Source organism: Oncorhynchus masou, chromosome 32 (assembly GCF_036934945.1).
Source record: "Oncorhynchus masou masou isolate Uvic2021 chromosome 32, UVic_Omas_1.1, whole genome shotgun sequence".
Taxonomy (NCBI): domain Eukaryota; kingdom Metazoa; phylum Chordata; class Actinopteri; order Salmoniformes; family Salmonidae; genus Oncorhynchus; species Oncorhynchus masou.
The window spans coordinates 42,195,422-42,339,600 of record NC_088243.1 but is presented as its reverse complement, the minus strand read 5'-3'; the positions used below and the strand labels follow the sequence as shown (position 1 = coordinate 42,339,600).

The window sequence follows — 144,179 nt, the reverse complement described above, 5'->3', positions numbered from 1 at the left end:
CTCAGCCCCTGTAATAGGGTTAGAGGCAGAGAATCCCAGTGGAGAGAGGGGAACTGGCCAGGCAAAGACAGCAAGGGCGGTTCGGTTCGTTGCTCCAGTGCCTTTCCGTTCACCTTCACACTCCTGGGCCAGACTTCACTCAATCATAGGACCTACTGAAGAGATGAGACTTCATTAAAGACTTAAAGGTTGAGACCGAGTGCGTCTCTCACATGAGTAGGCAGACCATTCTAATAAAATGGAGCTCTATAGGAGAAAGCCCTGCCTCCAGCTGTTTAATTAGAAATTCTAAGGACAATTAGGAGGCCTGCATCTTGGGACCGTAGCATACGTGTAGGTATGAATGGCAGGACCAAATCAGAAAGATAGGTAGGAGCAAGCCCATGTAATGCTTTGTAGGTTAGCAGTAAAACCTTGAAATCAGCCCTTGCCTTAACAGTAAGCCAGTGTAGAGAGGCTATCACTGGAGTAATATGATAAAAAATGTTGGTTCTAGTCAAGATTCTAGCAGCCGTATTTAGCACTAACTGAAGTTTATTTAGTGCTTTATCTGGGTAGCCGGAAAGTAGAGCATTGCAGTAGTCTAACCTAGAAGAGACAAAAGCATGGATTCATTTTTCTGCATCATTTTTGGACAAAAAATGTCTGATTTTTGCAATTTTACATAGATGGAAAAAAGCTGTCCTTCAAACAGTCTTGATATGTGTCATGTTCTGACCTTCGTTCCTTTGTTATGTCTTTGTTTTAGTATGGTCAGGGCGTGAGTTGGGTGGGTTGTCTATTTTCTGTTTTCTATGTTGTGTTTTTGCGTTTGGCGTGGTATGGTTCTCAGAGGCAGGTGTTGTTAGTTGTCTCTGATTGAGAACCATACTTAGGTAGCCTTTCCCTCTTGTGTTTCGTGGGTGTTTATTTTCTGTCTGTGTGTTCCACACGGAACTGTTTCGGTTGGTTATTTCACGTGTCGTTTATTGTTTTGTTTCAGTGTTCACTTGTTTTAATAAAGAACATGTACACATACCACGCTGCGCATTGGTCCTCCGATCCTTCCTACTCCTCCTCCTCGTCATCGTCGGAAGAAACACCCACCATCAAAGGACCAAGCAGCGTGGTAACGGGCAGCAGCAGCAGCAGCGCTCTAAGGACACACCTGGACGTGAGGCACACGGTGTCCCCGGTGCGCAGGCATAGCCCGGTGCTGTACATAGCAGTGCCTCGTATCGACCGGGCTAGGCTGGGCATCAAGCCAGGTGCCAGGAAGCCATCTCAGCGCATCTGGTCTCCAGTGCGTCTCATCGGACCGGGGTACATGGCACCAGCCCTACACATGGTATCCCCGGTTCGCCAGCACAGCCCAGTGCGGGCTATTCCACCTCGCTGCACTGGCCTGGCTACGAGGAGCATTCAGCCAGGTAGGGTCGGGCAGGCTCGGTGCTCGAGACCTCCAGTGCGCCTTCACGGTCCGGTCTATCCGGTGCCACCTCCAAGCACCAGCCCTCCGGTGGCCGTCCCCCCTCCCACCAGGCTTTTTCTCCATCTACTCCCTACAGGTGCTTCCGCCTGTTCAGCGCTGCCAGAGTCTCCCGTCTGTCCTGAGCTGCCAGAGTCTCCCGTCTGTCCTGAGCTGCCAGAGTCAACCGTATGTCCTGAGCTGCCAGAGTCGCCCGTCTGTCCTGAGCTGCCAGAGTCGCTCGTCTGTCCGGAGCTGCCAGAGTCGCCTGTCTGTCCGGAGCTGCCAGTCGCCCGTCTGTCCGGAGCTGCCAGTCGCCCGTTTGTCCGGAGCTGCCAGTCGCCCGTCTGTCCGGAGCTGCTAGAGCCGCTCGTCAGCCAGAAGCTGCCAGAGCCGTCCGTCAGCCAGGAGCTGCCAGAGCCGTCCGTCAGCCAGGAGCTGCCAGAGCCGTCCGTCAGCCAGGAGCTGCCAGAGCCGTCCGTCAGCCAGGACCTGCCAGAGCCGTCCTTCAGCCAGGAGCTGCCGGAATCGCCCATCACTCCGGTGTAGCCGGAGTCGTCCTTCACTCTGGCGTTGCCAGAATCACCCATCTGTCCGGTGCTGCCGGAATCTCCTGTCCATTCGGGACCCATTGCTAGGGTCCCCAGTCCGAGGTCGGCGGCGAGGGTCGCCTGCTCAAAAGAGACCACGGAGTCGGTTGAGGAGGCGGACAAAGACTATGGTGGAGTGGGGTCCACGTCCCGCGCCAGAGCAGCCACTGCGGACAGACACCCACCCAGACCCTCCCCTATAGATTCAGGTTTTACGGCCGGAGTCCGCACCTTTGGGGGTGGGGGGAGTAACTGACACGTTCTGACCTTAGTTCCTTTGTTATGTCTTTGTTTTAGTATGGTCAGGGCATGAGTTGGGTGGGTTGTCTATGTTCCGTTTTCTATGTTGTGTTTTTGGGTTTGGCCTGGTATGGTTCTCAATCAGAGGTAGCCTTTTCCCACTTGTGTTTCGTGGGTGTTCATTTTCTGTGTCTGTGTGTTCTGCACACGGAACTGTTTCGGTTGGTTATTTCACGTGTCGTTTATTGTTTTGTTTCAGTGTTCCCTTGTTTTAATAAAGAGCATGAACACGTACCACGCTGCGCATTGGTCCTCCGATCCTTACTACTCCTCCTCGTCGTCAGAGGAGGAAGACAGCCATTACAATATGTTCGTTAAAAGAGAGATCAGGGTCCAGAGTAAAGCTGAGTTCCTTCACAGTTTTATTTGAGACGACTGTACAACCATCAAGATTAATTGTCAGATTCAACAGAAGATCTCTTTGTTTCTTGGGACCTAGAACAAGCATCTCTGTTTTGTCTGAGTTTAAAAGTAGAACATTTGCAGCCATCCACTTCCTTATGTCTGAAACACAGGCTTCCAGCAAGGGCAATTTTGGGCCTTCACCATGTTTCATTGAAATGTACAACTGTGTGTTATCCGCATAGCAGTGAAAGTTAACATTATGTTTTCGAATGACATCTCCAAGAGGTAAAATATATAGTGAAAACAATAGTGGTCCTAAAACGGAACCTTGAGGAACACCGAGATTTACAGTTGATTTGTCAGAGGACAAACCATCCACAGAGACAAACTGATATCTTTCTGACAAATAAGATCTAAACCAGGCCAGAACTTGAACTTGTCCGTGTAGACCAATTTGGGTTTCCAATCTCTCCAAATGAATTTGGTGATCGATGGTATCAAAAGCAGCACTAAGGTCTAGGAGCATGAGGACAGATTCAGTGCCTCGGTCTGACGCCATTAAAAGGTCATTTACCACCTTCACAAGTGCAGTCTCAGTGCTATGATGGGGTCTAAAACCAGACTGAAGCATTTTGTATACATTGTTTGTCTTCAGGAAGGCAGTGAGTTGCTACGCAACCGATTTTTCATCATTTTTGAGAGGAATGGAAGATTCGATATAGGCCGATAGTTTTAAAAATATTTTCTGGGTCAAGGTTTGGCTTTTTCAAGGGAGGCTTTATTCCTGTCACTTTTACTGAGTTTGGTACACATCCGGTGGGATAGAGAGACGTTTATTATGTTCAGCATAGGAGGGCCAAGCACAGGAAGCAGCTCTTTCAGTAGTACAGAGTTCCTTGGCTGAGATGGGAGAACTTGCCAGAAGGACAACAGTCTCTACAGCACTTTACCAATCTGGGCTTTATGGGAGAGTGGCCAGGCGGAAGCCACTTCTGAGAAAAAGGCACATAACAGCACACCTTGGAATGTGCAAAAAGTCTTGTGAAAGACTCTGAGATCTTAAGGCAAAATATTCTGTGGTCTGATGAGAAAAAAAACCCTCCCCCTGAATGCAAAGCTTTATTGTCGAGAAAAAAACAGGTACAGCTCATCACCCATCTAACACCATCCCTACCGTGTAGCATAGTGATGGCAGCATCATAGTGGTAATAATAGAGAGAATAATAAATGGAGCCAAGCATAGGCAAATCCTTGATGAGAACCTGCTTCAGAGTGTAAATGACCTTCGGGGGCAAAGATGTACGTTCCAACAAGACAATGACCTCAAGCACACAAGCCAGAGCAATGCGGGAATGGCTTCAGAACAAGAATGTAGAAGTCCTTGAGTGGCCATGCAATGCCCCGATTTGAATCCCATTCAAATCTGTGAAAAAACTTAAAGATTGCTGTTCACCGCTGCTCCCCATCGAACTTAACAGAACTTGACAAAAACCTACAAGAAAGAATGTGAGAAAATCCCCATATCCAGATGTGCAAAGCTGATACAGACATACCCAAGACAACTGACTCGAGGCTGTAATCGCTCCCCCAAGCTCCTTTGACATAGTATTGACTAAGTGGTGTGAACACTTATGTAAATTAGATCAACCCTATAACAGCCACTATAGTGTTATGGAATAGGTTAGGTAGTTTACACTGCACGCTTTAGCTCACTACCACTACCACACTCTATTCCCCCCAGGGGGCAGCTGCCAGCACCCAGGTCCAAGTGTTGTTCTGCAAAGCTTTGATCAGGACATGTTCTGCAAATTAAGGTGATCATCAGTGAGTGTCCCAGCTGGCAGAGCTGTGAGGCTGCTGGGTTTCGCCTGTTTGTAGTTTTCCTTTTTTGTATGTGTTTGTTTCTGCCACCATCTGAACATAATCGGCTTGGGCTCTCTGACCCAAAGGAGTCAACTGGCCCTGGACCTAAGGTAAGGTTACTGTCTCCATGGACACATGTGCATCCAACACGGTCCTCTCAAACGCTGATTTCTCACATAGATGCACACATTCATTCAGGTTACAGACCATGTAACTAGGCCTAGGACCTCTAATCTAAGTGAGCGCAACAATATCCGTAGGCTAGTTATTGGTTATCGTAACAATAGACCTAATAACTCAAGCCTGATAATGCAGTTTTTCTATATTCAATATATTGTCATGGATACAGTCTTGTTTAAGTAAAACAATGGTGAGTGCAGCATTCAGTCTGGGCTACCTTTGTCTGTGAACCAGCCAGACCTGTCTAAGAGTCTGAAACTGTGTGTGTGTGTGTGTGTGTGTGTGTGTGTGTGTGTGTGTGTGTGTGTGTGTGTGTGTGTGTGTGTGTGTGTGTGTGTGTGTGTGTGTGTGTGTGTGTGTGTGTGTGTGTGTGTGTGTGTGTGTGTGTGTGCGTGTGTGTGTGTGTGTGCGTGTGTGTGTGTGTGTGTTTCACTGTCAGACCTATTTGGATGGCTCGGGACAGCTGGATGGACTGTGAGCCACTGGGAAGACCAGGACAAGAGAGCGGCTGTTATGTCTATGTCTCTCTAACACATGCTGCATGGAGCAGGGGGGATTTGTGTAGCTAAAGCTGAAGCAGGCCAATAGGATAAACAAGTGTGGAATGCTGTGAGAGGCAGAGTGACCCCCTTGGGTCCATGCCAGACAGAGACATTAAAAAAGGCATTGTTGTTTCAGGGGTTATGGTTCAATCTTCCATAGCCGGGTTAAACCAGAATGAACGCTGCGTTCACAATTGAAGTAAAGTAAAACAATGGTTGTCTGCTTTAACCATGGTATCTATCTGTGCTCTGTCCAAACATGCAGTACTGTATATAGCCTGTGTGTTGTTTGCAAGTCATGCTTTGCTGGCCACTGCGACTTGTTCTTGGATGTTACTTAATTCGTTTTTTAGAATTTGTTCAACGGTGATTGATAGCATGGATTATAAAGTATTCCTGGTGTCACGATCATATTGGAGGTCTAAATAAAGCTGGTGCCATTACTTCTTTCAACAGGTCAGCCAATCAGAGGTGTCGGAGCAGTTCTCCTTTAGCCTGTGTAGAAAGAGGATGGGTTTGGATGTCCGGGGTCATATGCAACAGTGATGTAACTTGTTTATTTTCAGCTAGCACACGCCACGGACACACACATGCAAACACATACATATTATTGTGCTTTAATACACAATAAATCATTCAAATAAATAAAGTATAAATCAATACAATTAATTATTTATAAATCCATTGCCTAAATGAGCAATCATTATGCACAAATAATGGACACTAATGCTCATAATGATGTATAAAGACATTAACCTATTTTAACCTGCTTGTGCCCCACCTCTATTCTCTGCTCCAGTCAAGGGGTTGCGTCACTCGCCCTCCTCCCTTTCCTAGTGTGGTCAGTATATGACAACTGTTGCATTGCTAACCACACACACACACACACACACACTGTTGCCAAATAGTGACAAATGACTGTAGATGATTGTTTCGGAGGAAAGGCAGAGTGAGGTAAGACAACGATGAGGTTTATGTGTTGCTGGGGAAGAGAGGGAAGAGGGAGATAGAAAGTCATGGTCATTAATACTAGAAGTCTCCATTCCATCAGCAGCAGCTGTTTATCACGCTGTAAGTTGGAGTGCACCAACATTGCATCACACACGGCTCTGGCTCCAGCACCCCAGCCACCGGCTCTGCCCAGCTCCGTGTTAAATATTTAGGCAGACGACAACATCAAAAGAGCATTGTAAGAAAGAAAAATACAAAATAAATGAAATAATGCCACAGCAGTGCTGAATCAGAGCTTAAACTGCAAAAGTAAAAGCATTAGTTGATACTCAACACATAAACACAGCAACATGATATCCAAAATGTCCTTTGCAATGTTTCTACCTTCTGTAGACATTGTATCACAGGGATTCTAGACATCAACATCCACCCACCCACCTAAGCAGCAACACGACTTCACCCAAACTTCCCACCGGCCTCATCTGCTAACAGACATCAGAGGCATTCCAACTCATCTGACACTCGTCGAAGGAATTCTGCAAATATTCCACACAATTCTCCCAGGCAGTCCCGAGTGTCTGTCAAAAAGACTGGAATGCCGACCAAATCAGGCTCCTTTAAAACTTAAAGCAACACCTTGTTCTTTTAAACTATTAAAACCCCCCAGAGTCAAAGTCCGAGCCTCCATGGAAATCTAATTAGCTCCTTTAAAAATGAAAGCGCCAGCGCCACCTTGCTCCTTTAAACTATTAAAAACCCCCGGAGTCAAAGTCCGCGCCTCCATGGAAATTGAATTAGCATTATAAACAAATCCCCGTAAGAATCTGTCGATGTAAGCTAGATATATTTGTGTTTTTGCATTGCATATGGCTTAATCCACCGCATCCGCCAATGTGTCGCACAGTGTCGCACTTTCGCACTTCCATATCTGTGGTGAAAGGTGAAAGAGACAGTGAGACATCCTGAAAATCAGTCATCTCACAAAATCGTCTGTAGCGTCTGAATGGTTTGGGCTGCTCACTAATATGACCACTCTGTTGAAAGGTGTTTTGCTCTAGGACGCCCACAGGCGTCACAACACTCGTCTGAAGGTCCTCCAGTATGGTTTGAAAATATTCTATACAAAAGTATATATACTGTGCATTTCGAAAGTATTCAGACACCTTCACTTTTTCCACATTTTGTTATGTTACAGCCTTATTAAAAAATGGATTCAATAAACTATTTTCCTCGTCAATCTACACACAATACCCCAATAACGATGAAGTGAAAACAGCATTTCAGAAAATGTTTCACATTTTTGCAAATGTATTAAAATAAATAAAACAGAAATACCTAATATAAATAAGTATTTAGACCCTTTTGCTATGATACACGAAATTGGGCTCAGTTGCATCCTGTTTCCATTGATCATCCTTGAGATGTTTCTAAAACTTGACTGGGGTCCACCAGTGGTAAATTCAATTTATTGGACATGATTTGGAAAGGCACACACCTTCAATATCAGGTCCCACAGTTGACAGTACATGTCAGAGCAAAAACCAAGCCATGAGGTCGAAGGAATTGTCTGTAAAGCATTGAAGTTCGCCAATAACACTGTGGCCTCCGTCATTCTTAAATAGAAGAAGTTTCCTCTTCCTAGAGCTGGCAGCCCGACCAAAAGGAAAATCAGATGGTCACTCTGACAGAACTCCAGAGTTCCTCTGTGGAGATGGGAGGACCTTCCAGAAGGACAAACATCTCTGCAGCACTCCACTAATCAAGCCTTTATGGTAGAGTGGCCAGACGGAAGATTAAAGGGCACATGACAGCCCACTTTGAATTTGCCAAAAGGCACCTAAAGGACTCTCAGACCATGAGAAACAAGATTATCTGGTCTGATGAAACCAAGATTGAACTCTTTGGCCTGAATGCCAAGCGTCACGTCTGGACCAAACCAGGCACTGTTCATCACCTGGCCAATACCATCCCTACGGTGAAGCATGGTTGGTGGCAGCATCATGCTGTGTGGAGGTTTTTCAGCTGCAGGGTCTGGGGAACTATTCAGGATTGAAGAAAGATGAACGGAGCAAAGTACTGAGAGATCGTTGATAAAAACCTGCTCCAGAGCACTCAGGATCTCAGACTGAGGCGAAGGTTCACCTTCCAACAGGACAACAACCCTAAGCAGACAGCCAAAACAATGCAGAAGTGGCTTCAGGACAAGTCTCTGAATATCCTTGAGTGGCCCAGCCAGAGACCGGACTTGAACTCGATCAAACATCTCTGGACAGACCTGAAAATAGCTGAGCAGCGACGCTTCCCATCCAACCTGACAGAGCTTGACAGATTCTGCAGGGAAGAATGGGAGTAACTCCCCAAATACAGGTGTGCCAAGCTTGTAGCATCATAGCCAAGAAGACTCGAGGCTGTAATTGCTGCCAAAGGTGCGCCAACAAAGTACTGAGTAAAGGGTGTGAATACTTATGTACAGTGGGGCAAAAAAGTATTTAGTCAGCCACCAATTGTGCAAGTTCGCCCAGTTAAAAAGATGAGAGAGTCCTGTAATTTTCATCATAGGTACACTTCAACTATGACAGACAAAACGAGAGAAAAAAAATCCACAAAATCACATTGTAGGATTTTTAATGAATTTATTTGCAAATTATGGTGGAAAATAAGTATTATAAATAAGTAAATTAATCAACTAACTTTTGTATATATTTCTTAGATACTTCAAGGGGTCTTAAAATTCAAAATCAAATAGATAAATGATCCTTGGTATGACCTTCTTAAAACAATTCCATATAGCTTAAAAAATATCTTCTCGGGCTTAGAGAGGGCTTGGGCTGTTATGGGTTTTAATGGGTCACATTTCTGATAGGACATCTAACCCATCAAAGTAAAATAATTCATGTAGGGTAAATTGATTCATATTTTTCTTTTGTTATTATAAAATCGTACTATGACATCAGATGACATACTACTCAAGGAAAGCTCCTTGTTTGTGTAACTGATGGGTGATAATTTGTCATGGAATTGTGTATTTCTTTTCTCCTGGTGTTGGTATGGCCAGTGTGTGCACCCTACAGTTGACACCTCAGTGTCATTCTGAGAATTCCACCAAATAGCTCCAATGTCCGCAGACTTTACTTGGCTACCCAATGGATGTTTTAAAGGATGGCCGACTTGACACTTTAAATGGGAATAGAATACACATTTCCTATATCCACTGACCGAGCGCCTTCTCTTTAATGAAGTCACTTGCTTGTTAAATTACTCTATTGCCTCTACGACCATAACTGAATCTACTTCTGCGGTGGGCCTATTGGCCTATGACCCTCTGTGTAACCCTTGGAAAAGTTTATTTTGGGGTCAAAGAAGTTAAGGATCATGCCAAATAAATTAGACAGATCACATTATGAGCACTGGAAAACGTGCATGGACAATTGAAAACGTGCATGGACAATATGTAATTCGATAATAATAGATTTATTTTACAATCATGAACCGATTACTCACAAATTATCATTGGCTACATTTCTTAATAGCCTACAATTCTTATATTACTAGAAAGAAATCGTAATATATCTTCGTGCTCTTTACTAAACAATTTAGGCTTATGTAATATTACAAATCAGAGCATTTATTTTAGCGGGAAGCTATTGGACAAGCTACAGGACACTCTTGTGTGTGTTTTGTTGTATAAACCTCTCTCACCACAATCTGAGAGCGCAGCTGCTGTTGCGCAGCGTAGCAGAGAGCGCTCTCTGGAGTGATGTCGAGCCTCGTGCTGCCTGCTGCGCATTGCCACTGACCGAGCGCCTTCTCTAGTTGCCTTGCTGCTGCTGGTAGCGGAATGTTGTCGCTCTCTTACAACGTTGGTTTCCATATGACAGTGCGACACTTCCCTTCCCTGGCCCGAGAGGACACCGTGTCATTACCATGAGTTGTTTGGATGTTATGTACCCAGCCTATGGACATTACGCACCGTACGCTCCAGCCGCCCCCGCGTTCATCAACAGCTTCCAGGTAAGGAGGCGCTGTCAAATGTTTTCGAATTAAACTAATTAATTAATTAAACTTTCGAACTAATTAAACGCGCGAGAGAAACGTTGTTTTCCGAGAATAAGTTTATTTGCATAAAAAAGTAACCTATTTGATTGTTTTACCTACACATAAACTTGGATCTATGGGCAGATTATCAACGAGGCCTGTAAGAAACCAAATGTCTCCAAAAAAATTCCAAAACCTGCACTTCTCTGTTTCTACATTTTCCATGATCAATGCTATGGATCTCACATTTTTTTTTGTCTAATGTTGGTAGTTTATCAGACCCATAAGCAGTGGATGTATGTTGTCGGTATTTGTATGACAGGGGGCTTACCAATTGGCACATACTGATTTCGTTTGAATAGTTGTGGAGAAAACAGTGTCATGACCACAAGACTATTAGTCAATGCACACACACACACACACACACACACACACACACACACACACACACACACACACACACACACACACACACACACACACACACACACACACACACACACACACACACACGTCTTATGTCACAATAGACTTGGTCATCCAGATCTCTCCCTTCTAATAACTGTCCATTGACCCCACCCTGCCCCCCTTCCTCCTCCCCCTTCAGGCACCCATTGGTCTGAGGAGCCCCTCTCCTCGCCGTAGAGACTTCATGATGGAGAGCGCGGAGATGACAAGGTGTCCGGAGGGGGTATCGGCGGGCACCAGCACGGGCCCTGGCTCTTCCTCCTCCGCCTCTTCCTCATCCTCATATCCCCGTGCCACTCGACCAGAGGAGTGCCATAAGGAGAAACAGGAAGTGCCCGAGGCTGAGTACCTGACGTCTCGTTGTGTCCTCTTCACGTACTACCAAGGGGACATCAGCAGTGTGGTAGACGAACACTTCTCCAGGGCACTCAGCTCCTACATGGAGGGAGAGGGCAAGAGGAGGGCATCGGATCTGGGCACAGGTAGCGTGTGTGTGTGTGTGTGTGTGTGTGTGTGTGTGTGTGTGTGTGTGTGTGTGTGTGTGTTGGTAGATATAAAATGGCAAACCAAAACGGCAAAGAAATGGACAGAAGGGTGCTTGTTTAGTGGTGCCTGTTGTCCTTTGCCCTAATGGGGTCAGAGGTTAGGAAGGCTTGAGGGTCAAGGGTCAGGGATATTATTAGACACGTGTGACATGCTTCATGCTCTCAGTTAAGTGTGTTTTTGGGCAGTTAAGTGTAGTTTGATGATTTTTCAGAAGAATATTAATGCAGATGCAGGTAAGATCAACAAAGTTCAGGATTTGGGCCAAGAAATGACCCAATGGTAGGCAGTATGTCATAAATGAAACTGATATTATAGAGAGAACCAGGTAAAGAGATTGTTTTACACAAAAGAGACCGACATTACTCAGATGAATGGGTTATTAACAATCAGTGGACGTTTTCTCGACAATCACCAATAGGTGCAGACAGCGTCAACCAATGCCTTCACATTAATTGTATTCTACAGCTTTTTCTTTTTTTTTACAAATGGTTTCAACTTTCTCTCGATCAATGGTACCACTATTATATTCGCCAAAGTAGTCACCCAAACTCGAGTTGTGCTCTGCTTGTCCTCCCGATTTCCATGTAGGACTTAGATCCTCCCTCTCCCTCTCTCGTTGGACGTCTTCCTGCCTGACAACAGATACTATGTTTATACGCGGCCGTAAGCGTTGAACCCCGCGGGCCGGCATATCGCCTTCAAATGGCTCCGGGCGGCCCCACAATGGCCGCTGCTGATTTATCACACAACTGGTTTGATTGGGGCTGCTGCGTGCACTGCCGCACGACGGTGTCTTTTTTCAGAGTAATTCTAAATATAAAAAGTAACGTCTAAAAGCCTAAAACTGTCCCACTGACATTCTGCTTCGGGCGAACGGAGTGGTGCAGAAAAAACAACAGGTGGGGGGGGTTCGTGTACAAGTCCAGAGGAGGGGGTAAGTAAGGGGGGGCTGGGGGGAGGCAGGACACAGGGCCAGGGTTCTCTTCCTCTCTGTGTCAGTGAGTGTCTGTATCTCTCTCTGCTTCAAGTTTTAATGTCCCGTGCACAAACAAGTACAGTGAAATGCCTTTCTTGCCAGCTCTAAACCCGACAACACAGTCATCAATATCAATGTGGTACTAAAAATAACAAGGTAGAAGAAAAACGCACAACAAATACAATAAGAAATACAATAAGAAATAAGAACATGAGAAGTAAGCTACTGTATATACAGGGTCTGTTCCAATACCAATTTACAGGGATACTGGAGTGATATAGGTTGATATGTATAGGGTTAAGATGACTGGGCATCAGGATATACAGTATAGGATGATTGTATGTGAATGTGTGTGCGTGTGTGTAGAGTCAGTATAAATATGTGTGCATGTGAGTGAGTGTGTGTGTGTTGGAGCATCAGTGTGTGTGAGTGTGTAGAGTCAGTATAAAAATACAAGGTCAACTCAGTCCATGTCGCCATTTTGTTAGCAGTCTTGGTGTCAGACTCGGTCTGTCTATTTGTTTCTCTCTCTCTCTCTCTCTAAGATTCTCTAGTATTTCTTTCTGTGGCCTGCAGGAGACTACTGTTGGTAGGATTGTGTGCTGTATGTACATATGTGTAAAAACCATATGACCTAATGTTGTTTTCATGACTTGCATGCATCTCTCATGGGCTATTCCATATGTGTCTGTAAATCATGCCATACAGTAACACAACTGTCCGTGACGTATGCCTAACCCCCCCCCCCCCCCTCTCTCACTCAGATACCCCTTCACCCAGTAGTCGCCGAAGCTTCCCCCCCTCCTTCTGGGACAGCAACTACTCCTCCGCCCAAAGTCGCTCCCACTGCGAACCCGGAATGCCCACCTATTCCATGGACCCCTACGCTTCCGGACTCCGCCCGGGCATTCCGCACCCTCACGCCCATCCTCACAGTCACCCCCACTCGCACCTCCACCCAACAGAGGGATGGGGCTACACCCCGAGCCAGGCCTACGGGCCCTCCAGGCCCCTCCACGAACTCTACACTCCTGGTGGCCTGGAGCCCCACCACCCCTACAGCCCCTTGCTTATGCCCACCGTGCGGCCCCACCACCTGGGCTCCCTCCCCGTGCACCACCCCTATGACGTCACCAAGCTGGACCCCACCGCGCCCTGGCCGGGCCTGCTGCCCCCCGGAGAGATGGCCCTCAACATGGACGCAGGTATGGAGTCGCTTCTCTACTTCAGCGGAGCCTACCGCAACTACAACAAGCACAACCACAACAACAGCCACCTGCAGCTTTTCAATAGCAGTCCTCTCTGCTGCAGCCACAGCCACCTGCGTGTCCACAGTCCCATACATTTGCAATATCGGTTAACACCATGAACCTCAAACGATCGACAGGCTTTTGACCACAGACATTAACATTGGAAAGCTGCTTATTGAGCCCACGGAAAGTATTTTAATACAGATGAATGTGTACCCGCAACCCCAATGAAATGGACTTTTCAATATCATCTGTCAACACAGCTTAGTCATTTCAGTTGTCATTGTGCTATTGTTCCGAATTCTACAATGTAAGCTGATCAATCATGTAATACTATTAAATGTCAGTTTCCCACCAGACGAACTGTCACCTGACCGTATAACGATGGCTGCTGAGCACACCAAACATTTATTTGGTGTGGCAGCCATCAGAGAATCCACCAGTATGCGTTATTGACCAAAAAAAACAACATACTTTTACCAGTTCTCTATCAGTGTGTTTTGCCCTCTGTGCTGGGACGGTTTAGTGCCAATAATAAACTGTTGTAGTTTTGTCCACCTCACTCTCTAACCAGAGCCCAATTTGGCGATTAACATCCACTCACACCTTAGTCTTCAGTCTCGGTACACTACACCTCTACATTAACCTGGTCCTACAAGCCACCTCAGCAGTTTATTTCTTTCAGCTACATTTGTCACTTTTAGGTCACATTTGTGAGCTGTCCTACTGTATGTTTCTTTGCTGCTGTTGTATGGCATAAACAGAAAATTAGTGTCAGAGAAAACACATCATCAATAGCCTTTAAAAAAAATTGAAGCTGTTTGGATTAAAGAGCAGGAGCAGCCATGACAACCATTGTGCCTCGTTCTCATTGTTTTCCTCCATTGTATCTTCTTTCTTTTTTTTCTACATCCCCAGGCCTCCAGCATCACAAGAAAGGGAAGGACCTGTACTGGTTTTAACAACCCTCCTCCTTTGCCATCGACCAGCCATTACCGGATCCAATTAGGACGTCTGGACCTGTACCATTGAAGCGCCCCCTCCTCGCCGTTCCCTCATCCCCCTTTATCACTCACCCACCACCACCCTCGTCCCCCCTCATTTGCCCTCGCCTCCCCCCAGGCCCACAGTGCCAGCGCAGCCGAGAGGCTCCAGGTTGGCATGTGTGTACCGTGGAGATAAAGACTCAGAGGCTGGGCTTATGGAGAGCAGAGCAGAGAGAGAAGATGTACAGCCTTGGAGACCACTGTTCTGTGTTCTGTGATGACTGGCCTATCCCTCTCCTCTCCTATCCCTGCTCGGGGCTCATCTGTGTGGTGTAGCAGCACAGAGACCATTGGAGGCCACTAGCAATGTGCTAACAACAGTGTCCTGGTTTGGATAGAGAGGCAGAGAGGGACAGGCTCATAAGAAACTTCCTTTGGACACAGGGGAAGTGCAAACAAAGACGGATGAGATGAAATGGTATTTATCACATGCTTCGTAAACAGGTGTAGACTAACATTGAAGTGCTTAAACCGGTCGCCCAATCTTTCACTACACCCCTCCCTACTGCAGGTTCTCTTCTCTGTGTTGACACTGCACTCGTCATCTATATTATCTGGGCAGTTATCTGCATTTCGTCAAATGGACATGCGATGATTGGACTGGCTGTGAATGGTTTTTGGATTGTGACTGTAATCATAATGTTTATTTTCTTTATTTTTTTCTATTTATTTGTGTTTTAATATCCATTTCTGAAATGAAATCTTCATTTGGCCAGTGCTCTGGAAATACTCTGGTTGTGGTTTATTAAAAGCTGGTTGAGAAGTTCTTGAAGAATGATTGCGAGAGGCTATAAAAGGTGTTTGACAGTATTTGTTGATCTATGAACTAACCTTTTAGTTTGAGGAAAGGAAACACTACAATGTATGTCAATGATCAGCATAGTTAATAATACGCATTTTATAAGCTGTTGATCAAGTATTGATCAGACACCACATTTGCTTTTAATAATTTGAATGTGTTCCATTGATGTTCCTTTCGTTATACATGTGACTTGTAGCCGTTTTAAAAATGTGGACCTTAGAAGTGTTATTCAGGGCGTGCATTCTCTTGCTTGTGTCAAGAAATAACATTATTGTCAATAAATATTTTTATGGTAAATTCAGACTTTTTTTTCAATATCTGTACAGAATTATTTGAGTGATTTTTAAAAAGTATATGGACCCGTCAGCATAACCCAGTGGCAAACTGGTTACAATGATGTCATCATGAAGTCTTTTGTGACGCCAGGGTCAGGTTATAAACTGGTTACAATGATGTCATCATGAAGTCTTTTGTTTAGCCAGGGTCAGGTTATAAACTGGTTACAATGATGTCATCATGAAGTCTTTTGTGACGTCAGGGTCAGGTTATAAACTGGTTACAATGATGTCATCATGAAGTCTTTTGTGACGTCAGGGTCAGGTTATAAACTGGTTACAATGTCATCATGAAGTCTTTTGTGACGTCAGGGTCAGGTTATAAACTGGTTTTACATTTTTTTTAAAATGGTTATCTGACCAAACGACACATCTTTCCAATGACTTGTTTATGTTGTCATGAAAAAAATCACCTTTGCCTGGTTGTAATCTGGTCATATGATGTCTTTTCAAACAGGGAATTATGTAATTGTTACATTACATGTCACATTTTGCCTGCTGGGGAAAGCTAGTGGAAGCCTGAAGATATGTTACACTTGAAATGACAGTGATTGAGTTATCCATGTAAACAACATAGTTTTGTGGGGCGTAAATTTAAACAGAATTTAATTCCAAAATCTAAACGTTGAAGTTATTTTTCAAATAATCCAAACACCTCCGAAGACATTCTGTTCTACTTCCATTTGACACTTTGACACCTATGAAGTGGAAACGAGCTTTGAATTCCAATTATGTGTAATCCGAGATGATTACACTCCCAGTTATGCACAAGTGTTGCTGCACTATTGATCCAGATGATAATCAAATTGTGTCAGTATGCCAAGCATCGTACATGTTCATTTAGATGGACATTATGTTTGAGCCACTCGGGAGCAGCCAAGTATGTCACTGGCTGAGTCCCAAATTGCATCCTATTACCTATGCAGTGCACTACCTTTGTCCAGAGCCCTATGGGCCCCAGTTAAACATAGTGCATAGGATGCCATTTGGGACACAAGCATGGCCCCAAGGCTTGGAAAAACACATGTAAAGTAATCAAGTTGGAATGACTTTTTGAGGAACAGTATCTTGTTGCTAAAAGCACCCTCTGCCAGACAACTTAAAGCCATGCATGTACACAATTACAAAAGGTATATTATAAGGTATACCGTTTTGTAAGCGGTATAAGCATAGGGTATATTGCATCCCATTTAAGCCACAAAGATCACATTCAAATACTTACAATGAATTAGAGTTCTAAGATGTAATTCTACGATGTAAGCATAGAAATGTTTATATATCAAATCTGCCACTACAACTGTAATGACCTGAAGAACATGTAACAGCATATTGTTCAGCTACACCAGTTAGACTATCCTTAGTGTCCCCCAAAGAGATGCACACTGAGATGTACAAATGCCCCTTCCATGACATAGACTGAATGGAGGTATTTATGGAGATAGTTTAGTGCCTAAAATAAGGGGATAAATACATGTAAATAAAGAAATACAAATAGTTTCTTGATCTGCCTTATATCTCCCAGATATAGGACAGACACTTCAGAACCAACTTCCTTCAGATAATGTTTTAATTGTTCCATGTAGGGAATCTGTTATTCAATACGTTTCTATTGGTTAATACCAGTATTGCCAAATTCAATGTTTCATCCATTAAGTTTTTAATATATTTTTTTGACAGGGTTCTTAAAATACTAAATCAAACAGTTAAATCATTTTTGGAATGACCATCTTAAAACAATTCCAAAATTTTTGCTTAGAACCCTTCTCCCTCCTCCGGCTTAGACATGGATTAGATTCTAGAGAGTTAAAGAATGATTTTTAAGTCTTGAGACAATTGATGCATGGATTGGGTATGTGTGCCATTCAGAGGGAGAATGGGCTAAACAAAACATTGAAATACCAGGCACACCGGTTTGTGTCAAGAACTGCAACGCTGCTGGGTTTTAACCATACCTACATGTACAGTGGGGCAAAAAAGTATTTAGTCAGCCACCAATTGTGCAAGTTCTCCCACTTAAAAAGATGAGAGAGGCCTGTAATTTTCATCATAGGTACACTTCAACTATGACAGACAAAATGAAAAAAAATCCAGAAAATCACGTAGGATTTTTAATTAATTGATTTGCAAATTATGGTGGAAAATAAGTTTTTGGTCACCTACAAACAAGCAAGATTTCTGGCTCTCACAGACCTGTAACTTCTTCTTTAAGAGCCTCCCTGGTCCTCCACTCGTTACCTGTATTAATGGCACCTGTTTGGACTTGTTATCAGTATAAAAGACACCTGTCCACAACCTCAAACAGTCACACTCCAAACTCCACTATAGCCAAGACCAAAGAGCTGTCAAATGACACCAGAAACAGAATTGTAGACCTGCACCAAGCTGGGAAGACTGAATCTGCAATAGGTAAGCAGCTTGGTTTGAAGAAATCAACTGTGGGAGCAATTATTAGGAAATGGAAGACATACAAGACCACTGATAATCTCCCTCAATCTGGGGCTCCACGCAAGATCTCACCCCATGTGGTCAAAATGATCACAAGAACGGTGAGCAAAAATCACAAAACCACACGGGGGGACCTAGTGAATGACCTGCAGAGAGCTGGGACTAAAGTAACAAAGCCTACCATCATTAACACACTACGACGCCAGGGACTCAAATCCTGCAGGGCCAGACGTGTCCCCTTGCTTAAGCCAGTACATGTCCAGGCCCGTCTGAAGTTTGCTAGAGAGCATTTGGATGATCCAGAAGAAGATTGGGAGAATGTCATATGGTCAGATGAAACCAAAATATAAGTCTTTGGTAAAAACTCAACTCGTCGTGTTTGGAGGACAAAGAATGCTGAGTTGCATCCAAAGAACACTATACCTACTGTGAAGCATGGGGGTGGAAACATCATGCTTTGGGGCTGTTTTGCTGCAAAGGGACCAGGACGACTGATCCATGTAAAGGAAAGAATGAATGGGGCCATGTATCGTGGGATTTTGAGTGAAAACCTCCTTCCATCAGCAAGGGCATTGAAGATGAAACGTGGCTGGGTCTTTCAGCATGACAATGATCCCAAACACAACGCCCGGGCAACGAAGGAGTGGCTTCGTAAGATGCATTTCAAGGTCCTGGAGTGGCCTAGCCAGTCTCCAGATCTCAACCCCATAGAAAATCTTTGGAGGGAGTTGAAAGTCCGTGTTGCCCAGCAACAGCCCCAAAACATCACTGCTCTAGAGGAGATCTGCATGGAGGAATGGGCCAAAATACCAGCAACAGTGTGTGAAAACCTTGTGAAGACTTACAGAAAACGTTTGACCTCTGTCATTGCCAACAAAGGGTATATAACAAAGTATTGAGATAAACTTTTGTTATTGACCAAATACTTATTTTCCACCATAATTTGCAAATAAATAAATTACAATTCCTACAATGTGATTTTCTGGATTTTTTCTCTTATTTTGTCTGTCATAGTTGAAGTGTACCTATGATGAAAATTACAGGCCTCTTTCATCTTTTTAAGTGGGAGAACTTGCACAATTGGTGGCTGACTAAATACTTTTTTGCCCCACTGTACATACTACCTCAATAAGCCTGACTAACCAGTTCCTGTATATAGTCTTGCTACACTTATTTTCAAATGTCTCTTTACTGTTGTTTTATTTCTTTACTTACACACACACACACGCACACGCACACGCGCACGCGCACGCGCACGCGCACGCGCACACGCACACACCTTTTTGCACTATTGGTTAGAGCCTGTAAGTAAGCATTTCACTGTAAGGTCAACACCTGTTGTATAAGGCTGTTAATTGTGGCATGTTGTCCCACTCCTCTTCAATGGCTGTATGAAGTTTCTGGATATTAGCGGGAACTGGAACATGCTGTCATGCACATCGATCTAGAGCAACCCAAACATGCTTAATGGGTGACATATATGTTGAGCATTCAGGCCATGGAAGAACTGGGATATTTTCAGCTTCCAGGAATTGTGCACAGATCCTTGCAACATGGGGCCATGCATTATCATGCTGAAACATGAGGTGATGGCAGAGGATGAATTTTATATATATATATATATTTTTTTAACCTTTATTTACAGCCTAGGAACAGTGGGTTAACTGCCTTGTTCAGGGGCAGAACAACAGATTTTTTACTTGTCAGCTCGGGGATTCGATCTTGCAACCTTTCGGTTACAAGTCCAGCACTCTAACCACAAGGCTACCTGCCGCCAAATGGCATGACAATGGTCCTCAGGATCTCGTCACGGTATTTCTGTGCATTCAAATTGCCATAGATAAAATGCAATTGTGTTTGTTGTCCGTAGCTTATACCTGCCCATATCATAACCCCACCGCCAGCATGGGGCACTCAGCAAACTAATCTCCCACATGACGCCATACATGTGGTATGGGGTTGTGAGGTCAGTTGGACATAATGCCAAATTCTCTGAAATGACTTATGTGTGCTGGCCTTATGATAGACTGGCCTTATGTTAGAGAAATTAGCATTCAATTCTCTGGCAACAGCTCTGGTGGACATTCCTGCAGTCAGCATGCCAATTGCATACTTGAGACATCTGTGGCATTGTGTTGTGTTGGCATTGTGAGACAAAACTCCACAATTTAGTGTGGCCTTTTATAGTCCCCAGCACAAGGTGCACCTGTGTTATTATCATGCTGTTTAATTAGCTTATTGATATACCATGCCTGTGAGGTGGATGTATTATCTTGGCAAAGGAGAAATGCTCACTAAGAGGGATGTAAACACATATGTGCACAACATTTTAAAGAAATAAGCCTCTTGTGTGTATGTAACACTTACGGAATATTTTATTTCAAGGGATCAACACTTCACATGTTGTGTTTGTTTTTTGTTCAGTGTACTTGTGCATAACAATACTTTTATGTCAATACAGGAACTGGTTCTCTGCAGCTCAGTTGGTAGAGAATGGCCCGGTCCAGGCCTATATGCTGCCCAAAGCGAGACAGGAAAAATTGTTGCTTGCAACACCAGGAAAGTTGGTTCAATCCCTGGACCACCAATTCGTAAAACATTTATTCACCCATGAGTGTAAGTTGCTTTGAATAAAAGCTTTTGCTAAATGGCATATATTATATTAAATACATGGAGAGGAATTTGAGTTTAGAATGGCCACCACATATATTCCTTTATCAACATACACTACCGTTCAAAAGTTTGGGGCCACCTAGACATTTACTTGTTTTTGAAAGAAAATCAAAAAAAATGTCGATTAAATAACATCAAATTGATCAGAAATACAGTGTAGACGTTGTTAATTTTGTAAATGACTATTGTAGCTGGAAACTGTTTTTCTGATGTTATTTAAAATGGACAAAAAAAATTGCTTTTCTTTCAAAAACAACATTTCTAAGTGACCCCAAACTTTTGAACACCAGTGTATACTTACTGAACAAAAATATAAACGTAACATGCAACAATTTCTAAGATTTTGCTGAGTTACAGTTCCTATAAGGAAATCAATCAATTTAAATAAATTCATTAGGCCCTAATCTGTGGATTTCATATGACTGGGCAAGGGCGCCCACTGGGTAAACAGGCCCAGCGAATCAGAATGAGTTTTCCCCACATTTCTGCAGACAGAAATACCCCCCCCCCCCACAGGTGAAGCTCGACTTCCTTAATATTAGAGATCGCGCACCAGCTGATTTGAACAAAGAGACTGATTACATGCAATCAGTTACGCCCCAACCCTAAGTCTAAAGTACTGTGATATAATGTGACTGACATACTTTGGGCCAGCAAATGCACAGCAATTCGTTGCGGTCCAAGAAATGTCACCTGGATGCAATTCAAGATAAATAACCTGGTATACTATGACAAGGACAAGAAGGAAAGTTGGCCACTAACATTCTAGAAATGTTGAAATTAATTTAACCAATAAAGTTGACTTCCTGTGAAGGAAAATTACTTTGCCATAAAATCACATTGAACAATATTATAACCAATATCACAATATTATCAAACCGGTCTCAATAAAAAGCAGAATGGGAAGTAAATGATAAATAATCGTGATGAAGGTGAAAGTAAGGGAGCGGTCAAAATGTACACAATTGTTACCTGGAGGAAAATGGGGGAGGGTAATGCTTTTTCAATTTCAGCCAGGGGGAGAGTTTAGTATAAATATTTTTGTTGTCTAAGGGAGGGTCATGTAATTTGTAACTGATTAAATGTCATTTTGCTCAGAGTTTGAGAATTAGTTGGCTATTATATATCAATATGTATCCAATGATGCATCCTCATCCCTGATTCTCTGCTGGGCGCTCAAAATCAAGTGTGCCTAGTGTGGTCTCAATCAAGCAATCTATTCATGAGTTGTACCTCTGTCACTCGGTCGCGTCGTGAAATTGTTATGAACGCTCTCAAGCCGCCCTCTACCGGCGGCGCTATAGTGGTGCCCTAAAGTGGTGAAAAACCCAGTCATCCTGGACGAAGGCTAACTACTGTTTCGTCTAAATTACACTATGGTGCCTGGAAATACGATGACATTGCGAAAATAGTCAAATATTTAGTAGGAAACAACTCTGCCAGCATTATCATGTCGTCAAATTTACTTTAGATAAATGGCAATGTTGTCATTAGCTAGCCAAGTTAATAAAAAAAAGCTAGCAATGCTAATGTCAGCTTGCTAAAATCCAGTGGCCTCTCCTCAATCTTAGCTATTGGCCATATACCAACATACAAAAACAAAATGTGCCTTATTGCCATCATTAACTGATTGCCAATGCAATTAGAGCTGTAAAAATATATATTTTGTCATACCTGTGTTATAGAGTCTGATATTCCATGGCTGTCAGCCAATCAGTATTCAGGGCTCGAAACACCCAGTTTATACTATAGGCTATAGGTCACGGCTATACGAAGAGCATGCTCGGAGGAGCACAGGGCAAAATTATAGCGAGTCAAAGGCTTCTTCCAAACTAGGCCTACTGATGCCCTGTTCAGTTTGAGACGGAGAGCATGAAGATGAGGACCGGAGGTAAGCTACTGCTGTAATTGATTTGAATGAAAACAATATGTTTCTTTGTCCATAATGGAGCTATTTATCAGAGTTTTTGACCTCACAATAAGCCATGTTAGAGTATTATTATTACTACATTACTATGAAGAGGCAGCCGGGGAGATGGACAGTGTATGGGTGCTAAAACAGTGTTCATTTGAATTTGTCTTTAGGCTACTAACAACAAGAGGGCTTTGTGTTGGAGACTATTTCTTCCTATTCAAGAAATAAAAGGTAGGTCTACCTGTTTGACAGACTAAATGAAAGTCTACTATCCATAGATCTTTGTCAGCCAATCCCTTCAGTGACTATGCACTCCTTAAGTATCTCAGTGTCCATGAAGGGCTTGGTGTGTTAAGTTAAAACCAGGGCTCGAATTGAGGGGATATGTGAGGGTATTGTAGCTTTTGTTAAAAAATGGCTAAAAGCATAGGCCTACCCCTTGTTAGTTTAAGATTGAGAAAGAAATTGAATGGACCTGATTATAATAGTTTAAAATAAATTCTCCCTTGGTAAAGGGTGTCAATTTATCTCAAACACTGAGCGGAAGCATTCATATATAAAATATCACCATAAGCATTCATTTATAATTCTACCTTTATTTAACTAGGCAGGTCAGTTACGAAAAAAATGCCTTGTTGTAAGCTCAGGGATTTGATCTTACAACCTTTTGGTTACAAGTCCAACGCTCTAACCACTAGGCTACCTGCCCCCCATAAATTTAGCTGATACTAGCCTCCGTCTGGCTTAAAAAAAAACGGCCTTATTCCTAAAATGAATTCCCAAATTCAGCTTTCTTTTTTTGTAAGTTGTTGAATATGCAATTTAAAATCCCAAGATGTTTATATTAGGTTACAGCTGTAGCCTGCCATTTTAAAGAAAAGAAATGTGAAGCATTTGTGACACAGGCTGGCAGAGGTGATCATCAACAACACATCAACAACAGCACTTCTACAACATCCCTATACATTTTGCATTTAGGTTGTATAAAATAAATAATAATGAAAGAAAAAATGCCATGTTAGGCTATAGTCATTCTACAGTGCCTTTGAATTCACTTATTAAGGGAATCATGCGGTGAGCATTGCATGCATAGTTTGTTAACTTTGTCCAGCAGATACTGTTATATTCCCATGCCCAATGATGCATCCTCATCCCTCATCCCTAATATCATGGAATAAAATAGAATACATTTGAAGATGATAGTTTCCCAAATATATATTTTTTTACAAGTGCATATAGGCCTACTTGATGGTCAACGGCTGCTGTGTTCAAAAAATTCTCTCAAATTAATTTATGATTAGATACTTCAGTTGTGGTCTAAGGCACAGCATCTCAATGCAAGAGTTGTCACTGCAGTCCCTGGTTTGAATCCAGGCTACATCACATGTGGCCGTGATTGGGAGTCCCTAGTCAAATATTAAAATCCAAACGTCTCCTTTGCTGCAGCATGCACTTATTTGTTGTCATGCTCTGTTTTGAAAGGCTGATCATGTCTCATCAACACCATCATCTGCAAACAAGTAAAACTAAATGCATGCTCTTCAACCGATCGCTACCCGCACCTGCCCGCCTGTCCAACATCACTACTCTGGACGGCTCTGATTTAGAATACGTGGACAACTACAAATACTTAGGTGTCTGGTTAGACTGTAAACTCTCCTTCCAGACCCATATCAAATATCTCCAATCCAAAGTTAAATCTAGAATTGGCTTCCTATTTCGCAAAACAAAGCATCCTTCACTCATGTTGCCAAACATACCCTTGTAAAACTGACCATCCTACCAATCCTCGACTTTGGCGATGTCATTTACAAAATAGCCTCCAATACCCTACTCAACTAATTGGATGCAGTCTGTCACAGTGCAATCCGTTTTGTCACCATTTACATTTACATTTAAGTCATTTAGCAGTCGCTCTTATCCAGAGCGACTTACAAATTGGTGAATTCACCTTCTGACATCCAGTGGAACAGCCACTTTACAATAGTGCATCTAAATCATTTAAGGGGGGGTGAGAAGGATTACTTATCCTATCCTAGGTATTCCTTGAAGAGGCGGGGTTTCAGGTGTCTCCGGAAGGTGGTGATTGACTCCGCTGTCCTGGCGTCGTGAGGGAGTTTGTTCCACCATTGGGGGGCCAGAGCAGCGAACAGTTTTGACTGGGCTGAGCGGGAACTGTACTTCCTCAGTGGTAGGGAGGCGAGCAGGCCAGAGGTGGATGAACGCAGTGCCCTTGTTTGGGTGTAGGGCCTGATCAGAGCCTGGAGGTACTGTGGTGCCGTTCCCCTCACAGCTCCGTAGGCAAGCACCATGGTCTTGTAGCGGATGCGAGCTTCAACTGGAAGCCAGTGGAGAGAGCGGAGGAGCAGGGTGACGTGAGAGAACTTGGGAAGGTTGAACACCAGACGGGCTGCGGCGTTCTGGATGAGTTGTAGGGGTTTAATGGCACAGGCAGGGAGCCCAGCCAACAGCGAGTTGCAGTAATCCAGACGGGAGATGACAAGTGCCTGGATTAGGACCTGCGCCGCTTCCTGTGTGAGGCAGGGTCGTACTCTGCGGATGTTGTAGAGCATGAACCTACAGGAACGGGCCACCGCCATGATGTTAGTTGAGAACGACAGGGTGTTGTCCAGGATCACGCCAAGGTTCTTAGCGCTCTGGGAGGAGGACACAATGGAGTTGTCAACCGTGATGGCGAGATCATGGAACGGGCAGTCCTTCCCCGGGAGGAAGAGCAGCTCCGTCTTGCCGAGGTTCAGCTTGAGGTGGTGATCCGTCATCCACACTGATATGTCTGCCAGACATGCAGAGATGCGATTCGCCACCTGGTCATCAGAAGGGGGAAAGGAGAAGATTAATTGTGTGTCGTCTGCAAAGCCCCATATACTACCCACCATTGCGACCTGTACGCTCTCGTTGGCTGGCCCTCGCTTCATACTCGTCGCCAAACCCACTGGCTCCATGTCATCTACAAGACCCTGCTAGGTAAAGTCCCCCCTTATCTCAGCTCGCTGGTCACCATAGCATCTCCCACCTGTAGCACACGCTCCAGCAGGTATATCTCTCTAGTCACCCCCAAAACCAATTCTTTCTTTGGCCGCCTCTCCTTCCAGTTCTCTGCTGCCAATGACTGGAACGAACTACAAAAAGCACTGAAACTGGAAACACTTATCTCCCTCACTAGCTTTAAGCACCAACTGTCAGAGCAGCTCACAGATTACTGCACCTGTACATAGCCCACCTATATTTTAGCCCAAACAACTACCTCTTTCCCTACTGTATTTAATACATTTATTTATTTTGCTCCTTTGCACCCCCCATTATTTTTATTTCTACTTTGCACATTCTTCCATTGCAAATCTACCATTCCAGTGTTTTACTTGCTATATTGTATTTACTTTGCCACCATGGCCTTTTTTTGCCTTTACCTCCCTTATCTCACCTCATTTGCTCACATCGTATATAGACTTGTTTATACTGTATTATTGACTGTATGTTTGTTTTACTCCATGTGTAACTCTGTGTCGTTGTATGTGTCGAACTGCTTTGCTTTATCTTGGCCAGGTCGCAATTGTAAATTAGAACTTGTTCTCAACTTGCCTACCTGGTTAAATAAAGGTGAAATAATAAAATAAATAAAATTCGCATAACCCTTGAACAGATCCACAGATGACACAATTTCAATTGCACTGCACACTGTCATACCTGGAAAAAAGGAACACCTATATGAGAATGCTGTTCATTGACTACAGCTCAGCGTTTAACACCATAGTGCCCTCTAAGGTCATTGCTAAGCTAACAACCCTGGGACTGAACAACTCCCTCTGCAAGTGGATCCTGAACTTCCTGACGTGTCGCCCCCCAGGCGGTGACAGTAGGCAACAACACATCTGCCACGCTGACCATCAACACAGATGCCCCTCAGGGGTGTGTGCTTAGTTTCCTCCTATATTCCCTGTTCACCCACGTCTGCGTGGGTTTGCACGACTCCAACACCATCATCAAGTTTGCTGATGACACTACGGTAGTACGACTGATCAACGACGACAATGAAGTAGCCTATAGGGAGGAGATCAGTGACCTGGCAGGACGACAACCTCTCCCTCAACGTCAGCAAGACAAAGGAGCTGATTGTAGACTACAGGAAATAGAGGGACGAGCACGCCCTATCCATATCGATAAGGCTGTAGTGGAGCAGGTCTAGAGCTTCAAGTTCCTTAGTGTCCACATCAGGAACTAACATGGTTCACACACACCCACACAGTTGTAATGAGGGCACAACAATACCTCTTCCACCTCAGGAGGCTGAAAAGATTTGGCATGGGCCCTCAGATCCTCAAAAAGTTGCACTATTGAGAGCTGCTTAACTGGCTTCATCACCTCTTGGTACGGCAACTGCAGGGTACCCGACTACATGGCGCTGGGGCCGTGCTCCCTGCCATCCATGACTTCTATACCAGGCAGTGTCAGAGGCACACTCATACACACATACACTCACAAGTTGCTGCTACTGATCCACATACGCTGCTACAGCTCAGTCTATTATCTATCCTTTGTCTGGTCACTTTACCCCTGCTTATATGTACATAGCTACCTCAATTACCTCGTATCCCTGCAGACTTGTCACCTGACTTCAGCTGTAAATGCAGCATAGGTTGATACCCACACCCACACAACTCACATGGCCCAGGTGTTCAGTGATTTAGTAGCAGACTGCTGTGAACGTGTTTGTGTGCTTGCCTGCTTGCCTTGTGCGTGCATGTGTGAGTGTGTGCAGTGGTGTAAAATATTCAAGTACTACTTCTATATTTCTAACATCTACTTTTTACTCCATACATTTTTCCTGACACCCAAAAGTACTTGTTACATTTTTTATGTTTAGCAGGACAGGAAAAGGTCCAATTCACGCACTTATCAAGAGAACACGTGGTCATCCCTACTGCCTCTGATCTGGCGGACTCACTAAACACAAATGCATTGTTTGTAAATTATGTTGGAGGGTGCCCCTGGCTATCTGTAAATGTTAGAAAACAAGAAAATGGTGCCGTCTGCTTTGCTTAATATAAGGAATTTTCAATTATTTAAACTTTTACTTTGGATACTTAAGTATAATTCAGCATTTACTTTTGATACTTAAGTATATTTAAAAATAAATTCTTTAGACGTTAACTGAGGTGGTATTTTACTGGGTGACTTTCACTTTTACTTGAGTCATTTTCTATTAAGGTATCTTTACTTTTTCCTAAGTTTGACAACTGGGTACTTTTTTCACCACTGTGTGTGTGTGTGTGTGTGTGGCGGCGGCTTTACTGTAAGACTGTGGTGGCCCGTCTGTCTCTCACTATCTCATTCAGAAAGTCACTTTATGTGGCTTAGGTGACAGTACACCTCCCCCACAAGCCCTGGGCTCATTTTGATAACTACAGTATACATTATTTGAAAATAAATATAAGCAAAACACAGTAAAACACACATACATATACAGTGCATTCGGAAAGTATTCAGACCCCTTGACTTTTTCCACATTTTGTTACGTTACAGCCTTATCTTAAAATGGATTCAATAGTTTTTTCCACTCATCAATCGACACACAATACCCCATAATGCCAAAGCAAGAACATTTTTTACTTTTTTGTTGTTGCAAATTGATAAAAAATATTTTAAAAACCTGAAAAAAAATCACATTTACATAAGTAGTCAGACCCTTTACTCAGTACTTTGTTGAAGCAACTTTTTCTTGGGTCTTCTTGGGTATGGCGGTACAATCTTGGCACACCAGTATTTGGGGAGTTTCTCCCATTCTTCTCTACAGATCCTCTCAAGATCTGTTAGGTTTGCGATGGGGAACGTCACTGCACAGCAATTTTCAGGTCTCTCCAGAGATGTTAGATCGGGTTCAAGTCCGGTCCCTGGCTGGGCCACTCAAGGACATTCAGAGACTTGTTCCGAAGCCACTCCTGTGTGGTCTTAGGGTCATTGTCCTTTTGGAATGTCAACTGTCACTCCAGTCTGAGGTTCTGAGTGCTCTGGAGCAGGACTTCATCAAAGATCTCTCTGTACTTTGTTACGGTCATCTTTCCCTCAACCCTGACTTGTCTCCCAGTCCCTGCCACTGAAAAGAAAAATATCCCCACGGAATGATGTTGGCTTCACCGTAGGGATGTTTCCTCCAGACATGGTGTTTGGCATTCAGGCCAAAAAGTTCAATCTTGGTTTCATCAGACCAGATAATGGTCTGAGTGTCTTTAGATGCCTTTTGGAAAACTCCAAGAGGGCTGTCATGTGCCTTTTACTGAGGAGAGGCTTCTGTCTGGCCACTACCATAAAAGCCTGATTGTTTGAGTGCTGCAGAGATGGTTGTCTTTCTGGAAGGTTCTCCCATCTCCACAGAGGAACTCTAGAGCTCTTTCAGAGTCAACATCGGATTCTTGGTCACCTCTGACCAAGGTCCATCTCCCCCGATTGCTCAGTTTGGCTCAGCAGCAAGCTCAAGGAAGGGTCTTGGTGGTTCAAAACTTCTTCCATTTAAGAATGATTGTGGCCACAGTGTTCTTATGGACCTTCAATGCTGCAGAAATGTTTTGGTACCCTTCCCCAGATCGGTGCCTCGACACAATCCTTTCTCTGAGCTCTACAGACAATTAATTTGACCTAATGGCTTGGTTTAACACAGAGGCGGATGCAAGATGCAAGCAACGATGGTTTAATGAATGTAGTTCACAGCAGCAACATGACAGACAGACTGTACTCAGAAGGAATCCGACCCAGGAACTCGGGCGCATCTTCCGATCATAACGTGCTGAGAAAACCAGGGGAGTGTGTCCGGATGAGTAGGAAGGAGCACAGCAGATAATCCACACAAGAGAAGAGCACGGACACACGACACAACCTCAGAGAAGAAACAACGATCTGACAACAAGAAACACTGGTAACAGAACATATAAAGGGAAGATAAGTGGTTCCAGCTGGCGCAGACAATCAGGCCGAGATTGGGAAACCACGCCCACAAACACTAGAGAGAGAGAGAGAGAGAGAGAGAGAAGACACTGGAGAGAGAGAGAGAGAGAGAGGAGGGGGCAGTGGATTCATGAACCGTGACAATACCCCCCTAGGAACGCCTCTTGGCGTTCCCAGGCGAATTTACCTGTCGATTGAAATCATCGATAAGGGAGTGATCCAGAATGTCCCTAGCAGGTACCCAACTTCTCTCCTCCGGGCCGTAACCCTCCCAGTCCACCAGGTACTGGAATCCGCGTCCCCTCCTTCTAGAGTCCAAAATACGATTGACAGAAAAGGTGGTTTCCCCATCAACAAGTCGTGGCGGCGGGGGAACCGGGACCGGCGGGTTAATGCGTGCCTGAAACACAGGTTTTATTTTAGACACATGAAAGGTAGGATGAATTCTCCTATACGCCGGAGGAAGCTTGAGCCGGACCGCCACCGGACTAATGATCCTGGTGACTCTGAACGGGCCGATAAATTTGGGGGCAAGCTTGTTCGAAACGGATCGGAGTGGAATGTTCTTAGTAGAAAGCCACACTCTTTGGCCAACGACGTATACCGGAGGCTTCGACCGGTGGCGATCGGCCTTAGCCTTGGTGCGCGCCCCCACCCGGAGAAGAGTCTCACGGGCTCTGCTCCATGCGTGACGGCACCTCTGGATGAAAGCGTGAGCGGAGGGAACAGTGACCTCGGACTCCGTACTGGGAAAGATAGGTGGCTGGTAACCTAAACTACACTCAAACGGAGAGAGACCCGTGGCTGCCACTGGCAACGAATTGTGAGCGTACTCAACCATAGAGAGTTGTTGACTCCAGGAAGAGGGATTCTTAGAAACCAAACATCGCAACACTCTCTCCAAATCTTGGTTGGCCCTCTCCGTTTGACCGTTGCTCTGGGGATGAAACCCTGAAGACAGGCTGACACTCGCTCCCAGTAACCTACAAAACTCTTGCCAAAACTTGGACACAAATTGGGGCCCCGGTCAGAAACTACGTCCATCGGCAGGCCATGTAAGCGAAAGACGTGATCCACGACAGTTACCGCTGTCTCCTTGGCAGATGGTAATTTAGGCAAGGGAATAAAATGAGCCGCCTTCGAGAACCGGTCCACCACGGTCAAAACAACCGTCTTGCCCTGGGAGGGCGGGAGGCCGGTAACAAAATCTAGCGCGATGTGGGACCAGGGTCTCGAAGGGACCGACAGCGGTTGGAGTAACCCATCTGGGGGTCGATTAGAAGTCTTCCCAGTGGCACAAACCGAGCAGGCCAAGACAAAACTGTGAATGTCACGAGCCATCAGTGGCCACCAAAAGCGTTGCTTAACCAAAAAGCTAGTGCGGCTGACTCCTGGATGACACGCTACGTTGGAGCAGTGCCCCCACCGAATAACATCGGACCGACACCCCTCCGGCACAAACAACCGATTAGGCGGGCAACCGGGCGGAGGCGTGACCCCCTCTAAGGCCGTTTTGACCCTCGATTCAACCTCCCATGTGAGTGTGGAGACCACTAGGGTCCCGGGTAGGATGCACTCGGGAGTGGATGGGCGTTCGGAATGGTCAAAAATGCGAGAAAGGGAATCGGGTTTGACATTCTTGGAACCCGGGCGATACGAGAGAGAGAAGTCAAAACGTCCGAAAAAGAGTGCCCACCGCGCCTGCCTGGAGTTGAGTCGCTTGGCGGTTCTGATATACTCCAAATTCTTGTGATCGGTCCAAACTATAAAAGGTACCCCCGAACCCTCTAACCAATGGCGCCACTCCTCCAGTGCTAACTTCACTGCCAACAACTCTCTGTTGCCAATGTCGTAGTTGCGTTCCGCAGGTGATAACCGATGGGAAAGGAACGCGCAAGGGTGCATCTTGTCGTCAGAAGAGGAACGTTGGGAAAGTACCGCACCTACCCCCACCTCTGAAGCGTCCACCTCCACCACGAACTGACGCGAGGGATCGGGAGCTATGAGGATAGGAGCCGAAACAAAGCGGCTCTTGAGTTTGGCGAATGCAGCCTCGGCTGTATCGGACCACCTGAACGTCACTCTGGGAGAGGTTAAGGCGGTAAGAGGAGCGACTATCTGGCTAAAGTTGCGAACGAAACGCCGGTAGAAATTGGCGAATCCCAGAAACCTCTGTAGGGCCTTACGGGAATCTGGGCTTGGCCAATCCACCACAGCCTTAACCTTGTCGGGATCCATGCGAATACCTTCAGTCGAGACGATGTAACCTAGGAATGGAACAGATTGTGCATGAAAAATGCATTTCTCCGCCTTGACAAAAAGTCCATTCTCCAACAACCTCTGAAGCACTCGTCTGACGTGTTGAGCGTGTTCCTGGAGAGAAGAAGAAAAAATCAGTATGTCATCCAGGTAAACATATATGAACTGATCAATCATATCTCTCAGCACGTCATTGACGAGTGCCTGGAAAACCGCTGGGGAGTTGGATAGCCCAAAAGGCATGACCAAATATTCGAAGTGCCCTCTGGGGGTGTTAAACGCGGTCTTCCATTCGTCCCCCTCCCTTATGCGAACCAAATGATATGCATTACGTAAATCCAACTTAGTGAACACGGATGCTCCCTGTAACCTTTCAAAGGCGGAGGACATCAACGGTAAGGGATAGGTATTCTTCACTGTGATGTTATTCAACCCACGGTAATCAATGCAAGGACGCAGAGATCCGTCCTTCTTCCCCACAAAGAAGAACCCCGCCCCGCTGGAGAAGAGGAAGGACGAATGAATTTAGATGCCAGAGAACCAGAGATGTATCTCTCCATAGCCTCCCTCTCAGGAACAGAAAGTGAATATAACTTGCCTTTAGGCGGAGACTCACCTGGCAATAATTCTATTGCACAGTCATAGGGACGATGCGGAGGAAGGGAAGCAGCACGGGACTTACTGAACACCTCCTTCAGGTCGAGGTATTCAACGGGCACGTTAGACAAATCCACTGCCTCCTCTAGAAACACAGAATCAGACACAGACGAACAAGCAGACACTAAACAGGACTCAAGACACTTGTTACTCCACATGGATATAGAGTTATGACCCCAGTCAACTCTGGGGTTGTGTTGGGTGAGCCAAGGGTGGCCGAGAACTAATGGTGCAAGGGGTGAGTCCATGAGTAGGAATGATAGTGTCTCAGTGTGATTGCCAGAAGTGATGAGTGTGATAGGTTCAGTGGTGTGAGAAATGTTGGGGAGTTCTTGACCATTGAGAGCGTTGACGGATATCTTGTGCGTGAGTGAGGTGATAGGGATCTGGAGTTTGTGAGCGAGCTTGAAGTCCATGAAATTACCCTCTGCTCCTGAGTCCAGTAAGGCTTGGGTGTCGTGCGTGTGGGTGGCCCATCTTAGTCTTACCGGGAGGAGAGTAGATGATGAGGTCTTCTCTGTGGTGACACCACCCGATAGTAGCCTCATGTTTACTACCGGGCCTGATCTTTTACCGGGCAGGAGTGGATAAAGTGGCCCGCTCTACCACAGTAGAGACAGAGTCCTTGGGATCTCCGCCTCTCCCTCTCTTCCCGGGAGAGGCGAGCTCTCCCCAGCTGCATGGGTTCGTGAGCGGAAGCTGAACTGGCCGTGTTCCCGACGCTGGCATGCCAGCCCTCCGTGTCGTTATACGGTCTGTTAGGGCATGCTCGGCGGCCAATACGACTCAGACGAGCGTCGACCCTCAGGGCTAGTTCCACTAGTCCATTTAAACTCCTGGGAAGGTCCAGAACATAAATCTCCTTCTGGATCCGGTCCTCCAGCCCATGCAGGAACATGTCCCACTGCGCCTCCTCGTTCCACTGACACTCTGCGGCCAGAGTGCGGAATTGGATGGAGTATTCCGATACTGAATGGTCTCCTTGGCGAAGGTCAGCGAGTAGTCTGGCCGTCTCCCTACCCGCCACGGCCCGATCGAAGACCCTTCTCATCTCCTCGGAGAGTGTCTGGAAAGAGGTGCAGCATGGGTCCTGGTTCGCCCACACCGCCGTTCCCCAGAGAGACGCTTTGCCTGATAGCAGTGTGAGTACGAATGCTACCTTAGACTGTTCACGGTTGAAGGTCCGTGGCTGCAACGAGAAATGCATGGAACATCTCGTAAGAAAGGCTCTGCAATAGTCAGGATCACCTGAATAACCCTCTGGTGTCGGTAGCCGTGGCTCTAGCTGGGAATCCGGCTCTGGCGGGGCGGGTTGAACTGCCGGTGTAGGTGGCGCAGCGGAACCCCTCAGATGTTGCAATTGTTGGGTCAGCTGGGATACCTGCGTCGAAAGGGCTTGTACTGCCCGACCTGTGCTGGAGATGTTCTCCTCTTGTTGATCCATTCTCGTGATACTGCGGGAAAGGAATTCGGTCAGACTCGTTGAACTCGCTGCATCCATGGTCTGGTCAGATCGTTCTGTTACAACACAGAGGCGGATGCAAGATGCAAGCAACGATGGTTTAATGAATGTAGTTCACAGCAGCAACATGACAGACAGACTGTACTCAGAAGGAATCCGACCCAGGAACTCGGGCGCATCTTCCGATCATAACGTGCTGAGAAAACCAGGGAGTGTGTCCGGATGAGTAGGAAGGAGCACAGCAGATAATCCACACAAGAGAAGAGCACGGACACACGACACAACCTCAGAGAAGAAACAACGATCTGACAACAAGAAACACTGGTAACAGAACATATAAAGGGAAGATAAGTGGTTCCAGCTGGCGCAGACAATCAGGCCGAGATTGGGAAACCACGCCCACACAAACACTGAGAGAGAGAGAGAGAGAGAGAGAGAGAGAGAGAGAGAGAGAGAGAGAGAGAGAGAAAGAGAGAGGGAGGCAGTGGATTCATGAACCGTATACAGTAACAAAATGTGGAAAAAGTCAAGGGGTCTGAATACTTTCCGAATGCACTGTATCTTACCTTCCTACCAAAATAGATCAGACTGGAAATAAATAAATACATGTTTTAATGAGTATATTGCCATTCTGATCACAGTGTTTGGCTTACGTTTCATTTACATTTTTACTATATTTTGTCTGGGGCTTTTGTTTTGTCTTGTGACTTGCAAGCACACCCACGTCCACTCCCCTCATGACGACCATTGACCTAAAATGGCCATGCAGAAATTCACCATTGGAAAAGTTACGTCAAAAATAGTGACATTTAATCATTGTAGATATGTCACTAATGCTGACATATTAGGTTTCACTGAAGCTGACATATTAGATATGTCACTTTTGGTAACATATTACTTATGTCACTAACATAATTAGTATTTCAACAGCAAATAAGATCAACTCGAAAAATTACACTACGGTTAAGAGACAGGTAAAAGGAGGTAGAAGAAAAACATTGAGAGGGAAACTCTCCAACCTGAACTTCTAACAGGAAGTTTGTGGGTAGACAGGATGTGCTGCACTGTTGTTGAAAAGAGTAAGCTATCTTTTTGATTAGAGCAGGCAAAAATAGTTAATCTACAGAAGTCGGTTTGTCCCTCAATAGACCTACCTGTGGCTTGAACTCACACAAGATTGAAACGATAGCAGGTTGATGGTGCAGGAGAGGGTTCTCTTGTCTTGGTGAGTAACCCATCAAAAACGATCTTAGCTAAGGTGTTGCTATTTGATACTGATGGTAATAAATGTATGTTTTGGCTAAAAATACAAAATGTACGGAGCCATGAATAAAAAGACATAGAAGTTGCTCTGTTATTGGTAAATGTTTCTGAGAAGTCCATTCTGTCATCAACAGACTTTTTGTTCCAAAGTGTTTGCAGTGAGATGACCCGAACCTCAAGATGTGCATGCAGTTGACACTCAAACAGCTTTGACGTCACATGTGTGTGTTCCTCTTGTGCCCTGCCAGCTTCCCCTAACACCTGTGGTTACTTGAAGAGAAGGTAAGATGAATTACCATTACTATTACCACAGGACATCTGGACTGGGCACCACAGAATCAATCCAGTAGACATTACAGGAAGATGTGGTAGTGGAGAGCACCACATATACCCATCACACCACCCACTGATAGATGAGAAACAGGGCAACGAAAACCTTTTTTATATATAATGGGTTAGTCATTTCTTGCAAATAGCTGAAAAAGACGTTGACAGAAACTCTGAGCAGAAAATGAAAAGCACCCAATTTTGTGTGACTACTAAGAGTATGGAAACAAACAAACACAAAATCAAACAGAAAACCGCACGACGGTAGATGTAGGCTTACATCTGCACTCAAGTGGTTGAGTCAATATTGTTTCCATGTTATTCCACCTTTGTTATTACTGCAATGTAATCATGTTGCATCAATATAGCTTTTTTTTATTTAGCAGAAATTAATTGACATAAAATATGTATGCAGTTTTTATCTTAATTGACCGTAGGTTTAAACCAAACATAGACAAAAACAAAAATGTTCACGTCCAGATGAAAAGTAAACTGCCTGTTACTCAGGCCCAGAAGCTAGGATGTGCATATGCATGGTAGCATTGGATAGTAAACACTCAGTTTCTAAAACTGTTAAAATAATATCTGTGAGTATAACATAACTGATTTGACAGGCAAAACCCCGAGCACAATCCATCCAGAGAATTATTTTTTGAGGTCATTGTGTATTCCAATGCTTTTCTTTGGGAAACCTGATTTATTAGGGCCCATATTGCAGTTCCTATGGCTTCCACTAGATGTCAACACTCTTTAGAAATTGTTTGATGTTATTTTTTTGAGAAATGAAGAAGTAGTCCTATTAATTTCATGTGTCACTCAGAAGGTCTCTAGTCTTTTGGTGCATGTGAACAAGAGCGCGCTCCGTGTTTTTCTTTGGTATTGGAAACGGTTTATCCCGTCTTAAATTTTATCGATTATTTTATTGATTATTTATTTTAGGGTACCTGAGGTTGGATTAAAAACGTTGTTTGAAATGTTTGGACTAAGCTTACAGGTAACTTATTAGATACTTTGTAGTCATGTTGGGCGAGTTGGAACCGGTGTATTTCTGAATCAAACGAGGCAAATAAATTGACATTTTGGGGATATAATGAAGGAATTTATCAAACAAAACGACCATTCATTGTGTCACTGAGACATTTGGAATTGCAAAAAGATGAAGATCTTCAAAGGTAAGGCATTTATTATATCGTTATTTCTGACTTCTGCGGCTGGATTATCAAGAAGTTGAGCTTTATTTTGGTGTATTACACTTATATTTCTGTGAATGTTGAATATTTATATTTCTGTAGGTTGAATTTGGCGCTCTGGATGTGGTCAAATCTATCAAGCTAATGGGATTGGCGCATTAAGGGATCCCTAAGAGGTAGCCCCTTTTTTCCAATTTTCACCCAAAACGACATACCTAAATCTAACTGCCTGTAGCTCAGGCCCTGAAGCAAGGATATGCATATTCTTCGTACCATTTGAAAGGAACCATTTGGAGGTTTATGGAAATGTGAAAGGAATGTAGTATAATATAATACAATAGATCTGGTAAAAGATAATACAAAGAAAAATCCAACCGTTCTTTTGTATTTTTTTGTACCATCTTTGAAATGCAAGAGAAAGGCCATAATGTATTATTTCAGCCCAGGTGCAATTTAGATTTTGTCCAATAGATGGCATCAGTGTATGTCCAAGTTTTAGACTGATCCAATGAACCATTGCATTTCTGTTAGAAATGTTATCAAGACTGCCCAAATGTGCCTAATTTGTTTATTAATAACTTTCCATGTTCAAAATTGTGTACTCCTCAAACAATAGCATGGTATTCTTTCACTGTAATAGCTACTGAAAATTGGTCAGTGCATTTAGATTAACAAGAATTTAAGCTTTCTACCAATGTCAGATATGTGTATGTCCTGGGAAATGTTCTTGTTACTTACAACCTCATGCTAATCGCATTAGCCTACGTTAGCTCAACAGTCCCTTGGAAGTGACACCGATCCCAAAGTTAAGCCGAGGACAGTGTGACAGGCGTCCATCACCAGCCAGTGGCTTCAAGACATCCTACACACACACACACATACACACAGACACACACATACTTCCTGTGGCTGAGGTGGGATTAAAAAATTGATTGCAAGATAAACCTCGAGAGAGAGACAGAGAGAGAAAGACAGAGAGAGGAATAAAGAGATAGAGAACCAGAGAAAAGAAAGACTGTATACAGTGGTGAGATAAAGAGAAACATCTGGTGCATAGCATCCTGTATGATATCTGTCTCCTAATTCTCAGTAAATCTCTGCTGTCTTTCTCCTCAGAATGAAGTTTTTGGTAGTTGTGGCTGCTGCTCTGGCAGTGGCGAGCGCCGCTAGCCTTTCATTGGAGGACCGGGAGTTCCATGCCTGGAAACTGACGTTTGGTAAGAGGTGCATCTCTAGCCTATTTCATGTCAGCTGAGTTCATTTCAGCCCCTTATCATTGACAATGATGGAGTGTGTGACTCTCTCCTCTTTTCTTCATGTTTATTATGTGTCAATCTGAACCTTTTCTTTATCATTGTCCTGTTAAAGATGATATAGAGCAGGGGTCGCCGACCTTTACATTCCTAAGAGCTACTTCATACAAATAAAACATTTATGGAGCTACTCACAGCCAGCATATTTTGTTATGGTAGGCGTATATTTAGAGGCACCCTGTAACGGTTTTCATGCGGTGAAGGAGAGTCGGACCAAAATGCAGCGTTTAGATTGCGATCCATGTTTAATGAACAAACGTAAACACAAATCAATACAAATACTACAAAAACAAAGAACGTAAATGAACGGAACGAAAACCGAAACAGCCTATACTAGTGTAAACTAAGACAGAGACAGGAACAAGGACACTAAGGACAATCACCCACGAAACACACAAAGAATATGGCTGCCTAAATATGGTTCCCAATCAGAGACAACGATAATCACCTGACTCTGAGAACCGCCTCAGGCAGCCATAGACTAACGCTAGACATCCCACAAAACCCCAAGACAAAAACACACCACAATAACCCATGTCACACCCTGGCCTGACCGAATAAATGAAGAATAAACATAATATATTTCGACCAGGGCGTGACACACCCAGCGCTTAATTTGTATTATTATTATAGAAAGAGCAGAAATCAGAGCTCTCATCAGTTTAATGAAAATAGTTTTGCTGTTTATGAAACATGCCAATATTGATGTTCCCGGAAAGATTTCAGTTGGTTTTCCATTTTGTGGTTTAAGTGGGCTACTGTCTGTCTATTCTTCAAAGTGCAGATGCATCCTCGTCTGCTCGCTATAGGCCAGCATTCAGGTAAACGTGTCCCAAATGTCGCAAAGCCAATGTAGCGTATCTAGACCTAAGCATAACAGTAACCTACAATTCTATATGGGGGAAAAAATAGAACAAATGGGCATATTAGATCATTTAAAGTAAATGATGCAGTGCAACACTGGAGTGATAGACATAAGCCTGCAACTCTCTCTCTATCAGGTAGGGAAATGGCTAGAAGCACAGGTCTCTCTCTCTGTCACCACATCAAAGGCCTCTTGTTGGTTTCAAAACATAGCCTACAAAGTTGCACAAACATAAGAACAGTCACGGCCCACACAAATCCTCACAAACAGGACAACGGAATGGATCGCATGCAGCGACCCAAAAAAACGACTCCGAAAAAGAGGGAAACGAGGCGGTCTTCTGGTCAGACTACGGAGACGGGCACATCATGCCCCACTTCCTAGCATTCTTCTTGCCAATGTCCAGTCTCTTGACAACAAGGTTGATGAAATCCGAGCAAGGGTAGCACGTTCTAACGTTCTGTGCTTCACGGAAACATGGCTCACTTGAGAGACGCTATCCGAAGCGGTGCAGCCAACGGGTTTCTCCACACATCGCGCCGACAGAAACAAACACCTTTCTGGTAAGAAGAGGGATGGGGGTGTATGCCTTATGGCTAACGAGGCATGGTGCGATGAAAGAAACATACAGTAACTCAAATCCTTCTGTTCACCTGATTTAGAATTCCTCACAATCAAATGTAGACCGCATTATCTACCAAGAGAATTCTTTTCGATTATAATCACAGCCGTATATATCCCCCCCCCAAGCAGACACATCGATGGCTCTGAACGAACTTTATTTAACTCTTTGCAAACTGGAAACCATTTATCCGGAGGCTGCATTCATTGTTGCTGGGGATTTTAACAAGGCTAATCTGAAAACAAGACTCCCTAAATTTTATCAGCATATTGATTGCGCAACCATCGGTGGAAAAACCTTGGATCACTGTTACTCTAACTTCCGCGACGCATATAAGGCCCTGCCCCACCCCCCTTTCGGAAAAGCTGACCACGACTCCATTTTGCTGATACCTGCCTACAGACAAGAACTAAAAAAAAGAAGCTCCCAGGCTGAGGTCTGTCCAACGCTGGTCCGACCAAGCTGACTCCACACTCCAAGACTGCTTCCATCACGTGGACTGGGACATGTTTCGTATTGCGTCAGATAACAACATTGACGAATACGCTGATTCGGTGTGCGAGTTCATTAGAACGTGCGTTGAAGATGTCGTTCCCATAGCAACGATTAAAACATTCCCTAACCAGAAACCGTGGATTGATGGCAGCATTCGCGTGAAACTGAAAGCGCGAACCACTGCTTTCAATCAGCGCAAGGTGTCTGGTAACATGACTGAATACAAACAGAGCAGCTATTCCCTCCGTAAGGCTATCAAACAAGCTAAGCGTCAGTACAGAGACAAAGTAGAATCTCAATTCAACGGCTCAGACACAAGAGGCATGTGGCAGGGTCTACAGTCAATCACGGACTACAGGAAGAAATCCAGCCCAGTCACGGACCAGGATGTCTTGCTCCCAGGCAGACTAAATAACTTTTTTGCCCGCTTTGAGGACAATACAGTGCCACTGACACGGCCTGCAACGGAAACATGCGGTCTCTCCTTCACTGCAGCCGAGGTGAGTAAAACATTTAAACGTGTTAACCCTCGCAAGGCTGCAGGCCCAGACGGCATCCCCAGCCGCGCCCTCAGAGCATGCACAGACCAGCTGGCTCGTGTGTTTACGGACATATTCAATCAATCCCTATACCAGTCTGCTGTTCCCACATGCTTCAAGAGGGCCACCATTGTTCCTGTTCCCAAGAAAGCTAAGGTAACTGAGCTAAACGACTACCGCCCCGTGGCACTCACTTCCGTCATCATGAAGTGCTTTGAGAGACTAGTCAAGGACCATATCACCTCCACCCTACCTGACACCCTAGACCCACTCCAATTTGCTTACCGCCCAAATAGGTCCACAGACGACGCAATCTCAACCACACTGCACACTGCCCTAACCCATCTGGACAAGAGGAATACCTATGTGAGAATGCTGTTCATCGACTACAGCTCGGCATTTAACACCATAGTACCCTCCAAGCTCGTCATCAAGCTCGAGACCCTGGGTCTCGACCCCGCCCTGTGCAACTAGGTACTGGACTTCCTGACGGGCCGCCCCCAGGTGATGAGGGTAGGCAACAACATCTCCACCCCGCTGATCCTCAACACTGGGGCCCCACAAGGGTGCGTTCTGAGCCCTCTCCTGTACTCCCTGTTCACCCACGACTGCGTGGCCACGCACGCCTCCAACTCAATCATCAAGTTTGCGGACGACACAACAGTGGTAGGCTTGATTACCAACAACGACGAGACGGCCTACAAGGAGGAGGTGAGGGCCCTCGGAGTGTGGTGTCAGGAAAATAACCTCACACTCAACGTCAACAAAATGAAGGAGATGATTGTGGACTTCAGGAAACAGCAGAGGGAACACCCCCCTATCCACATCGATGGAACAGTAGTGGAGAGAGTAGCAAGTTTTAAGTTCCTCGGCATACACATCACAGACAAACTGAATTGGTCCACTCACACAGACAGCATCGTGAAGAAGGAGCAGCAGCGCCTCTTCAACCTCAGGAGGCTGAAGAAATTCGGCTTGTCACCAAAAGCACTCACAAACTTCTACAGATGCACAATCGAGAGCACCCTGGCGGGCTGTATCACCGCCTGGTTACGGCAACTGCTCCGCCCTCAACCGTAAGGCTCTCCAGAGGGTAGTGAGGTCTGCACAACGCATCACCGGGGGCAAACTACCTGCCCTCCAGGACACCTACACCACCCGATGTTACAGGAAGGCCATAAAGATCATCAAGGACATCAACCACCCGAGCCACTGCCTGTTCACCCCGCTGTCATCCAGAAGGCGAGGTCAGTACAGGTGCATCAAAGCTGGGACCGAGAGACTGAAAAACAGCTTCTATCTCAAGGCCATCAGCCTGTTAAACAGCCACCACTAACATTGAGTGGCTGCTGCCAACACACTGACACTGACTCAACTCCAGCACAAGCATTTCGCTACACTCGCATTAACATCTGCTAACCATGTGTATGTGACAAATAAAATTTGATTTGATTTGAAATCAATTCAGAGAATTACAAGGAGTCAATCAGTATACTTGTAACAACTTAAGCATGACGGAACTTCTATTCTATCAAATAAACCGTATAAGGGGAAATAAACCATTCCATTTTTGAGGGGCGAAATTTGAAACTCCTCGATTGGTGAGCAAAATAAACTAACACCACCACCTGCTGGAGAAGGCAGATTTTTGGCCGAGTTGGGTCTCTCGTTCGCCTCTTCCTCTCTGGCTGTATGGACACTAATGGAAATTCAGTACTGAGAGAGACGTGGTCATTTCTTCAAACAATCATCTTTATTTAATATTGATTAATTATTGCAATAAGGAGGCTGGTCGACCCCCACCCTTGAGTGGTGGACCAAGTAACCTAACCTTTACACAAATGCAAATTACTACAGTGCTTTGCAAATGTATTCATCCGCTTGGCATTTTTCCTATTTTGTTGCATTACAACCTGTAACTTAAATGTATTTTTATTTTTATCTCGTACAATTGACATACACAAAAGTATTTTTTTTTCAAAAACAGAAAAGTGGTGCGTGCATATGTATTCACCCTCTTTGCTATGAACAGATACTCCATATATGTATTCACCCCCTTTGCCCATGGACAGATACTCCAATCTCCGCTGTGGAGCTTTGCAGCTCCTTCAGGGTTATCTTTGATCTCTTTGTTGCCTCTCTGATTAATGCCCTTCTTGCCTTGTCTATGAGTTTGGTGGGCGGCCCTCTCTTGGCAGGTTTGTTTTGGTGCCATATTCTTTACATTTTTTAATAATGGATTTAATGGTGCTCCGTGGGATGTTCAAAGTTTCAGATATTTTTTTTATAACCCAACCCTGATCTGTACTTCTCCACAACTTTGTCCCTGACCTGTTTGGAGCGCTCCTTGGTCTTCATGGTGCCGCTTGCTTGGTGGCGTCCCATGCTTGGTGGTGTTGCAGACTCTGGGGCCTTTCAGAACAGGTGTATATATACTGAGATCATGTGACAGATCATGTGACACGTAGATTGCACACAGGAGGACTTTATTTAACTAATTATGTGACTTCTGAAGGTAATTGGTTGCACCAGATCTTATTTAGGGGCTTCATAGCAAAGGGGGTGAATACATTTGCACGCACCATTTTTCTGTTATAAATTTGTTTTCTGAAACAAGTTATTTTTTCATTTCACTTCACCAATTTGGACAATTTTGTGTATGTCCATTATATGAAATCGAAATAGAAGTCCATTTAAAATTACAGGTTGTAATGCAACAAGATAGGAAAAATGCCAAGGGGGATGAATACTTTTGCAAGGCACTGTATGTCTTGTCCATTTGCCAACCAGTATACCAGCAACATGAGAGACGTTTTGGAACAGATCTCTCTCCATGCTCACTCCACATGTCCTTCTTTGGCACTCCCGAAAGAAAAGGCAGTTGATCAACTGGAAGCTGTACACCGGATGCTGGCTCGGACTCAGGTCTCTCGATAGAAGTGGTGCAGGACAGGGCCGTAGTGAACACCATTTCTTCAGCCGGTTAGAGGGGGTTTTGAGATCGACACCATGTTTGGTCGAATTCCCTTCTATGCATCTAGATACCATCTCCACCATAACTTTGAAAAAGGACAGATCAGAACAGCAATTCAGTTCCGTGCATCTCTGATTCAGGAAATCTAGAAAAGCGTTCAAGAAATCCAAACAAATTATCTAATGTATGACCAATGATTACTACTACCAATATTCTTAATGCAAATCTCTGAAGCACATGTCAAAGAAAAAAAATGACATCACACTCTGATGAAACACATTTTCAAATCTGCTTATCACACTGTCAACCTCATGGCAGTCATAGGATCAGGAAATTATCCAGATCATCCAGCAGACCCAATCTGGTGAGATTTATCAAAACAAAACAGAACAAACAATGCAACAATACACTCTTTAATACATCACTCAATACATCAATCCAAAAACCTAAAAAAAAGGTGATTCACCCATTTTGACATAATTCACTAATGTGTAAAAACAACAACACCACTGGTTAAAATTGGTATACATTTTTAAATAACTAATCAAATAAGAATCTCTACCCAGAAAAATTGTACCCATAACTTCATTCAAGAAATAGAAAAATAGACCTGTCTATAGTCTATATAGATGGCATCATGAAAAAAATGAGATGGCATCATGAAGAGGGAAAATTATGTGGATATATTGAAGCAACATCTCAAGACATCAGTCAGGAAGTTAAAGCTTGGTCGCAAATGGGTCTTCCAAATGGACAATGACCCCAAGCGTACTTCCAAAGTTGTGGCATAATGGCTTAAGGACAACAAAGTCAAGGTATTGGAGTGGCAATCACAAAGCTCTGACCTCAATCCTATAGAAAATGTGTGGTCAGAACTGATAAAGTGTGTGCGAGCAAGGAGGCCTACAAACCTGACTCAGTTACACCAGCTCTGTCAGGAAGAATGGGCCAAAATTCACCCAAGTTAAACAATTTAAAAGGCAATGCTACCTAATACTAATTGAGTGTATGTAAACTTCTGACCCACTGGGAATGTGATGAAAGAAATAAAAGCTGAAATAAATCATTCTGACATTTCACATTCTTAAAATTAATTGGTGATCCTAACTGAACTAAGACAGGGAATTTCTTACTGATTAAATGTCAGGAATTGTGAACTTCCGACTTCAACTGTACATACTCTATTGGACTTCCATCAGTCCTGGAAGCAAGAATCCTACTCAAAACGAATCAGATAATAGCGTGTTTCATTAAGTGGAAATCGACACAGTCTAAAATAAACAATCCCAGAGCCCCTTTCCGGTAATCTTATCAATTTAACCTGGTGTATTAATTTAGTAAAAATTGGTAGAATGCTCGCGTGCTTCTATTAGTGTCTTTATGACTTTGGACCAACAGAATGATAGATTCCCCCAAAAACAAAGGAAATATATTTAGTCTTTCTGAAATAATTGTTTCCATTGATTATAAATAACAATTAGGTCTATCGAACAATTCAAACCTTAAATTAAGTTAGAGAATTTGCTTTGATTAATTAAGATTCATCACATTATCCAAATACTAAAAAAAATAATGTAAAGGGAAAATCCACTCAAAAACAATATTCTTGTATTTCTTCCATTAGTCCACTGTTGATACAGTCCTAAAAGGATTTGCATGTCAGCAATCAAGTTTTTGAAATATTGGACTTTCAAGAATCAAAGTGTCACCAGCCACATCATCAATGTTTGTCTATCGAGATTGCATGGCTGTGTGCTCAATTTTACACACCTGTCAGGAATGGGTGTGGCTGAAATAGCCAAATCCACTAATAAACAAACATTGGCAGTAGAATTGCCTTACTGTAGAGCTCAGTGACTTTCAACGTGGCACCGTCATAGGATATCACCTTTTCAACAAGTCAGTTCAACAAATTTCTGTCCTGCTAGAGCTGCCCTGGTCAACTGTAATGCTGTTAATGTGAAGTAGAAAGATCTAGGAGCAACAACGGCTCAGCTGCAAAGTGATAGGCCACACAAGCTCACAGAACGGGACCACCGAGTGATGAAGCGCGAAAACATCTTATTTTCTCAGTTGCAACACACTCTACCAAGTTCCAAACTGCCTCTGGAAGCAACGTCAGCACAAAAACAGTTCTTCGGGAGCTTCATGAAATCGTTTTCCATGGCCGTGCAGCCACACACAAGCCTAAGTTCACCATGCAAAATGACAATTGTCTGCTGGAGTGGTGTAAAGCTCACTTCCATTGGACTGGAGCAGTGGAAACGTATTCTCAGAAGTAATGATTCACGCTTCACCATCACCCATCTGGCAGTCCGACAGACAAAAATGGGTTTTGCGGATGTCAGGAGAACTGTAAAGTTTGGTGGAGGAGGAATAATGGTTTGGGTTAGGCCCCTTACTTCCAATGAAGGGAAATCTTAACGCTACAGCACACAATTACACTAGCGTCAAAAGTTCGGGGTCACTTAGAAATGTCCTTGTTTTTGAAAGAAAAGCTCATTTTTGGTCCATTAAAATAACATAAATACATTGTAGACATTGTTAATGTGGTAAATTACTATTGTAGCTGTAAACGGTTGATTTTTAATGGAATATCTACATAGGTGTACAAAGGCTCATTATCAGCAAACATCACTCTTGTGTTGTGTTAGCTAATCCAAGTTTATAATTTTAAAAGGCTAATTGACCATTAGAAAACCCTTTTGCAATTATGTTAGCACAGCTGAAAACCATTGTTCTGATTAGAGAAGCAATAAAACTGAACTTTAGAATAGTTTTGTATCTGAAGCATCAGCATTGTGGGTTTGATTACAGGCTCAAAATACCAGAAATAAAGAACTTTCTTCTGAAACTCATCAGTCTATTCTTGTTCTGAGAAATGAAGGTTATTCCATGCAAGAATTTTTTTTTTTTAACCTTTATTTTACTAGGCAAGACAGTTAAGAACAAATTCTTATTTTCAATGACGGCCTAGGAACAGTGGGTTAACTGCCTGTTCAGGGGCAGAACAACAGATTTGTACCTTGTCAGCTCGGGGATTCGAACTTGCAACCTTTCGGTTACTAGTCCAACACTCTAACCACTAGGCTACCCTGCCGCCCCAAAAAATTGCCAAGAAACTGAAGATCTCATACAATGCTGTGTACTACTCCCTTCACAGAACAGCGCACACTGGCTCTAACCAGAATCGAAAGAGGAGTGGGAGGCCCCGGTGCACAACTGAGCAAGAGGACAAGTGTCTAGTTTGAGAAACAGACGCCTCACAAGTCCTCAACTGGCAGCCTCATTAAATAGTACCTGCAAAACACCAGATGCTAGCCTTCTTGGCAGAGTTCCTCTGTCCAGTGTCTGTGTTCTTTTGCACATCTTAATCTTTTATTTTTATTGGCCAGCCTGAGATATGGCTTTTTCTTTGCAACTCTGCCTAGAAGGCCAGCATCCCGGAGTTGCCTCTTCACTGTGAGAGTCGCCTCTTCACTCCCTGCTGGCCCATATTGACTCACAAGCTGTCCACAGTTGTGTCAAGGTGGCTGGATGTCTTTTGGGTGGTGGACCATTCTTGATACACAGGAGAAACTGTTGACTGTGGGAAAAAACACTGGTGTTTTAGTTCAAGACTACTACCATACCCCGTTCAAAGGCACTTACATTTTTTGTCTTGCCCATTCAACCCCTGAATGGCACACATACACAATCCATGTCTCAATTGTCTTAAGGCTCAAAAATCCTTCTTCAATCTGTCTCCTTCCCTTCATTTACTCTGAAGTGGATTAAACAAGTGACATCAATAAGGGATCATAGCATTCACCTGGATTCACCTGGACAGTCTATTTCATGGAAAGAGTAGGTATTACCTAGCTTTTTCTACACTCAGTGCATGTCTATTGTTGTGCTATCACAGGAAAATGAGGAGTACAGACGCATCATCTCCCAGCGCTGCCTGGGCTCCTTCAATGCCTTCAAGCCCAGTGGCGGCTCTACCTTCTTACCCATGCTTGGGGACAATGATCTGCCCACCACCATGGACTGGAGGGACAAGGGCTATGTCACCTCCATCAAGGATCAGAAGGATTGTGGCTCCTGCTGGGCTTTCAGCACGGTAAGGGAGGGAGAGTGTTGGAAGGGGTTAACTTCTTGCGACTCCAAACCCGTATCCGGGAGCGTAATCATAGCCTCAAGCTCATTACCATAACGTAACGTTTCCTATTCATGAAAATCGCAAATGAAATGAAATAAATATATTGAAACACAAACTTAGCCTTTTGTTAACAACACTGTCATCTCAGATCTTCAAAATATGCTTTTCAACCAAAGCTACACAAGCATTTGTGTAAGAGTATTGATAGCCTAGCATATTATTAAGCCTAGTATTCAACAGGCAACATTTTCACAAAAACAAGAAAAGCATTCAAATAAAATTATTTACCTTTGAAGAACTTCGGATGTTTACAATGACGAGACTCTGTTAGATAGCAAATGTTCATTTCTTCCAAAAAGATTATTTGTGTAAGAGAAATAGCTCCGTTTTGTTCATCACGATTGGCAAAGAAAAAAAAACGAAAATGCAGTCACTTACAACGCCAGACTTTTTTCCAAATTAGCTCCATAATATCGACAGAAACATGGCAAACATTGTTTAGAATCAATCCTCAATGTGTTTTTCACAATTCTATTCGATGAAAAATCATTCCTGGCAGTCGGTTTCTCATCAGAGGCAAACGGAAAAATACTGCAGCTGGAGATTACGCAATAATTGCGACGGAGGACACCAAGCGACCACCTGGTAGATGTAGTCTCTTATGGTCAGTCTTCCAATGATATGCCTACAAATACGTCACAATGCTGCAGACACCTTGGGGAAATCGTGGAAAATGTAAGCTGACTCCAAGCTCCTCCACAGCCATATAAGCAGTCATTGCCATGAGGCGGTTTCAAAAAATGCGGCACTTCCTGATTGGATTTTTATCTGGGTTTTTTCTGTAACATCAGTTCTGTGGCACTCACAGACAATATCTTTGCAGTTTTGGAAACGTCAGTGTTTTCTTTACAAAGCTGTCAACTATATGCATATTATATGCATAGTCGAGCAACTTTTCGTGACAAAATATCTTGTTGAAAACGGGAACGTTTCTCATCCAAAAATTAAAATAGCGCCCCCTAGTTATAAAAGGTTAACTTCACTAGGGTGGGGAGCAGCATTCGGAATTTTGGATGAAAAGCGTGCCCAAAGTAAACTGCCTACTACTCAGGCCGAGATGCTAGGATATGCATACAATTGGATAGAAAACACTCTAAAGTTTCCAAAACTTTTAAAATAATGTCTGAGTATAACAGAACTGATATGGCAGGCGAAAACCTGAGAAAAATCCATCCAGGAAGTACTATTATTTTGAAAGACTGTTTTTCCATTGAAAGCCTATCCACCATACAAATACTTAGCACCCAGTTCACGATCTATATGGCTTCCTCTACACGTGGCCAGTCTTTAGGCATTGTTTCAGGCTTTACTCTGAAAAATGAGGGAGATACAGCACTTTCAATGAGAGGACAGTGGAAACTTCCAGACATGAGTCCAGCACATGATCAGGAGCGTCTTTCTTGCTTGTTCTTTTCTATTGACAAAGCTTTTGTCCGGTTGAAATATTATTGATTATTTATTCAACTTTAGGATTGATTTTAAATATTGTTTGACATGTTTCTATTCACTTTTATGGTACTTTTGGGATTTTTCGTCTGTCTGTTGTGACCGCGCTTTGTTCCAATGGATTGCTGAACAAAACGCACCAACAAAATGGAGGTTTTTGGACATAAAGAGGGACATTATCGAACAAAATGAACATTTATTGTGTAACATGGAGTCTTTAGAGTGCAACCATATGAAGATCAAAGGTAAGTGATGCATTTTATCGCTTTTGTTACTCCTCTTCGTGGCTGCTAACTGTTTGTAATGATTTGTCTGCTGGGCGCTGTTCTCAGATAATCGTATGGTTTGCTTTCGCCGTAAAGCCTTTTTGAAATCTGACACAGCGGTTGGATTAACAAGAAGTTTATCTATAACCTGGTGTATAACATTTGTATATTTTATGTATGTTTATTATGAGAATTTCTGTTTTGAGTTTCACGCTCTGCAATTTCACCGGATGTTGTTTGAGACAGTGGATTATTGAACAAAACACGCTAACAAAAACGGAGGTTTGTGGATAATAACATGGACTTTATCGTACAAAACAAACATTTATTGAGTAAATGGGAGTCTTATGAGTGCAAACATATGAAGATCATCAAAGGTAAGTGATAATTTTATCACTGTTTCTGACTTGTGTAACTTCTCTACTTGGCTTGTTACTGTTTGTAATGATTTGTCTTCTGGGCGCTGTTCTCAGATAATCGCATGGTATGCTTTCGCCGTAAAGCGTTTTTGAAATCTGACAACGTGGTTGGATTATCAAGAAGTTTCTTTAAACCCATGTATAACACTTGTATGTTTCATTAATTTTTATAAAGACTATTTCTGTTTTTGAATTTTGCGCTCTGCAATTTCACTGGATGTTGGCCAGGTGGGAGGCTAGTGAGGTTAAAAAGGGATGACAGTTACTACAAATGGATTGTGATATACAGTTGAAGACGGAAGTTTAAATACACTCTGGATTTGAGTCATTAAAACTCGTTATTCAACCACTCCACAAATTTCTTGTTAACAAACTATAGTTTTGGCAAGGCGGTTAGGACATCCACTTTGTGCATGACACAAGTCATTTTTCCAACAATTGTATTACAGACAGATTATTTCACTGTATCACAATTCCAGTGGATCAGAAGTTTACATACACTAACTTGGCTGGAAAAAAATTGGAGACCTCCACAAGTCTGGTTCATCCTTGGGAGCAATTTCCAAATGCCTGAAGGTACCACGTTCATCTCTACAAATAATAGTATGCAAGTATAAACACCATGTGTCCACGCAGCCGTCATACCGCTCAGGAAGGGGACACGTTCTGTCTCCTAGAGATGAATATACTTTGGTGCGAAAAGTGCAACTCATTCCCAGAACAACAGCAAAGGACCTTGTGAAGATGCTGGATGAAACAGGTACCAAAGTATCTATATCCACAGTAAAACGAGTCCTATATCGATATAACCTGAAAGGCCGCTCAGCAAGAAAGAAGCCACTGCTCCAAAACTGCCATAAAAAAAACAGGCTACGGTTTGCAACTGCATATGGGGAAAAAGATCGTACTTTTTGGAGAAATGTCCTCTGGTCTGATGAAACAAAAATAGAACTGTTTGGCCATAATGACCATCCTTATGTTTGGAGGAAAAAGGGGAGGCTTGCAAGCCGAAGAACACCATCCCAACAGTAAAGCACGGAGGTGGCAGCATCATGTTCTGGGGGTGCTTTGCTGCAGGAGGGACTGGTGCACTTCACAAAATAGAGGGCATCATGAGGCAGGACATTTATGTGGATATATTGAAGCAACATCTCAAGACATCAGTCTGGAAGTTAAAGCTTGGTCGCAAATGGGTCTTCCAAATGGACAATGACCCCCAGCATACTTCCAAAGTTGTGGAAAAAAGGACAACAAAGTCAAGGTATTGGAGTGACCATCACAAAGCTCTGACCTCAATCCTATAGAAAATGTGTGTGCAGAACTGAGAAAGCGTGTGCGAGCAAGGAGGCCTACAAACCTGACTCAGTTACACCAGCTCTGTCAGGAGGAATGGGCCAAAATTCACTTATTGTGGGAAGCTTGTGGAAGGCTACCTGAAACGTTTGACACAAGTTAGACAATTGAAAGGCAATGCTACCAAATACTAATTGAGTGTATGTAAACTTCCGACTTCAACTGTATGTATTGCTGATATTAATTTTTTGTTTTTGTTTCGATACATTTTTTACCAAATTGGGATGCTGGAGTGTGGGATTTCTGCGAGGGGTTAGGGTGCTAACTTCATGATCTGGTAACTCTTCCGAGAGGTCGCCAGTAGAATAAGGGAGTATGGACTAATTTTGAAAATGGCTTTAGCAGTAACAGTATATTGATATGCTTTTTGACATTTGTCGTAGAGATAACGTTATCAAGAAAAGGTTAATGTAATAATTTGTCATATTGTCAATGCTTAATTAATTGAACTAAACTGTTGTTCTGATCTGTGTTTTTTTTGTCATGGAAAGTGACGTCAGAGCGTGTCTTAATGCATGGTAGGAATAATTTGACCACAAACAGGATGTGTGAACTTCAAAACCCTCCCTCACCGGCAGAAGAAAGAGAGACAAAGACGTGCAATGTGACAGTGACTTTTAACACTTCTATCTGTGTCTGAGCCATAAACCGGGGTGCGGGCAGCAGGAGTGCTGAGAACTGCTCAGGTGAGAGACTATTGTATGTGGGAGAAATGGATGTATCTATTTGGATATTGGAATCGGGACATTAGCTAGGGCCATTGGGAAGATGAACTGTAAACAATATCTGAAAAAGACACGCAAGAATGATAAGTGCCCGGGAAAAGGACAGGGGGGTCTACACATTGTGAACAATTTAGACTAAGGATGCATTGAGATACTGGTCTTTCATTACCAGGCCACTCGTGACAGGAAAACAGGGACAAATTGGGGCTGTAATGAGAATTACAGACAATAAAAAGGTTTTGTTTATAAATGTATGTGCTAACAGGGATGATGTGTGCTGAATTTAGAAGCTGGAATTGAGGACTGTCATTCTAAATTTGGGTTGGATAATTGATAAAAATGTCGTAGATATGATTTGGATATAGCAAGAGAGAGTTACTACAGAACGGCGAGGGGTGGGGGCTGGATGATAGCTTTGGTCAACCATAAAAAAAAAAAATATCTTTTGTTTTACCATGTCATCAGAATTATAATGTTCGTTGCATCAACGGGTGATGTGAAGTTATTAAACATGTACTTTTTTCTCTTTTCTTTTCAAATCAATATGTTTTTAGGTTTCGTGGAACATAAGAGTGATCATTTTTTCCAGAGGAGGGACTGATGTATATTGACTAATTGATTTGAGAATGTTTTAGTATGTGCAAATGTATATGTAGCAGGAGGCGAGGTGAGGGCTGTTAAGTGGGGTGGAACGTGACTGCAGTGGAGATCTGTGGGGGCTCATAAATTAAGTTTGTGGTGATAGAGGAGTATCATTCCCAGAAACTAGGTATATTGTTACAGGAGATAGCTCATATGAGAGGGAGGATAGCTAACTGTGCACAATACAGGTATTAGTATGAGTTAAATTGAACATTATAAATCAAATTTTATTTGTCACATACACATGGTTAGCAGATGTTAATGCGAGTGTAGCAAAATGCTTGTGCTTCTAGTTCCGACAATGCAGTAATAACCAACAAGTAATCTAACTAACAATTCCAAACCTAATTTCTTATACACAGTGTAAGGGGATAAAGAATATGTACATAAAGATATGAATGCAGAGCAGCATAGGCAAGATACAGTAGATGGTATCGAGTACAGTATATACATATGAGATGAGTATGTAAACAAAGTGGCATAGTTAAAGTGGCTAGTGATACATGTATTACATAAGGATGCAGTAGATGATATAGAGTACAGTATATACGTATACATATGAGATGAATAATGTAGGGTATGTAAACATTATATTAGGTAGCATTGTTTAAAGTGGCTAGTGATATATTTTACATTTCCCATCAATTCCCATTATTAAAGTGGCTGGAGTTGAGTCAGAGTGTTGGCAGCAGCCACTCAATGTTAGTGGTTGCTGTTTAACAGTCTGATGGCCTTGAGATAGAAGCTGTTTTTCAGTCTCTCGGTCCCAGCTTTGATGCACCTGTACTGACCTCGCCTTCTGGATGATAGCGGGGTGAACAGGCAGTGGCTCGGGTGGGTGTTGTCCTTGATGATCTTTATAGCCTTCCTGTAACATCGGGTGGTGTAGGTGTCCTGGAGGGCAGGTAGTTTGCCCCCGGTGATGCGTTGTGCAGACCTCACTACCCTCTGGAGAGCCTTACGGTTGTGGGCGGAGCAGTTGCCATACCAGGCGGTGATACAGCCCGCCAGGATGCTCTCGATTGTGCATCTGTAGAAGTTTGTGAGTGCTTTTGGTGACAAGCCGAATTTCTTCAGCCTCCTGAGGTTGAAGAGGCGCTGCTGCGCCTTCTTCACGATGCTGTCTGTGTGAGTGGACCAATTCAGTTTGTCTGTGATGTGTATGCCGAGTAACTTAAAACTTACTACCCTCTCCACTACTGTTCCATCGATGTGGATAGGGGGTGTTCCCTCTGCTGTTTCCTGAAGTCCACAATCATCTCCTTCGTTTTGTTGACGTTGAGTGTGAGGTTATTGTCCTGACACCACACTCCAAGGGCCCTCACCTCCTCCCTGTAGGCCGTCTCGTCGTTGTTGGTAATCAAGCCTACCACTGTTGTCGTCCGCAAACTTGATGATTGAGTTGGAGGCGTGCGTGGCCGCGCAGTCGTGGGTGAACAGGGAGTACAGGAGAGGGCTCAGAACGCACCCTTGTGGGGCCCCAGTGTTGAGGATCAGTGGGGTGGAGATGTTGTTGCCTACCCTCACCACCTGGGGGCGGCCCGTCAGGAAGTCCAGTACCCAGTTGCACAGGGCGGGGTCGAGACCCAGGGTCTCGAGCTTGATGACGAGCTTGGAGGGTACTATGGTGTTAAATGCCGAGCTGTAGTCGATGAACAGCATTCTCACATAGGTATTCCTCTTGTCCAGATGGGTTAGGGCAGTGTGCAGTGTGGTTGAGATTGCGTCGTCTGTGGACCTATTTGGGCAGTAAGCAAATTGGAGTGGGTCTAGGGTGTCAGGTAGGGTGGAGGTGATATGGTCCTTGACTAGTCTCTCAAAGCACTTCATGATGACGGAAGTGAGTGCTACGTGGCGGTAGTCGTTTAGCTCAGTTACCTTAGCTTTCTTGGGAACAGGAACAATGGTGGCCCTCTTGAAGCATGTGGGAACAGCAGACTGGTATAGTGATTGATTGATTATGTCCGTAAACACACCAGCCAGCTGGTCTGCACATGCTCTGAGGGCGCGGCTGGGGATGCCGTCTGGGCCTGCAGCCTTGCGAGGGTTAACACGTTTAAATGTTTTACTCACCATACCCAGATCATGAGAGTAGAAGAGATAGTGGTGGAAATTCAGACACTATGGTAAACCTTCAAGAACCCTGTGACTCAGAGTTTTGTTAGGTTGGATATTCTTCCAACTCATTAATCTCTCTCAATTTCTAACAGCCGGCGAACACTTGACAGATTACATACAGTAGTTATTCTCACGGCAGTCGCTGTAGGGACCATAATTGAAAGATGCTATAGTCATGGGCCATGTTAGTAGTAGCGAGAAACCTCGCGAGAAACCTGTCGATGCCTGAGGCACCTCCCTGTAAGCAAAAAGCAGAAAGGGTAACCACTTATCCCAGTCTTTACCAGTGTCAGCCACAAACTTCCTCAGCATGTTCTTGAGCGTTTGATTGAATCTCTCTACGAGCCCATCCGTTTGGGGATGGTAGGGAGTAGTCCTCAAGCCTTTAATGCCCAGCTGTCGGTGGAGTTGAACCATCAGTTGCGAGGTGAAGTTTGTCCCTTGGTCCGTCAGGATTTCATCTGGGATTCCTACACGAGAGAAGAGCTGAACAAGAGCACTGATTATTTTTGGAGTGGTTATGGAACGGAGTGGGAAGGCTTCTGGGAACCGGGTGGCATAGTCACAGATCACCAATATATACTTGTAACCTGCACTACTCTTCTCCAAGGGTCCAACAATGTCCATTGCAATTCTCTTGAATGGGGTAGAGATAACTGGCAGTGAACATAGAGGAGCCCGTTCAGACCTACGGACAGCACTGGTTTTCTGGCACGTGGGGCATGATTTGCAGTATTTTTGTACATCAGTATACATGGAGGGCCAAAAGAAACGGGAGCCTAGCCTAAGATAGGTCTTATGTTGCCCTAGATGGCCTGCCCATGGAACTGTATGTGCAAGGTTGAGAACAAGTGGTCTACAGGTAGATGGCACCACCAACTTCCTGCTATCTGCCTCTGACCCAAGGTAGAGTATGTGGTTGTCTACTGTGTAAATCCCCCCTAATGAAGATTGACTGTCCCCAGCTAAGGCCTTGTCAAACAAACATTTCAAGGTTGCGTCAGACTTCTGCAGTGTAGCAAAATTTTGTGGAACATCCCATTGCACCTCTAACCCAGACACATCAGCAACAGGTACAGGGGTTCCCACATACTTCTCAAGACGCCGCTGGCGGCGTGACTTTCTGGGCCCTTTGGTTCCCCCCTCGCACAGACTATCACACAAGTCAGGCAGAGGTTGTAAACCAGCTTTGGCCTGGGCACGAGTGACAACTGAACATGCCATCTGAACATGAGACTGGCAAACTGACTGCCCATATAGCTGACCCCCACACTTCCCAACAGATCAGAGAGTACAGGCACATCCCTCCCCAAAATCATCTCAAAAGGTAGCTTCTCCATTACCCCAACTTTGAGGAGGTATTTCTGACCCTGAATCTCAACTGTGAGTTCAGCTGTGGGCTGCTGTGACTGGTCACCATGGACACATTGGATCAGTGTCTGATGACCATAATCAATGTCATTAACAGGTACATTACCTTTTCTGATCAATGACAGGGAACTGCCGGTGTCAATCATTGCAGTAAGACTTTTACCATTCACTTTTACAGGTACCAAGCATGACCCTTCCCGAGTCTGTCTATTCTGAACACCATCCCCTCTCTGGGTACATAACAGTAACCTGAGAGCTTGGATTTACGTAGCGGACACATTGAAGCTTTGTGCCCCTGCTGCCGGCAGTAAAAACAGGTCAGACCCCTCCCATCAGAGCAAACTGCATGATCCCTTACCTCCCTCCCAGACACATAACCCCCAGAGTTACCTCCACCATCTCTGGCGTTTCTGATGTCCCTTGTGTCTCTGAGACTCCTTGGAGCGGGTGCTGCAGGTTGTGGTGGGCCCCCTTTACGTGCATTAAGATACTGCAGTGCAAGCTTGGCCGCCATAAGCCCGTCCTTGGGCTCGTGCTCTCGGACCCAGGTTCGAATGTCGTGTGGTAGAACCTGTAGAAGTTGCTCGAGGATGATGACCTCCCCGATTTCGTCCTGTGTCTTCTCCCCCGGTCGAACCCATCGTCGGTAGAGACCCTTGAGGCGGTGGTACGTCTCTGTCGGCGACTCACCCGATGGCGTTGATGCAGCTCTGAAGCGTTGACGGTAGGTTTCTGGTGAGATGTCAAACTTCACCAGCAGCGCTTCCTTCAAGCCCTTGTAGACATTAGACAGCCCCTCATCCATTGCTGTGTAAGCCTCTAAGGCCTTGCCCGTGAGCAATGGGACAAGCCTGCAGGCCCACTCTACCTCAGGCCACTGCCACGTCTTAGCCATGCGCTCAAACCTCAGCAGATAGTTTTCAATGTCCTCCCCTGCTGGTATGAGGGCATCTTTGGCTCCTTCCTCAGGAATGCTGGAAGATGGACGTTAACACTGCTGGACTGGTCTCCTGGTACTGGCCTCATTACTGCTTGGGGTGCCTGCTGTGGAGTTGAAGTCCCTGCTGCATCGAGCCTTTGTCGTCCTGGTGTTGGAAGACCCAATCTTGGGCTCTCACTGACGAGTTCCGCCTGGTGGGGAGCTGTGAGGATAGATTGGCGTAGGCCACGTAACTCCTGCTTGAGGCCTTCGTCCCTCCTCTCAAGGCAGGTGAAAAGTTGCTGAAAAAGGGTTACCATGGTTGGGTGTGGTTCTGGTCCCCCAACTGCTCCTTCAGTCAGCAGCTCACCCAGTTCTGGTTGTCTTTGGCCCCGCGGTCGGGCTCCTAGTTTCTCATACTTGACCTCTTCTTCACCAGACGATTCCATGGTATTCCACCCCGGTTCAACTTCAGGTACCCTTGACAGTTGATGCTGTTGCTGAGAACGCAACCCTGTACGCATTCCTTTACCTCTCTTGTTGGAATTCACTGATTTGCGGTACGCCATCCCACCACTGCCACCATATGTCACGTAGAGTAGGCCAGAAGGCTAAACTGGATAACCTAACCTCTATCAAAATAAAAAGATGGCGGAACCGCAAAAGTTCTTCTGTGCAAAGGTGTTTATTTACAAGTGATTCCGGAACAAAAAAACAACAGTACTGCCATCAACGTCTACCTTATGGGACAGCTTAAAAACAATGCTGCCCCATCCACAGCTCAATCCAAACTGCCTCTCCAGAGACTGAAAGAGAGGCTCCTTTTGTAGGGCTAGCCCCTCCCCTCAGAACAATTAACCCTAATTAATTAATCAATTAACAATAGAAACCTACATTTTCCATGAACTAAACATACTAAAGTATATACATTGCAACACGGTTTTAAACAATATCACAACATAACATTTACAACATTACATCACTACTGACAATATCTTTCAATATGCCCATATGCATTAATGAGCCATTTGGGACAGGCACTATAAAGCCAACCCAATTCCCTTAGCTCGGGTCCTTTTCCAGCATACCCGGAAGCTACAGAGATGGAGAGAGAGGAACAGAACAAACAAACAATGCGCTCATCCACAACATTGATAAGTATAATAATTATTGTATCTCTCAAATATGAACATTGACAAGTGTGAAATGCATGCATCAAGACAGAAGTTAATTTGTGTGTCGACCCACATTGTTAACTTATCTTAGAATGGCGCAGGGAGGAGTGATGAATATGTGTGTGCGTTAAAGAACCAAATGCTGCCCGCGGCCAGTGACGGACTTCTACGTCACACATTCCCAGAAACTAGGTATATTGTTACAGGAGATAGCTCATAGGAGAGGGAGGATAGCTAACTGTGCACAATACAGGTATTAGTATGAGTTAAATTGAACATTATAAATCAAATTTTATTTGTCACATACACATGGTTAGCAGATGTTAATGCGAGTGTAGCAAAATGCTTGTGCTTCTAGTTCCGACAATGCAGTAATAACCAACAAGTAATCTAACTAACAATTCCAAACCTAATTTCTTATACACAGTGTAAGGGGATAAAGAATATGTACATAAAGATATGAATGCAGAGCAGCATAGGCAAGATACAGTAGATGGTATCGAGTACAGTATATACATATGAGATGAGTATGTAAACAAAGTGGCATAGTTAAAGTGGCTAGTGATACATGTATTACATTAGGATGCAGTAGATGATATAGAGTACAGTATATACGTATACATATGAGATGAATAATGTAGGGTATGTAAACATTATATTAGGTAGCATTGTTTAAAGTGGCTAGTGATATATTTTACATTTCCCATCAATTCCCATTATTAAAGTGGCTGGAGTTGAGTCAGAGTGTTGGCAGCAGCCACTCAATGTTAGTGGTTGCTGTTTAACAGTCTGATGGCCTTGAGATAGAAGCTGTTTTTCAGTCTCTCGGTCCCAGCTTTGATGCACCTGTACTGACCTCGCCTTCTGGATGATAGCGGGGTGAACAGGCAGTGGCTCGGGTGGGTGTTGTCCTTGATGATCTTTATAGCCTTCCTGTAACATCGGGTGGTGTAGGTGTCCTGGAGGGCAGGTAGTTTGCCCCCGGTGATGCGTTGTGCAGACCTCACTACCCTCTGGAGAGCCTTACGGTTGTGGGCGGAGCAGTTGCCATACCAGGCGGTGATACAGCCCGCCAGGATGCTCTCGATTGTGCATCTGTAGAAGTTTGTGAGTGCTTTTGGTGACAAGCCGAATTTCTTCAGCCTCCTGAGGTTGAAGAGGCGCTGCTGCGCCTTCTTCACGATGCTGTCTGTGTGAGTGGACCAATTCAGTTTGTCTGTGATGTGTATGCCGAGGAACTTAAAACTTACTACCCTCTCCACTACTGTTCCATCGATGTGGATAGGGGGGTGTTCCCTCTGCTGTTTCCTGAAGTCCACAATCATCTCCTTCGTTTTGTTGACGTTGAGTGTGAGGTTATTGTCCTGACACCACACTCCAAGGGCCCTCACCTCCTCCCTGTAGGCCGTCTCGTCGTTGTTGGTAATCAAGCCTACCACTGTTGTCGTCCGCAAACTTGATGATTGAGTTGGAGGCGTGCGTGGCCGCGCAGTCGTGGGTGAACAGGGAGTACAGGAGAGGGCTCAGAACGCACCCTTGTGGGGCCCCAGTGTTGAGGATCAGTGGGGTGGAGATGTTGTTGCCTACCCTCACCACCTGGGGGTGGCCCGTCAGGAAGTCCAGTACCCAGTTGCACAGGGCGGGGTCGAGACCCAGGGTCTCGAGCTTGATGACGAGCTTGGAGGGTACTATGGTGTTAAATGCCGAGCTGTAGTCGATGAACAGCATTCTCACATAGGTATTCCTCTTGTCCAGATGGGTTAGGGCAGTGTGCAGTGTGGTTGAGATTGCGTCGTCTGTGGACCTATTTGGGCAGTAAGCAAATTGGAGTGGGTCTAGGGTGTCAGGTAGGGTGGAGGTGATATGGTCCTTGACTAGTCTCTCAAAGCACTTCATGATGACGGAAGTGAGTGCTACGTGGCGGTAGTCGTTTAGCTCAGTTACCTTAGCTTTCTTGGGAACAGGAACAATGGTGGCCCTCTTGAAGCATGTGGGAACAGCAGACTGGTATAGTGATTGATTGATTATGTCCGTAAACACACCAGCCAGCTGGTCTGCACATGCTCTGAGGGCGCGGCTGGGGATGCCGTCTGGGCCTGCAGCCTTGCGAGGGTTAACACGTTTAAATGTTTTACTCACCATACCCAGATCATGAGAGTAGAAGAGATAGTGGTGGAAATTCAGACACTATGGTAAACCTCAAGAACCCTGTGACTCAGAGTTTTGTTAGGTTGGATATTCTTCCAACTCATTAATCTCTCTCAATTTCTAACAGCCGGCGAACACTTGACAGATTACATACAGTAGTTATTCTCACGGCAGTCGCTGTAGGGACCGTAATTGAAAGATGCTATAGTCATGGGCCATGTTAGTAGTAGCAGGGGTTACTTTAGTAGCATTGTTGGGATATCAGTTAATGAGGACTCGTGCCACATGATTGGTAACTGGGAGATCGATGGGAGTACAGGGGAGGCTGTTATTCAAATGTCATAAATGAATGATCTTGCCATAACAGGAGAGTCTAGGTTGTCAGGAAATGACCCATGTGTTGCAGTGTGTATATCCTCAAGTGAAAGCAGAGATAACCAAGGGCACGGGCTGAATTCTGGGGATTGAGTGTACATCAAGATGCACCAGGCAGGGGTGTTGGGACAGTGTTAGTTGGTTTGGTTCACACACAGTACTCCTTACAGCACCTGCAGCGGTAAAGATCGTCATGTCTCTCCTCGGTGGGTGCAAACTTCTCACGTGAAGGGAGGTCCAGCTGCATAATGGGTGAGCTTGAAGACACCATGACAGAGGAAGTGGCGAGAAAGAAAGACTAGATTCCACTGTAAGACATGCCGATGGATGGGTCTGGGAACTACTTTATACATCATAGTTGGATTGGGGTTAGCTGGTTTATTGGTTAATGAATCATAATGAAAGAGGATGTTGGGGTAATTGTACTCTAAACAACATGTTGAAGGCATTGATGTGAAAGCATATACAGTGATGAGCACAGTGCTGAGTTACCTCAAGAGGATGTAGGGTTCTGGCAATGGAGGAGATGGGGAACAAAGTGAAAATGACATGACTTGGGAACACTTCTCGGAACCTGGGGCCGAAAGGGGAAGACTGGGCAAAAGCATGAGGAGGCTTTTTAGGGCTTTCATTGTAGCTGGGACCCTTTGGATTGCAAACAGAGGAAGATCTTCAAAGGTAAGTGATTTATTTTATCGCTATTTCTGACTTTCGTGACGCCTCTGCTTGGTTGGAAAATGTTTGTAATGCTTATGTACGCGGGATGCTGTCTTCAGATAATCACATGGTGTGCTTTCGCCGTAAAGCCTTTTTGAAATCTGACAAAGCGGCTGGATTAACAAGAAGTTAAGCTTTTAAACAATGTAAGACACTTGTATTTTCATGAATGTTTAATATTACGAATTTTGAATTTCGCGCTCTGCAATTTCACAGGATGAAAGCCCAAAGAGGTAGTACGTTAAAGTATTTTGACTTCAAATATATGTACCTTGGCATAGTTTTAGGGCCACTGCCCACAACTTTTGGAAAACAGCCGAATACAAAAATTGTAACATTTACAGACTGGAAATATAAGATACACCACCGAAACACACACTCATTCTTGTTTCGCTCTCACCACATGATACAAAGGTAAAAGAGTAGAACAGGCTGAACAATTACTCTACATCTAAGTAGAGCAGAGTCTATACTGTAGTTAACTCACTCTCTTAACATATATTTTCCCTTCTATATGCAGACAGAACAATGTACCTTTGTATATTTACCCAAAGACCATGACCCAGGGAACCCATGATACACAATAAACCAATTTGAATGACTAATCAACTTAGAATTACAACTCTTTATAACTCCCTAAGGAAGTAATATTATCTCTAAGTAATGGTACACTTTGAATAGAGTCTGGTGTTTCTCATTCATTTTATAATTAAATCCCACCTGTTCAGATCTTTTATAGTGAGATTGATCAGGCCTCACCAGAAAGTCAGGATTCAGTGCATTCGACACCATTAAAATATTTCCTCTCCCTTTTCATTCCCTGTCCTTCAGAACCCATTTCACAACCTTCCACACATTTCCATTCTAGTGCATACCCAATTTAAAACTGAATTGAAAAGACCCCATCCAAAATAAATCCCACAGTATCAACACCACTAACGCATATTCGTAACCAGTGTGTGTGTGTGTGTATGTGCTGGTGAACTGTAGGTCCAGAACACACATGAATGGGCCTCACTTATCTGGAACACCATTTATGGCCTAATCATATACTTTTATACTTAAAACTGCCAAATATCACTAACTGCTCTCCTTACCCCAATCATTAAATGTTTATTTTAATCCACCCCATCCTTTATTTAGCATGTCTTAGACACGGCGACGTTATCCTGTCACAGAGTCTAACAATTCACTGGTCTCTTTTCCCATGATTCTCCGTAACCACCGCACCACATAAAACAAATGTAAAGTTTGGTAACCCCTATACTAATTCCTCGTGACCCCACCAACCTTTTGTCCATTCTAGAAATCTATTTCAGAAAAAAGACGACATGAAATATGTATCTATTTCCAAATAAAACCACATAAAATGTCTCATGAGATCATAAAACCCCCCCACGGCTTTCTGAGTTTGCAAGGAGTGTTTGGCCATATAATTAAATGTGTTACCTTTAGAATCCATTCCCCTGGCATTTCGCCTTGATTCTTCAACCCAAAATACGTTTTCCTGTGGCAGATTTAGCGAATTTCTCATCGTAAGGAATCTGCGATATTTGATCCCTGGTCTCTACTAAAAAGTTAGGTAAGACGTGATCTCATACGTCTTCCTTCACGTAGAAATTGTAATCTATGTGAACCACTTAACGATCGAACCGAGGCTACACACCGATATGTGACATTTCCTCTCCTGCTTCTCTCAAAAGGATTTGTTGTTGCTCTTTTGAAAACAATGCAAACGCTTGCCTGTTAGCATTTTCTCTGATTACAGCAGGCTCCATACCCACTTTACACTCCCTTTTCCAATTACCAAAAGCCCCACACCGAAAACAAGACTCTGTCCTCCTACGCTTTGACGTTTTTCCACTACGTTTCTTTGGTTTACCTTGGCCATTGAAACTATTGTTAGTCATTTTCCCTGTGGTCCTATTACCCCTCGCACATCTGCGAAGTGAGCGGAGTTATATTCCACTCTCAAACATCCTGCCCTATTTCATCCACTACCCCCGCAGTTACTGTTTTGATCACAAGGTTCAAACCTGCCATCAAAGCTGAAGTGCAAATTCTATCAATGCACTCCTGTCTATAATACACACCTTCTATTAACTATTTTCCAAGGTAGCACTACCCTCTTCCCCGGATTACAATGAATTGGTCACGGCACCGCTTTCCATGCAGTAGTAGAGAGAACAGTCTATGACTGGGGTGGCTGGGGTATTTGACCATTTTTAGGGCCTTCCTCTGGCACCGCCTAGTGTAGAGGTCTTGGATGGCATGCAGCTTAGCACCAGTGATTTACTGGGCCGTACGCACCACCCTTTGTAGTGCCTTGCGGTCAGAGGTTGAGCATTTGCCGTACCAGGCAGTGATGCAACCAGTCAAGATGCTCTTGATGTTGCAGCTGTAGAACCTTTTGAGGATCTCAGGACCCATACCAAATCTTTTTAGTTTCCTGAGGGGGAATAGGTTTTGTCGTGCCCTCTTCACAACTGTCTTATTGTGTTTGGACCATTCTAGTTTGTTGTTGATGTGGACACCAAGGATCTTGAAGCTCTCAACCTGCTCTACCACAGCCCCGTCAATGAGAATTGGGGCATGCTCGGTCCTCCTTTTCCTGTTGTCCACAATCATCTCCTTAGTCTTGGTTACGTTGAGGGATAGGTTGTTATTCTGGCACCACTCTGCCAGGTCTCTGACCTCCTCCCTATAGGCTGTCTCGTCGTTGTTGGTGATCAGGCCTACCACTGTTGTGTCGTCTGCAAACTTAATGATGGTGTTGGAGTCGTGCCCGGCCATGCAGTCATGGGTGAACAGAGAGTACAGGAGTGGACTGAGCATGCACCCCGGGGGAGCTCCAGTGTTGAGGATCAGCGTCGCAGATGTGTTGCTACCTACCCTCACCACCTGGGGGCGGCCCGTCAGGAAGTCCAGGATCCAGTTGCAGAGGGAGGTGTTTAGTCCCAGGATCCTTAGCTTAGTGATGAGCTTTTAGGGTGCTATGATGTTGAACGCTGAGCTGTAGAGCTGTAGTCATGCAAATTGGAGTTGGTCTAGGGTTTGTGGGATAATGGTGTTGATGTCAGTGAAGACACCTGCCAGTTGGTCAGCACATGCCAAGAGCACTAGTCCTGGTAATCCATCAGACCACAGATATAGCTGTGCATCCAACCTGACAGAGCTTGAGAGGAACTGCAGAGAGGAATGGGAAAAACTCCCCAAATACAGGTGTGCCAAGCGTGTAGCATCTTAACTTCTTGCGTCGAGCAATCCCGGATCCGGGATTCTATTTATAGCCTCAAGCTCATTAGCATAACGCAACGTTAACTATTCATGAAAATCGCAAATGAAATGAAATAAATATATTTGCTCTCAAGCTTAGACTTTTGTTAACAACACTGTCATCTCAGATTTTCAAAATATGCTTTTCAACCATAGCTAAACAAGCATTTGTGTAAGAGTGTTGATAGCTAGCATAGCTATAAGCCTAGAATTCAGCCAGCAACATTTTCACAAAAACAAGAAAATCATTCAAATAAAAGCATTTACCTTTGAAGAACTTCAGATGTTTTCAATGAGGAGACTCTCAGTTAGATAGCAAATGTTCAGTTTTTTCAAAAAAATATTATTTGTGTAGGACAAATCGCTCCGTTTTGTTCACGTTTGGCTATGAAAAAAACCTGTATCCAGTTATAGCCTCAAGCTCATTAGCATAACGTAACGTTAACTATTTATGAAAATCGCAAATGAAATGAAATGAATGTGCTAGCTCTCAAGCTTAGCCTTTTCTTAACAACACTGTCATCTCAGATTTTCAAAATATGCTTTTGAACCATAGCAAAACAAGCATTTGTGATAGCGAGCGTAGCATTTAACGTAGCATTTAGCGGGCAACATTTGCACAAAAACAAGAAAAGGATTCAAATAAAATCATTTACCTTTGAAGAACTTCGGATGTTTTCAATGAGGAGACTCAGTTACATAGCAAATGTTCAGTTTTTCCTGAAAGATTCTTTGTGTAGGAGAAATCGCTCCGTTTTGTACATCACGTTTGGGTACCAAAAAAAAACGAAAATTCAGTCATCAAAACGGCGAACTGTTTTCCAAATTAACTCCATAATATCGACTGAAATACGGCAAACGCTGTTTAGAATCAATCCTCAATGTGTTTTTCACATATCTCTTCATTGATATATGTTCGTGGTACTCTCCTTTCTCCGGTGAATCGCTTGGAAAAAGACGTGCAGTTGAAGATGACGCACCAATTTCGACGGAGGACACCGGGCGGACACCTGGCAAATGTAGTCTCTTATGGTCAATCTTCCAATGATATGCCTACAAATACGTCACAATGCTGCAGACACCTTGGGGAAATGATAGATTGTGACAGGAATGAGCCTGCCCTTTCACAGCCATATAAGGAGACAATGAAAAACAGAGCCTCAAAAATCCTACTCATTTCCTGGTTGCAGTTTCATCTTGGTTTTGCCTGTAGCTTCTGTTCTGGGGCACTCACAGACAATATCTTTGCAGTTCTGGAAACATCAGAGTGTTTTCTTTCAAAGGTATCAATTATATGCATAGTCGAGCATCTTTTTGTGACAAAATATTGCGCTTAAAACGGGCACGTCTTTTTATCCAAAAATGAAATAGCGCCCCCATAGATTTAACAGGATAACAACGAAGACTTGAGGCTGTAATCGCTGCCAAAGATGCTTTAATCGGGATAGGCGGCAGTATTTTCATGTCCGGATGAAAAGCGTGCTTAAAGTAAACTGCCTGCTACTCAGGCCCAGAAGCTAGGATATGCATATAATTGGTAGATTTAGACAGAGTGTCTAAACACTCTAGTTTCGAAAACTGTTTGAATAATATCTGTGAGTAAAACAGAACTGATATGGCAGGCAAAAATATGAGAAAAAATCCATTCAGGAACAAAATTGAGGTCACTCTCTTTTCAATGGGGTTTCAATGTGGATCTAGATTTGTGGCGCTTGCTTGCAGTTCCTATCGCTTCCACTGGATGTCAACAGTCTTTAGAAATTGGTTGATGTTTTTCCTTTGAGAAATGAAGAAGTAGGGCTGTTCAGAACAAGAGTCGACCTGAAACCTCGCTCCACTTAGTTTTTATCTGCTGTAGTTACATATTTATTTATTGAACGCAGTTTATCCCGTCTTGAATTTTATTGATTATTTACGTTAAAAAATACCTAAAGTTGTATTAGAAAAGTTGTTTGAAACGTTTGGAACAAGTTTACAGGTAACTTATGAGATATTTTGTAGTTATGTTGCGCAAGTTGGAACTGGTGTTTTTCTAGATCAAACGCGCCAAATAAATGTACATTTTGGAGATATAACAACAGAATTTTATCAAACAAAAGGACCGTTTGTGATGTTTATGAGACATATTGGAGTGCCAGCAAAAGAAGCTCTTCAAAGGTAAGGCCTGAATTATATCGTTATTTCTGCGTTTTGTCGCGCCTGGCGGGTTGAAATATGAATGTCATGGGTTTGTTTGGTGGGGTGCTATCCTCAGATAGTCGCATTTGCTTTCGCCGTAAAGCCTTTTTGAAATCTGACACGTTGGCTGGATTAGCAATAAGTGTAGCTTTAATTTGGTGTATTGCATGTGTGATTTCATGAAAGTTTAATATTTACAGTACTTTAATTTGAATTTGGCGCTCTGCCATTTCGCCGGATGTTGTCAAGGTTTTGTTTTGCTTTGTAAATGTAATATATTACAGTTTAAAACATTTTTTTACACATTTTCAAACATTTCTAAAAACCTGTTTTTGCTTTGTCATTGTGGAGTATTGTGTGTAGATGGATGAGGGGAAAAAACAATTTTATACACTTTAGAATAAGGCTGGAAAAAGTCAAGGGGTCTGAATACTTTCCAAATGCACTGGACCACACTGTGTGTGTATATGTGTATATGTGTATATGTGTGTATGTATATATATATATATATATATATGTGTGTGTGTGTGTGTATATACATTTACAGACTACATCAAAAATAAGTGAGAATTTACAAAATTATCCAATGGATAATGATAGTTTTCTGGGGGAAAAAGTATAGGTCCGAAAACATAAGTTTGCACTTCCTTTTTAAATTTATGCCACGGCTCAGGCAGCCAAGTGGACACAAGGCTCTTTGGCTCATCTCAGTCACAAATAGGAATAACTTTGCATCTGTTTCTGATTAATAAGCAATGCCATGCTGGTGAGTGGTAACATTCAAATAAACCCATTCCTGAAACGAAACATAGGCTGTCATATCACAGGAAAATATACCACATTCACACAGATTTGCACAAAGTGGGCAGTTTTTTGTCACTTCAAGTCCCAAAACATCATACTTTGACTAAAACAATGACTTATTGACTTAGATCTTTGTGTAGTATCATGGGTAAGCTCTGGCCATCGTCTCTCAGCTCGAAAAAGTAGATATCTACTGGTGTGGAAGTTTAAGTGTACTTTTTCTCCCCCCCCTACCTCCCTCCTTCCATCCCTCCCGCAGACTGGCTCTCTGGAAGGCCAGCACTACAGGAAGACCAATAAGCTGGTGTCCCTCAGTGAGCAGCAGCTGGTTGACAGCTCCGGCAAGATCGGCAACATGGGCTGCATGGGCGGTCTCATGGACCAGGCCTTCGAGTACATCAAGTCCTTGGCCCCTGGAGGCCTGGACACTGAGGACTCCTATGCCTACCATGCTGAGGTGAGCATTGAACAGTGGGCAGGGTTGTGTGTTCATTAGGACCACACGTTTAAAAACATTTCAGTTCATTTTCTTCCATTTGGTACCTAATGAATACACCCCAGATCTTGATAGAAGTTGTCTTAAGGTACAGATTTGCATCAGATGGGCTTTAGGGAGAGCCAATGGCTAAGCATTAGAAATGAGAAATGCCAAACTGACCTTAGATCAGTGTATAGATAGGATCAAATTCATCCTTCTTTCACGCCAGCCCACATCAGCCCCACACAGAGCAGTAGTAGGCTGCAGGTTTAGGCTCAATTCATAATTTAAATGAGAATGCCTCATAAATTCCGATTCAATTCTTGAATTTGAATTTAATTTGAATTGAAGTAGTAAACAGGATACAAAATTGCAATTAGAATTTGAAAGAAAGGAAATAGAATTGAAAAGTGAAATTCAATTAAATTCTAATTATTCTATTCCGTAATAGGTGTAGTCTATACAATCCTACATCTTGTACATACATACATCAAACATGTTGTTATATACACGCATATAAAATATTGTTGAAACAATTGATTATCAGGACAAACTTATAAAATGTGAATGATCAAAGAAAACAAACCTTGTATGTGAATATTCTAAGTTGTTATATTTCATTAATCACTTAATGTTCTTAAAATATGGGGTAAAAACTAAATTTCCCAGAATGCATTAGTTGAACCCTCAAGTTGACCGCGAGGCCTTTAAAAAGAAGCCAAACAAATGAAAATGGTTGGTGGAAATATACACTGCTCAAAAAAATGAAGGGAACACTTAAACAACACAATGTAACTCCAAGTCAATCACATCAAACTGTCCACTTCGGAAGCAACACTGATTGACAATAAATTTCACATGCTGTTGTGCAAATGGAATAGACAACAGGTGGAAATTATAGGCATTTAGCAACACACCCCCAATAAACGAGTGGTTCTGCAGGTGGGACCACAGACCACTTCTCAGTTCCTATGCTTCCTGGCTGATGTTTTAGTCACTTTTAAATACTGGCAGTGCTTTCACTCTAGTGGTAGCATGAGACGGAGTCTACAACCCACACAAGTGGCTCAGGTAGTGCAGCTCATCCAGGATGGCACATCAATGCGAGCTGTGGCAAGAAGGTTTGCTGTCTCTGTCAGCGTAGTGTCCAGAGCATGGAGGCGCTACCAGGAGACAGGCCAGTACATCAGGAGACGTGGAGGAGGCCGTAGGAGGGCAACAACCCAGCAGCAGGACCACTACCTCCGTCTTTGTGCAAGGAGGAGTAGGAGGAGCACTGCCATAGCCCTGCAAAATTACCTCCAGCAGGCCACAAATGTGCATGTGTCTGCTCAAACGGTCAGAAACAGACTCCATGAGGGTGGTATGAGGGCCCGACATCCACAGGTGGGGGTTGTGCTTACAGCCCAACACCGTGCAGGACGTTTGGCATTTTCCAGAGAACACCAAGATTAGCAAATTCGCCACTGGTGCCCTCTGCTCTTCACACATGAAAGCAGGTTCACACTGAGCACATGTGACAGACGTGACAGAATCTGGAGACACCGTGGAGAACGTTCTGCTGCCTGCAACATCCTCCAGCATGACTGGTTTGGCGGTGGGTCAGTCATGGTGTGGGGTGGCATTTCTTTGGGGGGCCGCACATCCCTCCATGTGCTCGCCAGAGGTAGCCTGACTGCCATTAGGTAACGAGATGAGATCCTCAGACCCCTTGTGAGACCATATGCTGGTGCGGTTGGCCCTGGGTTCCTCCTAATGCAAGACAATGCTGGACCTCATGTGGCAGGAGTGTGTCAGTAGTTCCTGCAAGAGGAAGGCATTGATGCTATGGACTGGCCCACCCGTTCCCCAGACCTGAATCCAATTGAGCACATCTGGGACATCATGCCTCGCTCCATCCACCAACGCCACGTTGCACCACAGACTGTCCAGGAGTTGGCGGATGCTTTCGTCCAGGTCTGGGAGGAGATCCCTCAGGAGACCATCCGCCACCTCATCAGGAGCATGCCCAGGCGTTGTAGGGAGGTCATACAGGCATCCAGACCTCCATGGGTTGATTTGATTTCCATTGATAATTTTTGTGTGATTTTGTTGTCAGCACATTCAACTATGTAAAGAAAAAAGTATTCAATAAGAATATTTAATTCATTCAGATCTAGGATGTGTTATGTTAGTGTTCCCTTTATTTTTTGAGCAGTGTATTTGGCTATTCTTAGCACTAAGGTTAAAATAGTATGAACATTGTTTCCAGAGAAAGGTGATATATTATTTGGTATCTGCAAGAAATTCATGTTCTATGACTGAGTGGAATTATTTTAATTGCACTGAATTCATTTCTACTTCCTGTCACTCAAATTCTACATCTTGTGGGGTGTGGCCATTTCAACTCTAATTCAATTCATGAATTGAATTGGAGTCAATTCCAACATTCTGAATTGACCACCTCCTGACTCAAGGAAGAAGCACAACAGTGACATCTAGTGCAAATGCTTAGTGGTGCAATATAATCAGTCTACAAGGAGCAGGCAGTTGAGAGCATTATTTTACAATTACACATTTAGGTGTGAATATAATATATGTGCTTACTTATAATAGTTCATGCTATTTTTGGCCCATTTTAAGAATACTTTATATTTTAACATACAGTCTAAATAATGCTTTTCTACTGCACTTTTGCCGTAAACAATTAGCAACTACATTTCTAAAGTATATATTTAACAATGTCTTTCTATGACAGGACAAGAAGTGCCACTACAAGCCAGACAGTCTGGGTGCCACCTGCACCGGGTAGGTTGACATGACCAGCGGTGTCTTTTTTTTTTTTAGACATGCCTATTTTCAGATGAATAAGGTAAGACCTTTTAAGAACCGGCTCTCTCTAGATTAATCAAATTAGTCTTTTTAAGACATGACTTTCTCCAACCTGGACCTACACTTGTCATCTTGGTCAAACTTTTAAAAAACTATAACTTATAAAGCGTAATAAACCCTTTATAACCTTAACCCTTTAGCTAATAACAGGTTGTGACATCTGGTTCTTTAACAAATGTGGCATTGGTTTTATACTACCCTTTAATTGGTATGACATTTTCTCATGAATGATTTCTGAAGCATTTATGTAGGTAGGCCTTATAAAGGGCTTATGAAAGCTTAATTGAGACTCCATAAGTTATGGTTCATAACTGTGTACTGAATGATCTGTGACTTGTTATCTTCTTTCTTAGATGTACAGTAATACTCCCTGTGTGTTTTGTACATTGAAAGCAATGTATTGACTTGGGCGTCAACAGTCATGATACATATCCTTTGCAAAATATTAAATATGTGACACATATAAACTGATAACAGGCTGATTATGTGTACAGTATATTGAGAATAACTGAATGGTTGTTCATTCCCAGGTGTCTATGATGAGCCAGACTGCAGCAGCGATCAGCTGGATCACGGTGTGCTGGCTGTGGGCTATGGCACTAGTGATGATGGCCAGGACTACTGGCTGGTGAAGAACAGGTAAACAACATGCTGTATGAAATCAAGCTAGGCCTATCTGATTGGTCAAGAGCCACCATAAGCCAATGGTGTTGCAGTTGCATTTCCTAATCTCAGCACTGTCAGAGATGGGCTCTCTTATTAGTTAGAATGGGATCTAATGTGCCAAGAACAAACTATGATGCTTAAAACAGGTGGTTTAAGCGGTCCAACACACTGATATCAATGTTGCTATGTCATTGCTAAATGCTAAGTGTTTGCTTGATGTGTGTGTTCTAGCTGGGGCTTTGACTGGGGAGATAAGGGCTACATAATGATGTCCAGGAATAAGCACAACCAGTGTGGCATCGCCACGGCTTCCAGCTACCCCCTGGTCTAAGGGTGAGTCTTGCGGGCATCAGTGTTTATGACAACTACTGTATATCTATACTCGCTTACTATCTCATTAGTTACCATAGCATTAGATCACAACTATATCTATAGTTTAATAACCAAGGGCTCTATTCAATCCGTATCGCGGAAGTTCAGCTTGACTGAAATTTGAAGGCAATTTTCCTGTGTTTAGTGGAGTCTTCATCCACTGCTTTAATGACCTTTAAATTTCTATCGCGCAATCGGCAACGCTTCAGCGATACAGATTAAATAGACCCTACTAGCAGTGTCTATCCCAACTACATACAGTGCCTTGCGAAAGTATTCACTCCCCTTGAACTTTGCGACCTTTTGCCACATTTTAGGCTTCAAACATAAAAATATAAAACTGTATTTTTTTGTGAAGAATCAACAACAAGTGGGACACAATCATGAAGTGGAACGACATTTATTGGATATTTCAAACTTTTTTAACAAATCAAAAACTGAAAAATTGGGCATGCAAAATTATTCAGCCCCCTTAAGTTAATACTTTGTAGTGCCACCTTTTGCTGCGAATACAGCTGTAAGTCGCTTGGGGTATGTCTCTATCAGTTTTGCACATCGAGAGACTGAAATTTTTTCCCATTCCTCCTTGCAAAACAGCTCGAGCTCAGTGAGGTTGGATGGAGAGCATTTGTGAACAGCAGTTTTCAGTTCTTTCCCACAGATTCTCGATTGGATTCAGGTCTGGACATTGACTTGGCCATTCTAACACCTGGATATGTTTATTTTTTAACCATTCCATTGTAGATTTTGCTTTATGTTTTGGATCATTGTCTTGTTGGAAGACAAATCTCCGTCCCAGTCTCAGGTCTTTTGCAGACTCCATCAGGTTTTCTTCCAGAATGGTCCTGTATTTGGCTCCATCCATCTTCCCATCAATTTTAACCATCTTCCCTGTCCCTGCTGAAGAAAAGCAGGCCCAAACCATGATGCTGCCACCACCATGTTTGACAGTGGGGATGGTGTGGTCAGGGTGATGAGCTGTGTTGCTTTTACGCCAAACATAACGTTTTGCATTGTTGCCAAAAAGTTCAATTTTGGTTTCATCTGACCAGAGCACCTTCTTCCACATGTTTGGTGTGTCTCCCAGGTGGCTTGTGGCAAACTTTAAACAACACTTTTTATGGATATCTTTAAGAAATGGCTTTCTTCTTGCCACTCTTCCATAAAGGCCAGATTTGTGCAATATACGACTGATTGTTGTCCTATGGACAGAGTTTCCCACCTCAGCTGTAGATCTCTGCAGTTCATCCAGAGTGATCATGGGCCTCTTGGCTGCATCTCTGATCAGTCTTCTCCTTGCATGAGCTGAAGGTTTAGAGGGACGGCCAGGTCTTGGTAGATTTGCAGTGGTCTGATACTCCTTCCATTTCAATATTATCGCTTGCACAGTGCTCCTTGGGATGTTTAAAGCTTGGGAAATCTTTTTGTATCCAAATCCGGCTTTAAACTTCTTCACAACAGTATCTCGGACCTGCCTGGTGTGTTCCTTGTTCTTCATGATGCTCTCTGCGCTTTTAACGGACCTCTGAGACTATCACAGTGCAGGTGCATTTATACGGAGACTTGATTACACACAGGTGGATTGTATTTATCATCATTAGTCATTTAGGTCAACATTGGATCATTCAGAGATCCTCACTGAACTTCTGGAGAGAGTTTGCTGCACTGAAAGTAAAGGGGCTGAATAATTTTGCACGCCCACTTTTTCAGTTTTTGATTTGTTAAAAAAGTTTGAAGTATCCAATAAATGTTGTTCCACTTCGTGATTGTGTCCCACTTGATGTTGATTCTTCACAAAAAAATACAGTTTTATATCTTTATGTTTGAAGCCTGAAATGTGGCAAAAGGTCGCAAAGTTCAAGGGGGCCGAATACTTTCGCAAGGCACTGTATGACTCAAATGATAAACATGATCATGCTATTAAACTACAGCTTTACTGTGTATACTCCCTCCCAGACAGAAGGGCCTTTGTGTACTGAGTAAACATTCCTATTGGATTGAAGCAGATCCAGAAGTAAACAAAACGTATATACTTTGCAAGGCCAAAAGTTAATTCCGTTTGGCAATTCAGCAGACATTTTCCCACAAAGCAACTTAATCATTGTCATGCACAGTGATTCATCTTCATTTAAGACAGTTTTCCACAGCATGAAAATAATCCTGCAGGAACAGGATATGTTAATTGTTATTTGGATGGTAATCCTTGTTGGGGTTGATACAAAATGAAAATCTAGTCTGAAATTTCAAAGTGGAAATTACAAACTTCAGAAGTTTTTTAAAACCTCAAAGACACTACAAATTCCCCTGCAACAGGGTGATCAAATGAAAGGGGAATTTGGGCATGTTTTCATCATTGCCCAGAAGGAAGATGGGTCTGAGCTTCGCACGCTGAATGATCCACCCTATGACGGCTTCTGGTATATAAATGGGGCGGGGGGGGTGGGCTCTATGTGATACTGATCACACTCCAGACGTAGGATTTTAATTTGAGCAAGTTTGCTACAGCAGGAAAATGATCTTGTAGCAACAGGAAATGTGAATTATTATGTGGATTCTAATTAATGGATTTTTTTGGGGAGAGACTGATACATTTCACATCAGGGCAAATCAAGTCTGACATTTTTAAGTGGAAATTACAAACTTTAGAAGACTTTTTAAACCTTGAATACACTACAAGTTTGCATTTTCTGCTATGCAGGAAAATTCTCAGCGACAAAACAGTGTTCAAATTAAGATCCTACATCTGTTTCCATTTTTGTGCATGTAGATATCGTTGATCTTGTTCGATAAAGCCATTGGATGTCTTTCTGTGATGTTCCTATTGGCGGATGAATTGCTAAATTAACAAGCCGCCAACACATTTTTTTCTGGTCTCTGAAAGACTACAACTCGTGTGGGGTGGTGCCTTGTGCTCTGGGCCCCATCCCTCACCCAAGGCAGGCTTTTTTGAAAGGGAGGCAGACTAACAGCACTATCCTTTGGGCAAAACTGAAAGAACTGACCAGACTGCAATGACTTCAAGTGATTCCTCTCATCAACACGAATTTGACAATGGAGCATTCTTACTGCAAGCCACCTAGCTAGCTAACTTTAGATTAACTACTAAAACCCATTTTGTATATTGCTGACTAACGTTAACATACTACTATATTACAGTAGGGGGAAATTATTATTATTAGTAAAATCTCTTCTCTTTTTAGTCGTAGATACAGGGCATTCGGAAAGTATTTAGACCCTTTGACTTTTTCCACATTTTGTTATGTTACAGCCTTATTCTAAAATTGCGTCAATTCCTTTTTTTCTTCATTAATCTACACACAATACCTCAGAATGACAAAGTGAAAACAGGTTTAAGAAATTTTAGCAAATGTATAAAAAATACATAAATACCTTATTTACATAAATATTCAGACCCTTTGCTATGAGACTCGAAATTGAGCTCAGGTGCATCCTGTTTCCATTGATGATCCTTGGGATGTTTCTACAACTTGATTGGAGTCCACCTGTGGTAAATTCAATTGATTGGACATGATTTGGAAAGGCACACAGCTGTCTACATAAGGTCCCACAGTTGACAGTGCATGTCAGAGCAAAAACCAAGCCATGAGGTGGAAAGAATTGTCTGTAGAGCTCCGAGACAGGATTGTGTCGAGGCACAGATCTGGGGAAGGGTACCAAAAAATGTCTGCAGCATTGATAGTCCCCAAGAACACAGTGACCTCTATCATTCTTAAATGGAAGAATTTTGGAACCACCAAGACTCTTCCTAGAGCTGACTGCTCGACCAAGGTGAGCAATCGGGGGAGAAGGGCCTTGTTCAGTGAGGTGACCAAGAACCTGATGGTCCCTCTGACAGAGCTCTAGAGTTTCTCTGTGGAGATGGGAGAACCTTCCAGAAGGACAACCATCTCTGCAGCACTCCACTAATCAGGCCTTTATAGTACAGTAGAGTGGTCAGGCGGAAGCCACTCCTCAGTAAAAGGCACAGGACTTTGCCAAAGGCACCTAAAGGACTCTTAGACCCTGAGATTCGCTGGTCTGATGAATCCAAGGTCGAACTCTTTGGCCAAGTCTGGATGTGACAGTGAAACATGGTGGCAGCATCATGCTGTGGGGATGTTTTTCAGTGGCATGGATTGGGAGACTAGTCAGGATCGAGGGAAAGGTGAATGGAGCAAAGTACATAGAGATACTTGATGAAAACCTACTCCAAAGTGCTCAGGATTTAGGATAGGGGCAAACGTTCGCCATCCAACAGAACAACAACCCTAAACACACCGCCAAGACAGCACAGGTGTCTCTGAATGTCTTTGAGTGGCCCAGCCAGAGCCCGGACTCTATCTGTAGAGACCTGAAAATAGCTGTGCAGCGATGCTTCCATTCAACCTGACAGAGCTAGAGAGGCTCTGCAGAGAAGAATTGGAGAAACTCCCCAAATACAGGTCTGTAGAGCTTGTACCGTCTTACCCAAGTAAACTCGAGGCTGTAATCACTGCCAAAGGTGCTTCAAAAAAGTACTGAGTAAAGTGTCTGTAACTGTTGTAAATACATTTGCAAAGAATTATGAAAAATATGTTTTTGCTTTGTCATTATGGGGTATTGTGTGTAGATTGATAAGGGGAGAAAAAAATGTAATCCATTTTAGCATACGGCTGTAACGTAACAGAATGTGGAAAAAGCCAAGGGGACTAAATTATTTCTGAATGCACTGTATGTTTACTAAACAGCAAGCTACAATGTTACAACCAAGGGCTGGAACACAAATTATTTTTAATTGTTTTGTTCCACTGTTCCGACCAGCAAATTAATGTTCAGAATCGGTTCAAACCCCAAAAAAGAATGGTTTATATCTTTCCTTTCTGCTCCTTTTTAAACCTGTGTAATCAACATTACATTACTTCACCAATGGATAGAGCAGCTTGCAATTGAGTGGGAAAGTGCGACATGGAACTGACCATTTTGCGTGTGAGGAGAGTGCTGGGCAACTTGATGTTAATGACATGCATTATCTGAATTAGGCCCATGGAATTATACCTACAGAGGAGCGGCTTCTTTGAATGTCTTTGAACTTTAGAGAGTTGCCTTAACTAATGTTGGACGAGAGCTAACCCTTGATCATGACTCACATTTCCATTACATTACACATAATGCCACCTAGAGTTTTTGAGAACGAGACCAGAGCTACCTTAGCTAGCTAACAAGCTTGTGTGTGCAGAGCGGCACCATAATTAAAATGAAAACACATCTTACCTTTTGTAGTTAATACATCCAATGTGAAACGTGATAACTAATAGTATCCTTAACTAGCATTGAAAATGTTTATCCATTCTCGAATTAAAAATCTCTCTCCCTAATTTCTGAATCACGCCTGTAATGTCATTAGCTACAGTAGACGATGCATGCTTCGGCGGGAGGGGAAGGGGCAGATAGCCTACACGCTCATCTAATAACTTAGACACACACCAACTATGGAAGTCTGTTCGGGTCGTTGCGAATCAAAAACATACAGGTTAAATAAACCTATTTGACCCGTCAAAAAACATGGGACTGACTAACTGACACTGGAAAACGTTTCTGAGTGACTGGGAGGGCTTTGCATTGGCTTTGTTGCATTTTTTTGTGGGACTGGAATAAAAATGCCCGGAATGTAAAATAAAGTTATCATCTGGTTCCCATGCTTTTAAAATAATGGTTCTGTTCTATTTTTCAGGACCAGAAAATAGAATATGCATATAATTGACAGCTTAGGATGAAAAACACTCTACAGTTTCCAAAACTGTAAAGGTATTGTCTGTGAGTATAACAGAACTGATATTGCAGGCAAAAGAATGAGAAAAATCTAATCAGGAACACAGCGGTTTCTAAATAAGAGTCCCTTCCTATGCTTCCCTATTGAGCAGTGAATGGGATATCAACGATAACATTTTCTATGGCTTCCTTAATGTGTCTAGTATCACAAGACATTGTTTCAGGATTTTATTTTGAAAAATGAGCCTGAGCGACAACATTGCGTCAGTATATTTCTCGCAGTTTTACACCCGGTCTTACTGAAAAAAGCTCTGTCCCGGTTAATTTAGAATATTTTTCCGCGTTGTCGTGACCGCAATTTACGGTCGTTTTCTCAGCCAAACGTGAAGAACTAACGGAGCTATTTTCATCTACCAAAAAAAAAATTATGGAAAAAAGGAACATTTGCTCTCTAACTGGGAGTCTCATGAGTGAAAACATCCGAAGCTCATCAAAGGTAAATTATTTAATTTGATTGCTTTTCTGATTTTCGTGACCAGATTGCCTGCTGCTAGCTAGGCATAATGCTATGCTAGGCTATCGATAAACTTACACAAATGCTTATCTTGCTTTGGCTGTAAAGCATATTTTCCAAATCTGAGATGACAGGGTGATTAACCTGTTGATGCTCTGGGGGCGCGATTTCATTTTTGGATGAAAAACGTTCCCGTTTTAAACAAGATATTTTGTCACAAAAAGATGCTCGACTATGCATATAATTGATAGCTTTCGAAAGAAAACACTCTGACGTGTCCAGAACTACCGAGATATTTTCTGTGCGTGCCCTAGAACGTGAGCTTCAGGCAAAACCAAGATGAGACGGCATCCAGGAAATGAGCAGGATTTTTGAGGCTCTGTTTTCCATTGTCTCCTTATATGGCTGTGAATGCGAGAGGAATGAGCCTGCCCTTTCTGTCGTTTCCCCAAGGTGTCTGCAGCATTGTGACGTATTTGTAGGCAGATCATTGGAAGATTGACCATAAGAGACCACATTTACCAGGTGTCCGCCCGGTGTCCTGCGCCGAAATTGGTGCGCAAAAGACAGCTGCCAGTATTTTTCCATGGGATACAGAGAGGAAAGCAAGCTTCCACAAACTGCATATCAATGAAGAGGTATGTGAAAAAACACCTTGAGGATTGATTCCAAACAACGTTTGCCATGTTTCGGTCGATATTATGTAGTTAATCCGGAAAAAGTTTTACGTTGTAGGTGACTGAATTTTCGGTTCGTTTCGGTAGCCAGACGCAATGTAGAAAACGGAACGATTTCTCCTACACACAGACGCTTTCAGGAAAAACTGCGCATTTGGTATGTAACTGAGAGTCTCCTCATTGAAAACATCAGAAACTCTTCAAAGGTAAATGATTTTATTTATTTGGTTATCTGGTTTTTGTGAAAATGTTGCGTGCTAAATGCTACTCAAAATGCTATGCTAGCTTTGCATACTCTTACACAAATTAGTCAATTTCTATGGTTCAAAAGCATATTTTGAAAATCTGAGATGACAGTGTTGTTAAGAAAAGGCTAAGCTTGAGAGCAGACGCATTATTTTCATTTTATTTGCGATTTTCAGAAATCGTTAACGTTGCGTTATGCTAATGAGCCTGAGGCTTTAGTCACGATCCCGGATCCGGGATGGGGAGTTCCAAGAGGTTTTTAACAAAAGGCTGTTTGAATATATTTCACTTGTGATTTCATGAATATGAATATTTTCTAGTAAGATTTTTTTTGTCCGTTGCGTTATTCTACCTAGTGTCAGTTGATGACAATTCTCCCGGATCCGGGATGGGTAGTTACAAGAAACTTTTTGATGCACCCATCCCGTTAGCGGGATCATTTTCGTCAACATCCCCTGAATGGCAGAGCGCCAAATTCAAATTAAATTACTAAAAATATTACATTTTCATGAAATCACAAGTGCAATATAGCAAAATACAGCTTAGCTTGTTAATCGACCTGGCGTGTCGGATTTCAAAAAAGCTTTTCGGCGAAAGCATACCAAGCGTTTATGTAATGACATCTCTCTCAGCGGACAAAACATTACAAACAGCTAGCAGCCAAGTAAATTGGTCACGAAAGTCAGAAAAGCAATAAAATTAATCGCTTACCTTTGATGATCTTCGGATGTTTGCACTCACGAGACTCCCAGTTACACAATAAATGTTCCTTTTGATTAAAGATTATTTTATATCCAAAATACCTCTATTTGGTTGGCGCGTTATGTTCAGAAATCCACAGGCTCGTGTGGTCATGACCGGGCAGACGAAAATTCCAAATAGTATCTGTAAAGTTCGTAGAAACATGTCAAACGTTTTTTATAATCAATCCTCAGGTTGTTTTTACAATATACTATCAATAATATTTTAACAGGGCTGTAGCTTCTTCAATAGGAGAGAGAGAGAAAATGTCTGCTCCAAGCTGTTGCGCATGCAAAACGCTGCTGGCACATAGCCATCCAATGATGCGATGTGATCCTTCTCACTCATTCTTCAAAATAAAACCCTGAAACTATGTCTAAAGACTGTTCTCACCATGTGGAAGCAATAGGAAAAGGAATCTGGTTGATATCCCTTTAACCTCTTACATCTATGGGGGCGCTATTTCATTTTTGGATGAAAAACGTTCCCGTTTTAAACAAGATATTTTGTCACAAAAAGATGCTCGACTATGCATATAATTGCTACCGTTCGAAAGAAAACACTCTGACGTGTCCATAAATACAAAGATCTTCTCTGTGCGTGCCCTAGAACGTGAGCTTCAGGCAAAACCAAGATGAGATGGCATCCAGGAAATGACAAGGATTTTTGAGGCTCTGTTTTCCATGGTCTCCTTATATGGCTGTGAATGCAAGAGGAGTGAGTCAACCCTTTCTGTCGTTTCCCCAAGGTGTCTGCAGCATTGTGACGTATTTGTGGGCAGATCATTGGAAGATTGACCATAAGAGACCACATTTACCAGGTGTCCGCCCGGTGTCCTGCGCCGAAATTGGTGCGCAAAGTCACCTGCCAGTATTTTTCCATGCGATACAGAGAGGAAAGCAAGCTTCCACGAACTGCATGTCAATGAAGAGATATGTGAAAAAACACCTTGAGGACTGATTCCAAACAACGTTTGCCATGTTTCGGTCGATATTATGTAGTTAATCCGGAAAAGTTTTACGTTGTAGGTGACTGCATTTTCGGTTCGTTTCGGTAGCCAGACGCAATGTAGAAAACGGAACGATTTCTCCTACACACAGACGCTTTCAGGAAACACTGCGCATTTGGTATGTAACTGAGAGTCTCCTCATTGAAAACATCAGAAGCTCTTCAAAGGTAAATGATTTTATTTATTTGGTTATCTGGTTTTTGTGAAAATGTTGCGTGCTACATGCTACTCAAAATGCTATGCTAGCTTTGCATACTCTTACACAAATTAGTCAATTTCTATGGTTCAAAAGCATATTTTGAAAATCTGAGATGACAGTGTTGTTAAGAAAAGGCTAAGCTGGAGAGCAGACGCATTATTTTCATTTTATTTGCGATTTTCAGAAATCGTTAACGTTGCGTTATGCTAATGAGCCTGAGGCTTTAGTCACGATCCCGGATCCGGGATGGGGAGTTTCAAGAAGTTAAATGGAGCGAAAGCAGGCAATGGACAGAGAGCTTTCAGAAAAAACAACACTTCTAGGTTGGATTTTCCTCAGGTTTTCTGTTATACTCGCAGACAATATTTTGACAGTTTTGGATTCTTTAGAGTGTTTTCTGTCCTAATCTGACAATTATATGCATATTCTAGATCCTGGGCCTGAGAAATAGACCGTTTCATTTGGGTACGTTTTTCATCCAAACATCAAAATACTGCCCCCTACACTCAACAGGTTAACCAATTGGGACTATTTTGTGTACGTCCATTACATGAAATCCAAATAAAAATCAATTTAAATGACAGGTTCTAATGCAACAAAATAGGAAAAACATGAACGGTGATGAATACTTTTGGCAAATCTTACCATGACCATCTTGTTGCTACTCTCCTATAGGCAGAAACTGTAACAGGAAGCTCCCGTGCTTATGGTCTAGCCAACACTGTTCTAACCAATCGGATTCCACGCTTCAAGATTGCTTCGATCACGTGGACTGGGATATGTTCCGGGTAGCCACAGATAATAACATTGACGTATACGTTGATTCGGTGAGCGAGTTTATAAGGAAGTGTATAGGAGATGTTGTACCCATCGTGACTATTAAAACCTTCCGTAACCAGAAACTGTGGATTGATGGCAGCATATGCGCAAAACTTAACACGTACTACTGCATTTAAACATGCCAAGGTGACTGGAAATATGGCCGAGTACAAACAGTGTAGTTATTCCCACGTAAGGCAATCAAACAATCAAAGTGTCAGTATAGAGACAAAGTAGAGTTGCAAATCAACGGCTCAAACACGAGACATATGTGGCAGGGTCTACAGACAATCACCGATTACAAAAAGAAAACCAGCCCCTTCTTGCTTCCAGACAAATTAAACAAATTCTTTGCGCGCTTTGAGGACAATACAGTGCCACCGACGCGGCCCGCTACCAAAGACTGTGGGCTCTCCTTCTCCGTGGCCGATGTGAGTAAAATGTTTAAACATGTTAACCCTCGCAAGGCTGCCAACCCAGATGGCTTCCCTAGCTGCGTCCTCAGAGCATGCGCAGACCAGCTGGTTGGTGTATTTACGTACATATTCAATCAATCCCTATCCCAGTCTGCTGTCCCCACATGCTTCAAGATGGCCATCATTGTGGAAAGCTAAGGTAACTGAACTAAATGACTATCGCCATGTAGCACTCACTTCTTGTATCATGAAGTGCTTGAGAGACTAGTCAAGGATCATATCACCTCCACCCTACCTGTCACCCTAGACCCACTTCAATTTGCTTACCAAACTCATCATTAAGCTTGAGACACTGGGTCTCGACCCCGGCCTGTGCAACTGGGTCTTGGACTTCCTGACAGGCCGCTCCCAGGTGGTGAAGGTAGGAAACAATATCTCCACTCTGCTGATCCTCAACACTGGGGCCCCACAAGGGTGTGTTCTCAGCCCCCTCCTGTACTCCTGTTCATCCACGACTGCGTGGCCACGCACGCCTCCAACTCAATCATCAAGTTTGCAGACAACACAACATTGGTAGGCTTGATTACCAACAATGACGAGACAGCCTACAGGGAAGAGGTGAGGGCCCTCAGAGTGTGGTGTCAGGAAAATAACCTCTCACTCAATGTCAGCAAAACAGAGATGATCGTGGACTTCAGGAAACAGCAGAAGGAGCACCCCCCTATCCACATTGACGGGACAGCAGTGGAGAAGGTGGAAAGTTAAGTTCCTCGGTTTACATATCACCGACAAACTGACATGGTCCACGCACACAGACAGTGTGGTGAAGAAGGCTGAAAAAATGTGTCTTGTCACTGAAAACCCTCACTAACTTTTACACGTGCACAATTGAGAGCATCCTGTTGGGCTGTATCCCCGCCTGGTACGGCAACTGCACCACCCACAACCGCAAGGCTCTCTAGAGGGTCTGCATAGCGCATCACCGGGGGCAAACTACCTGCCCTCCAGGACACCTACAACACCCTCCAGGACACCAACAAGGCAAAAAAGATAATCAAGGACAATAACCACCCGAGCCACTACTTGTTCACCCTGCTTCCATCAAGAAAGTGAGGTCAGTACAGGTGCATCAAAGCTGGAACAGAGAGATTGAAAAGCAGCTTCTATCTCAAGGCAGACAGATTGTTGAACAGCCACCACTAGCACAGAGAGGTGGTTGCCTACCTACAGACTTGATATCCTTGGCCACTTTAAAAAATGAAACACTAGTCACTTTAAAACTTCTTAGGGCTGCAATCCCTTTAACAGGATCGATATGGCAACAGCCAGTGAAAGTGCAGGGCGCCAAATTCAAAACAACAGAAATCTCATAATTAAAATTCCTCAAACATACATGTATCTTATTCTGTTTTAAAGGTAATTGTGTTGTTAAACCCACCACAGTGTCCGATTTCAAATAGGCTTTACAGCAAAAGCACCACAAACGATTGTTAGGTCACCACCAACTCACAGAATAATTCAGCCATTTTTTCCAGCCAAAGAGAGGAGTCACAAAAAGCACAAATAGAGATAAAATTAATCACTAACCTTTGATGATCTTCATCAGATGACACTCATAGGATTCATGTTACACAATGTATGTTTTGTTTGATAAAGATCATATTTATATATTTTTAAATCTCAGTATACATTGGTGCGTTATGTTCACTGTTGGAGTCAACAGAAATCAGAAATCACATTATAAATATTCCTTTACCATTGGTTGAAAATCGACTAACCTCAGATTTTCCACTTCCTGTTTGGATTTCTTCTCGGGTTATTGCCTGCCATATGAGTTCTGTTATACTCACAGACATCATTCAAACAGTTTTAGAAACATCAGAGTGTTTTCTATCCAATACTCTGGGCACCTTTTATCCAACCTAATACTGCTCCTGCAGCCATAAGAAGCTAAATTAATAATGTCATTTTAAGAATGTTTACACACTGTATCTCGCATTACTCATCACATACAGTTGAAGTCAGAAGTTTACATACACTTAGGTTGGAGTCATTAAAACTTGTTTTTTAACAACTCCACAAGTTTCTTGTTAAACTATAGTTTTGGCAAGTCGGTTAGGACATCTACTTTGTGCATGACACAAGTAATTTTTCCAACAATTGTTTACAGACAGATTACTTCACATATAATTCACTGTATCACAATTCAAGTGGGTCAGAAGTTTACATACACTAAGTTGACTGTGCCTTTAAACAGCTTGGGAAATTCCAGAAAATGACGTCATGGCTTTAGAAGCTTCTGATAGGCTAATTGACATAATTTGAGACAATTGGAGGTGTACCTGTGGATGTATTTCAAGGCCTACCTTCAAACTCAGTGCCTCTTTGCTTGACATCATGGTAAAATCAAAAGAAATCAGCCAAGACCTCAGAAAAACAATTGTAGACCTCCACAAGTCTGGTTCATCCTTGGGAGCAATTTCCAAACACCTGAAGTTACCACGTTCATCTGTACAAACAATAGTACTCAAGTATAAACACCATGGGACCACGCAGACGTCATACCGCTCAGGAAGGAGACGCGTTCTGTCTCCTAGAGATGAGCGTACTTTAGTGTGAAAAGTGCAAATAAATCCCAGAACAACAGCAAAGGACCTTGTGAAGATGCTGGAGGAAACGGGTACAAAAGTAAATATAACCACAGTAAAACGAGTTCTGTATTGACATAACCTGAAAGACCTCTCAGCAAGGAAGAAGACACTGCTCCAAAACCGCCATAAAAAAATATGTTGGCAGAACTGAATAAGCGTGTGTGAGCAAGGAGGCCTACAAAAATGACTCAAATCAAATTTTATTTGTCACATACACATGGTTAGCAGATGTTAATGCGAGTGTAGCGAAATGCTTGTGCTTCTAGTTCCGACAATGCAGTAATAACCAACAAGTAATCTAACTAACAATTCCAAAACTACTGTCTTATACACACAAGTGTAAGGGGATAAATAATATGTACATAAAGATATATGAATGAGTGATGGTACAGAGCAGCATAGGCAAGATACAGTAGATGGTATAGAGTACAGTATATACATATGAGATGAGTATGTAAACAAAGTGGCATAGTTAAAGTGGCTAGTGATACATGTATTACATAAAGATGCAGCAGATGATATAGAGTACAGTATATACGTATACATATGAGATGAATAATGTAGGGTATGTAAACATTATATTAGGTAGCATTGTTTAAAGTGGCTAGTGATATATTTTACATCATTTCCCATCAATTCCCATTATTAAAGTGGCTGGAGTTGAGTCAGTGTGTTGGCAGCAGCCACTCAATGTTAGTGGTTGCTGTTTAACAGTCTGATGGCCTTGAGATAGAAGCTGTTTTTCAGTCTCTCGGTCCCAGCTTTGATGCACCTGTACTGACCTCGCCTTCTGGATGGTAGCGGGGTGAACAAGCATTGGCTCGGGTGGTTGTTGTCCTTGATGATCTTTATGGCCTTCCTGTAACATCGGGTGGTGTAGGTGTCCTGGAGGGCAGGTAGTTTGCCCCTGGTGATGCGTTGTGCAGACCTCACTACCCTCTGGAGAGCCTTACGGTTGTGGGCGGAGCAGTTGACGTACCAGGCGGTGATACAGCCCGCCAGGATGCTCTTGATTGTAGAAGTTTGTGAGTGCTTTTGGTGACAAGCCGAATTTCTTCAGCCTCCTGAGGTTGAAGAGGCGCTGCTGCGCCTTCTTCACGATGCTGTCTGTGTGGGTGGACCAATTCAGTTTGTCTGTGATGTGTATGCCGAGGAACTTAAAACTCAATACCCTCTCCACTACTGTTCCATCGATGTGGATAGGGGGGTGTTCCCTCTGCTGTTTCCTGAAGTCCACAATCATCTCCTTAGTTTTGTTGACGTTGAGTGAGAGGTTATTTTCCTGACACCACACTCCGAGGGCCCTCACCTCCTCCCTGTAGGCCGTCTCGTCATTGTTGGTAATCAAGCCTACCACTGTTGTGTCGTCCGCGACTCAGTTACACCAGCTCTGTCAGGAGGGATGGGCCAAAATTCACCCAATTTATTGTGGGACGCTTGTGGAAAGCTACCCAAAACGTTTGACCCAAGTTAAACAATTTAAAGGCAATGCTACCAAATACTAATTGAGTGTATGTAAACTTCTGAGCCACTAATGAAAGAAACAAAAGCTGAAATAAATAATTCTCTCTACTATTATTCTGACATTTCACATTCTTAAAATAAAGTGGTGATACTAACTGAGATTAAAAGATTAAATGTCAGGAATTGTGAAAAACTGAGTTTAAGTGTATTTGGCTAAGGTGTTTGTAAACTTCCGACTTCAACTGTATGTATATAATGTATACTGTATCCTATCCAATATCTATTCTTTACTATCTATTGCATCTTAGCCGCTCTGTCACTGCTCATCCATATATTTTATACTTAAATATTTTTATCACATCCCTTTACTAGATTGTGTGTATTAGGTTTTGTTGTGGAATTTGTTAGATATTTGGTTTTGTTGTGGAATTGTTAGATATTACCTGTTAGATACTGCTCCACTGTCGGATCTAGAAGCATAAGCATTTCGCTACAATTGCAATAACATCTGCTAACCATGTGTATTTGACCAATAACATTTGATTTGATTTAAGATTTAGTAAAACATTAACCAAAACATGAGCAAAGTAGAGTTGTGTGAACTTTCTGCATACAGCTAGACTGAAACATGTTTTATCAAATTGGAGAGCCAAGGTGAAACAGTAACATGTGCACCTTAACCTGTTCTGCTGTAAGTAATGGTATGTGCAATGAAACTAGCTATACCCATTCAGTCTGTAACCGTCCAGGTAGAAACTAATATTGCATAGCATTAACATTACAATCAGGTCAACACAGATAAACCGACATGAAAAAGTGTTGGGACCAGCACCGCTGTGGAAAATAGGAATGTAGGCTACTGCGTTACTAGCGTTAGCTAGAGAGCTAACTATGGCCACATGACTTACTCAAAACCTTTTTTTGTAGCATTTCTCCTGCCGTGTTCGCTAACTGAATTAAATGCCTGGTATTGTCATCAGCCTGTAACAATTTGAACACAAGCCATGGTATTTACAACAAGTAGCAAGCCAAAGTTAAATATGAAGTTGTCACTCAACAGCAAGCTAGTAACCCTGTAGCTAACGTAACTGTTCGAACAGTTATTACCTAGAGTCCTACTATAGCTGTACTGTAGCCAGCTAAAGGCATGGCAGGCAGCAGGCTGCAGATCTCTTTTCAAAGATGTAACAAAAAAGTTGTGATCATTTTAAGGAAAACAAAAACAACTTACATTTGAACACCACCGCAGAAGATTCGCTTTTTGCCATCTTTCAAGTTGTTTTGTTATTTACTTGAAGAGATCTAGGCATTTAAAATATGCTTGATTTTTCGAAATGTCACATACTATTAAACCATTTTTTTCTCAAATACTCGAACAGCACATTATTTAGGATGCAAGTATGGGTATTTGGACACGGACAGTGTGTGAGAGAAGGATAGGAGGCGAGAAGCAAATGATTTGATTTGGTTAAATCCTCCGTTAACAGTCGAAGGCTATGTGGTCTCACAAAATACTATTACCGGCAATCAATTTAAATACGTTAGAACCCTTCCCACAGAAACTAATTAGGGGATATAATTTGCCTTTTTGATTCCAAGCACAGCCAACCAGAGAGGGGGTCCAATCTACATTGTGCAGAATGGAACGGGTGAAAACATCAGGAGGTGTTGTTGGAAGCAAAGTAACCACGCTTATTGATCCATCGATTTAGACAGCACAGAAGAAGAGAGACTGAGCATGAAAACAGGAAATGATGCTGTATTAATGAATGTGGTATTTCATACATGGGAAAACAACAAGAAACGGAAGAATCACACAGTAGCCATTTTGAATCAGCCAGTCAAAAAGGGTACTTTGGAGATATTCATATGAATCATTTTGAATCAGCCAGTCAAAAAGGGTACTTTGGAGATATTCATATGAATCATTTTGAATCAGCCAGTCAAAAAGGGTACTTTGGAGATATTCATATGAATCATTTTGAATCAGCCAGTCAAAAAGGGTACTTTGGAGATATTCATATGAATCATTTTTATGTTGAATAAATTCATGTTTTTTTTATTTTTTAAATTCAGAATCTAGACACACTCAATATTTTAAAGCCCACTATAAGGAGTATAATGACACCATTATGTTCTGATCTGTATCATTCTTCACCATTTTCAAAAAATGTAAATGTAAAAAGACTGTCAAACATCCTTCCTCTCAATGAAGTTTCTCTGTGAGAATTGCCGGAATAATCAGAGATATCAAAAGTCTTTTTTTAGGGCACGCTGTGATGGAATCGCGTTACGTATACACAGGCCTTGCTCATTAGGAAGGCTTTATGATCTGATTGTATCAGTGTATCAAGTGCAGTTGTTCACAGCCAAATTCTGATATTTTGCCCAATTATTGCCAAATGCTCTAATTTGTCATAAGACCAATAATGGCAAACGATCAGAATTGGGCTGCCTGTGTAAATGCAGCCATATAGGCCTACACTCAGAAGATTGGCTTTAGGGCCTTACGTTGTATTGACATGATAGAGCTCAATTTGAAAGATATTATACCTTCTGTGTTCAGTAGATTAGAAACAGTTTGGCGTTTAAGTACATCTATGTTCAAGAAGCGAAATCAAATATCCTTTACATGTAAACTGCATCATCTTTTGCCATTCAATGCTACAAGCTTACTCACCAGTACCAATAAGTGAGGTGGTCACAGGATCTGACTGACACATTACTGACTCAGAAGAGCAGCAACTACAGCAGAAATATGCATGTCGCCATTTCAACCAGTAGATGGCAGCAACTGAATGCTTCTGAGACATTCCCACCACTACCATCAACAGCTAACGACCATCCACAGCTACAGCAGCCCACCTCACCTTCACGAGCAACAAAGAGCCATCACTGACATCAGTAATAGTAGAGCAGTGACAACGCACGCACACACACACACTCAGAGCAACATACAGTATAGTACTAGGTGGAGCTCAGAATTTTCAGACACCACATTCCCAAGACATTGTCTCATGTCAACAAGCAGCACATGCCACGCACCGAAACGTCTGGTCGGCCTAATAAAGAGTGTCATTCCTGCCCCCTTTGACGCTGCCCTTCACTCGGGATGGAATCAGGTGCCAGTCAAGCATTTCAGCCATCTTGGTACGTGGCGGTGGCAGCCGCTGCTGCTCCTCTGGGACCCCAGATGGGACTGTATCATGTATGCGCTGCTCGGCGACGGCGGGATATCAACTTCCCATAATCCATTTGGTGTTGCGTGTGGGGAAATGGGATGTCAAGTGTGTTTGTCACATTAATGGGAAACATGTGCAATTGTGACAGACAGGAGGTCTCTATAGTGCGCTCCACTGGCTCGCTCACACACACACATACACACACACACACAAACACACAGATAGAGGGAGCGAGGGAGGGAGGAAAGAGAGGAAGAGGTGGGGAAAGGCATTCCAGCTAAGAAAGCATCCAATATTGGCCAATACAAATCAAAACCACAAAAGAAGCCAAGAAAACCCTCCCTTAATCTTCTTCTCATCCCAGCTGCATTTCTTGGATGGAATCTGTCGGCGTTCTTTGAGTACTGAAATAATGATATAAATGCTTCACAAATAATCCTGGCAATCCCAGTTTGACACTCTCATAGATCGCTATCTTATTGTTGCAAATGCATTTTATTGTCTGCATGACATCATCTTACAAATGAACTGTAGTCTCTCGCACTCTCTCTCAAACACGCACACACACACACGTGCACACACACAATTCAATAAAAACAACCTGTTCGGTAGTCTTACAGCACTCTCCTTTTCAGTTGTATCTGTGGTACCACCCACGTTGTGGGGTGGGTGATGTTGAAAGTATCTATCTAGGGCTGGGTGGTAGAGAGGTTTGTGTGTGTGTATGTGTGTGTGTGTGAGAGAGAGGAGAGGTAAAAGGGAGGTACATTACTGTATCATCTCTGCTAGCAAAGAAGGAATTCCCACATGAATACTTCACTCCCATTCTCCCACTGCGCATGCAGCATGTACACTAGGATAGCACCCCATAGATACCACCCCATAGAAAATGATGAGATTTGTTTGTTATTTGTTATTTTATTCAGATCCACATTAAACATAAAACATGACCTAATATAAAATATTAACAGACAAGAACATCTCAAGGACAGAACTTAATACATTTTAAATAAGAAAATATATTTTACCTGTACTGACAAAACACTAAGAAAACAGAGACCTATGCTCTAGGCCTGCACCTAGTAGCATCTATCAATTAGGCCTTCAAAAGAAGACATCTTTCATTGAAAACGTGGGGATTACTTGGTCTCTCATGGCTGGATGGCACAGCTGGATCTGTTGGCTCACATTCACATTCACACAGGGAACTGCATGAATAGGGTGGAACGTAGCCTAGCGGTTAGAGCATTGGGCCAGTAACAACAAAGGTTGCTAGTTTGAATCCCAGAGCTGACAAGGCTGACAAATCAGTTGATGTACCCTTGAGCAAGGCACTTAACCCTAATTGCTCCAGGGTCGCCGTTGATAATGGCTGACCCTGGGTGTAACCCCACTCTCTGAGGGTGTGTCAGGGGGAGTTGGAATTAGCTAAATAACTAACAGGACAAATATAAGCACCCACCAACCAATTGTATTAGTATTACTACTACTACACACTATTGGTGTACGTTGAGCCCAACTGACAGTTAAGCAACAGGGTCAAACATCTTGTGTATGTGTGGGGTGAGGGGTGTGTGTGTGTGTGTGTGTGTGTGTGTGTGTGTGTGTGTGTGTGTGTGTGTGTGTGTGTGTGTGTGTGTGTGTGTGTGTGTGTGTGTGTGTGTGTGTGTGTGTGTGTGTGTGTGTGTGTGTGTGTGTGTGTTTGCGTGCATGCGTGTGTGTGTAATACTACAATTGAGGCCAGAGCAAAAACAACTGAGTAATGATGTGTTTCATCATGTACTGTACAACCAAAATGGCATCCTGAGGCTAGGGGTCAGAGGTTAACATGGATGGAATTCCAGGGTACCCATCATGGAAACAGAGGTCATATCTTTAACCAAGTTATGCTTCATTATGGCCCGAGACTTCTCACTCCTTTTGGAACTGACCCCCTCTTTGAAGTTGAATCGTCTCTCTACGTATGTCTCTATCCATCCTCCATCGCTCCTCCTCGCTCTCTCGATGCCTCAGCTGTTTTTGCTCTCCCTCTCTGTTTCCCCTCTCTCATCGATGGACAGAGTTAATCAGGCAATTAAGATCTAATTAAGAGACTGCAGAGAGACGTAAGGGCTCTGACAGATTGTTGTGACTAGAATAGTGGTGTGTATGTGTAACGGATGTGAAACGGCTAGCTTAGGGGACGGTTTAAAATTATACTGTTACATTGATGCTGTTGACCCGGATCACTGGTTGCTGCGGATGTGAAACGGCTAGCTTAGTTAGCGGTGCGCGCTAAATAGTGTTTCAATCGGTGACGTCACTTGCTCTGAGACCTTGAAGTAGTAGTTCCCCTTGCTCTGCAAGAGCCACGGCTTTTGTGGAGCGATGGGTAACGATGCTTCGAGGGTGACTGTTGTTGATGTGTGCAGAAGGTCCCTGGTTCGTGCCCGGGTATGGGCGAGGGGACGGTTTAAAGTTGTACTGTTACATATGTGTGTGTGCTTGTATAATGTTTTCTGTGCATGTCTTGGCCGCGCGCGCGCACACACACACACACACACACACACACAAAACCCACCACACACTCACATCCCTTCACTCACCCCACACATACACAAGATGCTTGACCGTGTTGCATGGCTGTCAGTTGGGCTCAGCATACACCAATAGCGTGTAGCAGTAGTAATAATAATAATAATAACACAAACACACGCACATACAATTGTTGTTCTCAACAAACAAGAGGTGTGGGCGATAGAGAGCATAGGTGACAAACAAAACAATGAAAGTAACAAAATAAACTTTTTACTGTTTGAAACAAATTTGTATAATACGCTGCTGTTGCTTCTCGACCAAAGGCTATTTGTCAAACCTGGCACATCAACAGAGATCTCTGCTTGAGTCAATGCAATCCCTCCGCCGGGCGAATTCTACAATCTAAAGCAGCTTGACAGGAAAAATAGAACAACACCTGATTTAATCTCGGAGACCCTTGTCTCCAGAGAGCAATTTCACAACAGGCAAGAGAGAGAGGGGGCTTCAAATCCAAATGAATAAGAAGACATGACAGCACGCAAAGAGAGAAGGCCACGAAGACAGCATCATGCTCCCGTCGCTCGTCACTCTTATCGCTCTCGTGGCTCTTGCATTGCCTAGCCATGCTTCGTCCAGAGTGGCTCACCATGTTGTTGCTATCAAGCCGACAGGTAGGTATCAAGAGCCAATTAGAGGTTGGAAGCTATAGTGAACTTAGATTGGTCAATCATGCTGAGGTATTGGAGTATTTGCATAAAGTTCAGCTCACACCCTTTTCACGATCCCTTGCCCATGCTCGCTTTGTCCAATGGTCTCCTGCCCACTTCGCTTCTCGTCACTTTTCTTCAATTGAAAATTAGTGGCTTCCGTGGTTTCATCGCCCAACATTGTACGCAGTTAACACAGGCTGTTATCGCTCTCGTCGCTCTTGATACTCTCATCGCTCTCGTCACTCCCAAACCCCGGGCATCGGATACGGGCAGTTGCGTTTCACATAGAAGGAGGGGATAGGGGGAGGAGGAGTGAGTAGAAGAGGACCTGCTAAAATGGGCCCAGCTGTTCTAGTCCAACTCACTTCCTGTTACATGGGGTAATCCTACTCTGACTTCTTTCAATAAGTAGGGGATTAGCAAGAGATAAAAACGACAAAAAAAAGATTGTTTAGCTGGCCAAGGGGAGGAAGACTGTTTGGCATCTGTGGATCTAGGTAAAGCTCTCTGTTAGCTTATTGCAACTGGCTATGGGTTGTGGCTATGGTACACCTGCAACGTGTTAAATGTAGTTGTTCATGTGCACGTACACATACAGAGTTTGTATCGTTCATGTGGGAGAGCATACAGGGAGTTGCCCCTGGAGATATACTGGGAACTGGAGATATACTGGGAACTTTGTCACAAATGGCACCCTATTCCCTATGTAATACACTACTTTTGACCAAGTCCTATGGGCCCTGGTCAAATGTAGTGCACTACATAGGGAATAGGGTGCCATTTGCAACACAAACTTGCTGTCTCCTCACTGTTTCTCCTCGGGGCAAATCAGCCTCCAATTCATTCATGTGTTGGGAGAGAAGGAGAGGAGTGTCAACCTGTATGCCAGGTGAAAAGCCTATGTTTCCCTGCACACTCATGGCTTCTGAGTAGGCAGAGTAGGCCCGGTTGTATTATGGAGAATAAAAGCAGACCAGCAGGCCTGGTTGTTCCCCTGGGCACCCTATCGGCATACTCCCGGATTAGAGCGGTAGTCCTGGACAGACTTGGGATGGGAGTGAAGGAGGGATTCAGTACAGTAGAGAAGGAGCTAGGGAGAGTGAGAAGGGGAGAGCGGGAGGGAGGGATTCAATGTACAGTAGAAAGCGAAGGAGGGAGAGACAAATTGGGAGGGAGGGAGGGAGGGAGGGAGAGCGATCTCACGGGATATGTCATTTCTCCTCCTTCTTTGTCTCTTGTTTTATTCATCCTTTATTCTCTTGCAAGTAGCTGTCTGGTTTTCTCTGTCGGTTTCGCTCTTGCCAACAACACACATCAACAGTAGACATGTGCACTGAAACAAAAACACTAATAAACACATACACGGTAAAACAAACATGGTAACACACACTCACACACTCACACACAGATACCAATCTCTTATGCATAGTAATAAGGGAGATCCTTCAAGCCCAAAGCACACAATCAGTATAGGTGGAAGGTGTCCAAAATAATATTTACCCTTGATTTAGAGGCCATTTAAGATGCATTAGCTCCTCAGTAATTATGAGAAACTCAATTATAACAATCCTCTGAAGACTAGAACCAAACTGGAGGGCTTAGGTTTTTAAGCAATGGTGTTACAAAACCAATAACTAGCCTACTGATTTTTTGTGCGCTCATGGGGTGGATTGCATTAAACAGGCAGAACCTGAAGCTAGCTCAAAAAAAAATGTTACCTCCTCGGAAAATCTGTCAAGTTTTTAGGCCATATCGTCACGGCAGAGGGCATTGCAACCGACCCAGGAAAAGTGTCTGCAATCAACGACATCACAGCAGCTGACCTGATGGAAAATGGCCTAAAACCTTCACAGATTTTCTGAGGAGGTAACATTTGTTTTGAGCTAGCTTCAGGTTGTGTTCCTTAAGGCGGGAGAACACCATTTCAAGACGGTCCAGGGCTTCCTGCTCACTCTTCCCGAAAACCAGGAGATCATCCAAGTAGCACAGGAGGGACAAGTAGTTCCGGTCGCCGAAGATCGAGGTCATCATTCTGGCGAATGTTGCTGGGCATAACCCCTGAGCCATTCTGTTGTACTCAAATGAACCTGTGGGTGTTGTGCACGCTGTGTAATTGCGGTCAGCTTCATGTATGGGGATGTTGTAGAATCCCGAAGTCAAATCCATAGTACTGAAGAAGCAGTTCCCTCCAAAATCAGCGAGAGCATCGGCTTGATGGGGCAATGGGTATGCATCTTTCCATCTGTCCTCTGGTTCAACCATCCGAAATCACTTCCAAACCAGGACAAGGGGGAGGCCCACTCACTACTGGACTTTTGGATGATTCCCCACTCCTCCATTACCTCCAACATCTGCCTCAGTTTCTGGTAGTCGGATGGAGAGACCCTCCTGTACGGCAGCCTGAAAGGCTTTTCATCTTTGAGTCGGATACGGTGGATGACGTTCTTCGCTTCTCCACAGTCAAGTCGGTCCCTGGAGAAGATGCCTTCATACTGAGCAACAAGGTCCACTAGTTTTCCTTTCCACATATCAGACACTTCACAGGACTCTGTCATCTTCTGTTAAGCCCAACTCTTCCAACTTTTGTAGATACTCCTTTGTCCTTTTTCCACTAACTGAACAGTCTTTCCCAGCTTGGGTGACATTCTGAAGAGCAGACTGGACCTTACTGGGGTTCTCAGCATGGCTGGAATAGAGCTCTAGGTCTTCGAGGGCTAGGCATGGGTGAACATCAGCCAACTTGGAGAACAATAGGGTGGTCCAACATGTTGATCACTTTCATGGGAACCCACTTGTCACCCCTCAAAGGACATACAGTGCGTCCTACTAGGACACTTCTTGGTGCAGATTGTGCTGTAGTGGCCTCTATGACTACAGTACTACCAACTGATAGCGGCACCTTTTCTTTCAGTTTTCCCCAGACCAAATGTTCATGTTGAGGCATGAGAGTCACACTCTGCTTGAGCATTACCGTTCCCACTTTGTCTGGTATTTTGTCACCGTGCCAGCGGTTCACGTTGGCAAGCATGCTGAGTAAAAGTCCATGTGAATCTCCTTTGGCAGGTTTGGAGAAGCTGTCCCAATACCACTTTGTTTTCTTAACCCATTGCATTATGTGTTTTATGGCGTTCGATCCAACTATCATATCGTCTGTCTGTCCAGGTACAACTAAAACAGACACTGCCATCTTGCAATCTAAAAGATCAATGTTCAAGTCATATTCATACATAGGCTGTGCCTGGTTGCCCCCGCAGCCTACAAGAACTACTTGAGTTGGCTTTCTAGACTCTGGTTTTATCACATTACATCTCAGAAGTGTGTCTTCAGCTGACTCACTTAACGTGCAGGTCATAGACCCACTATCTATCAGAGCTTGAAGTTTTACAATTTCTTGCACCATTACTGGATCATAGAAAAGACTATCAATACTCTCTATTTTCGGATAAATCGCCTCGTTTTCATTGTGTTTCCAGGCCTTATATTCGTGATGTTCTGCGGGGGTGTAACATGTTCGCCCACACTGCCCCCCACTTGGTGTGAGCATGTTAGTTTAGCGGGCCCAGGGAGAGCCTCGGCAGTTGCCTCTCCAACTTGTTTTCTTGCTGGACATTCAAAGCCTCTGTGGCCTGTCCTGTGACACTTGAAGCATAAGCCCTCATTAAAGCAGTGCAACTGAGTTGAATGGTCTGAGGCCTTACAAATTCTACAGGGACCAGCAGCTGTATTAGTTTGTGGCGTTCTGGCCGAAGTTCTCCTTTGATTCTGTTCCTGGGTTGACAGGAGCTTTTCCAGGAGAGAAATCACTTTGTTCAATGGAGCCTGATCAATGTTAGTGGGCGTGGCTGAATTATCATGACCGACTGCTTCTGGTTGAGTCATACACCAAGCATCGGGGGTGATCACAACTTTTACCTTGGCAGTACTTTGCACCCTGTGTCTGGCTGACTGTTTGTCTCTGTGATGGCTGTCAATCATTGCCTGCAAATCTCCCAACGGTCCAATTTTCAATAGGCATGCACCTAAGAGCGGCATGCAGTGCTGGATCAGGGCAGTGCTTAACAAACATCATGGTCACCTCATGACCTGGATCATCCACTCTTTTTCCCTGTCTTTGCAAGCATTCATTGGCAAGGTCAATTGCTTTGTTCAGTCTAACCCAATAATCCAAGCAGCTCTCCGACTGTCTTGGAAAGGTTTCATAGAAGTATCCTAATGCAATTGTGGACGAGATTGCTTCTCCAAAGTGCTGCCTCAAGATATTGTATATGGCTTCAGGGTATCTGCTTATGTTAACGAGAGGGTTTCCACGGAGCCTAATTCTGACTATGTCTTTAGCCTGCCCCAAAGGTCTGTCCTGTATCTCTTGCCCCTGTTCTGATATACTGCATGCCTTTTTCAAGTAAGCATGCATAAGTTCTTGCCATTCAGTCGATGTGCAGCGGTCTGTGCGATCACCCCGGAAGTGGGTTGGTTCTCCGACGTCTGACTTCAGAATTAGGTTGACCTTTGACCAATCAGGTATTTCTACTATTGGTTGGGGAGGGGGAGAGCTTGCACCAGCCCCTGCTAGACTAGCGGCAATTGATTTCCTATTTCACTGCCCAGTTGTTTGACTAACTCTGCTAGGGCTTGCAATTGGGTTCGGTTTTCATTTTCACCCCCTACTAGGCTTTCTGGGACTCTTCACTGTTATCGTTGCCTGATTGGCTACTGCGAACATGCTCTGGTTGGCTACTGCTAACACTTGGCACTCTAGTATCGACTGCTGGGTATCTAAGAGGACTGGCTCTAGCACTATGTTCCACCATACTGGCCAACTGAGCCCCCCGCCCCACCCCAGTGGCAATACCTTGTGGACCTCTCACAGTAACACCAACCGGAGTAACATGCACATTGTTCTCACCAACACCTGATATGTCTTCTCTCTCCTGTTCTGTAATCTCATACAACTGAGGTGTACGCAACATATTGTCCAAAGTTCACCTTGCCCTCAAATGTTCTAAACGTGTGATGTTGATCCAGTTCTGTGTAAGGGTCCCCCAGCGATCTGCTGCAGCCGACCTGTTGATCCGCTTCTTTTTTCACCCCCCTTTTGACCTCCTCCTTTTTCCGCAGCAACCAGTGATCCGGGTCAACAGCATCAACGTAACAGTCTCTGATGTAAGGAGAACCAAGAAATGAAGATGGACACCACGGCTGTCTTTTAGGCTTTTATGTTGATCTGCAATAGTATTGTGAAAAGACAGGACAGGAACACATCAGTCTCCAACGCACCATCTGACAAGTTGTTCTTTCTCTCTTAGTGTTTTCTCGGACTCACACAATCACACTCATACATAATGTATACTATAAAATAATAACCAGTCCCTAATAGAAAGAATGTATAATCTTAATTATTAGACAATAGAACCATACCTGCAATAGTAGTGTGAAAAGACAGGACAGGAAGACATCAGTCCCCAATGCACCATCTGACAAGTTGTTCTACACAGGAGCATGAAGAAAGGTAAAACACATATCCTGTCTCGCATCTCCAATACATCGCTAGGTGCTTCCAGTGTTGACAGTACCAAAATACAACAACTCATGTACAAAAACACTGCAACATAAACAACATAAAGTTACAACGTGAAATCGCCTTTATTCCATTCAGACCGTATGGGACCAAACTACATCTCCCATAATGCAACGCCAGCACCAGCCGGCAGCTCAGCTAACCGTCTGCATCACAAACGGCATGCGAGCTAGCAACAGCAGCACTTTTAGCACTCTGGAAACTATATTAATAACAACAATAAAACTCTGAAAGTTACATGATGCAATAGTCTCACACTCCCTTATAACAATATATACAGCATTAACCTTGGGATGTTTTATTTATTTCATGTTATGGACTTCACAAAGGAGTAATCTGCAACACATACCTTTCTCTCTGTGTTTTCTGGGACTGTGGAGAACGGGAGCTACGGGTAGTACCAGGGTGTTCGTAGGTGACGCAAGCACCCAGATGAAATAAAATACATTTAATGAAACAAAACCCGAAGATGCTAACATCATTCAGCTACTGTAGCTGCCTACCATCAACAGGCAGCACCAGTAGCGCAACAATTAAAAATAGACACCAAAAGTAAAGTTCCTGGCGATCATAGCGATCTGACCCCCCCCTTCTGTCTGAACTTGGAATATTCCTGTTTGCGGGCTTTGGCCACTGACCCGGTTGTTCTGTTCTGCGTTGTGTACTTAATATGGACTTACAGGGATAGTTCAGGATTTTGGCAATTAACCCCTTCTATCTACTCTCCTATGTCCTATGTCCTAAGTCCTATGAACTCGTGTATTCCATTTGTGTCTCTGTGTGTAGTTTAAAGGAAGTTGCTAACTAGCGTCAGCGCAATTGCTAACCATGGGAATAGATAGCATATTAGCTGTCCCTACAGACTTCAAGTCATTGCCCTAATGCCAGTTATCATTGGCCCGCGAAACTACCTCTAACTTCTTTCATACTGGATGCAGAGACATAACAATGGTATCCACGAGTTCATCTGACTCTGGGGAAGTACATACATCCCATACTATCCTTTAAGTCAATAAAACATAAAAAAATGAATCTCAAGTCTGACTATGCAGAGTGTAAAGCCACAGAGATTGGGATATATAGTCCAGAAGGGGTGGCTGTGTTTTCTAACCTGGCAGCAGAAGGCATGTGTGGCATTTGCCTGCTTTCGTGTGGGCGCCCGTGGGTCATGAGGGGTATTGCTGTGCCCTCTCCACACTCTGGGCCAGATGGTGACCAGGAATGGTGCTGGCTGTCCCCCTACCGCTGGTGACGTCATCCCCCGGGACCATACTAGCAGAACAACAGGGGAGAGAGAGAGAGTGAGAGAATGAGAGTGCCTGCAAAGGAAGGCAGAGGGAGCCATTGGGCTTTGGTATAGCCTTACCTTGGCAGTCATAAGCCATTGGAGTAGACCATGTAATCTTTATTTAACTAGGCAAGTCAGTTAAGAACAAATTATTATTTACAATGATGGTCAAACCCGGACAACGCTGGGCCAATTGTGCGCCGCCCTATGGGACTCCCGAACACAGCCAGATGTGATGCAGCCTGGATTCGAACCAGGGACTGTAGTGACACCTCTTGTACTGAGATGCAATGCCTTAGATCGCTGCGATACTCGGGAGCCCATAATTGAAACCTAAAATGCTTTACAGTCAAGGAGGGATGACCTTAGCTCAAAACTCTTGTGCCAAAACCAAAATTGGGCAGATACCTAGAAAATTGTTTATGTATGGCCCCAGAGAATCAACAATCAAAACTGTTTGCTTGCCTCATTGGTTACATCTTAGCATTAACACCATGGAGTGTAAACCAATGAGAGTGGTAGGGGTTAGCATGCTGTATATTTATACCATCCCCTTAATTTGCCCTATGTGACTTGCTCCTCAGTGAATTGAGGCATGTCACTGAACTGTAGCATCATGTAGACAGACAAAAGTTTACATGTGTACATGTATCTCCATTCAGGTCTGTGATCCTCAGCACCTTGGGAATAGCTAATTGATGAAGGTTGGAAGATTGGCTGAGGAAGATGGCTGACAAAGTGTCTCTTTGTTATGAGGGCCCATGTGTGTGTGTGTCTGTCTGTGTGTCTGTGTGCGTGCGTGCATGTCTGTGTGTGTGCGAGTGCCAGTATGTACCGCTATGGAACTTAAAACTTCTTCAGGCTAGGGTTTATTTTTCTCCACTTCCTGTCTGACTGACGTGCCCAAGTAAACTGCCTATTACTCAGGCCCAGAAATCAGGATATGCATATAATTGGTACCATTGGATAGAAAATACTTTGAAGTTTGTAGAAATGTTAAAGTAACATATCTGCCTATAACACAATAGATACGGTAGGAGAAAAAAAAGAAAAACCAACCAGATAGTTATTTTCTGAGAGAGTCCATGCTCTTAAATTGGAAAGTATATCCAAATGCAGCTCCCAGATTGCAATTCCTATGACTTCCACTAGATGTCAACACTCTTTATTTAAGGTTTCAGGCTTGTTACTTCCAAAACAAGGGAGAATTCAGAGTTTTAGTATTGGGACTCAAGAGTTGGAAATCAGTCTGTGCGTGCGATAAATATTGTTTTCCTATTGAACATAATTCTTTCCGTATGAAATATTATAGTTTAAATACATTTTAGGGTACCTGAGAATTGAATAGAAATGTATTTTGACTTGTTTTAACAAAGTTTAGCGCTAGCTTTTTGGATTCCTTTCTCTGCATGGATTACTCAACTCGATGGTGCCAACTAAACTGACTTTTTGGGATATAAAGAAGGATTTTATCTAACAAAATGACACTACATGTTGTAGCTGGATCCCTTTGGATTGCAAATCAGAGGAAGATTTTCAAAAAGTAAGTGAATATTTAGTCACTATTTGTGATTTTATGAAGCATGTGCCGGTGGAAAAATATTTTGGTGGGCCACACAATAGGCTTTCGCTGTAAAGCCTATTGTAAATCGGACAGTGCAGTTAGATTAACAAGAATGTAAGCTTTTAACCGACATAAGACACTTGTATGTACCTAAATGTTTAATATCCATATTTTTTATTATTATTTATTTGAATTGCGTTCTCACCGGAATTTCACCGGACGTTGTCAACAGCGGGGCGGCTCGCCCTAATTAATGAGGCCCTGTGATGGATGTTGTGCCAGACACACGTCAACTCCTAACCCTCTTTTTTCCCCTGAGACCCTGGCTTCCTCATAGGTAGCAGTCCCACTATTTGGACAGTCCCATATAGATGATCTACAGATGGTCATACTATCAACAATCTATCTGTTGATAAGCAACTACTTGCTAAGGTTTCAGTTAGAGTTAGGTTTATAGTAAGGTTTAGGGTAAGGGTTAGGGTTAGTGGATAGTTAGTTGAAATGTTGTTCACAGTTATTGAACATCTACTGAACATCTACAAACAATCTACAAACCATCTACTTGGGACAATCTGAATAAAGCATTACCAGCATCGCTCCCTTAATTGCAACCCTCTCTTACATTCCTCTATCCAGCTTTGTTGTTCTGAACTCCACCGTCTACCTCTGTATACTGTACTTCCTCTCTTTCTTCCTCATTTGACATGCGTCAACTAATGGTGATTGTTTGCAAGTGCTACCTGTTGGAGTGGGGTGGGGTTTTGACTTTAAATGCCCAGTGTTTAGTTAATTTATTTGATCCGTGTACAGGTTGGAGTGCTCTAAAGGCAAACCCCCGCCCCACTCCAACAAGTAGCACCTGCAAACAATCACCATTCATTGACGCATGTCAAACCAGGAAGAGCAGCTGCTGCATGTTCAACAGCTAATGGGGACCATAATAAACTAAACTAAACAAGGTATTCTGTTCCCTGTAAAGTGGGGCTCTCTAAGTAAAGGCAGAGAAGAGGAGAGTTGACCTGACTGTGAGGCTGAGACAGGGACACACACGGCAGGTAGCAACCGAGCAACACTCTGACACTGAAACTCAGCGCACAGTCATCCATCACCACGGCAACGCTACCTGTCAGAGCCCGCAGCCTGGAGACTTCAGGGCGGGGGCAGATGGGAGGGGGGATGCAGCCCCTAATGTTCCAGCGGCATGGCCGGAACCACAGTAAGACAGGGGCAGGAGGTACAGTATGTGCACTGACACACATTGAATATATTGTTTTAAACAACTCAGGTATTTCAGCAGTACATTTTACTACTATAATTACAAATGGTAGCACATAGTGACTCTTTCCAAGTTGTCCTATTTAAGCAGATGGAGAATGATGATGTGGTATTTATAGCCACATTGATATATATATATAGCATTTGGGTGTACCAATAAATGTATGTCAAATTTATACATTTCTGAGGGAAAAATATTGAAATGTAGTGTTCAGCAGTTATCAAACTATACACGTTACAGTAACTAGGCACTACATAATTTTGATTCAGTATTTAGCAGTTTTGAGCAGGTTGATTATTGTATAGGTATTTTTATTTTTAACAAATCACAAGAAAATCGTGTGAAAAGTAAAGTGAATATTGCATGTTAAAAGCAAATACTTAGATTGAATATGTATCCAAATTGAAAGAGTGAACAAGGGACTTTATTAATTTGTTTGTTGTACTTAGAAATATGAGTCATTTGTTGATGTGTTTAGATTTTTGTGAAAATGTACCACATACAGTTGAAGTCGGAAGTTTACATACACTTAGGTTGGAGTCATTAAAACTCGTTTTTCAACCACCCCACAAATGTCTTGTTAACAAATTATAGTTTTGGCAAGTCGGTTAGGACATCTACTTTGTGCATGACACAAATCATTTTTCCAACAATTGTTTTCAGACAGATTATTTAACTTATAATTCACTGTATCACAAATCCAGTGGGTCAGAAGTTTACATAGACTAAGTTGACTGTGCCTTTAAACAGCTTGGAAAATTCCAGAAAATTAGATCATGGCTTTAGAAGCTTCTGATAGGCTAATTGACATAATTTGAGTCAATTGGAGGTGTACCTGTGGATGTATTTCAAGCACTTCAAAACGCATTGCCTCTTTGCTTGACATCATGGGGAAATCAAAAGAAATCAGCCAAAACCTCAGAAACAAATTGTAGACCTCCACAAGTCTGGTTCATCCTTGGGAGCAATTTCCAAACACCTGAAGGTACCATGTTCATTTGTACAAACAATAGTACGCAAGTATAAACACCATGGGTCCACTCAGCCGTCATACCGCTCAGGAAGGAGACGCTGAGATGTCTCCTAGAGATGAACGTACTTTTGTGCGAAAAGTGCAAATCAATCTCAGAACAACAGCAAAGAACCTTGTGAAGATGCGTGAGGAAACAGTTACAAAAGTATCTATAACCACAGTAAAACGAGTCCTATATCGACATAATATGAAAGGCCGCTCAGCAAGGAAGAAGCCACTGCTCCAAAACCGCCATAAAAAAAACAGAATACAGTTTGCAACTGCACATGGGGACAAAGATTGTACTTTTTGGAGAAATGTCCTCTGGTCTGATGAAACGAAAATAGAACTGTTTGGCCATAATGATCATCGTTGTGTTTGGGGGAAGAATGGGGACGCTTGCAAGCCGAAGAACACCATTCCAACAGAGAAGCACGGAGGTGGCAGCATCATGTTGTGGGGGTGCTTTGCTGCAGGAGGGACTGGTGCACTTCACAAAATAGATGGCATCATGAGGATGGAAATTTATGTGTAAATTGAAGCAACATCTCAAGACATCAGTCAGGAAGTTAGAGCTTGGTCACAAATGGGTCTTCCAAATGGACAACGACCCCAAGCATACTTCCAAAGTTGTGGCAAAATGGCTTAAGGACAACAACGTCAACGTATTGGAGTGGCCATCACAAAGCCCTGACCTCAATCCATTAGAAAATGTGTGGGCAGAACTGAAAAAGCTTTTGCGAGCAAGGAGGCCTACAAACCTTACTCAGTTATACCAGCTCTGTCAGGAGGAATGGGCCAAAATTCGCACAAGTTATTGGGGGACGCTTGTGGAAGGCTACCTGGAACGTTTGACCCAAGTTAAACAATTTAAAGCCAATGCTACCAAATGCTATTTGAGTGTATGTAAACTTCTGACCCACTGGGAATGTGATGAAAGAAATAAAAGCTGAAATAAACCATTCTCTCTACTATTATTCTGACATTTCACATTCTTAAAATAAAGTGGCCATCCTAACTGACCAAAGACAGGGAATTTTTACTACGATTAAGTTTCAGGAATTGTGAAAAAACAGAGTTTAAATGTATTTGGCTCAGGTGTATGTAAACTTCCGACTTCAACTGTAAGTCCGGGTCGCGGGGGAATTGCAGTCGAATCGCAAAGAAAAATAAGAATGGGAACCAAAATATAGGAGTACAGATAATTTTGTGGGATAATACAAATATTTTTGAGTAAATGTATGTATTTGTTGTCTTCATTTTGATAAGAGAGATGACAATGCAATGATTTTAACATCCACATTTTCAGATTTTATAGTTTTGTCATTAGATTTAGTGTGGGGTGGGGTTACCAGAATTTATAGCCCAATAAATGTTTGTGTGTGTGTGACTCTTTCTTTTGTATGTCTCACAAATATTCATCAGCGTTTTCAAGTCATAAGTTAGTGTGAGCATATTTATGTAAAGAGTGTTTCCTTTTGAAGATGCTGTTTGGTGGAGGACAACTGATAAACATCAAATCAGACAAAACACAGTCTGAGACTTTGAGCGGTAGTTTGATAGAGTTGCTCATATTTTGATAGTATGAAAATACTTCAAACTGTCATCAAGCTTATTAAAATCAACAGTAATTGTTTGTCTAACATCCTTGGATATGTTTGCGAGCCTCGTTCCAGACTCATTTGAATCCAAATGACAATTAAGCCTGATGATCTCATCGACGGTGTCGTCAGCAGATTAGGGAACACAAACCAATCATAGTCGGCGAGATGAAAAGGAATAAGAAAACAATGATATTATAATATTATTCATCTTAATCTTGATTGTTTACGAAAGCTGCCTGAAATGTCCCCGGCATTTCAGTGCCATCTTTTGGCCAAAACCACTGAGTGTCACACCCTGACCATAGTTTGCTTTGTATGTTTCTATGTTTTGTTTGGTCAGGGTGTGATCTGAGTGGGCATTCTATGTTGGATGTCTAGTTTGTCTGTTTCTGTGTTTGGGCCTGATATGGTTCTCAATCAGAGGCAGGTGTTAGTCATTGTCTCTGATTGGGACCATATTTAGGTAGCCTGTTTTGTGTTGGGTTTTTGTGGGTGGTTGTCTCCTGTGTCAGTGCCACACGGGACTGGTTTCGGGTTTTCACGTTGTTTTGTAGTTTGTTCATGTTTGAGTTTTTAATTAAAGAACCATGAATTATAACCACGCTGCATTTTGGTCCTCCTCTCCTTCGACGGAAGAATCCTGTGACACTGAGGGATTGTGGCTAGTTATATAACCCCAAACGCCATTGAAACCAAACCACCCAGCTTGGTAAATGGTTTTGCAGTCTTGATAGGCCTACAAACTGTACAGTTTGTGATTAGCTTTTTCCCCAAGAGTTGAAGAAGTACCATGAGTTTCAACTAACTGGAGTCTGTTCTTGGGCTCTGGTACACTTGAGTGTTGGCCTCGATGGAATTTGATGAAGCAAATGGTTTATTAGATCTTGAGCTCTGGTGTTTACCAAAAAATGTCCTTTTTTTCCCCAAAGGCTTACATGACAATGATCAGAATAGGAAACTGTACACAGAACAGTCAAATGAGTGAACTTTGTCATGAACACATTTACCAATCAAACCAAAATGTATTTCCAAGGGCAATCACAACACCAATCAGAATGTGGAACTGTAAAGTAGATGTATTTCCAAAGGCATATGCACAACCAATAAGAATTGGAAACTGTACACAATATATTGCACAAATCTTTTCAGCAATACATAAACAGCCTGAACAGTCAGTCTCTTTGTGTCTTCAATTCCTGAAACTATACAATTACAGTATGGTTGGTGCAATGAACACTAGGGATGGGCATTTGAAATTATTTGATCGGTGACAGTTCTTGTGGAACCTCAGTTCTGTGCACGCCTGTAATTGCTATTTGATGTTGAGAAAGTAGCATACCATTGTCAGTGCTGACTGGAGGGCTAAATGAGGGAGCTCAATGCACTGTCAAAAAACTACATTGCATAGGGGTACTGTGATGCACATTCAAGATCATTTGTATCTATTAAACATAATTCCTTGGTATATACTTCTTCCTTTATTTCTCAATGTATTTGGCTGGTATTTTAGGAGTCTCTGTGTGTGTGGAAAATGGATGATAAAGTGGCCTTCCTTTAAACAGGTTTGGTGCTGAGATTGTATTTCTGACTGTAATTGTAACTATGTTCGTCTGAGGAAGAAGGAGTAGACCAAAGCGCAGCACGTGTTCATATTTCCTTTAATTAACTGAACATTAAATACAAAAGAACAAGAGAATAAATGAAAATCGAAACAGTCCCGTATGGTGCAAACACTGAAACGGGAAAAAAACAATACCCACAACCCATAGTGGGAAAACAGGCTGCCTAAGTGTGGTTCTCAATCAGAGACAACGATTGACAGCTGCCTCTGATTGGGAACCATACCAGGCCAAACACCTAGACATATAAAACACAGAACCAAACATAGAATTCCCACCCCAACTTACGCCCTAAAATAGAGACATAAAAAAGGAACTAAGGTCAGGACATTACAGTAATAAAGCACTTTTGTGCTGTAAAACAAATTCTGATTGGGTGGACCTGGCTCCCCAGTGTGTGCACCCCTACCCAGTCATGTGAAATCCATAGATTAGGGCCTAAATCGTTTATTTCAATTGACTGATTTCCTTATATGAACTGTAACTCAGTAAAATCTTTGAAATTGTTGCATGTTGCGTTTATATTTTTGTTCAGTATATACATTTGTATTTTTTTAACCTTTTATTTAACTAGGCAAGTCAGTTAAAAACAAATTATTATTTACAATTCCTCAGAGCGCTGTGCCACTCGGGAGCCCGAGTGCACTGGGTATACTAAAACATCAAACTTTGCAATGAAAGGTTCTGTACGTACACTGAGTCTACAAAACATTAAGGACACCTGCTCTTTCCATGACATAGACTGACAAGGTGAATCCAGCTGAAAGCTATGATCCCTTATGGCACTTCAGACATGGCTTGTGAATGGGCAAGACAAAATATTTAAGTGCCTTTGAACAGGGAATGGTAGTAGATGCCAGGCGCAACGGTTTGAGTATGTCAAGAACTGCAACGCTGCTAGGTTTTTCACGATCAACAGTTTCCGTGTATAAAAAGAATGGTCCACCCCCCAAAGGAAATCCAGCCAACTTGACACAACTGTGTGAATTATTGGAGTCAACATGGGTCAGCATCCATGTGGAATGCTTTCAACACCTTGTATCTATGCCCAATGAATTGAGGCTGTTCTGAGGGCAAAGGGGGAGGGTGCAACTCAAAGGAAGGTGTTGCTAATGCTTGGTATACTCTGTGCCTTCGGAAATGATTCAGAACCCTTGATTTTTTCCCACATCTTGTTAATTTACAGTGTTGGAATCTGCTAAACTTTGAACATTGAGATATTAAATAAATGATAGAGAAGAAGAATCCTTGAATAGGAAGAGTGGAAGAGAATGGGTTTTGTGTCAGAAGTTAAGAGTTCTTTGTAAAAAGCCAGAAGGCTTTGGAATGTGTTTGATGGAGGAGAGGAGAGCGATGTGTTGATATAAGGAAGACAGACGGATATCTGTGGATTAGGTGAAGGAGGGGTTGAGGTCAGGAGGTGAGGGGTGAGGTCAGTTCCCCTTATGGGAGTAATCAGGGTTAGTATCTGGTTACCTTCTTTCTCTTGGGCATAAACTAAGGATTGGAGAGAGGAAGTCTCTTAAGTAGGATGTGTATAGCCAATAGAGAGAAATGTTTTGCTGTCTGATTACAGCTGTACAGAACCTTTGGGAAGAATTCAACTTGGTTAAAGCTTCTCTAGTGTCCATGAGTTATTTACTCTGAAAAATAATAACCTAACAGTTGGCGTTGTCAGCAGGATTCACCACGATTTTTAATCAAACCAAAGAGTCCAGATCAGTGGAACAGGAGCCGGCACAGCAAATAAGGTAGGCAGGTTCCTACAAATGTTACAACTCATTTTGACATCTTGGGGAGATGAGAATCGTAGGCTGAATAATTATAGGATACGGACCTTGAGAGACTGAGTTAATTCGGCAGGCCCATTGTGTAACGACCGGTCGTAGTTTTGTGGTATATGCCAGTACCATATAAGTAAAGAGTAAGTCCCAAGCAGGATAGATCCTGTGGAGGGTTAGTCTCATAGCGAGTAAGTCCCGAGCAGAATTGATCTGTGGAGGGTAAATCTCATGAGTCCCGAGCAGGATAGTTCCTGTGGAGGGTAGAATCTCATAGATAAAGTCCCGAGCATAAGCCTGTGGAGGGTAAAATCAAATAGAGAGAGGGGACGTCCTGAACAGGGTAATCCAAGGTAAAACAATCGTGTAACGGTATATAGACCCGTAAGAAGGGCAAAAGGCCAAGTAGCAGTGGCCGTGAGAGCGCAGGGTGTGAGTGAGTGTGTGAAAAAGGTTGGTTTACTCCCAAATGAGGAGAGGACGCGATGAGAGATGATGTGGGTTATCAATAATAGTGATATTTGAGGAAGTACTGGAATAGGACATAATGCTCAAATAATAAATTTGCAGACGCTATGGTATTGGTACTAATAGAAGGTATTAGGTGCCGTGATCAATTAATTATTATTCGAGGCGCACAAGCATTCTACCAATTCGTCTGGAATATGGGTCAAATTGAGCAAATTAGATCAAATTGGACAACCTTTTCCTGCTGACGGTGAATTCAAATCAAATAAAGAATTCAGGGAGGCAATTATGACTTGGCACAAGAACATAAAACCAGAATCAAAGCTCAATATACCAGCGTTTTGATGTCAGCATTCTATCAACAGAAAATGTATAACAATAAACCCATAAAGTGTAACACCAGTACACCACTACAGAAGGACTGGGAATGGGAGTGTAATTGTTAAAATTTTCGCTTCTGCTTTGATGACGGAGTTGAACCCTGTGATCAAAACGGTAATTGCGGGGGTAGTAGATTTAATTCAAGACGATGTTTTGAGAGTGGAATATGACTCCGCTCACCTCGCAGACGTGCGAGGGGTTAATAAGGCCATAGAGAAAATCACTATCTATGGTTTCAATGACCAGGATAAAACTAAGAACCGTAGCGAAAAAACATCAAAACGTAAGGAGATGGCTCCCTGTTTTAGATGTGGGACGATCGGGCATTTGAAGAATGAGTGCAAGGTGATACTGGAACCTAGAGCATTTTCCAGGGAAGGCAGCTATACAAGAGTTTGCATCTTTTTCAAAAGAGCAACAACTACTTGTTTTGAGGTTAGCAAGAATGGAACTTTCACAGAGAAGTGTATAGTTCTGTTCGATCGATAAGTGGTTCATAGAGAATACGGTTTCTATGTGATGGAAGACGTATTAGATCACATCACGTTGTACCTAACTTTTAGTACAGTACCGATGGGATTTACAAAATAGTCCCACGTGGTATCATTTTGCATTGAAACAATCGTTAAAAGGGTGTCAATTGTAGGTTCTGTGTTGGTACAGTACGTGGAGGATTTGTTATTAGCGTCAAAAGACGAAGAAAGTCATATGCGAGACCGCACCACATTGGTAGACAATTTAGCGGAACATGGTCATAAAGCATGTATGAACAAGCACAACATGTTACTAGTGCAAGATGGACAAACTGGGAGTTATTGTTAAATGGGGAAAATCTACGATTTCATAAGATTGGTGCTTTGAATCCTGCGTTGTTAACGGCTTCGCATGGGGAGGGTGAATCGCATACACGTGACCCAGATCAGATTACTCCAAAACCTAGGCCTGATTTGCAAGAGACAGCATTGGAATCAGGAAAAGTATTGTATACAGATGGCTCTAGTTACATGGAAAGCATTTGGAGTAATTCAGGATTTCGGTACATTGTGGTCACCACGGGGCATGTTAGCAGCGACAGGAACACCAATAAAAATGGTCGGGAGGTAGATGCATTATTAGAACAATGTTAGTTAACCAGTAAATTAGCAGTGGTGAAATGTGAAGCCCATACAAGTTGCACAGATAAAATCGCCATAGGTAATCGTAAGGCAGACGAAATGGCTAAGGCGGCTGCCTTGGTGAGAGAAAGTGTTATGGAGCCACATGTATATATTTTGGATTCCTTACAATTAGACATTGGCTAAATTTGCCACTGGAAAACTTATTTTGGGTTGAGGATTCTAGGCAAAATGCAGGGGAATGGATTTGAAAGGTAACACATTTAAATTATATGACCGAACACTCATTGCAAATGCAGAAGGCCTTAGGGTTTGTCTAAATCATTAAACATTTGATGTGGTTTTAATGTCGTCTTATTCTGGAATGGGATTCTAGAATGGACGAAAGGGTGGAAGAGTCACGCGGAAGTAGCATTGGGGTACCAAACTTAAAATGAACTTTACATTTTTTGATATGGTATGATGGTTATGGAGATCCATGGGGAAAAGGAGACCCGTGAATCATTAGACTTGGTGGAGAGATACTATCGCCGTGTTGTGGGATTTACTGGAAGGAGTCTTTTCAATTCAGTTAAAATGGGAATGCGGGAGGATGAAATGATTTGAAGAGGTATTTAAATGGTTTCCCGAAGGACAGGGAAAGAAAGGGAGAGGAAACATTTTAATGGTGACAAAAGCCCTGAATATGAAAAATTCCTAATGAAGAATGATCAACTTCATTAGGAATTAAACGGAAGGGGGGTTTCAGCATAAAATTCATGAGAAACGCCATTCTCTATCCAAATTGTACCATTACTTTAGGAGATAATTATTATTTCTGTAGGGAGTTATAAAGAGTTGTAATTCTAAATTGTTAATTTTTGATTTAACATGTTTGTTTTTTTTAATCACGTGTTTGAAAGGGGTAAATGACCAGTTCCCGGAGGTCCTGGTCTTTGGGGTACTTATACAGTGGAACTGTGTTCAGGCTGCATATAGAAAGAGAAATATATGTTAATAAGGGGTGACAGTAACTACAAATAGACTGTCATATATGTAATGCTATTTTCATGATCTGGTAACTCTTCCTAGAGGTCGCCAGTAGAGTAAGGGAGTATTGACTAATTTAGAAAATGTTTTGTTTTGCAGTAACATTATGTTATGCTTTTAGACATTTGTCTTAGAGATGGTATAAAGAAAAGGTTAATGTCATAATTCGCCATATAGTCAATGTTTGTCGAGTGTCCTGAAACAGAAATGTAATGAACGCAACTGTTGTTGTGATCTGTGTTTTTTTTTTGAGGTTTTCATGGAAGGTGACGTCAGATCGTGTTTCAATGCGTGGTAGAAATAATTTGACCATAGACGGTGTGTGTCAACCTCAAAACACTCCCTAACCGGCTGAAGAAAGAGCGACGAAGGCGTACCCTGTTAACAATTTCAACTGAAAATGCATTGAGATACTGATCTTTCTTTACAAGGCCACTCATGACAGGAAAACAGGGACAACGAGGGGCTGTAATGAGAAGAGTTATGACCGGCAAAAAAAAAGGTTGTTTATAAACGTATGTTCTAACAGGGGGGGGGTTGATCAACTGGAATTTGAGCCCGAGACTCAAAGTAAGCACTGAGGTCAGTCATTCGGGTTGGATAAGTTATAAAATGTTTTCGTTGTGATTGGGATAATGATAGAAGGATAATGGCTAAAGCACGATGAGGGGCTGGGGCGCTGCTAACATTTATGTGGCCGAGAGAGTTTCCAGAAACTTATCTCTAAGTGTCATCGTAAGGGGAGGTCATTTGTTTGGGGGAATCACTGGATGACGGCTTAGGACAACCATGAAAGTTTTTTAACATTTTTTTACCCTATATTCAGAGTTTTTATGTTACACCGCATTAATGAGTTGTGCTGAGTTATTAAACATGTACTTTGTTTCTCTTTTCTTTTCAAGTCAATATATTTTTAGGTTTCGTGGAACATGAGGGTGTTTCATTGTTCCAGAGGAGGGAATGATACATATTGACTGAGTTGAGAATGTGTTAGTATGTTTGTAAATGTAGAAAGTGCATTAGGAGTATAGTGTGTTATGGGTTAGATGTAATGATTGAGGAGTATAATTCCCAGAGACTGAATATTATTATAGGAGATAGCTCATAGAAGAAGGAGAGCAGCTAACTGTACACAATATGGAGATTTAATTGAACGTTACACATACCCAGATCATTGTCATGTTCTGACCTTAGTTCCTTTGTTATGTCTTTGTTTTAGTATGGTCAGGGCGTGAGTTGGGTGGGTTGTCTATGTTCGTTTTTATATCATTTGGGATTTCTGTGTTCGGCCTAATATGGTTCTCAATCAGAGGCAGCTGTCAATCATTGTCCCTGATTGAGAATCAGGTAGCCTGAAACCAGGTAGCTTGGTTTCACTTTTGAGTTGTGGGTGTTTGTCTTCCGTGTCAGTGTTTGTTACCACACGGGACTGTTTATTTATTCACGTTTATTGTTTTGTTCCAGTGTTCTGTTATGTTTGATTAAACATTATTGACACTTACCCCGCTGCGCATTGGTCCTCCGTTCCTTCTCGCTACGGACGAGATCCATTACAATCATGGTGAAAGTAGAAGAGATAGTGCTGTCATTTCAGACACTATTGTCGACTTTCAGTAATGAGTTTGTCACAGAACACTTGAAAGAATAGCAACCAATCCCTGTATACAGGAGGCCACATCGCCCGAAGGGAAGTTAGCTGTGATAATAGCATCACATCTCCTGCAGGGTGTGATTGAGAGACATATGACTCAGAGTTTTTGTATGTTTGGATACTCTTCCAATGCCACTAATTTCTCCCCCATTTCTGACAGCTAGTAAACACTTGACATTCTGTACCTCCCAGTAGATTGGGACCGAACCACGGTAAATGGTAAATGTCAGAAGGTGGCTGCTTATCAACCATTGGGGCCCAAAGTCTACACTGTAGCAAAGGTGTTTACAAACAGCTGAGGGGTAGATCGGCCTTGGGATTAGAGATGTGTACTTAACTTGAGCACAGGCTTGTATTATCCGCAGGTACCAACTGTAGCAGAATACAGGAGGTCAGTGGATATGTTGGTGACTAGAGACCAAGGGATAAACTGGGAAACAGGTAGGGGGTATCTGAAAGTTCAGTCCGAGACGTATCAGAAAAACATGAAGACAATAGGAGAGCAGGAGACAAATTCCAAGCAATATCTATTCTCACAGCAGTCGCTGTAGGGACAGTAACAGAAGGAGCAGTACTAGTAGCGAAGAATGCTATATTGATAGCCTGGAATTGGACTACTGCGCAAATGAGGGGTATTGTGAGACTATAATCATGGGCCATGATGGAAGGAGCAATCGTTACTTTTGTAGCATTGTTGGGATATCAGTTTATGATGACTTATGTCACATGGATTGGTTACTAGTAACTGGGGGACCGATGGGATGACAGGGGATACGGTTATTCAAATATCACAAATTATGTTGTCAGGAAATAACATATCAGGAAATATGTCAGGAAATGCATATCCTCAGGTGGAAGCAGAGATATAACCAAAGGCATGGGCTGAATTGTGGAGACTGAGTGTACATCAAGAGGGGGGGGGGATGCATAGTTTTCACGTGAAGTGAGGTCCAACTTCATAATGGGTGAGTGAAGACACCATGACACAGGAAGCGGAGCGAGAGAGAGACTAGAGTCCACTGTAAGACATACAGATGGGTTGGGTCTGGGAACTACTATAAACATCATAGTTGGTTTGGGGTTTAGCTGCTTTATGGATTAATGCATCATATGATAGAGGATAGAGGGGTAATTGTACTGTGAACAAAATGTTGAAGGCTTTGATGTGAGAGCAGATACAGTGCTGAGTTCCCTCAAGAGGATGAAAGTGGATTAGGGATACACACTTGCATATCAGGTGTTCGTGCCGATCAGGTGAAATGGAGAAGATGGGGAACAAAGTGAAAATTACATGACTTGGGAACACTTCTCAGAACCTGGGGCCTAAAGGGGAAGACTGGGCGAACGCACGAGGACGCTTTTTAGAGCTTTCATTTTTGTGGAACCCACCAGGAAATTATCCTGGAGGCATAGAGTCAGGTGAAGAGAGAGTGGGAATTGTCATGGTTTCAGACAGATGGATATCTGTGGATTAGGTGAAGGAGGGATTGAAGTCAGGAGGTGAGGGGTGAGGTCAGTTCCCCTCAAGGGAGTAATCAGGGTTAGTATCTGGTTACCTTCATTCTCTTGGGCATAAACTTTGGATTGGAGAGAGGGAGTGTCTTAAGTAGGATGTATATAACTAATAGAGAAAAAAGTTTTGCTGTCTGATTACAGCTGTACAGAACCTTTGGGAAGAATTAAACTTGGTCAAAGCTTCTTTAGTGTCTGTGAGTTATTTACTCTGAAAAATAAGAACCTAACAGCAGCCTTATTCTAAAATTGATTAAATAGTTTTTCCCCTCATCAATCTACACACAATACCCCATAATACTCCATAATGAACAAGCAAAAACCTTATATATATATATATATATATATATACAGTGCCTTGCGAAAGTATTCGGCCCCTTGAACTTTGCGACCATTTGCCACATTTCAGGCTTCAAACATAAAGATATAAAACTGTATTTTGTGAAGAATCAACAGCAAGTGGGACACAATCATGAAGTGGAATGACATTTATTGGATATTTCAAACTTTTTTAACAAATCAAAAACTGAAAAATCGGGCGTGCAAAATTATTCAGCCCCCTTAAGTTAATACTTTGTAGCGCCACCTTTTGCTGTGAATTACAGCTGTAAGTCGCTTGGGGTATGTCTCTATCAGTTTTGCACATCGAGAGACTGACATTTTTTCCCATTCCTCCTTGCAAAACAGCTCGAGCTCAGTGAGGTTGGATGGAGAGCATTTGTGAACAGCAGTTTTCAGTTCTTTCCACAGATTCTCGATTGGATTCAGGTCTGGACATTCTAACACCTGGATATGTTTATTTTTGAACCATTCCATTGTAGATTTTTCTTTATGTTTTGGATCATTGTCTTGTTGGAAGACAAATCTCCATCCCAGTCTCAGGTCTTTTGCAGACTCCATCAGGTTTTCTTCCAGAATGGTCCTGTATTTGGCTCCATCCATCTTCCCATCAATTTTAACCATCTTCCCTGTCCCTGCTGAAGAAAAGCAGGCCCAAACCATGATGCTGCCACCACCATGTTTGACAGTGGGGATGGTGTGTTCAGGGTTATGGGCTGTGTTGCTTTTACGCCAAACATAACGTTTTGCATTGTTGCCAAAAAGTTCAATTTTGGTTTCATCTGACCAGAGCACCTTCTTCCACATGTTTGGTGTGTCTCCCAGGTGGCTTGTGGCAAACTTTAAACAACACTTTTTATGGATATCTTTAAGAAATGGCTTTCTTCTTGCCACTCTTCCATAAAGGCCTGATTTGTGCAATATACGACTGATTGTTGTCCTATGGACAGAGTCTCCCACCTCAGCTTTAGATATCTGCAGTTCATCCAGAGTGATCATGGGCCTCTTGGCTGCATCTCTGATCAGTCTTCTCCTTGTATGAGCTGAAAGTTTAGACGGACGGCCAGGTCTTGGTAGATTTGCAGTGGTCTGATACTCCTTCCATTTCAATATTATTGCTTGCACAGTGCTCCTTGGGATGTTTAAAGCTTGGGAAATCTTTTTGTATCCAAATCCGGCTTTAAACTTCTTCACAACAGTATCTCGGACCTGCCTGGTGTGTTCCTTGTTCTTCATGATGCTCTCTGCGCTTTTAATGGACCTCTGAGACTATCACAGTGCAGGTGCATTTATACGGAGACTTGATTACACACAGGTGGATTGTATTTATCATCATTAGTCATTTAGGTCAACATTGGATCATTCAGAGATCCTCACTGAACTTCTGGAGAGAGTTTGCTGCACTGAAAGTAAAGGGGCTGAATAATTTTGCACGCCCAATTTTTCAGTTTTTGATTTGTTAAAAAAGTTTGAAATATCCAATAAATGTCGTTGCACTTCATGATTGTGTCCCACTTGTTGTTGATTCTTCACAAAAAAATACAGTTTTATATCTTTATGTTTGAAGCCTGAAATGTGGCAAAAGGTCGCAAAGTTCAAGTGGGCCGAATACTTTCGCAAGGCACTGTACATATACAGTTGTTTGCCTTTCCAAATCATGTCCCAATCAATTTAATTTACTACAGGTGGACTCTAATCAAGTTGTAGAAACATCTCAAGGATGATCAATGGAAACAGGATGCACCTGAGCTAAAATTCGAGTCTCATAGCAAAGGGTCTGAATACTTATGTAAATAAGGTATCTGTTGTTGATTTTTATATTAATTTGTAAAATATTCTATAAACCTGTTTTCACATTGTCATAATAGGGCAGTGTGTGTAGATTGCTGAGGAATTTTCTTTATTTAATCCATTTTATAATAAGGCTATAAAAATTCAAGGGGTCTGAATACTTTCCGAAGGCGCTCATAAGAATTACAGGAAATTAGCTTTAAAACTGCAACATTTTCTCTTAACCTCATAACAAAATGTGTAGAATCGCAGGAAATTAGTCCCCCCCCCCCCAAAAAAAAGCAGGAAATCTGGGAATCCTGGGAGGGGGCCCTTAGTGTTCGTAAGATATACTTTTGGTCTTGCTCTTTGTAAGGTGAGTACGTGTAGGGTTGGTTAGGGGGATGACATAAAAGCAGCACAGTTAAGAGGCATCTCTCGTGATCATACAAAAGCATTATGTACCTAGTAAGGAGCATGGTGGTAAGCAAAAATTAGCTGGCTCCATTGTTGTACTTTTCGAGTTCTGTACTAAAACAGAGAAAATAACACTCCTATTGTAGGTTATATTGACGCTCCTTTTGGGCTTTGTGTGTGTATGTGTGTGTGTGTGTGTGAGGTGCATGTTCAGGTGCCAACGTGGACATATGTGTATGTGTGTGGTAGCCTAAGAGTGGGTTTTACAGTCCTGAGTTGCCAGGACTGTAAGACCAGAAAGGAGAGAGGGAGGGTGACTGACGACTGGGTTGTTCCACCAATTTGGTGCCTTTTGAGAAGTGTATCTTGGAGAGAAAAATAAATGTTTGATTTCACATAATTTTAACATTCTGTCATAAATCGCACATAAAAAATATTTTTGAGTAAGTCTCTAAGAGCTTTGCACACCTGGATTGTACAATATTTACACATTATTATTTTAAAATTCTTCAAGCTCTGTCATGTTGTTTGTTGATCATTGCTAAGCAGCCATTTTAAGTCTTGCCATATATTTCAAGATGATTTAAGTCAAAACTCTAACTAGTCCACTCAAGAAAATTCTTGGTAAGCAACTCCAATGTATATTTGGCCTTGTGTTTTAGGTTACTGTCCTGCTAAAAGGTAGATTTGTCTCCAAGTGTCTGTTGGAAAGCAGACTGAACCAGGTTTTCCTCTAGGATTTTATTCCCCCCAAAAAACGTCCTAATCCTTGCCGATGACAAGCATACCCATAACATGATGCAGCTATAACCATACTTGGTATTCAGTGATGTGTTGTATTGGATTTTCCACAAACATATTGCTTTGTATTTAGGACATAAAGTTAATTTATTGCAACTTTATGGGGCCTCTCGCTTGAAAAAGAATGCGCGCAACGTCAACACTCCCGACAGCACAACTCTGCATTTGGGCATGACAGAGCCAGAGGAGAGGGGTGGAAAAAAACAAAATACAACAGAAAAACATGGCTGCTGTATTTATTTTCAAACCAACATTATTAAAGCCCACACAAATAAATCCAATTAACTCTGCTGGCCAGCAACGATTACAGCCTCACTGCTGCCTGAGACACCTGCCCGCTAGAAACGTAACACATATTTAATATTTTTAGGCTCTGATAAATATTGCGCCGCACCCAATCACCACTGAGGTGCTATGATGATTGAGCTGCTATGGGAGGGAGGGAAGGAGAGGAATACAATTTTTCATCTGCCCTTGTGTTTTTCTTCCATTGTTTATCTGCAGAGATCAACAGCTGTGGTCAGTGTGTGTATCCATTTACTTGACCCCACGTGTACACAACAATCCGTTCTGTGTCTGTGTGTGTGTGTGTGTGTTTGCTCTGTGGTATGCCAATGACAGATATCAGCTTGCAAAGTGGCATGAGTCTTCTAAAACAGCACAGCGTTCTTCAATGCACCCTTAACCTCACTACGCCACACAGTTTCTGCAGACAAGATACAAGATAAAAAGATAGCACCTATAAAAAAAAACTCAGAAGAAAGCACAATATCCAGCTTGCCCTAATTTATCCACATAGTAAACACAAGCAACACCCAAACATCCACCACATCAATCAAACCCAAGCCAAGGCATCCTGAGGCCCAATCAAAACTCTCCACAGGACAGTTGTAGTGGAGTAATACACAAGTCTGCAGAGTCATATCTCTCCACAGGGCCCTGTTTGGTGAAGCGGAGGGATATGAGCGTTACCTTGGCTGACTGGTAGTGACAGGGCCAGCCAGGGGAGCTATAGTAAGCTAGGAGCCCAGGGTGTTATGATGGATGGAGCAAAGCCTGTGTGTTGAACAGGAGCTCTTCAAACCCTGTTGTCTGTTCTCTGGGCCTGGCATACTGCCTGACTGGCTGTATACACTTCATACTGTGGATGTCAACACTGAGAAGAGAGGCTCTGTCTCAAATGTTACCTTGGATGAAATTCGCTATCATTCACAAGGATGGAGAGATTTGAGGTGTCAAATATGTGTGTTTGAGGTGTGTATGTGCAGTAGGGTTGTAAAGTTCTGGTGACTTTCCCTATTCACAGGTTTTCCAGAAATACCGGTTGAAGGATTCACAGATTTCCTGCTTATTCACATCTGATTCCAGGAATCTTCCAACTGGAATTTCTAGAAAATCTTGACATTTGTGGGAATATTTACTGGAATTTTGCAACCATAGTGTGTAGCATGTATATGTTATTGTCACTGCAGTGTTTTTAATGTTGACATATTTATGAAATGTGTTTTCACTTTATTGGACTTGTAGGATATGTTTCTGTTTATTTGTGTCTGCAACCTAAGAGTGTGGAAGTATTCTCGTGTGTGTGTGTGTGTGTGTGTGTGTGTGTGTGTGTGTGTGTGTGTGTGTGTGTGTGTGTGTGTGTGTGTGTGTGTGTGTGTGTTTTAACCTTAACAAGGGCCCCAGGACCAGTGGAATCAAAATAGCCCCATAACAAAGATCCACCACCATATTTTACACTAGGTATGTGGTTTGTTTCTGCTAATGCATCTGTATTTCGATGCGAAGCCCACCACTGGTGTGCATGGCCAAAGAGCTCTATTTTCATGTCATCTGACCATAGCGCCGGTTCCAATCGATGTGCCAATACCGTTTAGCAAACTCCAGGCGTTTACATTTGTTGGATGATACTAGAGCTCTTTTGTCACTAATGATGCCCCCTTTCCTCACTCCCGCTCTTCCTTATCTGTGTCCTTCTACCTCCTGCTCTTGCTTCCTCCACCTCTTTCTATTTCTCCCATGTCTGTGACCCTCTCTCCTTTTCCTTTCAACACTTTTTTCTTTATCTACAATACATCCCTCTCTCCCTCTTCCTCTCTGTCTCCATCTTTTCATCATATCAAAGTAATGTAAGCATCCATGAGACAATAAGTAAAAGACTCTCAAATTAGTGAAGCAATATAGAGCTTACTAAACACTAATGACTATCCCCATAACATAAAAGGGCTGGACATTTCTGTTTTTATACATAGCTAATCAGTCAATTAAACTCCTCTGCGTTGGCCTTGGTCGTAATCCACCTGTCTTAGACTACCTATACCCTCCCTCCCTCAAACAAAAGTGACACTAATCTGTTTCTTCTCCTTCCCCCTCTTTCTTCACTTTCAGATGTGTCTCATTTATCTATGAGACCTCGCAGGGCGTCAGCCCAAAGCGCGCCTCAATCGATCAGGAGGTCTGGCAGGCGTTTTTGTAGTGGCCGTGGGGAGTGGCATACAGTGGCCTTCTCGCTCCCTCCTCCCCATCCGCCCCCACATTCCCCTGTCTCTTCAGCGCCCACACTCCCCTCCCTATCTGCCCTCACACACTACCCGCAGGCATGGGGCTGGTGGGAACTGCTGGTGTGACAGGTACAGGAGGAAGAGAGGAGGAAGAGACACCACGCCGCCTCTGTTGCCGTGGCAGGGTCTAATTAGCGCGTTGCCATGGGACACCAGGGCAAGGGGGAGGGAGAGATGTGATGGTAGGATTGCAGGGTGGGCTGAGAGATGTTAGAGGATTAGAGGGAGGGCTGGAAGGGAGAAGAGAGGAAGAGTGAGGTGAGAGTTGTACTGCTCACATAGGCTCAGGTGAGACTAGTCCACAGGCCCTTACACAGCAGGTTCTAATGAGAGACTCAACATCTAGGTGTCAGAGGCACAGGAAGAGCCTCCTAATCAAATCAAAGTTCATTGGTCGCGTACACAGATTTACAGATGCAGCGAAGTGCTTGTGTTTCTAGCTCCAACAGTGCAGTAAAGCCTAGCAATAAAAAAAAAACAATACACACATAATCCAGTAAAATAAAAAAAATAAGTTATAAAGGATGAGCCATGACTAGAATACAGTATGTACATATTAAGTGGGTTAAACAGAATGTAAACATTATTAAAGTAACCACTGTCCAATGGGTCTATGTACATAGGGCAGAAGTCTCCAAGGTGCAGGGTGGAGTACCAGGTGGTAGCCGGCTAGTAACAGTGGCTAAGGTTCAGGGCAGGGTAATGGGCGGAGGCCGGCTAGTGGTGCCTGTTTAACAGTCTGATGGCCTGGAGATAGAAGCTGTTTCTTAGTCTCTTGGTCCCAGCTTTGATGCACCTGTACTGTCTCCACCTTCTAGATGGTAGCGGGTGAACAGGCCGTGGCTTGGGTGGCTGAGGTCCTTGATGATCTTTTTGGGCCTTCCTGTGACACCGGGTGCTGTAGATGTCCTGGAGGGCAGGCAATGTGCCCCCAGTGATATGTTGGGCTGACCGCACCACCCTCTGGAGATCCCTGCGGTTGCGGACGGTGCAACCGACAAGATGCTTTCAATGATGCATCTGTAAAAGTTGGAAGGTCTTAGTGGCCAAGACAAATTTCTTCACTTTCTTCCGCAAGGCCTTCTCATTGTTGTTGGTAATCAGACCTACCACTGTTATATCATCAGCAAACTTGATGATTGAGTTGGAGACGTGCGTGGTCACGCAGTAATGAGTGAACAGGGAGTACAGGAGGGGGCTGAGCATGCACCCCTGTGGGGCCCCTGTGTTGAGGATCAACATGGTGGAGGTGTTGCTGCCTACCTTCAACACTTGGGGTCCAGGACCCAGTTTCACCGAGAGGGCACTTGGAGGTTGAGCTTAGAGGGCACTATGGTGTTGAAGGCTAAACGGTAGTCGATGAACAGCATTCTTACAAAGGTATTTCTCTTGTCCAGGTGGGACGTATGATGCTGTGAGAGGGGTGTGAGATGAGATAGCACATTTGTGCGTGTGTGTTTGTGTATATGTACACATCTTTCTGTCTGTGTTTTTGTCTATGTGTGTATGTGTGTGTGAGTGTCAAGACAGCCAGGCGGCCCTACACCACAGCTCTCATTGATAAGGGATGAATCACAGTAATTAACTGGAGGAGAGGTGTTTAATAGACAGCATGGGCAATGCTAAATCACTCAGCATACGTGAATAGGATTCTCCTACTGAGTTTGGATATCTCCAAACTAAAGACCCAGCTACATAAATACCCTAATTAGATCGTGCCTGTCTCATCTTAACCAATTTGCTTTTCCTCCCTCATAGGCAGTATTCTGAGGCTATGTCCGAAATGGCAACCTATGGGCCCTGGTCAAAAGTAGTGCAATATTAAGGGAATTGGGTCAAATCAAATCAATTTTTCAAATGTGCAGCATACAACAGGTGTAGACTTAAGTTATGAGCCCTTTCCCAACAATGCAGAATTGAAAAGTAAGATAAAAAATTAAGAATTTTCAAATGTTAGTATTTCCTAACACAATAAAATAAAAATAACAAGGTTATATACTTAGACTTGTCAGTAAAGGGATACTACTACCGTAAATATATATATACACATATGAGTAGTGATAACAGAAGTGCTGGTGGTAGGTCTACTGAAGATTATGGAGAAGTCTTGGGGTAGATATTGGTGTGTGTGCATGCGTGTGTAGTTGGGTAGGTGTGCATATGTGTGTTTATACAACGGGTGGGTCTAATCCTGAATGCTGATTTGGTTAAAAACGCATTCCTGCCGGTGTCTATTCCACAAATTACCATCGGCTAAATCTATGACATTAAAATGCCTATTTACTCTGTTCCATCTGACTGCGCAATCCACTGTCATCAGCCCAGCTTCAATTTATAAACTTGATCTCCACTATAAAAAGCATCTAGACATTCTCACATTCCTTTTAGATTAACAATTCGTTTTCAACGGTGGAGATTTGTATGAACCTTGCAGTCTGTCTCTCCGACATTTGCAACTGTAACCGATGTGAAATGGCTAGCTAGTTAGCGGTGGTGCGCGCTAATACCCTTTCAATTGATGATGTCACTCACTCTGAGGCCTTGAAGTAGTTGTTCCACTTGCTCTGCAAGGGCCGTGGCTTTTGTGGCATAATGCTTCGTAGTAATGCTTAGTTGTCTGTGTGTTCAGAGGGTCCCTGGTTCGAGCCCAGGTTGGGGCGGGGAGAGAGACGGAAGCTATACTGTTACATTGATGTTGACCCAGATCACTGGTTGCTGCGGAAAACGAGGAGGTCAAAAGGGGGGTGAGTGTAACAGATGTGAAATGGCTAGCTAGTTAGCGGTGGTGCGCGTTAATAGCGCTTCAATCGGGTGACATCACTCACTTTGAGACCTTGAAGTAGTGGTTCCCCTTGCTCTGCAGGGGCCTTGTCTCATGTGGCGCGATGGGTAACGATGCATCGTGGGTGACTGTCGTTGATGTGTGCAGAGGGTCCCTGGTTCAAGCCCAGGTTGGGGCGAGGAGAGACAGAAGCTATACTGTTACACAACGTTGTTTCCAAATTTGATCTCCAGCTGTCCCATAGTATTGAGCGAGTCGGGACGAGGCAGACAGGCAGGCAGCATTTCTAATCCTGTCAAAATTGTGAATTAGCTGGCATCATTTGTATGGATATATACAAAGAAATGTCAATTGGAAAAAGGTACATCAAAACGAAGTGCAGCAAGTTTGCAGTCTTTCCAGCTTCAGTTTGAAGTGATTGTGTTCGCTGTGTTGTTGGCTAGCTCCTCTGAACAACAGTGTCCTGAAGAGAGAGAGCCCATTATCTATGCCGGGCCGAAATCACACCTCATTAGCTCATTGTTATGGATGCTTCCAAATAAATGTCACTAGAAAACAGCTTAAACAATGCAAATGCGGCTACTGTTGTTATTCTGGCTGCACTGTTTGACATGACCGTAAATTAGTAGTTGGCTAGCTAGCAAGCAAGGGATAAGAACGTTACCTGCCAGCATGGCAATGTAACACTTAGAACGAACGACTGGGTCGCATGTCCATAGATACAGAACAAAAAGACTGAACAACTGGGTAACCGGATAGATTGAACGACCAGCCAGCTTGGGTAGGAAGATTTGTGTCGGGACTATATCTTGTGGAAGGATGAAATAGTATGACTAAATTAATCAAAATATATATTTTTATGGAAAATATGGAAATCGTTATTTGAATATGTTAGTAAACCAATGTATAAAAGTGATAATACCTTCAAAGGCGGTTTTTGGAGGATATATTGACACGGAGACAAAGTCTTGGGCCTAGCAACACCAGTGCCAATATATCTTCCAAACACCGTCTTCTCAGGTATTATCACTTAAGTGTACAAATGTATTTGTGTGGGTGTTAATGCGTGCGTGATCTCTCCCCTATCTCCTTCCATTCCCTTTCCCTCTGAGTTGATGGTTTTGGCTGATAGTGGGGTTGATCTTAAGGGACAGACTGATCAAACAATCATGTCTGCTGTAAGCCCTGTAGTCTTCCTACAATTCTTTGAACATTATAACACATGCTTTATCCGGCTAGTAGTCATCTGGGATTGGATGGAGGTGTGTGTAGGTGTACTGAATGTATGAGGGGTTAGCCAAATACATTTAAACTCAGTTTAAATTCCTGACATTTAATCCTAGTAAAAATTAGGATCACCACTTTATTTTAAGAATACGAAATGTCAAAATAATAGTTGAGAGAATTATTTCTTTCAGCTTTTATTTCTTTCATCACATTCCCAGTATGTCAGAAGTTTACATACACTCAATTAGTATTTGGTAGCATTGCCTTTAAATTGTTTAACTTGGGTCAAACATTTTGGGAAGCCTTCCACAAGCGTCCCACAATAAGTGAATTTTGGCCCATTCCTCCTGACAGAGCTGGTGTAACTGAGTCAGGTTTGTGGGTCTCCTTGCTCGCAGATGCTTTTTCAGTTCTGCCCACAAATGTTCTATAGGCTCCAATACTCCAAATACCTTGACTTGTTGTCCTTAAGCCATTTTGACACAACTTCGGAAGTATGCTTGGGGTCGTTGTCCATTTGGAAGACCATGACTGATGTCTTGAGATGTTGCTTCAATATATCCACAATAATTTCCATCCTCATGACACCATCTATTTTGTGAAGTGCACCAGTACCTCCCACAGCAAATCACCCCCACAACATGAAGCTGCCACCCCCATGCTTCACGGTTGGGATGGTATTCTTCGGCTTGCAAGCCTCCCCCTTTTCCTACCAAACATAACGATGGTCATTATGGCCAAACAGTTCTATTTTTGTTTCATCAGACCAGAAGGCATTTCTCCAAAAGGTATGGTCTTTATCCCCATGTGCAGTTGCAAACAGTAGTCTGGCTTTTTTATGGCGGTTTTGGAGCAATGGCTTCTACTTGCTGAGTGGCCTTTCAGGTTATGTCGATATAGGACTCATTTTACTGTGGATATTGATAATTTTGTACCTGTTTCCTCCAGCATCTTCACAAGGTCCTTTGCTGTTGTTCTGGGATTGATTTGCACTTTTCACACCAAAGTATGTTCATCTCTAAGAGACAGAACGCATTTCCTTCCTGAGTGGTATGATGGCTGCGTGGTCCCATGGTGTTTATACTTGCGTACTATTGTTTGTACAGATGAACCTTCAGGGGTTTGGAAATTACTCCTAAGGATGAACCAGACTTGTGGAGGTCTACAAAAATAAATGCTGAGGTCTTAGCTGATTTCTTTTGATTTTCCCATGATGTCAAGCAAAAAGGCGCTGAGTTTATAGGTAAGCATTGAAATACATCCACAGGTACACCGCCAATTGACTCAAATGATGTCAATTAGCCTATCAGAAGCTTCTAAAGCCATGACCCAATTTTCTGGAATTTTCCAAGCTGTTTAAAGGCACAGTCAACTTAGTGTATGTAAACTTCTGACCCACTGGAATTGTGATACAGTGAATTAAGTGAAAAAATATGTCTGTAAACAATTGTTGGAAAAATGACTTGTGTCATGCACAAAGTAGATGTCCTAACCGACTTGCCAAAAATATTGTTGGTTAACAAGAAATTTGAGTGGTTGAAAAACGAGTTTTAATGACTCCAACCTAAGTGTATGTATACGTCTGACTTAAGTTAAGTTTGTGTGTGTTTTACTTTATGTACACTACCGGTCAAAGGTTTTAGAACACCTACTCATTCAAGGGTTTTTCTTATTTTTACTATTTTCTACATTGTAGAATAATCGTGAAGACATCAAAATTAAAATAACATATATGGAATCATGTAGAAACCAAAAAAGTGTTAAACAAATCAACAAACAAAAAAATATTCTTTAAAGCAGCCACCGTTTGCCTTGATGACAGCTTTGCACACTCTTGGCATTCTCTCAACCAGCTTCATGAGGAAGGCTTTTCCAACAGTCTTGAAGGAGTTACCACATATGCTGAGCACTTGTTGGCTGCTTTTCCTTCACTCTGTGGTCCGACTCATCCCAAACCATCTCAATTTGGTTGAAGTTGGGGGATTGTGGAGGCCAGGTCATCTGAAGCAGCACTCCATCACTCTCCTTCTTGGTAAAATAGCCCTTACACAGCCTGAAGGTTTGTTGGGTCATTGTCCTGTTGAAAAACAAATTATAGTCCCACTAAGTGCAAACTAGATGGGATGGCGTATCGCTGCAGAATGCTGTGCTTGCCAAGCTGGTTAAGTGTGTTTTGAATTCTAAATAAATTACAGACAGTGTCACCAGCAAATCACCCCCCACACCATCACACCTCTTCCTCCATGCTTTAAAGTGGGAAATACATATGCAGAGATCATCCGTTCACCCACACCGCGTCTCCCAGACACGGCGGTTGGAACCAAAAATCTCAAATTTGGACTCCAGACCAAAGGACACATTTCCACCATTCTAATGTGTTTCTTAGTCCAAGCAAGTCTCTTCAACTTGTTGGTGTCCCTTAGTAGTGGTTTCTTTGCAGTAATTCGACCATTAAGGCCTGATTCACACAGTCTCCTCTGAACAGTTGATGTTGAGATGTATCTGTTACTTGAACTCTGAATCATGTATTTGGGCTGCAATTTCTGAGGCAGGTAACTCTAATGAACTTATCCTCTGAAGCAGAGGTAACTCTGGATCTTGCATTCCTGTGGCGGTCCTCATGAGAGCCAGGTTCATCATAGCACTTGATGGTTTTTGTGACTGCACTGGAAGAAAGTTCTTGATTTTTAATTTCTTGATTTTTCCTGTATTGACTGACCTTCATGTCTTAAAGTAATGATGGGCTGTCATTTCTCTTTTCTTATTTGAGCTGTTCTTGCCATAATATGGACTTGGTCTTCTACCAAATAGGGCTATCTTCTGTATACCACCCCTACCTTGTCACAACACAACGCATGAACCTTTCCGCTCTCCTTGAAGTTCTTAATGATCCGATAAATGGTTGATTTAGGTGCAATCTTACTAGCAGAAGTATCCTTGCCTGTGAAGCCCTTTTTGTGCAAAGCAATGATGATGGCACGTGTTTCTTTGCAGGCAACCATGGTTTGAAGCTTCCAGTCTGTTATTCGAACTCAATCAGCATGACAGAGGGATCTCCAGCCCTGTCCTCGTCAACACTCACACCTGTGTTAACGAGAGAATCACTGACATGATGTCAGCTGGTCCTTTTGTGGCAGGGCTGAAATGCAGTGGAAATGTTTTTTTGGGACTCAGTTCATTTGCATGGCAACAAGGGACTTTGCAATTAATTGCAACTCATCTGATCACTCTTCATAACATTCTGGAGTATATGCAAATTGCCATCATACAAACTGAGGCAGAAGACTGTGAAAATTAATATTTGTGTCATTCTCAAAACTTTTGGCCACAACTGTAGTGGTGTATTACAGAGACCCGTCTTTGTCTAATACCTATGCATACACACAAGCTAAGGCACATATTCCCTTATGGGCTCGATTCGGTCTTATGTAGCAACATTTGAAATTATTTATTTTTTACATTGGATAAAAGTATAGACTCAAAGCTAGAAAATGGTATACATACACTACAGTTGAGGAACAATGGGAAAGTAATTCTGCTTTGATTGTTTATAAATTTGTATCCTCACTTTTGAGAAAATGGACCTCGAATGTTTTGGTACCTACTGGAGAGCTCTTCTTTGTCTACACCTATTCAGCATCGTTTACACCCTCTTAGGCTTTAGCCCCATCCATCTCTTTAAGGATTCACATGTAAGGCTATGAACTAAACAACCAAAGATTTCAAGACTGAAGGCTGGCTTATACTACGGGTGAGTATGAAAATGTAATCTGGAGTGCCAGAGTGTACTCTGTGCGTGCGTAAATTCAGAGCGTTGTCAGATTGGCCATTTGTAAAATCGGAGTATTTAGCTCTCGTTGCGTTCAGAGCGCACACTGGACGCTCTGGCCGAGGTGTAGGGTTGATCTGAGCGTTCTGTCCAAACAACAGCAGTCAAGCAACTGGCTAATGTTGGCTAGCTTGCTAGCTACTTCCAGACACAAATGAGAGAACAGCTCATTCTGAAAATTTTACTCGCCCTAGCAGAGCTGGTTAGGCTGTTTTCATGTTGTCGAGGGTGTTGGTGACTGCAACTGTGCTGCTGGCAACAATTTAATTATGCTTTTTTGCCACCTTTAACTGACACTGGCCATATTCAACGGGTGGTGAGCGTTCGTAAATCAGTCAGTTATTCTGCGCTCTAGCACACTCAGAGTGCTCAGAAATTGGAGTAGATAGCCAGAGCTAATTTACCAACTACATCTATCAACAGTTGTCGCAGTGACATCATAAACATTCTATTGAAATAGTTACTTGCATAGTTTAGTCTTTTGTTTAGACATGTATCTAGCTAGTGGCTACATGTAGCTAGCTAGCTAAACAATTAACTAAACAATGAACCATTATCCCAACTCATAACGCTACTAACCTGCATGAATCTGCAGGTAACTAATCAACCAGGTTCAATGTTAGCTAGCTAACATTAGGTTATAACTAGTAATGCAAATGGCTCTGAGATACGAATAATATTACTACTCAGATCATACACATACCGTTAGCTAGTGTCATGACGTTGGCCTCTTTGAGTATAGCAACCCCATCCCCCTCTAACTGCCTCCCCCCTTTCCTCCTTCAACTAGGCTGCTATGGTCAGAGGTCGTAAATTCCTCAGAAGACCCTGCCTCATGGCCACACAGTATTAGAGATAGGGTAAACTTTCATATAGGTCAAAGGAAATCCTTCCACCTCACAGAACTTGAAGTACGAACAAATTTCATGTTCCTGGAAAAAGTGTAAAAGATCAGTGAAGAATCCAGCTACGAACTGGTCTGTTTGTCACAACTTGGGAAGCTCATGGAAGACGGTGTGGCCACATTACCATAACACTGTTTATATAATAGCCTCAGATATGAGGTTTACATCTAATTGTGGTATAAGATGAATGAGTGAGTTTGATACTGTTTGATTGATTACTAGTGTGCAGCTAGGAATTCAGTATCATTGAACGCGAAGAACGGCAACCGCCGAAACATCCATTCTACAACGAATGTCACTTTGAACTATTCCCTCTGACCAAGACAGAGAGAGAGAAGGAGAGAGACGGACAATTCTACGAAAGACACAAACTTTTCACAAGGGTTCAAGACGACACACTGAGCATAAATATATATATTGATTGCAATTGTTCCCGAATGAGTGAGCGTTCATGTGTAATGGATTAGCATTTGAATTGTTATAATTAATTCTGTAGTGACGAATTAGTCGACCCCCCCCCCCCCATTTCCCCTTTGTCTAACAAGCCGCCATGCCGGTTCAGCCCACTAGGGCACATTTTCCTATCATTTCATGTAACCACATTTACCATGTTTGTTTGTTTGTTTATGCATTTCTGGGAATTACTTAGTTAGTAATAAATAAATGATTTAAGACAATTGATGTATGGATGACTCATAGTGAAGACTGGGTTCGTGCAGATACCTAACAATTTTCAACGTTTGGAATGAGACTAACGTGAGGTAAAATAAATTAATCATTAATCAGAAGACTATTGATCAGATATGAAAATATCTGAAAGGTTATATATCCTTGGTTCCCCGACTTCCTAGTTAATTACAGTTACATGATTATTCAGTTTAATCGCATAATACTAATACAGGAATCTTCGATAAAAACTAAGTCTTCAATTTAATGATAGTAAAGACACGACACTAGCTAACAGGACACTTTAAGAAGGAAAGAAATTCCACAAATGAACTTTTAACAAGGCACACCTGTTAATTGAAATGCATACCTCATGAAAATGGTTGATAGAATGCTAGGTGGCTATTTGAAGAATATAAAATATATTTTGATTTGTTTAACACTTTTTTGGTTACTACAAGATTCCATATGTGTTATTTCGTAGTTGTGAAGTCGTCACTAATTCTACAATGTAGAAAATAGGAAAATAAAGAAAATCCCTTGAATGAGTAGGTGTTCTAAAACTTTTGAACGGTACTGTATGTACATACATTGTGTGTGTGCATTTTGATACAGTATGTGTATGTTTGTGGGTGTGTTCAGGCACCACGAACCATTTCTTATCACAAGCGGTTAAAAAATGTAGTTGTCTTTTTTGTCAGAATACACAGCTATAGACAGTTAAAAGAGGGCAAGAGAGATGGAGGAGGAGATAAGAAGTGATCAGATAAGAGGTAAGAAAGGGGAGGGAAGGGGCAGGGGATTTTGACTTTATAAATGAATGCTTTTCCCCTTGCTGGGGAGACCTCTGACACTGCCTCTGGGCAGGAGTGTGTGTGAGAGGTGTGTGTCTGATAATTTATCTTTCTCCATTCCTCCTTCCCTCCATCGCTCTGGGAGGTCATGAATATAGATGAAGGCTGCTGCAGAGGGGAGAGGGGAGGGCCATGCTCCAGCACTTCCCACACCCTGCTGGCACATGCACATGTGTGTGTCCATGTTTAGCTTTGAATAATATATTTCGCAATCAACTGTGCCTCACTCCCAAACTCAATGTATATGCCATGTTTTGTGTTGCACAGTGAAAGTCAAAAGGTGTAATACACTCATCCAGGGTTAAAGCTAATGATACATGTTCCCCTCCTGACAATGAGACAGGCTAATGATGCCACATATGATAAAGCTGTTACCCTGTCTTTTGGACAACGCCATGGATGGACCATGCTCAAATCTGGGCGCTCATCCACCAAATTAATATGACTGTCTGTGTGTCTGTCCCAGCATGTGCATCGCAACCACAAATTGACCTGCTCACAGAATATTTCATTCATCTGGAAAAGAGATTTTTTTAAATTAGTGTGTGTGTGTGTATGAGAGAAAAATATTTGACAGCTTGTCTGACAGCTTGTCATTTTCCCAGTCTTCTCTTTCTTTCTTTTTTGAACAATTAAGAGAGACAATGCTCCGCAAGGAATGTGTGATAGAAACGAGGTATTTTGCCAAAATCCCTGCTTTTACAGTAGTTAGTTTCACTATATGATTATAATGCCATACAAATAAAGCAATGACAATCTTAAAAAAACATCAGTCAATCTAGTCAATCAATTATAGAATAACATATTCAATATAGTAGTCCATGCAGACACAGTCATTTACAAAATAGGTTACATCCAAAAAGCTAGACCACTTACACAATGTCATGACTTTGTTTATCTCACTTCTTCATGCTCTATTTCCAGCTAAAAGATATTGATGCCGAAACAAACAGTTCAAACTATCGTGTCAAGCCAGACTGAGACATTTTCATTTTTACTGTTGATGTTTTCTTCCCACTCTTTCCTCTGTTTGTGCATTTCTCATTTGTGCAACTTCCTACTCGGAGACAGAAATTAAAAACTATTTTTGACAGCCACCAACAACAATAGTTGTCATGGATTTGGCAGAAATCCAGAATAAATGTCTCGAGTTTGGTTGAAATACTCTACCATAGGCAACAATACTGTTATGAATGCTCTAGCTGCTTTAAGAAGGATGAGACCGCTTGTGGAACAAAGAATGAACTCTATGATGACACATGCAACGTCGTGATTCTCTACCTGTCTTCCCTAAGTGTGCGTTTGTTCAATTCCCTTCACAGATTTTAAAGGAAGGTACATTTAAATCCATAGTGAAGAGTGTACACATTCACACTTAAGTAGAAAGGTAGACAAATAAGATGTAGAGATATTGGCCTGCATCTCACTGCTGCCACCAAATGTAAGAATAGCCTTGGCCTCTTACATGTTTACCAGATGACAGGCAGATGGACCGTTGCGGGCCCACTGATGACCAGGTGGCTCAGCCACAACATGAGCCTGGTCGGTTCCGTCGGTCAGTCCTAATCCCCCAAGCCACTCTCTGTGGTACCATGAACTCACCACGCCAGGTCTGCATCACCTGGGTAAGCCAGAACACTCCCTTCCCTTCATCTCTCCATCCCAACAGAGCTGGCCATCTGTGATTGCAATGTACATGGGATGGCATACCAGGCAGACTGCATAGATAAGATGGGCCTCCTATGAATATGGAGATAAGCATACTTGTTTTAAAAGCGCTAAATAACTGTCAGTGTGTCACCAGAAATGAATGAATGAATGAATGAATGAATGAATGAATGAATGAATGAATGAATGTATGTATGTATGTATGTATGTATGTATGTATGTATGTATGTGTGTATGTATATATTTATATTATATACCTAAAATGTTAGTAATACATACATACAGAAATACCACGACACCACGTTGCCACATGTCCAGGTGTGCATGCGAGGAAGGTCAGCTTGTGTGTGTGGGAATATGATCTATATTATAGGGAGAAATAAAATCCACTTACAGTACAGTGGTATTGCGAGATTTGGGGATTTAGGTTGTTTTTTTTACTAACCCAGAGACAGGTGAACTCATGGATATAATTTGTATGTCTCTGCTTGTAGTTTGAAGATAATTGACATTAGTATATCATTAGCTTAGCGCAATTGCTGGACGTTTCCGGGTCCTCCTCTCAAAATCAGAGAAATAGACCTTTAACTCAGGAATGGTAAACTTTGATGGGGGTGGGGGCCACAAATATCTGATCTCATCATGAGGGTCCGCAGTAGCTCGCAAGTCTGTGTACCCACATACCCACACATGCAGTCAGAGCCGGCCATAGCCTTTTGGGGGCCCCAAGAAAAATGTTGTTGCGGGGCCCCGCCACCTTGCGAGCAAAACATTTTAGTGGCCCTCCTCTTGACATTAGAGAGAACAAATTATTTTAGAGTTTATTTTCCTGCAATTCTACACATTTTTCCATGGGGCGTAGAGAAAATGTTGCAGTTTTAAATCAAGTTTGCTGCAATTCTACACATTTTGCCATAAAGTGGAGAGAAATGTTTGCCATTTTTAATATGATATTTGAGTGAAAGTGACTAACAAAATCCATGGGGGCCACTCATTCATTAATTCGACCATGATTACTACAAGTTTGGATAGCTGGACGCTAGACTAACTTACTAACCTTAAAAATGTTTGCTGATGTGCTAATTGAGTGACTGTCATAACCAAACAAAAACCGCTGATGCACAAGCAAATTTTGAAATTGTACCTTGATTGTACCTTTATTCTACTATTCTAGCTCTCAACAGTAAGTTGAGACACCAACTGAGTTCCCAATTGTATATATATATAAATTACTGAGAGTTACAGTTAATCTAAGGAAATCAGTCAATTTAAATATATTCTTTAGGCCCTAATCTATGGATTTCACATGACTGAGAATACAGATATGCATCAGTTGGTCACAGATACCTTCAAAAAAAAGTAGTGGCATGGAACATAAAACCAGACAGTATCTGGTGTGACCGCTATTTGCCTCATGCAGCACGACACATCTCCTTTTGCATAGAGTTGATCAGGCTGTATATAGTGGCCTGTGGAATGTTGTCACACTCCCCTTCAGTAGCTGTGCGAAGTTTCTGGATATTGGCGGGAACTGGAGCATGCTGTCGTACACGTTGATCCAGAGCATCCCAATCATGCTCAATGGGTGAAATGTCTGGTGAGAATGCAGGCCATGGATAAACTGGGACATTTTTTGCTTCCAGGAATTGTGTACAAATCCTTGCGACATGGCGCCATGGTTTATCATGCTGAAACATAAGGTGATGGCGGCAGATGAATGGCACAACAATGGGCCTCAGGATCTCATAACGGTATTTCTGTGCATTCAAATTGCCATCAACAAAATGCAATCGTGTTTGTTGCTCGTATCTTATGCCTGCCCATACCATAACCCCACCACCACGGGGCACTCTGTTCACAATGTTGACATCAGCAAACTGCTCGCCCACACAACACCAAACACGCTGTCTGCCATCTGTCCGGTAATTGTTGAAACCATGCCATTGAAGGTGAGCATTTTCCCACTGAAGTTGGTTACGACTCCGAACAGCAGTCAGGTCAAGACCCTGGTGAGGACGATAAGCACATAGATGAGCTTCCCTATGAAGGTTTCTGATAGTTTGTGCAGAAATTCTTCAGTTGTATAAACCAATAATTTCATCAACTGTCCGGGTGGCTGGTCTCAGACTATCCCGCAGGTGAAGAAGCCTTATATGGAGGTTCCTGGGCTGCCGTGGTTACACATGGTCTGCGGTTAGACGTGCTGCTAAATTCTCTAAAACGACGTTGGAGGTGGCTTATGGTGGAGAAATGAACATTAAATTCAATGGCAACAACTCTGGAGAACATTCCTGTAGTCAGCATCTCAACTGCACACTCCCTAAAAGCATGAGACAGTTGTGGCATTGTGTTGTTTGACAAAACTGCACATTTTAGAGTTGCCTTTTATTGTCCCCACCACAAGATGCACCTATGTAATGATCATGCCGTTTAATCAGCTTCTTGATATGCCACACCTGTCAGGTGGATGGATTGTCTTGCCAAAGGAGAAATGCTCATCAACAGGGATGTATACACATTTTTGCACAAAATGTGAGATAAATACGTTTTTGTGCATATGGACAATTTCTGGGGTATTTTATTTCAGCTCATGAAACATGAGACCAACTTTAATATTTTTGTTCAGTGCATATATATATATATATATATATATATATATATATGTGAGTGTACAAAACATTAGGAACATCTGCTCTTTCCATGACATAGACTGACCAAGTATTTTCCCAGCGAAAGCTATGATCCCTTATTAAATCTACTTCAATCAGTGTAGATGAATGGGAGGAGACAGGCTAAAGAAGGATTTTTGTAGACAATTGCCTTTGAGACAAGCCTTGAGACATGGATTGTGTATGTGTGCCATTCAGAGGGAGAATGGGCAAGACAAAATATTTAAGTGCCTTTGAACAGAGTATGGTATTAGATGCCAGGAGCACCGGTTTGAGTGTGTCAAGAATTGCAATGCTGCTGTGTCTTTCATTCTTCACAGTTTCCATGTATATCACGAATGGTCCACCATACAAAAGACATCCAGCCAACTTAACACAACTGTGAGAAGCACAAACTGAGGCTGTTCTGAGGTCAAAGGGGAGGGCAACTCTATATTAGGAAGGTGTTCCTAATGTTTTGTACACTCAGTGTATATTGTTATTATTATTTATCCACAAGCCTACAAAAGTGGGGCCACCAGTTGCCCATCCCTGTTGTAACTACTCCAACGCTGGGTGGTTGGTCATTTATAGTCTTACATAGTAGTCAATATTTTATCAATGCTCACAGCACACTCACAAACCTTGTTGCAAAAACGATGGTAGTACCAGCAATCTCAAAACTGAAGCAGTCCCGGTGCCGCAGCTGGCTAGCTGTGTTGACTTGAGAGGTCACACACAGCTTATCTTTCCACCCATGGGCAAATGAATGAAATGCGTACTTTGGAGAAAATAATTACAAAATAACCTGCATTTAAAACATCTATAATCAATTTTGTATAGTTTCATATATACTTCATATATACAAATACATAGGTTTGGAGCAGTTAATGTATATTTCCCTGATTTGAGAGGAGCTGGCTACTGTACCTGGAGAATTTCCGGAATTGTGCTAAGCTAACATCAATTATCTTCAAACTGCACAGAGAGACATACAAATGGTGTCCATGAGTTCATCTGGCTCTGTAACTAGAAAAAATACCTAAATCCCCAAATCTCTCAGTATCCCTTTAAGACTTCAGCTTTTGACCCTGAAGGAGCCAGAGAGTATAAAACAACATTGGGCTCCCGAGTGGCACAGCGGTCTAAGGCACTGCATCTCAATGCTGGGGGTGTCACTACAGACCCTGGTTTGATTCCAGGCTGTATCACAACTGGCTGTGATTGGGAGTCCCATAGGGCAGCACACAATTGGCCCAGCGATGCCCGGGTTAGGGTTTGGCCGGGGTAGGCTGTCATTGTAAATAAGAATTTGTCATTAACTGACACTTTCATAGTTAAATGAGGGTTCAATAAAACATTACAGAAAGTTGTAGAGGTTCGGGCTGAGGGACATGTTAATCATTCCATGAAAAAAAGAAAAATCTAAAACGAGACAGGCCATGACAAATTGATGCAAGTTAGAAGCAAATGCCAAAAAGGGAAAAAGCTTTTCAAACCAAATGGGGCCAAAACAAAGTCATAGTATATGGCAGGTACAAAAAGCCTTTAAAGCAGCCTTAGTCATGATCAAACCTGCTGACACTTGAAAACTGTGCCTCTCAAGGATAGAGCTGTATATTTCCTCCTTGTAAAGGAGACCTTCGCATGGACTAGACTCTTTTTAATGATTGACTGCACCAAAAAAAAGCTATTTCTTTGTTTGAAAACAGCCTATATGGCATCGACGTGAGTCAGAAACATGTATTCTAGTGTCAAAACTTGCTACAACGATTAGATAGGATAACTTTGGTCATAAAGTCAGTCACGTCCAATCATTTGTGAGTTCGTCATGACATACACGAGGGTTGGGTTTGGATTCCAATTATGTCAACATACACGCCCAGGTTTTAACCATTAACATGTGGTGGCAAAGCCTAGGGTGAATTGCTGCCACAGATTATTTTTGGCAGTAGCTTGATGTGCAATGCACATATTGCTCTGGAAATGCTCTAGTGAAAATGGGCTTCCATAAAGTTGTTCAACAAAAAATATATATAAAAAAATGTGTCACATGCTTCGTAAACAACAGGTGGAGAATAAGTGAAATTCTTACTTTCCAACACTGCAGAGGAAAAAAAAAGTATAAAATAAGGACAAGGAAATAATTAACAATAATGATGAATTGGCTATATACATGGGGTACCAGTACCTCGTCGATGTGCAGGGGTACGAGGTAATTGGGTTAGATATGTACAGTCGTGGCCAAATGTTTTGAGAATGACACAAATATTAATTTTCACAACATTTGCTGCTACAGTGTATTTTAGATATTTTTGTCAGATGTTCCTATGGAATACTGAAGTATAATTACAAGCATTTCATAAGTGTCAAAGGCTTTTATTGATAATTACATGAAGTTGATGCAAAGAGTCAATATTTGCAGTGTTGACCATTCTTTTTCAAGACCTCTGCAATCCGCCCTGGCATGCTGTCAATTAAATTCTGGGCCACATCCTGACTGATGGCAGCCCATTCTTGCATAATCAATGCTTGGAGTTTGTCAGAATTTGTGGGGTTTTGTTTGTCCACCTGCCTCTTGAGGATTGACCACAAGTTCTCAATGGGATTAAGGTCTGGGGAGTTTCCTGGCCATGGACCCAAAATATCGATGTTTTGTTCCCAGAGCCACCTAGTTATCACTTTTGCCTGGAGGCAAGGTGCTCCATCATGCTGGAAAAGGCATTGTTTGTCACCAAACTGTTCCTGGATGGTTGGTAGAAGTTGCTCTCGGAGGACGTGTTGGTACCATTCTTCATTCATGGCTGTGTTCTTAGGCAAAATTGTGAGTGAGCCCACTCCCTTGGCTGAGAAGCAACCCCACACATAAATGGTTTCAGGATGCTTTACTGTTGGTACGACACACCTTCTTGACACCAGGCCATCCTCCAAAAGTCTTCACCTCACTGTGCGTGCAGATGCACTCACACCTGCCTGCTGCCATTCCTGAGCAAGCTCTGTACTGGTGGTGCCCCGATCCCGCAGCTGAATCAACTTTAGGAGATGGTCCTGACGCTTGGACATACTTGGGCGCCCTGAAATATTCAACCGCTCTCCTTGAAGTGCTTGATGATCCGATAAATGGTTGATTTAGGTGCAATCTTACTGGCAGCAATATCCTTGCCTGTGAAGCCCTTTTTGTGCAAAGCAATGATGATGGCACGTGTTTCCTTGCAGGCAACCATGGTTTGAAGCTTCCAGTCTGTTATTCGAATTCAATCAGCATGACAGAGGGATCTCCAGCCGTGTCCTCGTTTAACACTCACACCTGTGTTAACGAGAGAATCACTGACATGATGTCAGCTGGTCCTTTTGTGGCAGGGCTGAAATGCAGTGGAAATGTTTTTGGGGGATTCAGTTCATTTGCATGGCAATGAGGGACTTTGGAATTAATTGCAATTCATCTGATCACTCTTCATAACATTCTGGAGTATATGCAATTTGCCATCATACAAACTGAGGCAGAAGACTTTGTGAAAATTAATATTTGTGTCATTCTCAAAAATTTTGGCCACGACTGTACACTACTGTTCAAACGTTTGGGGTCACTTAGAAATGTCCTTGTTTTTGAAAGAAAATCAAAAAAAAATCCCATTAAAATAACATGAAATTGATCAGAAATACAGTGTAGTTAATGTTGTAAATTACTATTGTAGCTGGAAACGGCTGATTTTTTATGGAATATCTACATAGGCGTACAGAGGCTAATTATCAGCAAACATCACTCCTGTGTTCCAATGGCACATTATGTTAGCTAAACCAAATGTATATTTTTAAAAGGCCAATTGATAATTAGAAAACCCTTTTACAATTATATTAGCACAGCTGGAAACTGTTGTGGTGATTAAAGAAGCAATAAAACGGGCCTTCTTTAGACTAGTTGAGTATCTGGAGCATCAGCATTTGTAGGTTCAATTACAGGGTCAAAACAAAAAACTTTCTTCTGAAACTCGTCAGTCTATTCTTTTTCTAAGAAATTAAGGCTATTCCATGTGAGAAATTGCCAAGAAACTGAAGATCTCGTACAACACTGTGTACTACTTCCTTCACAGAACAGCGCAAACGGTCTCTAACCAGAATAGAAAGAGGAGTGGGAGGCAATAGGAAGACCTTCTCAATCTACTACTACTTATACAAACGGATCACTCTCAAACAAAATTCATCATGTGCCCCTATTGCAAGGATTAAAACAAAACAAACATGATAACGTTCTCCATATTTGAAGGCATTGTTTCCATTTTAGTCTACGCTAACAATGTTACTTTATGTATTTATTTATTCACACAGTAAATGTCTATTATTTTAAGAGTAACATGTAATGCTTTGGAGGGATGGTTGAGTAGGGGAATACAGCAAATCATTGGTTCTATTTAACAGGGTATGGGGTTTATTTCAAAATGTATACCCATTGTGGAAGAAATATATTAAGCATTTATAGTTTTATTGGTTCGGGGTAAGTCAAGTCCTGTACGACGCTTTAACCTTATATTTCTCAAATTATCCATAAAGGGACCACCACGAACATTCCTCAGAATACTTTTTACACCACTTACATACTTCTATGTGTGGGTGATTATTATTATTATTTTTCTAGAGTTATTTCATAAGATCTCTAGTAACCCATTATAGTTAGTATTGTGCTACTTTATTTCTAGTAACCCATTATACATTTGTGTTGCATCACAAATTCCTCCTCTACCCCAGTGTTCTATTCATGCAAGGGTTTAAATATTCGTGCTAGTGTCCTATTTAACAGCATATTCGGAAATAGTACTTCAATTCGTTCATATCTTCACTTTCACTTTTCCCTATATAACTTCTGTACTTAGATATTCACATCCACACCACTCATATAAAACAACACCACGTGCTATGATTAGTAGTCCCAGACTACAATGGGCGGTGGTGGACGAAACCCCTATATAATGTTATAGAGTTTTTAAAAGTCAGCCACACAGAACTGGAAAACTCAGCTCACACTTCACTCCACATTCACACTGGAGCTAGTCCCCTGACAGCTCTCTTAACATGTCCTTTCCACACTCAGACAACCACACATAACTTTCACATCCACTTAGTACTATTCCCAAGCAGACTCGGTAATCTCCCTTATTTATTTTAGTTTTTATTTAACCTTCTTGGTCACAGGGAGCAGTATTTTCACGTCCGGATGAAATGCATGCCCAAATTCAACTGCCTGCTACTCATAGGGCGGCGCATAATTGGACCAGCTTTGTCCGGGTTAGGGTTTTGCCGGGGTAGGCCATCATTGTAAATAAGAATTTGTTCTTAATTAACCTCTCTGGGATATGTGATCATTTGGCCAAAAGCCAGGGAGAATGCAGAGCGCCAAATTAAAATAAATTACGATAAAAATTTTACTTTCATTAAATCACACATGCAAGATAGCAAAATTAAAGCTACACTTGTTGTGAATCCAGCCAACATGTCAGATTTGAAAAAGGCTTTTCGGCGAAAGCAAACAATGCTATTATCTGAGGATATCACCTCCGTAAACAAAAAGAGATAAGCATTTTTCAACCCTGCAGACATGACACAAAACGCAGAAATAAAAATAGAATTCATGCCTTACCTTTGACAAGCTTCTTTTGTTGGTACTCCAATATGTCCATTAGAGGTGTACCTGTGGATGAATTTCAAGGCCTACCTTCAAACTCAGTGCCTCTTAGCTTGACATCATGGAGAAGCCAAGATCTCAGAAAACAAATTGTAGACCTCCACAAGTCTGGTTCATCCTTGGGAGCAATTTCCAAATGCCTGAAGGTACCACGTTCATCAGTACAAACAATAGTATGCAAGAAAAAACACCATGGGACGATGCAGCCGTCATACCTCTCAGGAAGGAGACGTATTCTGTCTCCTAGAGATGAACGTACTTTGGTGTGAAAGTGCACATCAATCCCAGAACAACAGCAAAGGACTGTGTGAAGATACTGGAGGAAACAGGTACAAAAGTATCTATATCCACAGTAAAACAAGTCCTATATTGACATAACCTGAAAGACCGCTCAGCAAGGAAGAAGCCACTACTCAAAACCCCCATAAAAAAGCCAGACTACGGTTTGTAACTGCACATGGAGACAAAGATGGTACTTTTTGGAGAAATTGTTTCATCTGGTCTGATGAAACAAAAACTAAAACTGTTTGGCCAGAAGGACTATCGTTATGTTTGGAGGAAAAAAGGGGGGAACACCATCCCAACCGTGAAGCACGGTTCCTGCAGGAGGGCCTGGTACACTTCGCAAAATAGATGGCATCATGAGGTAGGAAAATTATGTGGATATATTGAAACAACATCTCAAGACATCAGTCAGGAAGTTAAAGATTGGTTGCAAATGGGTCTTCCAAATGGACAATGACCCCAAGCATACTTCCAAAGTTGTGACAAAATGGCTTAAGGACAACAAAGGCAAGGTATTGGAGTGGCCATCACAAAGCTCTGACCTCAATCCTATAGAACATTTGTGGGCTGAATTGAAAAAGTGTGTGCGAGCAAGGAGGCCTGTCAGGAGGAATGGGCCAAAATTCACCCAAATTATTGTGGGAAACATTTGACCCAAGCTAAACAATTTAAATGCAATGCTACCAAGTACTAATTGAGTGTGTGCACATTTCCGGCTGACTGGGAATGTGATGAAAGAAATAAAAGCTGAAATAAATCACTCTACTATTATTCTGACATTTAACATTCTTAAAATAAAGTGGTGATCCTAACTGACCTAAGACAGGGACTTTTTTCTAGGATTAAGTGTCAGGAATTGTGAAAAACTGAGTTTAAAAGTATTTGGCTAAGGTGTATGTAAACTTCCGACTTCAACTGTATGGTTCCTATAGAATTATTGTCCCCACAGCATCTATAGTCCCTCAGCTTCCATAGTATCAATAGTTTATATTGTCATAAATTCTATAGTCTCTATAGACTTTAGAATCTTGCCACTTTCCATACATACAGTATAGAATAGCACCTCGTGCTATTACTTAAGATTAGTGGTTGCTGCCCCCCTTTAGGTTGTGCCGTGGGGAGATCTTTGTGGGCTATACTCGGCCTAGTCTCAGGATGGTAAGTTGGTGGTTGAAGATATCTCTCTAGTTGTGTGGGGACTGTGCTTTGGCAAACTGGGTGGGGTTATATCCTGCCTGTTTGGCTCTGTCCGGGGATATCGTCGGACGGGGCCACATTGTCTCCCTACCCTTCCCGTCTCAGCCTCCAATATTTATGCTGCAATTGTTTTTTGGTGGCTAGGGTCAGCCTGTTATATTTGGAGTATTTCTCCTGTCTTATTCAGTGTCCTGTGTGAATTTAAGTATGCTCTCTCTAATTCTCTCACTCTTTTTCTCTTTCTTTCTCTCGTAGGACCTGAACCCTAGGACCATGCCTCAGGACTACCTGGCCTGATGACTCCTTGCTGTCCCCAGTCCACCTGGTCGTGCTGTTGCTCCACTTTCAACTGTTCTGCCTGCGGCAATGGAACCCTGACCTGTTCACCAGACGTGCTACCTGTCCCAGACCTGCTGTTTTCAACTCTCTTGAGACAGCAGGAGCGGTAGAGATACTCTGAATGATCGGCTACAAAAAGCCAACTGACATTTACTCCTGAGGTGCTGACCTGTTGCACCCTCTACAACCAATGTGATTATTATTATTTGACCCTGCTGGTGATCTATGTACATTTGAACATCTTGCCATGTTCTGTTATAATCTCTACCCGGCACAGCCAGAAGAGGACTGGCTACCCCTCATAGCCAGGTTCCTCTCTAGGTTTCTTCCTAGGTTCTGGCCTTTCTAGGGAGTCTTTTCTAGCCACCGTGCTTCTACACCTGTATTGCTTGCTGTTTGACGTTTTAGGCCGGGTTTCTGTACAGCACTTTGTGACATCAGCTGATGTAAGAAGGGCTTTATAAATACATTTGATTGATTGGTACCCTCCTTCTACATCTTTATGTTTAGTTTTATTGGTTTCATAATGTTTTTAAATTTAAATTGACTTACTGATATCAGTTGCCGTCCCTCAATTGTTCGCCGATGATGTGTCTCCTCCTGGGCACCTCACAGTTTGAGTTTGGTCTGGGCGGATCGTATCGAATTTTGGTCAGACTGCAATTTCCCTCACGCTTCTTGAAATTCGCCACCGGTTTTCCAGGCCCCACTGGAATCATCCTGTTCGTTGACGCCAAATTCTTGTAGAAATTCTTACACAGGGAGTCTCAGAGTCAATCTTAAATGAATCACTCTTTATTGTCAGCAAGCTGGAGAGGTCACAGTCAAACTTAGATGCATAAAGTATCGGTCAGAAGTGAGCTCTAACGGGGCAGCCCCATTAGTTCCCTTATATACTGACAAGTTGTATTTCAATGATTTAGGTTATTCATCATTCATAATTAATGTTTGCTTCATTCATGTGACGACCAATACTTTGTCATGCATGTGACAGACCAACACCTCAAGAGGCTTCTTATCTCTAAGCTAAGACCTTGAAACTGAGATATCCCTTTCTCTAAACAAAGTTCTGGGCTTACTGCCAAATTGCAGATACTGATAGTGAGGATTCATTCAATCAGTCATTTGCATGAACACAGAAATTGGTTTATAGAAAAGCACAAACAGAACACGGAGATGGGTTATTAGAAAATCACAAACATACAATTTTCCATCACATGCCTTTGGTAAAAAAAAAATGTAGTTCTGTCCTTGAGCTGTTGTCGATTAATGTTCTATATTATGTCATGTTTCA

The 144,179-nt window shown here is 42.7% G+C and overlaps 2 protein-coding genes across 2 annotated transcripts; both read left to right on the top strand.

Moving 5' to 3' along the window:
* The first annotated feature begins 9,858 nt into the window (after positions 1-9,858).
* LOC135526996 (transcription cofactor vestigial-like protein 2) lies at positions 9,859-15,592 on the top strand. Its single transcript, XM_064955668.1, has 4 exons — positions 9,859-10,229; positions 10,861-11,203; positions 13,008-13,448; positions 14,412-15,592. The coding sequence occupies exons 1-4, from the start codon at positions 10,143-10,145 to the stop codon at positions 14,453-14,455; spliced, it is 915 nt and encodes a 304-aa protein (XP_064811740.1). The 5' UTR covers positions 9,859-10,142; the 3' UTR covers positions 14,456-15,592.
* Positions 15,593-35,173: 19,581 nt separating this feature from the next.
* On the top strand, positions 35,174-103,327 carry LOC135527207 (procathepsin L-like). The gene is made up of 10 exons (XM_064955818.1): positions 35,174-35,269; positions 35,442-35,589; positions 37,941-38,070; positions 47,537-47,734; positions 68,025-68,222; positions 70,981-71,030; positions 71,355-71,365; positions 71,645-71,753; positions 72,012-72,113; positions 102,452-103,327. Exons 3-9 carry the CDS (start codon positions 37,942-37,944, stop codon positions 72,109-72,111), a joined length of 795 nt encoding a protein of 264 aa, XP_064811890.1. The 5' UTR covers positions 35,174-35,269; positions 35,442-35,589; position 37,941; the 3' UTR covers positions 72,112-72,113; positions 102,452-103,327.
* The last annotated feature ends 40,852 nt before the right edge of the window (positions 103,328-144,179 follow it).

Coding starts and splice junctions, on each gene's coding strand:
- LOC135526996 (XM_064955668.1), top strand. CDS start 10,143: ATGAGTTGTTTGGATGTTATGTACCCAGCCTATGGACATTACGCACCG. Junction 10,230..10,860: donor CGTTCATCAACAGCTTCCAG/GTAAGGAGGCGC, acceptor CTCCCCCTTCAG/GCACCCATTGGTCTGAGGAG. Junction 13,449..14,411: donor GGCCCTCAACATGGACGCAG/GTATGGAGTCGC, acceptor CTACATCCCCAG/GCCTCCAGCATCACAAGAAA.
- LOC135527207 (XM_064955818.1), top strand. CDS start 37,942: ATGAAGTTTTTGGTAGTTGTGGCTGCTGCTCTGGCAGTGGCGAGCGCC. Junction 38,071..47,536: donor GCATCTCTAGCCTATTTCAT/GTCAGCTGAGTT, acceptor GTGCTATCACAG/GAAAATGAGGAGTACAGACG. Junction 47,735..68,024: donor CCTGCTGGGCTTTCAGCACG/GTAAGGGAGGGA, acceptor TCCCTCCCGCAG/ACTGGCTCTCTGGAAGGCCA.